This window comes from Pungitius pungitius, chromosome 17, assembly GCF_949316345.1.
Source record: "Pungitius pungitius chromosome 17, fPunPun2.1, whole genome shotgun sequence".
NCBI lineage: Eukaryota > Metazoa > Chordata > Actinopteri > Perciformes > Gasterosteidae > Pungitius > Pungitius pungitius.
In genome coordinates, this window is record NC_084916.1 from 13,063,990 (window position 1) to 13,174,766 (window position 110,777).

A 110,777-nucleotide genomic window follows, 5' to 3' on the forward strand; every position below is an offset into this window, starting at 1 on the left:
AGTACTTCAAGAAAAGTTGAGCTCCAATTCATGCGGCCGTGCTCTGGAGGAAAGATGGTAACACTGGACTATTGTTCCCACGTTTCCAAAGCGCGAGTCGCGCCTCTGGCGGACGCAGCAGACTGTTGTCGTGGCCCCGTCGGGGGACGCCGCTCCGCCGCGGTGCGTCTGGCGGCTGCCCACCGCCGGCTGCCGGGTTTGGAATGGGCGAGGCCCTCCACCGGCTCAGACGGGGTCCGGCTCGGGGGCTCGGTCGGCCCTTCAGTCGGCCCCCGAGTTCCCCTTCAGACGTCAGCGCGGGCCGAGGCTCCTTTACGGCCCGCTTTCATGTGTCCTTTTAATGAGGAAACCGCCGGCTCAGCAGCACGCCATAAAACGCATGCAAATATGAAATCGGCCACGCCGTCTAATTCAGAAGAATGGTACCGAGGCGTTAGCTCTGCTTAAGCCAGACCTCAGGGAGGGGAGTCAATTGTCTACAAAACGAGTCAAAAGGGTGTTTTGAGGCTGAAGGATACAAACCCTGCTGCACAAGGGACTCCAGCGTTTTGCGTGGAGGTGTCACATCGACGGCTCCTTGATTCACGGTGGCTCCCTTTTATTTAAAAAAGGTGACGATAGGGGAAGTGCACACTTCCACGGGAGCAACGGCAGAGCGAGTCGCGAGCCCGCGACACGACCTCCGCCACCAGCGGCCCGGCCGCAGTCGTGGCGGACTGCGGCCGGGCCGCTTGAGACGCTCCATAAAATGTCGCCCCTGAAATAAAAGGAAACCGCATTTGTTTCCCCCCTCCTCGTCTCGTTTCATTGTAATGACGGAAATAAGGGCATCATTCTGAGATTAGTGCTGCTACTTCTCCCCGACTAAGCGTTATACGAGCGCCTCGCATACAGCGCAACAGCGAAGCGCTGAGGAGCGGCTTATTAGCAGGCTGTTCACGGTGAAAAGGACCGACGCAGCAGTATCTTCAACATGGACCCAGAAGACCAAAGGTGCGCACGCACGTCGTGGGAGACCAAAGGATTATACAACAGAGCGTTGAGGTCCTGTTGGTCATATTAGCCGTAATGTAATTAAGAAGTTTGGGTCACCCCGAGGAGATACCAAATGCTTACAAAATCATGTGACCGCTGTAGTTGTCCTTCACACGTTCAACATTACAAACATCAGCGTGTTAGATTTGCCATCGTAAGCACGTTAGCACGTAGCTAATGAAGGCAAGAAAGAAAAAAATAAACGTGCCTCACAAGCTGCATCCAAATGCATTATTTTATTGTGAATGTTCAGCCTCTATGGCCTTCTATGAGATAAACAATGAAAAGAAACATTCCTGAGTTTTCTTTTTTTAGCCCCCCCCATCTATTCAATCACAAATAACGAAGAGGCCCTTATCTCCCCTGCTCCCCCACTGCAGTTAGATTTCTAGTTGATATTTAGTAAAAGTTGCGATTAAGAGGCGGTGGTTTAACTTCCTCACTCCTATAGTCGATCATGATCGTCTCATTATCAGATGTGTATCTTGGGCGTGGCTTGTAGAACTAATCAATTGTTGTGTCTTATGGGCCGAAAGGTCAACCGGTTAAAATATTTCCAATATGCAAAGAGAAAAGAGCAACACCTTTATCAAGTCTTATTCCAGTGATACAAAACCGGACTGACACCAAATACACGGCAGATCTTTTATTTTCAGGCTGCAGTGTGACTGAAGACCTGCTTCACAGAGCAAAGACAAACTGTAACCACTATTAATACATTTTACTACAAAACATGACAGTCCAGGTTTCTCTTCATCACTATCCAACAATACGTAATATACATTATGTACATTTGTTCAGAGCCGAGAGGAACGTTCCTCACTTACATACGTGTAGTACAAGTAAAGAGGTGGCGACAGAAGAAACGTGTGAGGATGGACTTCAGTTCAAGTCAAAACAGGGAACCGAGTGCTCGAGGATGAGAACCACATTTTGTAGTCAACAGTATAAAATTCAAACAGTGTTGGTCAAAAAAATAATACTCTAGTGGCTCAAAGAGCAGATGTAGACATCAAAGAGAGGTTCGGTCAATGAGATTGTGTAACTGTATCAAAATGGCCCGGCACATTGCGTTCCAATGCGCACACACACACAGTGCAAAAATAACCAGGTACATAATCACAGTATTCAAACGAGTTCAAGTGGTCATTTCACGATTGCACGACACCCCTTTTTTCCCCAAATATAAAAGAAATGTAACAAAACGAGTGGCTGGCTTTGGTCACCCTCCACGTAGGGCTGAGAAGATTTCCTCCAGAAGTGAAAAGGATTAAAAGGAACCTAAATTCTGCTCTTTCTGTACCTTACGTTTTCTTTTCGGTCCCGTCATTGACGGGCCAGCCATTTGGGCAGCGGTCCATAAGCAAGAACCCGACCAAAGCACACCTAGAGCCGTCAACGTGAAAACCCACATAATCTCCACCTGGTACGTGGAAACCACCCCGTGCCTCTTCCAGCCTCGCGTCTTCCCCCCCCCCCCCCACTCAGGCCTCTCCTTGCAGAGTGGGAAGAGAGTTTCTTTGTCTCTAGATACTGATCTGAGGTCATTCTTTGCATGTCCGCCATGCAGACGATTCGGCTAAGGCTACCGGGGAACACGTGCCGACATACAGTATGTTAATTGGAACTGCCGCTCTGTGCCTGAGGGCAGGGCCTTAGTCTCTCCTGAGCATAGCGGGATAAGGGGCACTCGTGTGTGTGTGTGTGTGTGTGTGTGCAAGTGTGTGTTTATGTACGGTAACATCAGTCAACTGTGCTTCCCCCCCCCCCCCCCTCCATTCACTGGCCTTCCTCCTCGCGCAGGAATTGGAAGACGGAGGAGAAGTCCTTGTTAGCGTAGCCGCGGGAGCACATGACTCTGAAGATCTGGTGGGCGAGGGAACCCAGAGGGATGGGTGTCTTAGTGTTAGTCGCAGTGTTTTGAGCCAAACCAAGATCCTACAAACAGAGACACACAGGGAGAAAAGGGAGGCCAGTGTTAGAATGTTGGACAAACACTATAATCTATTTTTGTTCATCCAACAATGGCTGCACGTGTTCATCATCATTTTGTCCGATCTCCCAAGTTTGGGGTTTGTAATATAAACTGCACAGTGCATTAAGAGACTCCCCCCAGGTTCACCAAATGTTCCAAGAATGCAAGCTGGCCCATACAGAGGAGCGAATGCAGGGACGGTAAAATGAAGGCACAGATGGGTTGAGTGAAGAGGAGCATCACGCGGACACAAAAGAACAGTAGAAAGGGAGTAAATTGCAGGGTTGAGAGACAAAGAAAAAAAGCAAGAATAATGGCAGCAGGAGAAAACTAAATGGCAACAACTTGATAAATGATTCATCGGCTCATTTAGCCGGGGGGGAAAATACCAAACACTTGCTGCTTACAACTTTTCAAATGGGACGATTTGCTCCTATTTCGCCGTTTTATTTATCCGTCATTGTGAATGCAGCTTGGAGACAGGGATTTGACGTCGGCCTCGGGCCGTGGGACATTCTTTTTTTGCATTCGCAGGGTGTACCTTGGCCATCAGCGTGGTTCCGAAGCCGCCCTGGTAGCCGTTGGCTGAGGGGACGCCGTCCATGACGCCGGGGACCGGGTTGTACACGTCGCTGGACCAGCAACGACCTGAGGACATGTTGAGGACCTGCGCCAGCAGCTTGGGGTCCAAACCGAGTCTGGCGAAAAAAGAAAAAAAAAGGAGAAGGAAACAATCAGGATCTTTCCGCGCTGAATCAGGATCAGGACGCGGTCGATGGCAGTGACGGAATAGAGAAAGAGGCATTGCGTAGAAAGACAGCGAGGAAATGGGACCGACGGGATACAAGATGACTGATAATGGAATTCCTTTTTTCAGCACGGAGCAGAAAGATGGGTGTGGGACGGCTGGTGCTTGCGGTGACCCCAATTGAACCTTTTGCTAGTCTGGGACCATTCCTCAATGTTAATGGCTGAAGGCTTTGTAATGCTGGCTAATGCAGTATTGATGTTTAACAGCACATCTATCCCTCATCATCACTCGTTCATGAAAAAAAAAAAAAAAAGTGGAGGAGGAGAAGTGGTTAAGCAGCACCGGGGAGCGATAAACCTCGCTGACATGTATAGAAGTACGCGCTTACTTTCCTACACAAGAGGACAAACCTCCGGGGCTACAGGGAGTGAAACAACGTGTCAACCACCGCAGCAGAGAGGGTGTAACTACAGCGTCTGTGCAGCGCTGCTAACGGTTTAAAAGGCCATGGTGGAGCCGGGACCACATCAAGCCCGGGCTGCCTCGCTTCACTGTTACTTACAGGCCTGTAAGTCTATTCTGCTCTCACTATGACTGTTAAACCATCATAGGTTCTTAAGGCCAGCAGCCTCCCTCCCTCCCTCCCCCCACCTGGCTCTCATTCTGCCATTACTACCACTGTTTTTATTAGCTGTCTGCTAACTAATTAAGAATGTGAATTGCGTTTACACTCCGTGTCCCTCCCTCCTCCCTCACCCTTTGCCTCTTTTGTGTTCGTGCTTGTGTGCGTTTATTTTTATTTTTTTAAATCCCAACTGTTTTGGAAAAGTGGCTTAAGTGGGTTTTCTTTTTCTTTTTTGTCGCTCGCAATTTCTTAATGGCAGTCTCGTTCGTGATGGCTTTTTCAGTTTATGTCTCAAAGCGTCCGTCGCCATCCTGCCTCTCTTCTCCTCTTCCTCCCCCTCGTCTTCCCAGCTGACACCTCCCTGTCTGAGGACTCTGGGGGACATATGTTTGACATCGCACACCCCCCCCACCCCCCAACAGGCGGGCGGGCGGCCCCTCCCTCGCGTTCTGGGTCAGCAGCTGAAAAGGTTACTGGCTGAGCTGCAATAAAGCGCGTCCGAGCGCGCAGATCGTTTGTTATAGCGACCAGAGACGCTGACGGGGAGCTGTTGTCCTCCGTTAACGATAAATCAATGAAGTTCCCCTCCTGCTCCTCTGACACACACACACACACACACACTCAAACACACACGCATAGACGTGGTTATTAGCGGACGCAGTGGAGCCGTTCCTCGCCTGCAGTAATTTGCGTGGAGAAGAGGACATGTCACGCTTTAACAAGATTGACATGGATAGAAACACAAAGATACGAACGTGTTGCCGTGCGATGCCAGCGCACATTAAAGAAATGTGGGGAGGGAGGGAGGCAGGTGGAGGAAAGGGGGGACGGTGTTTATGTACCGGGGAGCTCTAGCAGGTGGAGTTCATTGCAATTAGCTCCTCACCCGATGCCACAGGAGAGGACCGACACACACACACACAAACGCACACTTTACTATGCCATTTAGGCACGTTTATCACCTAACTTTAATCTTTATCCGAACATATGCTGCCAACTCATTTAGGGAGGAGAGATGTGTGTCTCTGTTGGTGTTTGTTGTGGCTAACCCATTCGCGACCCTCAGCACATAAGAACCGCTGTTGGTTTCCCCTTTGATTTGTTCGTTGTTCTCCTCGTGAAATGAACAAATATGCGTACATGCGTGTTTGTATGCATGCATGACAGAGTGCAGCTATATATACACACACACACACACACACACTCTTCTTCCTCCTTTCATCTCCATGTGCACGATTCAAATCGCTCTGCACCCGTCTGCAGCTCGTCCACCGACCGGCTGGTCGGCAGCGTGCAGCATCGCAGGAGGCAGCGACGGAATGAAGGGATTAAAAGAAAAGAATAAAAAAAAGAAAATAGGGATGGGAAGCAGACAGACAGGCAGGGTGTGTGTGCTGATAATTGTCATGCGTGGCCATTCCTTGCACTAAAAGAACGCCACGCTCTGTTGGAGACGGCCCGAGCTTCCATCCGGGATCAACAAATTAGCTCCGCGAGCGGAGCCGTGTCTGTGAGTGTGAGTCTGTGAGTGTGTGCGTAGTGTCTGTATGTAGACAGGTGAGGGGAAAACGCACAAATACACTCATTTGAAGAAAGGGAACACTCCATCAGGCCCAAGTCCAGCATAATAAAATCTCATAGCGGTTTTCCTGTAAATTGGCTGCTAGTGCTCAGCTGCATTTGTGTCGGTTTGTGTTGTGTGTGCGCGCGCGTCTGTACACATACGCCTAAGAGAGTACCCTCTCTGCATAAAAGGCTGGGCCGCAATGCAGCATGGGAGATTTACGGGTGTGGGCTCTCTCTAAACGCTGACAGTCTTTGTCAAACCCTTTAATAAAGCCCCCGAGATTGGCTAGCAAAAAGAAGGGGGGCGCACATGGAAAGACACACACACACACACCCACAAGCACTATGCACACACACACAACAAAAATGGGACAGTGCTGCATGTAAAAAGAATAATTCACATTGAAAGTGAAGGGATGCAGTAGTTACTACTATAATGCTTTTTTCATAGGCATGTGTTATAATGATGTGCACAGTGAGCAGAAGCTGTTCTAGTTTGGTAGAAAATTGCCATCTTCAGTGTCAGTGGATGTAAATCTGTGTGTGTGTGTGTGTGTGTGTGTGTGTGTGTGTGTGTGTGTGTGTGAAACAGAGACAGTGTGGCAATGTGTAAATCTGTGTTGCTCCCTTAATGCCTCCATATTTCAGAGGCCTTGTGGGGGATTTATGTGTGACTGCTCATGCCAATTTTCTTCCTCTGTCTCAGTACAGATAAATCTGCGACACTAACACAGCCGCACTGTGAGAAGAGTCACACACACACACACACAGCGAGCCATAAAAACCTATATTAGTATCACGGTGACCAGAGGAAACGGTCTATTATTGACAGGGATATGTATAAATAAAGTAAATAATAAAATCACACTTCCAAAAGGTGACGAACTTATCTGGCTCAGGTAAATGGGGGGGAAAAAAAATAATTGAGGGCCTTATTTTCACATATAAAGGTCGATTCTGAAGGGAATCTGCACTACAGGGAGACTTGGATGCAAAAAGGCTTGATCATGACTCCTTAGGTAAAGGCAGATATTTCAAGTTGTAGCAAAATGGTTTTGGCGACAAAAACATTAAAAAGGCAGTGATCATTGACGGGATACTGGTGAGACTCAATCAGCAGATGCAAATCAAGACTCTGTGGCTCCTCCCCCTCATCCATCTTTCTCCGGGAGAGGCGTCCCCAACTTGGGGCTGGGCTGACCCCTTTGCACTTCTATGAACCGCACACACACACACACAAACACACGCACACGCACACAGAGAAGGGCTCGCTTGGTGTACGTTTAAGCTACGTCTACTTTTAATAGCCCACTCACAGGTTTCCCTGTGTCATAATTCCTGCGCTCCACCACGAACCGTTACAGCTACATTAACCTTTCCCACGTAAATCCAGTATTTCATCCTCGCTTTTTGTTTTTTTGTTTTTTTAAACCAGTGAGACGCAGCAGTGGCTGATAATACCTGATGCCAAGGTTCATGGTCTCTGCGGTGCCAATCATCCCGATGGCCAGGAGCATGTTGTTGCAGATCTTCGCTGCCTAGAGAAGATTGACAAGAAAGCAGAAAAGGCACTTTTACTGTGTGGATGGCACAGAATACAGAATGTAGATTGGTCTAAAAAAAAAAAAAAAACAACTAATGATCCAGCTTCAGAATTGATTGATAAATTAGCCTAAAAATAGTGGACATTGGACCTTAGGAATGAATTTTGGTATTAGTTAGGCAAAGCCTTTACTTCGGGTATATAAACTCCGTTTAAAGTAAGTTTAGGATGCTCTGGGTAAATAGCTTTGTGTATTTGAGCGAAGCAGCAGTTCCTGCCATCTGCTCTGTGTGTGTGTGTGTGTGTGTTTGCACGCCTGTGTCTTCTTTACCTGTCCATTGCCGACCTGTCCACAGTAGACAACATTCGCTCCCATGCAGGTAAGCAGCTCCTGCGCAGCGTTGTATTCCTCCTCCACCCCCCCCACCATGAAGGTCAACTTGGCCAAGCTGGCAGCCCCGACACCTAAACAAGAAAAACACATGTTCAAACTCCGTGTTGAGGCCAACTTGGGGGGGGGGGGGGGGGGACGCATACTGTGTCCAAGTCAGTGGGACACATGACCAACATATCCACCCCTATTCTCTGAAATGGTTGCACCCAGACTCGTGGACCTGCAACAACCATCAAAATGTAGACAAGGGTGACGAGTGAGATGAATTAAACTAAACCTAAAACAGAAATCCTCGTGAGCACAAGATAACCGGTGTTTCCAAACTAACATGTATGGATTTGCCCAACAAAAGAATATAATAAATCAACCACTTGACTGTTTCAACACTACAACAACTGCGTCTAAAAGGTCAGCTGTGCACTTTTCTGTGTGTGTGTGTGTTTGTGTGCGTTGGACTCATAGGCGTGTTAAGTAGTGGTGCGCCAGAGGGACGGAGGTATCTTTAAAAGCTGATTGTTGCCATCATCTTCTGCACAACCCTCTCGGGAGCTCTTGCCTTTTGTCCTGTAACCCTTACGCTCTGTGTGTGTGTGTGTCTCTCTCTCTCACACACACACACACACACACACACACACACACACACACACACACACGAACAGCTGTGCCTGAGGCCAGCATCTCGCCCCCCCCCTCCCGGGAGTATCAGTGACAGGCGTGAGGGGTAATTAACTTTACACTTTATCATGTTCAATTAGGCGTCCCTCCCCATGCCTGATGGCTTAAGGAGCGTGCCATGTTGTGGGAGGCAACTGCAACCCCCCGCCCCCCCCCCATGCCCACTCCACAGGCCGTCCTGAGCCTCCTTCAATGGAGACGCCCCCTTTAATGCTTCATTGATTAGCTTCATTGATTGCAATCAATGCAATCTGCTATCTACATACTGTACACACACACACACACATAAAATGAGAAATAAATGTTTCTGCACTGAGGCCAGGAGGCAGATCTCTCCTACATTTGTACGCAGCTCCGTTGTGTATGGATGCATCCACTCGTTGTTCGCTGCATGATGCAGATCGCCGTGCAGAGATTTGTGAGGAATTGTAAAGTTCTCTTTATTTTTGCTTCACTCTCACCAGGCACTGCTTCGTTATTGAAGCCATTCAGGGTCAATTCTCATCATGGTAAATGGACCTGTGTGGCACTTTTCGCCCATAGCCATTCAGTGAGAAAATAAAGGTTTAGAGAAAACGTATTAAAAGCTCTTAAGTACAATTATAGAAAATAATTGATTGGTTGTTGTTGTCTGACGCGTCGGTGTATAACCTCCATGTTTTATTGTGGTTAATCTTGTTGATCTGACTGATTAAATATGGGTTGAGTAAATAAAGAATGCGGACCATGTACGCGCACACACACACACACACACACACTCACACACACACACAAAAGTAATGCAGCTGTCCAAAGGCTGCGATCATGTATGCAAAGTGACTTTTCCACTCTCCGAAAAATAAGAAAGGGAGAAAAGAGAAAGGTAAGAAGAGTGTTCAAATGTCTCTTCAGGGTGTCGTCTGGCTCTAATGAAAGGCCTCTTAATAACGAAAGCTTAATAATGTCTGTGTTAATAATTAAAAGGGAATTACTGGGGACTAAACAGCTGAAATCACATTATCAGACTTTTTTGACGAGGGACGAGACTAACTGTATATTCACGTGAACCACAAACAGAAATATTTTTTGCCCTCCCCCTAATTTAATTGGCTGTTCTTTTGTCAAGTGTATGATGTTGCCTGTACGAGCACACTGTACGTGTGTGTGTGTGTGTGTGTTGTTTGAGTGTCAGTGTTGAGCTGTCAGCGGGTCATTAGGGCCACATAATGAAAGCCCGATGCCCACGCTGCTGCTGCTGCCTGCGAACACACGCTCAACATAAGGCCGCCACACACACACATGGTCCACAGGCCGTGCACACCAAAGATTTAGCCCTTTTTTTTGTCATTTATATCTTCTGTTTTTAATGTCTTTGAGGTTAGTTGTGTAAACAATTCAAATGGAGCTTTCTTCACGTTGGTTGTAAAAAAATTGGGACCCTCTTGTGTACGGCTCGCTTTCAGACAAACCCCGCAAAACGCACACAAGAGAGCCGTGTGACAACTGCGCTGGTTCATTAGGGGAGATCACTGACGCCTAAAGAGGAGATTATTGATAACGCGGTCAATGTGCCGATCGATACACCTCACGAAGGAATGAAAGGGAGGGAAAAGGAAGACCAAGGAGGAGAGAGAGAGAGAGAGACGTGTGGTCAACAGAAGAGAAGGAAAACAATCTCTCTCTTCCTACCTCCCCCCCTCAAATTAACTAATCACCCATAATAAGCTCTTATGATCTGTAGTGGATTTCTATAGGTAGTGACACCGGGATGATGGAAGATCCTTGTTGGAAGAATAACACATCATTAGCATAACAATGTGTGTGTTGGGGGAGTCTGTTCATTGTGCATGGGCAAAAGTGGACTTGTGCTTGCGTGTGCTGTGCAATTTTGTGACATTGTCTATGTAGTGTGTGTGTGTGTGTGAGGGGGGGGGGAGGGGGGGGGGGGGGGACATCCCGTTCTCGGACTGGTCCTGTCAGAGACGGATTAAAGAGGAATCCTAATGAGGCTTCCTGAGCGCCGGGCCCGCCGGCTCATCCATCCCAGCGGGAGTGACAGTAGGGAATCGTTAGCACGGCACAACTACACACCGCCCCCTAGGGGGGGTGGGGGTAGGGGGGGGGGACGACAATGTGCATGTGTGAATTTTTTAAGGAGTGGAGTTGAGAGGGTGTGGGGGATAGAAAAATAAAAACTCTATTGTCTGGCAAGCGACTCTTTCTTGGGAAATGATTCCTTTGGGGAAAGAACCACCTCTCTCCTTGGTCACTTACACTCGTCCAGCTCCAGGGCAGCAGAGTCAGGTGAGTATAGCGGTGGGTATCCAACCCCCCCCCCCCCCGCCCCACAGCGCAAATATTCTTTTAGAGCATGCAGCATGAAGCTGGCTGGAATATTAATGAGCCACTTTGTGGCGTTTACTGTGCAGCATGAAAGGGTTAGCGGATTGGAAGTGGCTCCCACAATATGTTGCATGATGTATGAAGAGGACACACTGTGTCTGCGAGCGCACATCTGTAGTTGTGTGTGTGTGTGTGTGTGTGTGTGTGTGTGTGGCCCTAGCGAGTTGACTTCCACTCAATTAAAAGACGCACACAGACATCTCCTTCATCTGATCTGCGCTATTAACAAGATGGAAGTTTTAAAAGAGGACAGATGCTTGGCAGCGAGGCCTTGACAACAGGCGTCCACCAGGAACATGAAGGAGGGTGAGAGCGGTTGTGTGAAAAGGCCAAAAAAAGGGAGATCAGAGGAACGACCTCGGTTTGGATCGTTTGTAGTGAACACTCACTTCATTAGCACTTCTTTCACTACACAGAAAATAATCAACCGAAGCGATTCACGACAGACTCGTAACCTTTTAAAAAAACGTGCGCTCTTTCTGAAGTGGTGCGTGTATGTGCAAAGCCCCGGCGAACGTCTGAGTACACGTGCATGCAGTATCACTGTGTGGGTTCCTCTGTGTGTGTGTGTGTGTGTGTGTGTGTGTGTGTGTGTGTGTGTGTGTGTGTGTGTGTGTGTGTGTGTGTGTGTGTGTGTGTGAGCGCGCGATACGGACAGGTGCCGACCCCGGGAGCCGTGGCCAATACGACGTCAGTTGGCGCTTCTGAGGCCGTGTCTTTGGAGTTACGAGCAGCGTGTGAACCAGTAGGCACATTTTATTGGTGGTGGGTTTAAATTAAACTACATTTGGGACTATGAGGCTACGCAAACTACACCCATAGCCACACACACACACACACACACACACACCATACAAAAAGGGATGTTAGCAGAGTTTGGACCAGCTGAGTGTTCTCACTTCATGAATTTTGTGTCACGCCTTCAAGTCGAGGTGAAGTGCAAACAAACCCCTGACTTCAAACAACAAGTCCATGCACATGGACTTGAAACTGATTCGGCTCAGCTGACAATCATCTGTTATCAGAGAAGAGACAAGATCCCCAATAGTCCAACGGCCTCGAGTCAAAGGGGGGGGGGGGGGCGCTGGCAGGGAGCGCCAGTGGGGGCTGGTTGGTTGTTTACAGGCCAACAGCGCGGCCTCCTGTGCTCCACCGTTATAATTACAAGCCAGGGTAGCTCTTTTTTCTAAAACAAATTAAAAACCTAAAGTCCCCAGTAAAAAGCGTGACGGAGGCCGAGTGGATGCGTGGAACAGAAAGAGGCTGCGCGCTTACTAAATTTGTTCAGACATTTTTAAAAAAAGAAAAAAAAAGCACACTTTCAACGGTTTATCCGCCAACTTCTGTAATTCTCCTCGGTTAAAAACAGAGTCTTTATCGGTCTCAGTTAACGAGCGCAGAGCCATGAGAACTGATCGTGCTCACAAACACTCGCTGAGAACACCGACGGGGGGGAACGTCTGGGTCTTTGGGGCTCATTCAAGAGCGAAAGAAGATTTTATGGAGTTTAGCGCGTCAACATATTTTCGTGGATAAAACAACCTAAAAGGCTTTAGTTTGTAATGTGTGCCTATTGACCAGGCCATCCCTCATCATCATCATCATCATCACCACCACCACCATCAGTATAAACTCCATCCCGTAGGGGAGAGGCTGGTCAATGGCGTAGGTGACACAGGATGGCGGGAGCAGGAGAGGTGCACCTCAATCAATTCCCCCTCTCTCTCTCTCTCTGGCCCAACGAGACTCATCTAGAACGAAGCAAGTTAATAATCATCCCCAATTAGGCTGTTAGAAGGCTGGGACAAACACACACACACACACACAAAACTGACCTTCACACGGACAGAATGCTAATTCAGTTTTAGGTGAGCGACATGCAGCGGGGCGTCTGGGTGACATTTGACAGACTTTGTGTCGGGAGTTTGTGCGCCTGCTTACTATTTGTCTGCAGCCGCGCGCAAAGACGCACAACAGATGACATACGAGGAGAGATGCGAGAGCCAGTCCCCAGCTGCTGGGGGTCTACCCCCATCTGGAGCATAGGCTACAGCCCCACCCACCCACCCCATCCCTGGTCACTCTACCCCCCACAAAACCGCCTCTACTCCCATTCACTGCGAACCCTTCAGTGAGAGGCTTGTTATGCTAATGGAGCCTTTGGACCGCTGACTCTAGTACTGGTGAGCCATCAACTTGACAGACATCCAGAGTCCCGCCCCCTCTGCCCGTCCAACCGGACTCCTGAACTGCCCTCGGGGCTCTTCTGCTCCCTCCTCTGCACAAATACCAGTGGAAGGTTGTAAGAGCACAAGTTTAGTCTTCCTCGTTGACTAAAACAGTGTTTAACTAGTTACAGATATTTTAATTGTTAGAAGTCCAAGTTAACACTTGTGTATCGTTGTTGGTGTTTGTATTAAAAACCAAATACTTGAGAAAAAAAATCATGCCATTCCTGTTTAAGTAATGAATTTGATTATTTTGCTGTAATAAAAGTCTGTTCAACCACCATAATGGCAAAATCAGAAAAAGGTCCTTTTCATTCATTTGGAAAATATGAGTCTTCAGATGAAGAGTATGTTACACGAAACACACAAAAAATGCAATGCGTTTCACACTGATCACTAAAAATGTAACTAGACAACAGTCATTGAAAAAGCATTCAGATGTTGTCGGGAGTAATAGAACAAGAAGAAGCAGATGTGGTGAGCTGTTGGATGGCTACCTTCCATTTCACTGTTTGTAAGCTCATATTCGGGGGGGGGGGGGACCAGTGAACTACAAACACCTTTCTGGATCGATCTCATGTCTGAGGTCCCGTTTGCCTGGAGGGGGAAACGGAGCCTGTTGCAGTCAGCAAAGACGTGGCTTGTCGGCGCCGACTGAGGATCGGTCCGCTGCCAGCGCCGGTCCGAACAAGCTGCTACAGGCCGGGGGGGCGGGGGGGGGGGATGGCGTTCAAACTGTCGGGCAAATGACACACTGCAACAACGCTCAGGCCTTCGGTGGATGTGGTGTGGCTATGATTAGAGAGGTGTCGAGGACCCCGGCCTAAAGAGGCAGTTAGCGGCGGATTAGAAGAGCTCGCAAACAAGCGCCGTTGGGCCGAGTGCCCGCGTTCCCACAGCGGCTCGGCTCCTTCTCGCTTTCATTCGCGCCGAGAGCCCGCTTTCCCAGCGCCGGCAAAAAGGAATAAAAACAAACAAAAAACACGCTGAGAAAAAGGGGATTTAGGGCCTTTTTGAAAGCCATATAGTCTGTTAGCAATGTGGCAGCCCACCACGGGCACACAGACACAAACAAAGGCATTCTGGGTAATTACTGCTAACGACCCTGTTGCTTGTTATCCAGACCGCCTATTTTTGCCATCACTGTGCCAACACCCTGGGCCTGTGACATCAGAGCTTGTTTTGTTGTGGGTCGACTTTGCATGCGGACGCATTTAATGACACCAGACAGCGGTAGAAGCGTTGTGCGTGTGTGTGTGCATGTGTCTGTGCAAGCAAATGTTAGTGGGCCTGACGAACCAGTGACAAAGCTAATATAACTGTGTCTATGGAGCAATGTGTTACCTCAACTCCTAATTGAGGCTTGTGTGTAAGATAGATAGAGATAGATAGATAGATAAGCCAAGACACTGGTGAAAGTGCAAAAAGAGAAGCCAGCAAGATGCCTGTGAGAAGGTTTTTTTTTTTTTTATTGCTCAAAAAGGTTTAGACTGTTATTCAGATCCTAGAGTTGGTGGCCAAACCTCTAGTGACGCACACTACACACACACATCTGTGTAAAATGCCCCACCACATCCACACAATTTACCTCTTTAGAAAAAATCTAAATGAAAAAAAAAATGCTAAAACCAGAGACTACAACAGCGTAAGACGGATCACAGACGGTGTGTTGAGTGTATTGTCTCTTATAGCATTAATAAGAGTACTGGCTGAGCCACCTTCCCTCTTGCCAGCGAGCACGAGCACACACACACACACACACACACACAAGGATGACAATGCCCTATTTGGGTAGGGTGCCACCTCCTGGTTGAATCAGGGGATGTAACCACAGAGATGTGGAAAGAGCAGCGGGGAAGGAGGGACACAAGTCTGCCATTTTCGCATGAAGTTGCCACATGCTGAATTTGACATTCACGACCCGTGTATCAGGTCACAGCATCACCTCCAAGTAGGATTCCTTTTAGATCCCACTATGTGCATTCTATAGCAGTGACAATGACTTGCGTTAACGGAGTGATTACTTTTAATTACTGAAAAATACCCATCACTTGTCATTAAAGCCGTGATTTATAAATTACTTGTTTCATCAGACAAACACCAAAAAAGGTTTTCCCTTTATAATAACATTAACTTTGATGAGGCTGGTTAATGTTCGGCACTTTTGTTTCATGATCCACTCAAATGAGTAGAATAGCCTATCAGAAAAAGGAAAAAAAAACTTTTCCTTAAAGGATCTTCTCTCAGTGCCACATGCCCGTTTTAAATTTGACTCGGAGACGTCTCGTGGTGACATGGGTGGGCGCGTGGATGCAGGATCTAAGCATGTGTGTACGAAAGAAGAGCGTCTGCACAGGCCAGAGGCAGCGGGTAAATCATTGGTCATCTCAGGCTAGTAAAAGAGCCTTATTTAAGTGACAGGAGAGGAAGAACCTTCACAGGGGACCGCGCACACACAAACTGTGCCCCGTCTACGGTATGTAAACAGTGTGTGTGTGTGTGTGTGTTAAGGGAGAGTAACAGGTTTAAGGCTGTGATCTCGCCGACTGCAGTCGGCTTGCCCCGCAGACGCCAGCTGGTAAACACGCACGTGTGGGCCAAGTCTGTGTTTGCGTGGACGAGGGCCGGAGCTGCATTTCTGTGCGTGAATTAAAAAAGGCTGTTGCAACTGAAAAAGCCGATAGCATGAGATCAGTTATTAGTCACATGAGCAGGAGTGCCAGGACGTAGCTGCATACCTGAAGGAATAGTGTGTGTGAGAAAGAGAGAGGGATGGACAGCTTTACTGCAATGTGTCTCCTTCATGTCTTATCTCCCTCTTTTCCTCTCCTGCACTCCATGCGAGGGCAGATTCTCTCCTCTTTATGACTCTTTATCTGACATGAAAGGCACTAACACGGGATACCCGCCATTACGGCTCCATCAACATGAAAAGCTCTGACACGGGATTCTCCGCCGCGGCTCAGCCCATTAAGGGCGGCTGGCGGCCCTGTGCTCTGTCAAGGAGCCGTCGCCAGCAGACGGCACCAACATAATGAGGACTTAAAAAAAAAACCTTAACCTTGCCTTTCAGACCCCCGGTCAAAAGCGGCAATAAAACGTGGAGAGGGCACCTAGTGGCCCGGCCCGCTGGGTAATTACAACCCATGTCCGAGCCCTAACGCAACAGGTTCATGGTTTAGGTACACAAAAGAGTGTAAGACGGTTCAAAAAGTGAGATCGAGGGGTCAGAGGCCTCGCGCTGTCGTTGGAATTCTGATTCTACTTTTGACACAGCCAACCTGCCGCTCCTCTCAATTCATTTAATAACGCCGGACCACTGGTCGTGGTCTTGAATAGAGATCGAACAAAGCCTTCAGACGGCTTGAACTAGTCAAAGAACTCATATCCAAATGATCACAGGACCACGGGATCAAACGTGCGTGGAGGATGATTTCAAAGAGGTGCACATTACCTCCCGACACCGGAGCGTCCATGAACACGGCGCCCATCTTCTCTGCAGCTGCTGCCATCTCTCTTGAGACGGCGGGGTCGATGGTGGAGGAGTCGATCAACAGCGTTCCCTTCTTCACCTTCCTGAAATGGGCAAAACCCGAGTGCATTACGGCGTCATGCATAGTGCATGAAATAATTTGTTAGAATACAATCCGACGGTTAAGTAAACACGCGGCAATAGTCGCGGTTCTTTTTTTTCTAGTTTTTAAAACGACATAGGTCTGGGCTTGCACGAGTGCCACATCGGGGGCCTGTGACAGTAAAATATGACTTACTTGAGGATGCCATTTGGACCCGTGTAGACTTCGATGACGTTGGGACTGGAGGGCAGCATTGTGAGAATGCGGTCTGCTCTCTCTGCCACCTCCGCGGGAGAGTCTACCACCTGAAAATCAGAGTCGTCATTGGCCAATATTGCCAAAATAAAAGTAAAAAGTGAACTGTTAAATGTCCAATACGTGACAAAGGACTGAGTGCTACCTGAGCACCGATGTCCTGCAGCTCCTTGCAAGACTCGGGGAAGACGTCGGTGGCAATGACAGGATAACCGTTTCTCAAGAGGTTTTTGGCCATGGGGCTGCCCATATTGCCCAGGCCAACAAACCCCACCGGGGTCTTGGAGGCCATCGATCGCGTTGACGCTGATGGAGGATAACAAAGACGCCTTCAGGAGTGCGAGGGGGTTAAAGTATCGGGATCAGTAACAACAAAGAAAATCTTCCAGCTGAAACTTACAACCTGCTTAAAGCTATTAAACGCTGTCGGCTCATTCAAGGTCCAGCCAGGTCAACAGATACTAAACAGAGTGGAAACTCTGGCAGTGAACCAAGCAGACTCCAGCGGCGGGAAAAGAGCCAGAGAGGGAAGGCCGAACAGAGACTACTGCCTTCAATTCCACCGACCTCTCGGCTCATGCGGTACACACCACCATTACTCCAGAGATTTTAAGATTGCTTCAAGGCGATACGCTAACGTGACCAACACAGATATGTTTTCATTAAGTGTTGCTTAGTGGGCATCAGTTTTTTCCTAAATTACAAACCAACATCTATCATGGTATACTTTAATGTTCATCGAAATGTCAATTACATAAAAACAACAATTAAAAATGTGCTTCTTCCAGCATCTTGCACCATTACCGTGCTTAATTTGTCATTGTCTCTAATACTATTTTCTCTCTTGTTGAAAGATTATAATCTTTCCTTTAGAGCAGTTGGTTTAGAATTATCATGGAAACGCCCAGTAGGCATCCATCATGTTCACGCTGGTCGTCTAGTTGTTTAGTCTTCAGAAAGTTGTGCACGATCTGACGAGGGAACCCGAACCTGTAGAAGAACCATTGTTTCCCAATTTCAGGCTGATGAAAAATGTAAAATTGTTTTTGTGATTGACTTCATCGATTAGAGGGTACTTGGCCACTAGTTTAGGCCATCTATAAAAATATCCATCCATTCTAATTAAGATAATAGTAATAATAACTTCACAAAAAAAAAATATGGCTGATGTTATGTTGGCTGTGAAGGACCAGCTCCGCATTATAAAAGGCATTGCCACGGGAGAGGGGAGTTCTTTAGCAGAAAGGACCACTGTAGCCAGGTTAACCATCAGAATGTAATGCAAGGGTTCACAGCACCCTCCATTTAAGCAACACATACTAGAGATGCAGTGAGGAAAGGGCCAGTGAAGTGGGATTCAAGTGGCATCTCATGAACAATAAAATGTGTATCCACAGTGCCCTGTTGCATTGCAGAGGGGCGGGACAGAGTAGATGTGGTGGCAATATTACAGCAAGAAGAGACAATTGTTCAACTGAGAACAACTGCACCTAACGTTAAAGCATAATACAGTGTGCAGATTTTTTTTTTTTTTTGCTTCTTGCTGGTCATTGCTTCACATTTCATCACGCTCATACGCTTTAAGCACATGGTCCCACGTGCCGCATGACTGAAGACCCCCCCGCAGCGGGCGGTCCACTCGGGAACATTGTGTCCAGCGATGCACTTTACCAACACGAGACGTAAGCATCCACACTTTTCTTCAGATTGCTAACAAGCTAAGCTAGCGGGCTGACAGCAGAAAATGTTGCGTCCCCCCCCCCTCCGCGGCAGGGAAAAAAACGGCTGAAGCAGGGCGACAACATAAAGGTGTACGTTACCGAAAGCAATGTCGACGTGTTTAGTCCAACGTAACAATGCATTTCGCGACCCTCTAAACAACGCAGCCATGCTTCTTTCCCCTTGACCTCGGCGTGCAGTGACAGCTGTCAAGTCAGGAAAGCCGAATTGAACTGTGCCGACGGACCGGGATTTTCACCAATCGCAGCGCTCGGTGAGTTTTTGCGGCCAATAGGAACGTGGCATAGGCGGGACATCCTGTGAGTTTAACTAATGCCCTTTAGCCGTGCGTGTATAGTGTCCGCTTTAAATAAACAAACGCGTAAAAAACAACACCTTTTACAACAATTTATTTCGAAGAGCATTATATATCTTACTTTAAAATAAATTGTGACATTATAGAGTTGGCACAGACTTGTAAATATAATCCAGATTACCTCATGTATTGTTGTAAATCAGAAGGAATACAAAGCAAAGGGAAGAGGAGTTAAGTTTCTCTAATTATTCGAGTTCTCTCCAGCCACGCAGAGCATCTGTCATTGCGTCGCATCCTCAGCATCACGCTGCTCAGCATCCCGGAAGTCCAGCATCATCCGCTCCTCTCAGCGCGAGACGCACCATCGTCAGAGAGCTTTGTCAACAACGGGGACAGTGGCCAAAAAAAGACCCCCCACCCCCCCCCCAAAAAAAACATCGTCCTGCCCGGCAGAAATCCCCTCGGTTTCGCAAGTGGAATTCAACTGAAAAAAAACGGGTACTGCCACTTTCCTGTTTCTGTTTTTAAATACGCGCCTGTGGTTTCCGCGTCAAGCTAGCAGACCGACGAGGATCACGCTCAAGCTAGCTGGTGCCTTGACACGACATGGCCTTCGTTAGCTAATGCTAGCCGCCGAGCCGCCGTCAACAACATCGTCCCGACTAACCCGGGTTAGAGGATCCCAAATGGGCAAAAGCTGCACGTGAGACACCAGAGGGGGTTCCCCCCCCCCCCCCCCCCCCCCCCCCCCCCACTACGGCTGATGTGTTATTTATTTTTTGTAGCCCCGGTTTGCTGAAATGCAGAATCCGCTGCGACACTTTCGTTTATCTTTCCTCGGGAGTTGGGGTGGGAATGTGGGGCAGCAGAGGTTTGCTGTTTTGTAAAAGATGAACTGATTAACTTGTGTTTCGGGGCAATTAGGCTGGTGGCACCTACAGCAGCGAGGTATTCAAACTGGCGAAAGAGACGACCTTTATTTTAAGGGATCTGATTCGGTGATGCATGTGTGTGTGTGTGTTTTTTTTAAAGCTGTTTGGGGCCTGGAAGACACACACGCATCATTTGTGTGCAGTTGACACCTTGCAATATGTGTTAGGCTCCCAAAACAGACCCAGTTGCGTGGCCGGGAGCACTAAAGCCCAAGAAGTAATGAAACAAACCTCTGTTTGTGTAGTGAATGTCACACATGATGAGAAATGTCACAGCACTTCCGGCTAAAATGATTATAACGCCTCAAATCACAAAGTTGCCTCCAAGGTGTTTACAACCTGCACAGCACATGATTTCCCCCCCTATTTGCTTTCACAGGGGAATAGAGAAAATACTGCGTTAAACTGTGCTCATAGTCTGCACCTCTTTTTTTTTTTTTTGTGCGTGCGACTAAAAGACACACTTGTACATTTCTTTCACTCCCAGCGCAACCCTGACCCGGTCTCCTTTTCTTGCTCTTTTGTGTCCCAGACAGATGAAGTGACCAGCCGGGTACAATGTCGTCGTTCCAGGTGGTGGACTCGTCGCCGGGCAGCAGCGTCAGCCTCATGGAGACGTCCAACTTTGCCCACGTCATCTTCCAGAACGTGGGGAAGAGTTTCCTGCCCCAGGCGCCGCTGGAGTGCCGCTACACCCTGACCCCGTTCATCACCCCCAACCCCAAAGACTGGGTGGGCATCTTCAAGGTGCGGCTCTAACTCTGCTTCAAGGACATATAGCCAAACGTAATTCATTGAGGACCAGCCGTTAAAAAACAACCAAAACAAAGATATAAAAGATATTTCCGATATTGGAACTATTTCCAGCCCATTAGCGACGTGTTTGTCGGATGTGTTGCGTCTTACGGTTTTATTAATTGGCCATGGGTTTGCAATGGTACACAAACGCATACATCCGTCCTGACTACACGCCTAACGCCCCGCCACAGGCTTTGGTGCGGTTGTTCTGCATGCGGAAAGAGGAAGGCTGTACATGGTGGGCTGGTTGGGGGCGAGCTCTTTATGAACCGCTCTGATTCTTATTAGGACCTCTTTTCCCCCCACTTCACTTGTTTCGCTCCCCTCTTGTCTTTCCATCAGTTTTTCTTCCTGCTTCCTGCTAACCGACCTCGTCTTCCGCTCAGCGCCGCTCTTTTATCGAGGCCATCAAATCTCACACATAATTAACAGGAAACGCAAGCGAGGAAACTTAATGTCTCGTAAAGTCAAAAGACAAACATTTTACTGTTGTTTAAGAACTGACTTCAAATCCACCAGTTCAATTAAAAAGGTATAAAGACGCCGTGTTTATATGGAAAAAAAGTCAATTGGAAAATGTAATTGTTGTAATCCACGCTAATGAAACCTGTTTGATGGTGCTTGAAGACCACGCTCCTTTAATCCTTTTGACGTACGTCTGCCTTCTTGTGTGCTCATAGATCTATTTCATATATATATATATATATATATTATACAATGTAAATTAATATAGCGTTCAGTTAGAAACAAAAAGATCACACACCCTTCATATATAAATATCTATATATAGATTATATTTATATAATCTATATATATATATTTCAGCTAATGATGATTTTGTATTTTTGCCAGAGAGATGTATATCCAGAGATTGGTAGTTATGTGTTTTATTCATGTCTGCTTTTACAAATGATGATTTGATTACAGCAGGAAAGGAACTCGTGTCACTAAACCAAGGCTAATTATAATAATTTGACTTTTGTCCGGATGTTTTGGAACTGGAACGTCCAAATCAACAGGTTGACTTATTTTCTTATTTATAACTATGACTAATTAATTCTGGCTCTCTCGCGCCGACGATCAACTTTGGCGACATTCTGCCGCGTCACTTTTTTTTGACTCCCAGAGGCGATACCTTTGTGCAGAGATGACTCAAAGAGGGAGCGTTTTCTCCCTCTTGCCGTTCACATCAATGGGCGTTACCTGTTCTTCGCAGGAGGAAACGGGGCCAAAAAGCTGAGTGTGTGTGTGTGAGGATGACTCAGATGGGCACTGTTCGTTTTTTGAGTTGTGCACAGACACCCCCTAGTGGCCGGAAAATGTGTGTGTGTGTGTGTGTGTGTGTGCACTCAAGCAGCGCTCGGCACGCCGCGTACAAACATTCAACATCAACCGTGTACATTCTGATCAAGGGAGTTTTCTTTAATTTTCCAGCGTCACGTCCAACTGCGCGATACGTGATACATTGAAACTATCATTGTTTTCTTGTCAAAGCTGAAGTAAGTTTGGGTTTGTATTTCAAACACACACACACACATGCACAATTGCCCAAAATGCCCCGTGGAGGTTTTTCGGTTGTGGCATGTTTTCGCAGGGTCCCGCGGGGAGAAACCCGTTGCGCGAGTGTATAATTAAGGTGTCATCTTGTCGTTCCCTCACACCACGGCCCAGTGATTGATAGCTGCTTTGCCTGTGATTATTTTATAACATCACTCCTGTGTTGGAATGCCACCCTGCCTAACAAAATGTCAGTCAACTTCACTCTGCAATTAGCAAAAATTATTTATGTGTGTTCCGTCTTAAGCAAACACACGTGAGCACACAAGCGGACCTGGCAGGTGTCCATCGCGGCCCAGCCTCTCGACTGCTGGATGTGGAAAGAATGTACTTGGCCCAGGGTTTCCGTGTTGACACTCATGCATTTGCATGGGGTAGCGTTATACTCAGTGTAATGGTTTAACAAGGTGCTCACTGCAATTATGATTTAGGCAACAATATTATCATACCTGAAGTTTTGACAGGTGTTTTGAGTAGCTCATTTGATTTACTGTTGCCCAAAACATTTCTCAATGCTTTTCACGTATTGGTCTATTCTAGGTTGTTGTTTTCTAAGTATTTACCTAAATAAATATTTTTATGCAAACATTCATATGAAGAAGTACTATGCTATAAAATAATTTGTCAGCCAAATGTAACATTACATGATTGGCGTATGGCAGCTGTCGAATGGAGAAACGTACTAATTTTCAACATGTGAAAAGGCTCTATCTATCCGCTGCAGTTAACTTTCAACTTCGAGATGCATGTCACAAACATGTTTCCCCTAATTGAAACAAGGTGTGTGTGTGTGTGTGTGTGTGTGTGTGTCACTCAAGCGTTCCAGACACGGAGAATGTGGGTTGTTATTTTTTTTTTCTCCCCACGACAGTTTTACAACGCAGGATGTTCACGACTCTCTTTCAACATCTGTCACCTAACGGCACATGAAATCCATAGAAATCCATCTCCCTTGCCATTTTGTGTAAAATTGTCACCTTTTTCTCTCGACTGCCTCCTCCCCCTCCTTCCTTCTCATTTCCACGTTGGTCGTTCTCTGCCGTCTGGCGCTTCTGCGCATGTGTACGCGCATGCAGCCCCGTTCTCACACCTTCACAGTCCCTCTTTTTTTTCTGAGCCCAAAAGTGGGGAGGGAGGGAGGGAGGGGGTTTTAAATGTTTCCATTCTTGCCCTGAACATTGTCTGTAATCACAGCTTTCCTCATTTTTTTTAAAACCGAATGAGGAATGTGTGAGATTCTCTGCATTTACTGTGTCCAGTTTGCATTGTGGACCGACATATTGGTTGTGGTTTACATCCTTTAGGTGGGTTGGAGCACAGCCAGAGATTACTACACCTTCCTTTGGTCTCCTGTGCTTGAAAACTATGAACCAGGAAGTACTGTGCACAGGACTGTGGTGTTCCAAGGTACTCACACACACTCACACACGCTCTCACACTATAACCACCATACGGACTAAGGATATTCCAAAGTAACTCCTTCGTTTCTTTTACGGCATGTATAAAAACCAGCACTTTTATTTAATAAGGGAACACAACCGCAAACGGCGGCCTGGGACCTGAGCACCAGTCAAACCACACACACACACACACACACACACACACACACGCAGGTTGAGGACCTGCGAACTGGTTTTACTGGGCCTGGAACGGTCCGATATTACTCAGTGAAAATATGAGAGCACGCTGCGGTGTGTCAGTAAAACCGGTCGGATGGCGGATGTTTCTGCACATACTCCTCTGTCCGTCGACAGCTGAGCCCGACACGTCACCAGCGCACTGCAGCAGAGGGCTGCTCCAAACACAGCCCTATACAACCGCCATGCTGTTAGGACGTTTTTTTCTGTTTGTTGTATTTATTGTAAATTGTATAAGTGTCTTGGCCTACTTCCAACACCAGCTGATTATTAAATTCAACGAGAGACACAAAGAGTTCACACACTCTTCATCTCCCCCGCAGGGTATTACGTTCCCAAATCTGATGGAGAGTTCTACCAGTTTTGTTATGTCACACATGTCGGTGACATAAGAGGAGCCAGTACGCCCTTTCAGTTCAGGCCAGCCACGCCCACGGAGGAGCTTCTGACTGTTACCGAGGACGACAGCAACTCCGACATACTGGTCGTCACCACCAAGACGGGCCTTCTGGAGGTATGCGAGATGAAGGGCTTCACCCCTTCCATCTTCCATTTTCCGCTCCTGGCCGCAGTTAAAATGTCGTCCCGGGAAGATAGTAGATCCCCCGCCTAGATCCAGAGGTTTTTTGTTTTGTACCCGTCCCGTGACCTCTGACCTCTCTGTGGACAGTTAATCCCTCAGTTTTTACTGTCCTTCTAGACAGCCGTAGATATCAAACAACGCTATTTCACCCCTTTATAAAACAAGCTGTGCATCTTACAACAGTGTTTAAAACAAGTCTTTAACAGTCCCAAGAAAGGGGAATTAAAAGAACTAGACATAGCGACTAAAAACGTCCTGACCGATCCTCGCCTTCTCTCGCCCTACATTTAATCTCCCGCCCGCCCGGCAGCACGCCGAGGACGTGCAGGAGGAGCGCAGGGAGCTGCTGAAGGCCATGCGCCTCCTTCAGGAGGAGAAGCAGCAGCTGCAGGAGGAGCAAAAACGACTGGCCAGAGAGCGGGAGCAGGAGAGGGACACGTGCAGCCTGCTGCGGACTCACAACCAGGTTAGAAACGCACATTCCCCCCTCGATACAGCAGACGGAGTTTGTGAATGCGCATTTCCAACGAATCGGAGGTTAATCATCGCTGATCCAAACTGTCTCTGCTCACAGCACAGCAGATCCTCATCGTCCAGTCCGAATAGGTACTAAATTGAGCGCTCCAAAAATAGAATTGTTAATAATCCGAGAAGGTAAAAAAAAAAAAAAAATAAATAAATAAGGCTTTATTAAGGTTTTACTGTGTTTGCGCGTGTGTTTTTGTCTGTTAGTGTGTGGATAGACAGACTGACCCCACTTGTGTGTGTGTGTGGAGCCGGTTCCCCACCAGTGATCACAGGTCTGAAGACTTCAAAGACCCGAACTTATGAATAATCTGTGGCCATGTTTGAGAAGCACACAGAGAGGGGCAGCGTATGTGTGTGTGTGTGTGTGTATATATATATATATATATATATATATGTGTGTGTACGCCAATCTCTCTCCCCCCCTCTTTAACGACCTGACTCAGTGGGCCAGAACAGAATTGGGACGCCGCTTTTCTTTCCCGGGCATCTGGCGGCAGGGGACGATGCCATCGCGACCGCAGAGTGAACAAACATGACGTCAAACTCACAAACAACTCGCACGCGCGCACACCCTCGCCCCCCCTGCCCCCCCCCCCCCCCCTCCCCCTCCCTTTCCCTCCTTTACTCTCACACTCTCGCATTCGGGTTACACACCACAGGGCTCCTCTAATGCGAATCCACACAGCAGCACGCACGCACACACACACACACACACACACACACACACACACAAACACGCTCATTATGCCACCCGCTTGCAAGCCCTTATAGTCTGTGTGTGGAATGAGAGGAGGGTAGTCCGCAAAAACCGCCTGCCTGAGAGAAAGAAGAAAAAAAAAAAAAAAACCCGGGCCCAGCCCAGCCTTCGGGGACAAACACCACAGTCACGCGATCGGGTGGCCGCTGTTTTCTCACCGTCTATTTTCTCCCTGTCCGTCCCTCACTTTCTCACAATTTTATTTATGTCATCACTACAGGGACGTTTTGCCGGCTATATATATATATTTATATATTGTACACGAGATACTACTTTTGAATCTTATTTCCTCTGCGCTCAGTCAATCACGGGGGATGAGTCAGGTGTCAGGGTTTGTCATTTACGAGTTGCTCATTTGATAAGCGGTATCTTGGCACACACCAAACTCGAGTCGACTCACGGCAAAGCACAGAGGGCGGGCGCGAGGAGGAGGAGGAGGAGGAGGAGGAGGAGGAGGGAGCGGCGGAAAACAGTCACAACTTGCCAATGGGAAATGTGAGTTTGAATCCAGTCTCTCATCGCCCCCTAGTGCAGCTCCGCGGGTCCAGGCTCGGAGCGTGAGCAGGCCGCTTGGAGTTAGTCCGCTGATCCTTTTCACTAAGGACAAAATCGCCATAAATTACGTGGTAACACACACACACACACACACACACACTGCTATTACGGTGCATTTCGTTCCAACGGTATGCCCATCTATAGATGTGCGACTCGTGCGAGGGGGTGTGTTCTCTCTTTTTTTCGTGGGGCATTCATTGAAGGCGCATTAGGCCTTACGCCACTCTGGTGAAAATATATAAACGTAAGTACATATTTTGTGGCTGCTAATTTTACGACTACACTTTTTATAAGGTCTTTATGCAGTGCTAAAGTGCTTCCCAAACGCCAGCCATAAAAACGGTACAGTAATCCACGCAGAGCCGTGCCCAGAGGGAGACGGGCCCGAGAATGCGTCGGTGTTCGCAGGTGTGGATTGACGGCTGCGCTGCGTGCCATCCGTCTTCCTCCATATGTCCGTGAATGTGCAGCTTTCTGTGTGTGTGTGTGTGTGTGTGCGTGTGTGTATGTGGGCGTGTGCGAGTACACAACGTATAGGAAGGAAGGCGTGTTCCGAGGAATGTTGTTCTGTCACAACCAATATTAGCTATGGATGATTTAGCATCCTTCACTGCTGATCAGTAGCAAGTTGAAACAAGGCCTCACCACATCATGTGATTTGTGGTGCTCCTCTAGGAATTTGCTAAAAGGAATTTCACTGGTACTAGACGGGTTGATCCAGATCCTAATGTCGATCAATAACTTCAGACACACTCGAGTGTGTGTGTGTGTGTGTGAAAAGGGCTCATGTCAGTCATCATTTCGTCACTGGAGACATGGTAAAACCTGCAGTAGGGAAAGGCTGTAGAGGTAACAGTAAAAGGACTAAAATGATAAAAACGTAGTAGAAACAAGGTTAAAAAGCATATATACACAATACCTTTGACCATATGCATGCATTATTGGTTTTGAATGTGTGTTGCTAATAAAGTGGCAACGCAGTCTAGGAACAAAACTCACCATCCGTGATTAATCGTGTACGTATTGCACAAGTTCCCCTTGGTCCGCTCCCCTCTGCCCGGGAATCGGGCCGCTGTGATTGGCTCCCGTCACCGTGGTCCACCCTCTCCGTCCCGCAGGAGCTGCTGCGCTCCTCGCAGGGCCTGTCCGAAGAGCGGGAGGACGTGAGGAGGAGGCTGTCGGAGGCCACCGAGCGGGTGCGCCAGCTGGAGGAGGACCTGCTGGGAGTCACGCAGAGAGGCCTGCAGAAGGAGACGGAGCTCGATTGGTGAGCGCGGCACGTCGACACATCCGCCGCCGGGCGGTGTGTGTGCGCGGATAACGCTTGACGGGACGGGTCCTTGCCGGAACATCTTCATCGTTCCATTCTTCAAAAAGAATGATCATTTTGAATCCACACCTGCCCGTGAAAGTCAAATTTAAACATAAGTCAACAACAGTGGTTTTCAATCCATTGATATTTATTGCATGTTATCCTCTTGATTTGATCCCGTTAGAAAGGTCTTCTGAAGTAAAAGTCATTGAATGGAGGATCAGTGTAACGTAACGACGCCGATGGATAGCAGCTGTAAAAAAAAAAACGTGCCGATTTTTTATTTTCCCTAGTCTGCGTGACCGTCTGAAGAAGCTGACGGCGGAGAAAGACCTCCTGGAGAGCCAGCTGAAGAACGAGAAGGACGAGAGAGACCTTTACAAGGTGCAATGAATAACACAAACAAACAAAAAAGGGCCGAGCCCGTTTGAGTCTTTGCTCTGACCGCTGCATTTTATTCCCACCTCCCCCACCGCGTGGGGTCCCGTGTGCAGGCCCACCTGCGCAGCACCGAGCTGGAGAACACCAAGCTGAGCGCCGAGCTGCAGATGCTGAAGGCGGTGGAGCTGAACCGGGAGGTGACCATCGCTCAGTTCCAGGAGGAGCTGGACAGGCTCAGGCTCTGCGTGGCCCAGCGGGACAGCCTGGAGAAAGAGCTGCTGCTCCACAAGGCCGACAAGGTAGAAGCGCTTGCACCCGTAGGTGTGTGTGTGTGTGCGTGTGTGTTAAGGTAAAAATCGGTAAGCCTATACACGCGGTCCGTCCGCGTGCCTCCAGGCGGACCTGGCCCGTCTGCGCGAGCAGCTGCGTCAGGCGGAGGAGCAGCTCCAGGCGTCCCGGCAGCAGGCCTCCCTGCTGGCCTCGGAGCTGCGCGACTCGGCCAGCGCGCGCGACCACTCCATGAGCGAGCTGTACCGCGCCCGCCTGGAGGCCGACAAGCTCCGCGCCAGCCTGGCCGACGCTCAGGCCGAGTGCCAGCGCATGGAGAGCCAGCTGGACCGCATGAGGAGCACGGCGCAGAAGGAAGTGGTCAGTGTGCGACGTCTTCTTTTTTTTTTCTTTTTTTTTGCCGCTGGGAAAAGGGTCCGAATGTCCTTCTCCGTCCCAGGGCGTCGGGACCAGCGAGGCGGCGACGCCCAGCAACGCCGTGGTTTCGGAGGCGGAGGCCGAACTGCAGAGAGAGGTGGAGGAGCTGAAGCTGCGTCTTCACATGGCGGCCGAGCACTACAAGGAGAAGTACCGGGAGTGTCAGCGCCTCCGGAGGCAGGTGGCCAAGCTGAACACGACCGAGTCGCAGGGAGTGAGTACTGTAGATCAAAAACTCATACCACGGAGAAATGGGGCTCCCCCCCAGGTCAGTTTAATGCCGAGAGGGGTTGTGTCCGTTATGTTTTGTCAACACGTTGCCTTTTTTTTGCTGTGTGTTTTTTTTTGCAGGAGCAGAAGAGAAATGCTTCAACTGAGACCACACAGGAGCCACTGACACCTAGTCCGGAGTCACCGACAGCAGGTACACACACACAAAGTTGTATTTTAAGTGTACTATTTATCATTTTTGAAAGAAACACTTCTGTTTGTTTTATTTGTCTGAGTCTCTTTTTGTAAATGAAGATCTAACGGTGTGACTCACTGTGCTTCTACTGGATAAAACCTTCTTCTCTCACTGTACTGTTTCTATTAAAAGTGATCACTTCTGTTTGGTGTGTTAATACCTCAATCAAAACACTGTCCTGCTAACTCTGCCCCCGTTGGACAGGAAACCTAGCTGCTGCAGTCCTACAAGAAGCTGCTGCGAGGGCAACAAGGCCGGAGCTCATCAACCGGGAATCCACGCACGCTGATGCATACGTCAGCATTGAGAGGGAGGAAAGGCAGACGGAGAAAACCACCAGCGAGAGGCCCGAGGAGGGGGCCGACCAAAGGGAGGAGGAAAAAGAGGAGAAGAAGGACAGTCTGCCTGAGAGCCTGAGGATGGCGAGCTGGGTGGAGGTGGAGAACGAGAGGCGGAGCGGCGGCGGCGGCTCCGCGGAGGAGGAGGAGGAGGAGGCGCGCGCCCTGCTGCCGGAGCTGGAGGGGAGGCGCCTGGGGGAGGCGGAGAAGGCGCAGACGCGCTCGGTGGAGGAGGAGCTGGCGACGATGGAGGAGAAGTGGAGGCAGCAGTGCGCCATCAACGAGACGCTGAAACAGCGGCTGGCCGACGAGGAGGAGCGATTCAGGGTGAGAGCCAGCGTCCCCGGTACGCACGAGCACACAGGTACACGGCGTTGGGTTCGTGATGATGTGTTCAAACTCCAGCGGAGATGAACAAACCTGATCCCTCCATCATCATCCTCCTCACTGCACACGGTAACTCCGATGTTATTGTTGCTTAAAGCTCCTCCCTCCCTCCCAATTTCAATTTCCCAGTCCATTTAGTTTTGAGTTGCACGGAAAATGAATTTGCGAGGTTGTGATCCGAGTGTAATTATTATATGCTTTTACACATATTTCTAGCTTGTGAACACGTTTTTGCGTAAACAAAGACAGCACAATAGTAGAGTAGACTTTGAATTCCTTCCCTGCAAAATATGTACTTCTACTTATCATTATTTTCATTACTTATTAACTGGTTTATTTTCCATTTAGCCGTGGTCCATAAAATCTCATATTACTCATTTTTAAAACCAAAGGGCACAACTTCAGTTTATAGAATTGCAACAAAAAAAAAACATAACATCTCATTTACAATAATAAATAACCAAATGTCTAATATTTGATAGAATGGAACGAGAATTTTTCCTACTGTTGCTAATAGTGCTTAATATTGGAGCATAAGTAGCAACAATTACCCTTGGTCACAGAGTAGCACATTGTCATAACAGTCTACAAGAGCAGCCATTATCCACAACAACAGGGTCATTCCATGCCACACATGAGCCAATGTGTGTGGTATGTGTGTGTCTGTGTGTGTGTGTGTGTGTGTGTGTGTGTGTGTGTGTGTCCGTGTGATTCAATACGACCACTTGAGTTCATTGTGTCTGTTGCATTTTGCGTGCAAATGTCTGCCAAAGTACCTGCTGGCGTTTAATGTCCTCGGGTGAGTGTGTGTTTGTCGGCGCTGTAAATAAGGCCCCCACCTCCCCCCCCCCGTCTTTGATAGAGTCTCCCGTCCGAGCCGCTCTTAATGGCCCCCGGGGAGACGGACATGAGAGGCAGCCGCGGTGCGCCATGCTTTACGGCTGTTTACATCAGCCACCCAGAGGGGAGGGAGAGGGGGGGAGAGGGGGGGATTGGGGGGGCAATAGCCCGGGAGGGAGGGCGCAGATATACACGGCTGCAGAGTCCCTTCACCTGAACTTAACCCTCTAACGCTGCACTGTAAATGTATTAAAGGCGGGGGAGGAGGGGCTGAGAGAGAAACGGCGAACAAAGCGAACAGGACTTCAGGGTGAAAGGAGGAGGACAGACAAAGACGCCGCCGGGGTTTGTGGGAAAATCTGTGGCGGGATGAAACGGGAGGAGAGCAGGCATCTAGCCGCGAAACGATCCCACGGGGTCGGCCCTGTTAGGAGGGTTCGAGATTTACTACGATCCCCTGGTCTGCTCCACGCTGCCCTGCACACACACACACACACACACACCACGTTTAAGTGTGTGTCCTTAAGAGTGAGAGACGCACGTTGGAGGCCGCTCCAGGTCAAACAAAACTCGACCGTCAACATTTTGTCTGTGTGCTCGCGTGTGAGCGCCTACTTGTATTCCTTGGATGAAGTGGAAATAACTGAATAATTGAAGATCCAGTGGCCATTTCTGCTGGGTTGTTACTTTTAGACCTGCATCCATTAGTAGAGCTCACTCATTCACAACTGTTTATGAGTTTTTATTAAGCCTGCTTAAAGATGTAAAACCTGTTAAATGATTTATTTCATCATTTTTGAGTATTCTTATGAGAGGTCAATTGAAGCGCATGTTTATTTTGTTGTACATTCTTGTTAACGCTGGTCTCCGTGTGTGTGTGTGTGTGTGTGTGTGTGTGTTTCCTGCCTGCAGGTGCACATGGCGGAGCGAGCCAGCGAGGTGACGGAACTGAAGCGAAACCTCGCCCAGGCCCTCCGGGAAAAGGAGCGACTACAAGAGGTGCAGGCTTTTGGGGAGCTGGTGCCACTCTCTTTGGGCTTCTCTCCATGAACCGACATGAGGTCGACAGAGACATGATGAGAGGAGGAAAGCTGATAGAAGTCAAAAAATTTAATTTCAGCCATTGTGGTCCGTATGGGCCGTTTAAAATCATAAAGTTGGGGCTATAGATCCTGCGTTCATATCATCTTATTTGTCTCGATAATAGCCGTAATAAGTCCATGCAAAGGCTCCAGCCCTTCTCCACACTACCCACTAATTGATACAGCATTACTTGCTTCTCTCGCCGGTACGGTGCCATTAGACGGTGCAAATGCCACGCGACGTGTCTGTTTCACCTTCCCAACCCTGGTTTAAATGTTAAACCTGATGGCTCTGCACTAATGAAGTCTTTAAGAGAGGAGGTCAAACTGGGGAATAGCGAGAGGAAGGAGGGAAGTAAAAGTGGGAGAGGGGGAGAGGGGGAGAGGGGGGGGGGGGGGCTCCATCAGCAAAGCCAGAGCAGAGGGGGCCGGAGTCTGACACCCATTACAGTAATGAGTAGGGTACTAATTCTCTTGCTTCATATATAATCACAAAGGGCAGAAACGATGTAGCGGTAAACTTAACTGTGGGCTAAAAGAAAAAAATCCCTGCGTGGTTCCAACGGTGGAAAAAGATAAAGATAGAAAAGTAACTATTGCACGACGTGCGGCCCCTTCCTGCCTCGGTGTCTTTCGAAGTGACGCTTGACTGACCATTTGGAGTCTTGTCTCTGCCCTCCCCCCCCGCTCAGGAGCTGCAGCGCCTGGTGTGCAGACAGAGAGAGCGCGAGGGCGGCGCTCAGGGCGCCGAGGTCAGGCAGCCGATGGTGCTCCGCTACCCGCTGCCGTACCCCCAGGACCCCTCCCCACCGCCGCTGGTCCCGCACCGGCCCGCCGAGCTGCAGTACGGCAACCCGTACTCCACCGCCGACCACGACGGCGACGGCGGCGCGCGAGGTGCGGGTACGTGAAAAGCTCTGGGCCGTCTCCCTCCTCTGAGCTGCTCCTCACCCCTCCCCCCCCCCCCCCCCCCCCCCCGTCTTCCTCCAGACCGGACGGACGTCTCTCCGGAGCACGTGCCCCGCCCGCCGCCCGAGGCCCCGCCCTGCGCCCCTCCGTGCGCGCCCCCGATCACGCCCGCGCCCGCCGGCCCCGGGACGCCGGGCTGGGAGCGGGAGGTGGTCCGCATCCAGCCCTCCCGCAGCACGAGCCCCCCCGAGTGTCTGGAGCTGGCGCCGGAGGAGCCGCGCGACGTGAGTGCACGCCGACGCATGACGACGGGTATTAATGAAACTTTATCGCCACATTACTGTTTCCGCCTGCTCTCTGCAGGGTAAAATCCATGAGGACATTGTTTGTCGTTTGACTTTCTTTCGCCCTGATTTAAAAGCAACTTGAATGCGTGTCGCGCTCAGCCCTCCTCCTCCTCCTCCTCCTCCTCCTCCTCCTCCTCCTCCTCCTCAGTGGATGAAGGGAATCGCAGCTTGCCCTTAAGAGCTGAAGCGACGAGCTCATTTGCATAGAGCTCTAATTAACGTCACTCCCTTCGGAGCTCACGAGGGGCGACGATGACAAGGAGGCTTGGAGAGTAATTAGGGGAGGTTTCTTTTTTGCAAAGGGACAGACCCCGAGATCAGTTTGTGTCACTCAGATTGTGTCTTTTTTGTTGTTCGGGAGCAAAAACGGACGACAATGTTAGAACAGGAAACGTAACGGGCGGCATCCTGAGAGGTCGAGTCATAAGCGAAGCCTCGCGATCCATTCTCCTCACGTTGTTGCATACGCACTTCCGTCACCTTCCCTCCTTTTTGTTTGTGTTTCGTAGGCTGCTGATGGGGCTCAGCCGTCATGTGATCATCAGTCCAGTAGACGCAGAGAGGCCAGGGGCAGCTTCTGCTTTGACTCCAGGTAGTGCGCCCACCCCACACACACACACATATCTAAGCACACTTCAGAGTAAGGGTTAGGGTTAAAAGAGCAGTTAGGGAAAGAATGATTACATTTTTCAGGGTGAGGGTTGGATCCTCATCCACACGGATCCTCCCGCAAAACAATCCGTTCATGCAATCTGCTCACGTTCTATTTGTCTAAGTATGAAGTGAAAGAACCACAACTGGTCGCCTCTGTTTGTGGAGGGAAAAAACGGACAAAATATGATGTAAACTCAAGGAAAACTTGGATTAATTAACAAACCAGGAGAGAAAGGGGAATGAAACACCTAAAATACACACAGACTGTAGGCACAATATGTATAATATCCAGTACACACACACACACACATATATATATACTGTATATACTCATACATTGTGTAATCTGGCATTTTAGACCTGCTATTGTTGAATTTCCTCTCTCTCTCTCTCTCTGCAGTAGCGTTCACAGGCGCTGCCCGCTGTGCGAGGTGATCTTCCCCCCCCACTTCGAGCAGCGCAGCTTCGAGCAGCACGTGGAGAGCCACTGGAAGGTCTGCCCCGTCTGCTCCGAGCAGTTCCCCCTCAACTGTCAGCAGCAGCTCTTCGAGAGGCACGTGCTCACGCACTTCGACGGCCACGTGCTCAACTTCGAGCAGGTCGAATGACGGGGCGGGGGGGGGGCGACGCTGGAGTTCTGACTTTTATCGTATGGGTAAATAAATGTGTGTCTCAGCTATTAGTTCATTTCGATCGGGTCGAGGTGTCTCGTTGTTATACAATCATTAGCACTTTTTTGGCAATCTTTAACAAAGGGAGGGAAGAATGTAGTCCAGGAAGCAGAGTATGTGCCGCGTGAGTGATAACAGACCACCGGCGAGAGCAGAACCCGCCGGCCTCGGCTCCTCACTTTTGGTCCAACTCCTCATGCTCGTCTTTTATTTTTTTTTATTTTTTTGCTTCAAAGGGACAAAAGCAGCAGTTGGTAGTGCATGCGTTCATCAAGTGTTCAAAAATGAAAGCTGCTTAAAGAGTGAATTGTAGCTGGAACCAGGTGGTGGAAGAGAAAGCCTTTTTGAGTATGTCCTCTTTGCCTATCCCAGATATCCTTTACGATGAGTCGGACTCTCGCGTGTTGAAGCAGCCGAGCTATTTTACTCTTTTTAATTGTCCACATGTTCCAAAGTTTCGGAAAGGCAGAAGGAAAAGGAATTCTTAAAAATGATCATTTAGGTGTAAATGGGATATGAATATGCGATGTCATCGGGTGGTTTCAACAAAAACAGCACTACGTTTTCATGTATCTGCACTAAAAAAAAAAGAATTCATTCTGAATGTATTGTACATATGAAAATAAGTATAAGTTGTGGAGAGACCTGTGAATTACTGTCATGACTCTGCCTCCCGTCATCGTTCATGTTTCAGTGATGACAGAGTGACGGACCAGTCACGTTTCAGGCAAACGGAGCGCAGGACACTAAATTGCAGACACTTCTGTTGTTACGTTTCATCATCACGAGCTGCGAAGAGAAATCAGTTGCTTTTGCCTGCAGGTCCAAATCATGAGCGGGTGTCATTCATGTGTGTGTGTGTGTCCACATCCCTGCTCGTCTATTTACAAAGTGACCCCTGACGGTGTTGTATTCAGGACTTAAAAATTGCACATGCCCAGTAAACACAAGGCAAGTGTGTGTGCGCGCGTGTGTGTGTGTGTGTGAGTGTGCGTGCGTGCGTGCACCATGTGTCTGGCCCTTTTCATGTGAGAATGTCAGGAAGGAGGTTTAGGTGTGTACTGCAAAGATCTTTATGAATAAAGCAAGCTTGTCTTAATGCATTCAACTGCAGCGCTTTCTGCCTCGTTTGTGCCACCAAAGGGAAGAAAAGACGCGACCAGCGACACAGCTTGTATTTTCACCTCATTTTATTTATTTTTTCAGTCATTTCCTGTTTACATTTAAGCAGCTTCTCTTTTTTTTGTAATATAGAAAGACAGTTTGACATCATTTACAAGTCACTCTGCTCAGAACCCGTCGCGCCCCCCCCCCCCCCCGTACAAAAAGGAAACATTGGTCTCCACGTTACATACAAAAATATAATTTAAAAGCACTTGACAAGACACGTTACAATACATTCACTGTACACAGTATATTGAAACCCCTCCTCCTTCTGCACACAGCCTCCGCCCCCCCCCCCCCCCCTCCTCCCCCACATGTGTAATACTGCAATTGGACCCTGTGTAAAGCTGAAACTATTGCTATGGAGACGGGGGTGTCCGTGAAGCGAGGATGGTTTTACGAGTGTTTGACAGAGCTCCGACGGCAGACTCTCAGTCGCCGTCCATCTCGACCCGCCTCTGCCACGGAAACTCTTCTCCTCCTCCTCCCCTCCCACCCCCCCACAAAAACAAGGCTAGGAATGAAGCCTCTATCGCACGCAAAGCATTATCTCAGGGTTACTGTCGGGGTAGAAAGGGATACCTCGATCTTGGTTCACTTATCGGAGCTGCAGAACGGGGACACACACACGGTTCTGCTTCTTGTTAGGTAGCACACTAGCTGAAGGCATTTGAAGTAATTGCAATAATCAGAATAGTATATCGGAATTAATAGTTAAAATAATGTGTCTATTCAACCCCCTCCCCCCCAAATAATTGAAATAAAAGAAACACCAGAAACTATTCCGCTGTCCCTGTCTCTTAAAAATGAAGTATCAAAAAGTCTATTAAAATATGCTAATCCTGTGGTTCTCGTGGCAACAGCAGCCCAGAGGACAGGAGGGTGTGTGCATGTCAGGTCTGTACCCTTCAAAACAACTAAAGGGCGGGAGAGAGAAAACAAAACTGTTTCCAACATGGGAGCAGGATTGTGTGAAATGTGCGACGCTCTTGTTCCTCATAGAGCCAATGAAGGATTTCTAGTCAGGGGCGACAGGTTGACTACACAACATTACGCAACAATGGCGGCCATCATCCTGCTCCACAGGAGTCAAACCAGCAGCGTGACGCACGCACGCACGCACACACACACACACGCACACACACACACACACAGATCGGACCACTGACACACACACACGTAACACGGTAACACTCTACAGGCTGATGACTTGGGACGCTGCTTCAGAAACAAATGCATGGCGCCCACACACACACGCACAACACACTGGAATGCTCTCGTCTACAACACACACACACACGAATGACGGTTGTAATCTCTTCCAAATACAAATCTTTCACGCATTGTTCCTCTTCACGACACACAAAGCATGCATGAAAACATTCCGTCGATGTACATCCCATCATGCGCATCTGACCATTTTAACCCACCCCTCCCTCCCCCCCCTCCCTCCCTCGTCAGGCACATGGTATGGTTAGTGTTTGGCAGTGGAGAGCTGTTGGCAAAAAAAAAAAAAAAGAACACAGATCTTGGCAACTGGAATAGAATACGATGCTTAGCCGGCTCCTGCGGCGAGGAAGCCGTGGAGATGTGAACCACACGGATGAAATGTTCCTCATACGGACCGTCGGCCTGCGCCGCCCGGTGAGAGGCCGGTTGGAACGCCGCACGCGGCGGCTCAAGAGCGTCAAACCGGAAGGCGTCCCGGCTCTTCGTCTCTCGGGTGTGCGGAGAGAAAGGCTTGGCTGTTTTGACCTTTGACCTGGGCCGTCTCACCAAATAAGGAATAAAAAAAGGAACACTTTCTGATGCACGGAGAAAAACTGACTGAAAAAAAAATCAAATATATATATAAAATAAAGCTTGAAAATAAAGTGTAACTATTTATGTATATGCTCATGAATACTTTTATATATTTGTATGTACACATGTGTATCTTTCTATTGTTTATATATCAATACATCTATTTAAAGTATAACTTAACTTTCAAACTGAAACCCTCAGAAGTTACTGCAAAGGCACGAACCTAAGCTCGGTGAAACAACCACTGAACTCAGATCAGCTCCAACGTCAACTTCATTCCACTTAGAGCGGGGGGGGGGGGGGGCTTGGTTGTACTTCCGGTTTCCCCAACTTCTTTCATAACTTTTGTTTTTGTGTCTTTTCTTTCTGTTTTTTACATTTAGCACCGTATGTAAATCAAAACAATAGTGAAAAAAGTAACGTGATAGCATATATACGAATGTGCAAATATACAACAATACAAATTTAAAAATACTACAAAGATACATATTTTTCTTTCAAAAATACAATGGATATACCATGGGTAGAAAACAATAACGTAGCACATGAAAAAATAAAAATAAAAAGATGAAAAAGAAAGAAAAGTTAAAGCACGCACTTGATCCTTTACTGTGGGGGGGGGGGGGGGGGGGGGGGACAAAAGGGTGGGGTGAGGAAGGGCCGGGTCCGGTCCAGGTTGTGTGGGCGGCGGCCTCTAGCCTTGGATCTTGCGCAGGATCTCGGTGGAGACGGGCGGGTGGAAGTTGATGGTGTGGTGCCTCAGGCCCTGCGAGGTCTTGTAGCTCTTGCCGCAGCGGCACTTGAAGGGTTTCCTCACGCGGATCTGCGTGCGGTGACCGTTCTTGGCGTGGTACTTGATGCCGTTCACATTCTGAGGAGGGACGGGGAAACAGGAGGCGTGTTGACAAAGAAAATAACTTCATGATCCAACAACGTTTGGGACCCAATGATCTAAATTAGGGCATTTTTTTAAGTGGTCATACTGGGAAGATGATTTATCCCATGAAATTTTCCGCTGAGTAACAGACAGCGCTTTCCCCAATGTCCTTGAAAAAAAAAGACTTTTTTTTCCCCACGGACTGACATCGGCAAAGCCTCCGGTGGCATCACGAGACAAAAGTTTAAATTCCTCAAACCGGCCTCAAAGCCCTGAGCTCTTGCTCGGGACCTTTTCTGCGACCCTTTCATACCTCAACACTTGCTAAATTAATTCAAAATGTTCTAACTAGAAAACATACCCGTGTGCCAGTGCAATGTTTTGCTTTCCTCATTTGAAATCATCACATTGCATCTTCTAAACGGCCACTCGTTACTGCACTACAATTTGGAATCAAGCGTCTCGGGCCCTGCACCGAACTCCGGTCGCAGCCATTCGCATCGGCGCCGAGTGCCACTTCGTCCCACGTCACTGCGTTGGTCTGAAAAGGTACAAGCTGAATGAGCTTTTTGTCACCAGCCGCTATAAAATAAAACCAAAGCAAATACGCCGTGAAGCATTTATCACTGCCTCCAATCGGGCTTTTTTTTTTGATTAATGATGTGCTTCTTCGAAAAGAAGCTCCACACATGTGATACTCGACACAAAAGCCCCAGTGTGGGCGGCGTGGAAGCGACTGAACCTCGTGTCCCATGGCGGTGGGAGAGAGAGAGAGGGGGGGGGGGGGCTGCGCGCCTTACCTTGTATCTCTTCTTGCAGCCGGGGACGGGGCAGGCGAACGGCTTCTCCTCCCCCCCATTCATGCACATGGAGCTGAGGATGGACTCGCTGCTGATGGCGCTCTCTGTGGTCCACGACTCATCGCTGTCCGACTCCTCGTAGTCTACCTCCTCCTCGTCATACTCACTGCCTGGAGGCACCGTGGAGACACGCAGAGCACAAAGAAAGATAGAAAGAAAGAAAGAAAAAAGCTTGGCATCCCAGACGTAATCGATCATGATGGGGGGTTTGGCCCCGAGATACATCACGTCTTGGGAATTCAACAACACAGAAATGATTTGTGGCTTTTTATTAATACTTCTCTCAAAAACATGCTGGTTTTTTTATGCATTAGCCGCACGCAGCCGATAAAAGCGCCGTTAGGACAAAACAGCTGTGGTGTGTGTGTGTGCGTGTGTGTGTGTGCCTCCGTGTAGTCTTGTGAGTCAAAACGCAGGGGTTGGCACGGTTAAAGAGATCATTAAGTGGGAGTGATCCCCATTGCTCAGCCTGGAAAATGTGCATTTTCCACTCTAATGCATGCACACGCACCCACACACAAACACCCACACACACATAAAGGCCCACTGACCCCCCACCATCTCACAGGAAATGCTGCACCTCAGCATGAGGAAATGGAGGGCACCCTGGCACATGTCGAAGAGAGGGGGCGTGTGTGTGTGTGTGTGTGTGTGTGTGTGTGTGAAGCTGTGCTGGTGTATAAGCCCAGACCTAACACTACGTTTGGAACCATTTGGGCTGGAATTGGACATCTGCTTCTGGGCTGTGCAACACACGGCCCCATGCGAACACACAGCGTGACAGCTGCTATGTAATTAGCAGAGTGTTGACTGGTCTGCTCACTGCAGGAGCCCACAAACTCAACACACACACACACACACACACACACAGCAGAAGACAGTGGTTGAGCTTTCAGCCTCTTCTAGCTTCCATTTCCTTCTTGGTTCAATCATTTGATGTAGTTTTGACAGTTTAAGTTACTGAATGAAACCATGAAATAAGCTGCGTTCAATTCACATTTCACGTGTCTTCAGGTTCTCATCAGGACGCTGTCTGAATTTGATGAACAGCCAGACGGGGGGTATAACGATCCCGTCTTTCTGTGTCTCACGCAGACATTCTGACAAACACACCTGTCGTACCTGTAGGTGTGCTGCTGCGGAAGGAGGAGGAGGGAGTGATGGGGGGGGTGACGGGAGGCGTCAGGTTACCGCTGGTGTGTCGAGGAGGCGTGGCCGTGCTATTCCTGGACACTCCGCCGGTGAGGGACAGGGACAGTTTGGGCGCGGCCTTCTTCTTCATGGTCTCCTGCTCCCGGCGGGCTGCCTCTGTCATGAACCTGGGGGGTTGGAACAGAGCCGCGGGTGTCATCAGTGAATCCCATCATCTAAGTCCATCCAGAGGTTTCCCTTTCGTCATCATCTCTGAAGATGCATAATAATTCCAATAAACTTTTAAATTGATTTTGCTGATCCAAGCGAGACGTTGCGATAAAAATCGTACGGCGTGACACCAGCAGACAGGATGCAAAAACGTAAAAAACGGAAAAAAAGCGAGTGTTCGTAGCACGTCGGGTGTAGACGGGGAAAACAAACGCTTGGTAGATAATCGTGCTTTGTAACGTTCTTGCGTGTCTAGTCATTTCTCGCTATTTTAGAGGAATTTAACGTAATTGCGGCTGGTCTGTGCCCTGGTGGCATGACGGGGGGGGGGTGGGGGGGGTCAAAGGTTGACCAGACACACTCGAGCTGCTGAGCGAGCGGCACCTTTCAAAACATACAGTCGTCACAACATTGCGCGGTAAATGCGGCGTGACATTTACAACCTCTGCCCCTTGAACGATTACCACAGAACACAAACCGAACTCTCTCTGCGAAGCCATTATCTTCCTCAACTCTGTGAGTGATTTAAGGGTACGTGGCAGAGTTACCACACACACACACACACACACATAGCAATCCTTTGGCTGTGTCCTTCACTCAGGGATTTAGGAGTGATTGTTTTGTGTGGTTTTGTGTGCTGCTCCGAGGATGAGTCACTGCTGTGTCTCTGGGAAGACATCATTTATTTGAGTTGCTCTCCGCAAGCCACACACACACACACACACACACACACACACACACACACACACACACACACACACACACACACACACACACACACACACACACACACACACACACACACACACACACACAGTCTGTCCCCGGTGGAACAGTGCTCCCCTCTGAAGAACCTTTTGCTCCTATGTGTGTGTGTGTGTGTACCTGTTGATGTAGCTTAGGGCCAGATAAGTGGGCTGCTGTTGCTCCTGCTTCTCCAGGACCCGTGGATCTGTGTCTGAGGGAGAGAAAAGGGGGGGAGACATTCAGATTAATCACCGCGCTCTCTCTGCAGGGAAAATGTTGCGTGAATGCTGTTAGTATGTAGCTGAGTCATACATCCATTCTTCCTGCCAAACTGGCTGATGAATTACAGGATGTTTCTCACACTGCGTTCTCTGTATTAGTCCATAATATGTGCCCGCAGATACATTTCAGATACTTGTGGCACAGCATCGCGCCAAGCTGTCTGTAATTTACAACCACAGCCTTTCCCAAAGTGACCGAAAGCTGATTAATTGTTGCCGGAGTCTAAGTGGCAAAGGACAAATTTGTCCGAGGGTGAAAAAGCGACTTGCAGGCCGTGATGAATGTACACAGTGTATTACTCCACACACACACACACACACACACACACACACACACACACACACACACACACACACACACACACACACACACACACACACACACACACACACACACACACACACACACACACACACACACACACACACGCTTTTTCCAGTTGACTTGCTATGTCAGTAACACTACAGTAGGCTACTTCCACTGCCCGAGGGAAGCAGCCTTAACTTCAAAGCCCCACGTCGCACCCCACCGGGAAACAGGAGCAAGTGTGCATGAAAACCCGGCGGGTGGCTGCATCTGTGAAGTACCAGTGCCATCAAGTGTTCAACATCGGAACATTCCGAAGGGATCCACTCACACACACACACACACACACACACACACACACAAACAAGAAGGTATGCATGGCTACGCCTGTGTGAGTGTGCGTGTGAGTGTGCGTCCAGGCATAATTGCAGCTTTATATATATAATGGCGAGCAGATGTATTGCAATTCAGATCCAAGAACTGGATCATCACCGTGCAACAATTAACACACACTCCCGAACGCGCCTTCCAACTAACTCTCCCATGAGCATGTGTGTGTGTGTGTGTATTTGCGTGTTCCCTTCTTAGCCCTTTAGTTTCAGGCTTTCACACCTCATAATTAAAAAAGAATGCAGACTTCCCACAGTGCAAGAAAGAACCCAAGGAGACCAGCAAACACAAAAACAACCTCAAAGAAGAAAAAAAAGGACCCTACCACAGCTGCATGTGTATAGCTGAGTCTTTTACATTTCAATTTATGTAAAAACACTCAAGAGGGTGAGGAGAAAAGATAGCAGAGGCTGCATTTATAAACCCCTCCACACACACACACACACACACCTGAGGTGGTCCACAGAGGTGGTCTTCCAGTCTTTTATAGCTGAGCCTTAATAATCCTACCTGCTGCTCATATATGGACACCAGAGCATGCAATTGCGCGCCCCGCACACACACACACACACACACACAATCAGAAGACACGTCAGCGAGTCGCATCAATCTGACCTCTTCGAAACTACTTTGAACTACTTTGTTTGCCGAGGTTAACGTTTATCGAAGAACGAGAAGGAGAAAAGGCCAGAGTCAATAACTTGTGATGCACAAGAAGAGCTCGGCTCTCAGCTCCAAGATGAGGTAAGTGTGTGCATGTGTGTGTAGATGAGTGGGGGAGGAGGGCAGGGTGTTGGTAGAAAAGGGACTGAGCCAGGTGCCGAAAGAGAGAGAGAGAGAGAGAGAGAGAGAGAGAGAGAGAGAGAGAGAGAGAGAGAGAGAGAGAGAAGAGAGAGAGAGAAGAGAGAGAGAGAGAGGAGGCCTAGAGAGCTGCAGTAAATGTTCCCCGGCTTTATGACTTCCGCTCACCTAGCAGGACAGGAAGCTAACACGCTGCGATCCTGCACGCCGGAGCGGGAGGGGACCGGCACATGTACACTCACACAAGGACACACACACACACACACACACACACACACACACACACAAACTAAACAAATAAACGACTTTGATGATTCCATCCGGGAGACGCAGTGCGGTACGTTGCAGCCTGCATAACTCTTTGTGTTACCCATCTGTGTGTGTGTGTGTGTGTGTGTGTTTCAGTGCATGTGTGCTGCATGTCTGGGACCCGTTGCCCGTGTCTATAAATATCTCCCTAATTAGCATTCCTGTCACTAAGAGCGGCAACCAATCAACTACGTACATTTCAGCGCAGTACGCTGCTGCCCCCTGCTGAATGCACACACACACACACACACACACACACACACACACACACACACACACACACACACTGTGTGCGTGCGTCCACATCCGGGTGCACATGTGCATAGGTCTGCCTGTGTGCGTCTCTGCTGTTGGTGTATGTGCCGAAACCAGGCCAAGAATGCACGGCTTGTTTTGCAGGCTGCTAATTAAGCCACAGAGGGCATTTTAACGTGTTTCTAAAGCAGCAGGCAACCGGATGGAGGGAGAGGAGAGGAGGAGATGGGGCGGAGGGGTCGGGGAGAGGGAGGCGTGGAGAGGGGGGGGGGGGGGTTGTACGGGCGGGGGAAAGGCAAACTTCTCTGTAATTACACTTCCCAGCGCTTGGCGGGACGCTCGGGCCTGCGACTTCCGAAAGGCAGTGTGTGCGTGCGACTGTGTGTCTGCGGATGTATGCGTAGCATGAAAAGAGAGGGCCTGCAGGTTCCCGTTTGGGGGGGGGGGGGGGGGGGGGGAGACGCCGATCCACTAATTGCTCCGCTCCACCCCGACAGGTCGTTGAGGAAGTGCGCTCAAACGTCTCACACCTCTCAGGGTGGGAGGGGAAACAGTGTGGCGGCAGCGCTGGGCTGTATGGTTTCCATCATCGCCGGCGTCGTGTCAACGAGGGCGTTTTCCGGTGCGGATTGATATCACACAACGTGGCGGAATATATGAACAGCATCGTCATGGATTAGCATCGAATTAGAAAATATTTTGATTATTCATTACATTTTCCAAGTGAAGAAGCTCATCGTTTCAGATTCTCACTTGTGATGATTTGTAGCGTTTTCTGAGTCGAGATTAACTGATCATTTGTTTTGGTTTTTACTTTGTGCAGATGAAGAGGACCATTGATTCATATATTCATATGATCACTGATCAAGGATTAGAATTAGTAGCCGAGGTGCCTTTAACTTGCATTCTTTCTAATAGACAACAGAGGACAAGACCCTATTGTCATGTTCATATATCGTACAATAAGATCATTCAATAAAAAGGTTGTTTTTATATATATATGTATATAGATGAGACTAAAGAAAAAATGAAGAACAGTCCCCTCTGAAGAATCTGGAAACAGCAAACAATTCTGTAGTAGAAAAAATGATCAACTAGTCATTCAACTCTGAAGATCACACCACACAATGATTTCATCTGAAAGCCAATTATTGCTCAGACGTAGTGGCAGCATCAAAGGAGATAATACCAAGACAAATTCTGGTGAGTCACATGATCCGACCTCTTCTATGCAATTATGTCATTATTGAAAGAAAAGAAAAATACAGCATCAGCAGGAAGGGGGTTTTCTACCTCATGACAATCAAGTTTAAAGTGCTTCACGCGTGTTTAAATTCGACCTTTTCTATGAGTCGAGTCAATCAGCCGTAAACCGCGGGGGGGGGGGGGGGGTTTGATGATACGTATTCAAGAGTTACTGTAGGTCACTTATCTGCACGCTTTGCCAGAGAGAACTTGACACCATGCTGATGGGACTCTTACTGTCACGACGTCACTCATGAGTCCACATTCCAGCTATAGGTCTGAACCCAAATGAACAAAAATCCAATCTAACTCTGCCCCCCTCGCTCGACCTCCTTATTTTTCCTCCCTTAGAAACTCTCTTTTCCCGCCGATGTTAATCTCTTTCTAAACCTCCCCGGCCCCCTCCCCCTCCAGCCCGGGCCCTGTTTGTTGAGCAGGTATGTGCTTGTGCAGGTGGGAACACAGCACAACAACGGCAGATGAGCCTGACATCATCGCATTCCTCCGACCTTAGCCACAAAGACAACAAGCCAGCACCACACAAAACACAGCTCACCTAACCCATTCCCTGGTGCACTCGGCTGTAATCTAAACAGGGCCGATGTCGGAAGGCCGCTGTCCTTTATTCTGGGATGAGGTCAGCGCAGAAGACCCACACAAAACCATGTTTTTCTCACAGAAAAGATCCCGACGGGCTAATCTGGTTTGTTTGCTGCCATCTATTGTGAGTGTGTGTGTTACAAGAGGCAAGAGTCCAAATAAGATACACGTTGAGATCATTGATATACAGGAAAATCTTTTTTTTTCAACGCCGCACACAGGGTATCCAGCCACAAGAGGGCAGCACAGTCCACAAAACTACTTCTAGCACAGGCCTGCACTGATTTCTACAAGCCGACTTCAAACCCCACTGCCTCACCTCTACAGCTGTTTGTGTCCGATGTCACCTCTGTGTTATCCAGGTGATTGTTAGCGCCCGACTTTTCGTAGTCTGTTTGCACACAGCGGGATCGACCACAATCGAGACCATCTGTTATCGGCGGGGCTTCAAGAGGCTTATCTGAAGTCTCACGTGAAGAAGCCAGGAGGATCCAATTAGCTTATTGTTTGATTGATTGTCCATCACACAAACACACTATCGCGCCGTTCCTAAACCCCAACAGGAAGTCAGAGCTAAAAAGGTCTATAACCCCCCCCCCCCCCCCGTTTTTCCTCCACAGCCTTACCTGGACAGCCTCCATTCGTCACACTTGACACCGTGGTAACTGATCTGTGAACAGTATTGATTGCGCGTGATGTGGATGCCGCTGATGACTCGGCCGCGGTACAAATTGTCAGAGGGGGAACTCATTAATCCGAGCTCTCTAACTGGTAAACTGCCATTGTGCTCAGTCAACGGTTGGGTTCAAAGGTCAAGCCGAGCGCCAGATGGGCCACATATCAGCATGGGGCATGACAAGGATGATAACTGACCTTGTATTTCTGTCAATTAACCTTTAATTTGCCTCCTGATTGGTTTGCTGTATTTGGGATAAGATATATAGTATTTTTTTTAATCATACAGCTATTCGCAGCATTGGTTTACCCCCCCCCCCCCCCCATTGGATTAATTTGCAAGTCACCTACAATATGGTGGGATGAAGAGGGGTCCAAAACAAGATCAATCACCTTCTCCTCACTCCAAGCACTGTAATGCAAATCTTGACCCCCCCCCACCCCTCCCCCTCTTTAAAAACATCAACACATCAGTGCTGCCACGCCTGTGAGGTGACAAGGTCACACGTCGGGCGTCCCCGCCACAGCTAGCTGCTCGGTAGCGCGCTTTGTTGGTGAGACAGCAGGTGTGCAATCACTCAGCCAATATACTGCCCCCAACCCCTTTGGAGACGGCCAGTTGCCATGGAGACCGGCTCAATGGAGCATCCATTCTCAACCCTCACCCCACCACCTCACCCGCTGTAAAAAGCCTCCAGAGGATGGATACACACGACAAATAATGATCAGCGCACTGTTTGCTATTGTGGATTATAGGTCAACGTTTATGTGTTAAAACAGGAGCAAGCAATTCAACCGTGCAGCAAATAGTATGACATTCTCAATAATTCCACCATCCTGTTTCCCCTTTTAGATAAGATGAATAGCAAAGGGAGCACTCACTCATAAACAATAGGCAATGCTAATGACTTAATTCATATTTTTTTACTGCACCTGCAGTGATTAAATAATTAACAGTGCATTTCAAATCTATTATTTTGATTCCCTAAAAGGCAACATTTGTCAAGTGAATGCTCGGTGAATATTATAATAAATGTACGACCAGTACATGAAAATATTTTAACAAATGAAGCCCTACCTGCATCTGTATTACCTAGACATAATTTAATAACTATTTTAAACGGAGGTGTTTTTTTTGGCAAAGTATGGATAAAACTGACTGCACAAATGCTAGGGCACAGTTATCAAAGGCTTAAGATGGAAATCAAATATGCAGTGCAACAAGTAGACCCTCGTGCATGGAAACGTGTGCAATTGGTTTGCACATCTGCCGCAATAAGGTGTCGGCGGTGATCCAGCGTTGAGGAGAACGTCTCAACGCATAGTGACACCCGAGGCGACAAAATGCTGAATACACAAGCGGCGTGAGGCGGAGGCGGCGGCGGCGGCGCCGCGGCGGGCCTCCTGCGGGACGTGAACACGGCGAGCTCTCGGGGGAAGCGCTAGCTGCGAAACCGCTGCCTGCTCGGAATGCTAGTGACACCTACGGGACCCCGGCGCGGCCCTCGCCGCTGCGACTAATGGCAAAACACAACAAAATGACCCATTCGAGCCGGTCACTCGTTTCGCGGGGAAAGCGGTGTTTCTCGTAGGAAGGAAAAAGCCTCGTGTTGGTAAATGACTCGCTCCCCCCCGGCGGACCCTCGGCTCGAGAGCGCGAGCGCGAGCAGCAGGAATAGCGGAATGCGCGTGCCTATTTGCAGTCAGCTAACTAGCTAGGATGCTAGCTAACGCCAGCTAGCTCCGTCTGTCCTCCCCCCCCCGACACACACACACACACACACACACACACACACACACATACACATACACACACACCCCCTCCTCCCCTCCCTGTCCTGACTCACCGATGTGATTGTCCTCGATGTGGACGATGAGCTCGGCGAGAGTCTCGAACTGGAGACCGCAGCCCCCGAACCTGCAGGAATTGGAGAAGAAAGAAGCAGCGGCGATGCCCGTCATGTTTTCGGCCGCTGGTGCATTCACCGGGTGGAAGGTGGTGGTGGTGGTGGTGGGGAGGAAAGGAGTGGAGGGGGTGGGGAAGGAGGTCGACCGGTAGCCGGGTGGGGAGAGGGAGGTGAGCGAAGGAGTTGCAGGTTTTTCGGGGGGTTCGGGGTGGGAGCGCCGCGGAGCGCGGAGCAGACACCGGTCGGCCGGACAGGACAGCGGCGAACGTAAATGGGAGGCAGTTCGGGACGGTGCCACGGTGGGGGTGGGGTTGTGGGGGAGAAGGGGGGGGGGCTGGCCTACGTCACGACCTGCCTACCTGTTGGGATGTGTGCCCCCGACCCTCTGTCCCGTTATTATTAGGGATATGGATCACATCAGACACACTGAAATGGATCTAAGTTAAATCCTTGAATAATGTCATGTGTTATAAAGACACTAAACACATGTATTGGTTTTGAACGTAATATCATGTATCCGTTGATTTCATGGTATGTTTTTCGTTTTGTGAACAGCTATGTTTTGTTTGAATTGTACATTTCTAAACAGATTGACATATTCACTGTCACGGTGCTACAAACTTCAAAAACATAATCAGATTAGTTTAGATTAGAGTCCAAGAATTTGAGTTACTGATGGAAATAAATAATAATGGAATAAATTAAAGTCTGTCCAAAAATGTATAACTTGGCATGATAGATGGCCAAATGAATGTTATGAGTACCAGAAATGAGCAATTAGCTCCTATAACCAACCTGTAACAGGTGAGTTACGGTACATTTGTCCCAAAGTTGCTTCATTTCATCACCACCCTGTAATAAAAAATTACAAGAAAACCCCCATGGATCTTAAAGCTAGGCCTGAGCAGTCACATCAATACTGTGTGGATATGGCCATGGGGGAGGAACCACACTAGTTGGCCATTTTCACCTGAAACATGCACTCAAGTAATCTGTTAAGGGAAAAGCTATTCTGCTGAAATTCAATGTCATAATCACTTCTAATTGTTTAGGTGTATGACATGTGCAATTTTAGTTTGAATAGTTACCGTATTTGAGATGTTTATAAAACATTCCTGCTTTGACTTGAAACTGCTTCAAAACGGAAAAAAACTATATTTTGAATTGTCAGGTATTATTGAAAATGATTGCTGTTCATCACTGTCGCAAAGTCATCCGGGTACAACTCTCTGCTTTAAAGTATAGCTGCACACATTGTTGTGTGTCAATACATAAGATGTAGCAGTTGCACCACCCATTGACAACAGCATCTTAAAGTCTAAGGATTAATGGTGCCCTCTAACGGCTCGGTGGTGAGGAGACAATGTGTGTGTGATGTGTGTGTGTGTGTGTGTGTGTGTGTGTGGCTCCCAGAGAGAGGAGAATGTCCTTAAATCACAGGGGTCGGCTAACCAGTGCCGGCTGGCCCGTGTTGGACCTGGCCAGTGGTTTATGACAGGCCACGTTAATCGAGCGTTAACACGGCCTTCTGCAAACAACCCAAAGACCCGGGAACACACCGCCTGTCTTCTTTTTTTTTTTTTGTTGACTGCCCTCTATACCCGACCTTTGGAAACACTGAAAAAAAACATGAAATAGACTCACAGCTGCAAAGGAGCCCTAACCGTGACCAACGCATACATTGACACTTAAACGACATGACATCACCGTCCACAGATGTACGGTACAGAAATCCAGTGACTTCATCGGGCCTAACACAGATGTTTTTTCTCTGACACACACACACACGCATGTAGACACACTGATTACACACACACACACACACACACGTGGTGTATCAGAGCTCCGACAGTGACGCAGTTCCCAGCTCCGTTGCGTAAATGAGAAGTGGTAGCATGTGTTGTGAAACACAAGAGGGAGAGACTCAGCGGGTTCGAGGCGCATGATGACGTCATCCGACCTGAGGCCCGTGGGTGGCGCACGATGCCGCAGCTCGGGACGGATTTCAAACAAACTAACAAGTCATTTATGTCCATCGGCTTCTTCTTTTTTTTTTTCTGACCAGTGGACACGTGTTGTGCGGTGCGCGCCGGACTAAAGACAACATACGTGCACAAGTGGTCTGCCCTTGGGTTGATCTGCCTTTGAGGGCAGAGCTGGATGTTAATTTAACTCCAGCCGAAATGGCATTCCAAAATCAGATGACTGTAACTTGTATACTTACCCTGCGCTTCCCTTCTAGAAATATCCAGAAACCGTCATGTATGAAATGAAAACAGCTTGACAGCTGATTGGCAGATGTGCGATCCAGCTACAGTGAGGGTACTGCTACATGGGGGTTTGGAGGTCAGCGAGTTTGTTTGACCTTTGACCCGAAGGGTGATATTCTTACAGACTGGGGTGGGGGGGGGGGGGGGGCAGGCAGCTCTCTAAAGCTCACAGACTGGCTTTGGATGCCAAGCGATAGTGGCTGGTTTAACCACTGAGTTACGGAGGTACACTCGTAATCGCGGTGGCGTTGTCCGCTCCGAGGCACCAGCTGGAGACTTCCTGGCTGCCGTCATACACTTTTTAGTGTGACTGTGCACTCCTTACGGGGGCCTGCCCGCTTGCCTGAGAAAAAAAAAATCCTATATCTGCGCTGACGGGCACGCTCTGTGATTCACATCCACACAGGGGGGGGGGGGGGGGAGAGCTCCAAACAAAGAGTGACATCATCACAACTTCCTGTTTCTTCTTGTTGCCAGCATTTGCATACCTAATGTGATTGGTGGATGATGAGTCAGTGGGGTTTGGTCCCATTTTTCTCCTCAACCACAACAAAAAACGTATCCCTCTGTCGAGCTCCAGCTCGGCCACCGGAGAGACGGACCAAATATGGCAGAGATATTGCTCTATCTCTTAATTCCGCAGAGAGGTGAATGACCACAGTCCTTCCGGATGTTTCGTATGACCATTGGTATTTCATGGCATTGTATGAATGATTTGAATTAAAATACTAAACAGTGAGCATTTCAAACATGTTTTTGCAAAGACAACCAAATTCTAAATTCAGTGAAAAACATTAAAAAGCAATGACTATGAATACCTCAAATCTCAACTCTATCAAACCATGTTTCGTTCCTGTATAAGATGTGTGTCCTCTACACAAACCTGTGTGTGTAGGAGTCTTTGTCCTGTTCATGACTTCATGACATCATGTGGAACACACAATGACTGCCAGTGTGCGTAGTGACTGTGGACGTGTTGATGGTGATGACACGTTACATTTTTATCAATAAAGCTCCACTGCAAAAATTGAAATGAAATGTGTTTCCTCATTCAAATATTTTTGTCACCACAGCGGAATATACTGTATTATCCAATAATAACCCCAGTGGTTGCAATAAAAAAACTTTGGGAAAATGGTATTTTGAATAGTGTATATAATTATATATTTATATTACATGTATATTATATTGTTTAGGTTTTTCACCTGAATGTCTGACTTTAATATGTTGTGTTCATTTTGGTCTGTTTTTTATTGTTAACCTATTACCTATTATCTTGATCTTTCTGTACCTGATAATACTTACGGTACAACTGTTTGGGGTCATTAGAGATTAAAACATAGGGGCACATTTAGTATATTTATAAAATAAGATTTCTTATTATTATTATTAGTTGAAGAAGCATATGTTTGTTTACCACTAAGATATTCTCATAATGAACATGTCGTTTGAACAAAGCACAGCTTAATTTCTCTCTCCAAGAATATTATGTTTTTTTTTTTTTTAAATAATACTTTCCTAGAAGCCGGAAAAGTACCACACACAAAAAAAATCAGGGGGGGGGGGGCTTTTTTTCGTTTTGATGCATAAACTCGGTCCAGACGCTGGGACGTCCCATTTCAGGAAGAATGAAAGTGGGGTGAGAGAGAAAAAAGCCGGGTCTCCACACCCCCCCCCCCCAACCCAACACCCCCAGTCCGCCCCGTGTCCCGTCACGTTGTCGCGGGTTGTCCTTCGGTGAGCCTTCCACCACAATGCCGCTGTCCCGTCCGTCCCCGTAGAGCCTACCGACAGGGTGTCTAAACCCCGCCCCCCTCTCCCCTCGAATCCCTCAACCCCTCTCGCCGTACGGGACCGCAATGATTTAGAAGTTCAGGAATCCCACGTGACGTCACCGGGAGAATGATGTAATGCTTCTGTAAATAGAACGTATTGTAATCTCGCTCCAGTCCAACGTGGTTCCTCTCCGGAGCGCCGCTTGTCCCTCTCGACTTGTAGGTAAGCCTCCGCAATTTACTTTCATTCACAAAACTTTAAACTCCGCAGCAAAATGCTCGCCCGACGCCGTTATATTTACATTTAATCGTCTTTCTCTTTTTTTTGTCTTACTTTTTTTTACGCTCTACTACTGTAAAGTTAAGAGGGAAGTTTTTTTGTTTGTTTGTTTGAGTCCCATCACAAGGCGGACGGGGGTCGAGTGCTAGTGTCTATTTGGGGGGTGTGGGGGGGTGTGTGTGACAGCGCTGTCTTTACAGCTGTGTTTGCGGGACGAGCGGCTTGAGCACGCAGCGCGACGGGAGCAAACACGCCGGCATGTTCTCGAGACACATCCCGCCGGACGACTCGCTGCTCACCACCGCCGTCTCATTTTAAGCCGATATTTACGTTCACCTCATTCGACATGGCAACTTTGAGAAGTAGTAAGTAAAGTTGACTTTCTATTTTTTTTGAAAATTTAATTTATTAAAGATGGATCTTGCACATGATTCAAAAGCAGGTGGTTTTAGAAGTTGCGAAGTGCATTATGTCATCCATCACAAGTGGAGCGAGAGGAGGAAGTGACGAAAAAAAGTCGTATGATCCAGTTGTCCCCCAGTGATTAACAAAGTAAAAAATAAAAATAAAGTCCGTTTGAATTTGCAACGTGTTTGTCGTCTTGTCCCCTCGGATCTGTTGTGGGTTTTGTGCATTGAGGATGACGTCATTTTGCATTGACGTAATCGCTCTGACGGAAGGTTTTGCTGAAAATCTGCTGAGTCTGCTCTACTTCTTCTGCTGCTGACTGTATGACAAATAAGTTATCAGGATGTTGAAGATGATAGCGTTATCACCATCCATCCACACACGAATGGCTGAAATATAAAATAATGTACACTAATACCATTGCTTCAATACACTGTTAAAGTGCACTTCCATAGAAACCTACAAAACTGTAAAATCTTCCATCCTTGTCGATGGATTTTGATAGTGGACTATCTATCGAAAATTGTTTACTGGCAGACACCTGTTTGTTTATTCGATATCGTAACACACACACACACACACACACAAACACACACACACACACACTTAAACAGACACACGCACACACTTAAACAGACACACGCACACACTTAAACAGACACACGCACACACACACCTATGAAGTCATCGCTACTCGCTGCGTTTGGAAAATGGGGGCTGAGGCAGGTTCAAACCTGTCAGTAGTCGGCCTTCAGCCTTCAGCTCTCCCCCTGCCTCCTCCCACCCTCATTCCTTCTTTCTTCCATTCATTGTCTCCTCCTCTCTCTCTCTCTCTCCCTCTCTTTCTCTCTCTCTATCACTGCCTTTTGCCTTTTCCATTCCTCTCTCCATCACTCTAATGTCACTCTACAATCCCACACTAAAACACACACTCACACACACACACTTTCCATTTCTTATGGAAGCATGTACTTTTGCCCTCTTTCTCCTTTGTCACTCTTTCCCACAACATCAGGACCCACTTTACTGTCTTCTCGGCGCCTTCTGCTCACGCGAACCCAAAGTTTTCTTGGGGGTGGGGGGGGGGTTGCGTGTGTGTGTACCTGTGAAGTTGCGGCCCGCTGCACGGCTCGTCGCCGCCATCAGTACCGTGACCAGTTCTCGATCCCCGCCCCAGCAGATATTTGTAGGAGGTTGAAACGTGTAGCGAGCGTGACCCTCATTGACCTCTCCGTGAAGTGTGTGAATCCTGCGTGGTGACACACGGCGGAGAGGCCGGGGAGATGAAGACTTCCTTCTTCGGTCTCAGTGGAAAATGAGCAGTCAGCAGGACTCGTATACTTCAAATATGTCACAATTACCCCCCATCACCGGCTTAATATCTCCACCGAAGACTTGACTTGAGACTTCATTCCGTCTTTGCGTTGATATTTTTACCTTACGGCGACCTTGTTTTCACGCTTGCGCATGGCAAGCATGTATCCTGTCATCAAGCTCATGTTATTGGCTGAAGACTAGATGAAAGCTCAATTGCTCTCTACACCAAGCACTTCCCTACACAGTCACCAGCAAAAGTAAAGCTGGGGGGTGCCGTGAGGCTTTGATTTCCTCCCGGTGCGTACATTGTTATCAGCCACGAGTAATGAACGGTTAGGGAAAGCACAAACAGAACGTATTTATTACAGCACTAATATGTCATAAGAATGACTACCTGCCATAAGCAGCGATGCTGCTGCTCTCCTGCCGGCACCAAAGCCCCCCCCCCCCCCCCCCACCGAGATAATGTGTCTCTGTGGCATCTACCTCACTGCACAAGACTCCCACGATAAGGACGTGATAATGGGAGCAAGACTGTATCCCGCCAGCTCAGCGTGTGATTTATCCAAGGGGACTGCCTCTGCGTAGTCACAGCTACGGGCACCACGGGCCCGCCGGGCCGACCAGGAACCATCGCACGGTGACTGAGCTCCGAGAGGGACACAGAACCGCCCCCAAACACACTCACACACAAACACACGCCGTATAGGCCATGATGAGGATTGCAGGTTAAACGGGTGTTCTTGCTTCTTCTGTCTTGCAGGCTTGTGGATGACATGAATGACAAACAGGACAGGCCTTATGTGTGCGGCGCCCCGAGCTGCTCTCAGGTCAGTTGGATACAGAGAGTGTGTGTCAGACGCGCACCGAAGAAGCTGGTTGTCCTTCTTCTTTTCTTTTTGCAGGGAAATATATCATTACGGTCAGATTAGATTATTGATTATGAGAAAATAAAGGAATGTGGTGAAATGATTTGCTTCGATATTGTAAAAAAAAATGTTTCATTTTGGCCATAATGTGTTTCCAAGTTAATAATGATAAGATAATAGAAAGTCTAATTTGTCACATGTAATGTGAGGTAGCATATACACTCCAAAAAGACTGCTAAAAAGGCTAGTTTAGCATTTCTAGTGGAATAAAAAACTACATTAAGACTCATAAAAAATAAATACGACAAATGCATTTTTACATTTGTTTCATACTTTGGAGCAATAAATATTCCGAGATCGTCTACAGATTTCTAAGCTACGGGAGTTGGCTGTTTCCACTGAACATGGCGTCCCAGTGTGCCATGCAGCTGCCCCGCATCTCTTCTTATCTTTCTTTACTCTATCGGTGCGCTGCAGGGCTTCCCGTCGGAGGAGCATCTGGTCATCCACAGGCGCAAGCACGAGATGTCCCTCAAGTTCTCCTCCATCAAGACGGATACGGCTTTCACAGGTGAGAGTGCACGAAAAAAGAAAGAAAAGAAAAAAACAATTTTTGAGCTACTTGAGCTTGTGTTTCCGCTTATCTCCCCATAGCCGTTTATAATCTTCCTCATTGCACTACTTAGATATGCTGTATGTCACAGTTCAGCTTTTGTCTGGCCATATACGTGTGCGTGTGTGTGTGTGTGTGTGTGTGTGTGCTGACCTCTTTTCAGGATCATTGCTTGATGAAAAAATGATGACGCTAGTTATACGCTATGAAAGCAGATAACCTCCATACAGGCCTCTGTCCCTCGTATAGTTTGTGTTGTGAAACAGAGCCGCTCATGTTGAAACATGTACAGTATATACGCCATCAGATTAGACCGAACACGCCGATAACAACATCAGCTAAAACCAACCTTTCTGGATTTGCAAATAACACTAACAAAGCATTGAGTAAATGCATCAGTATTTACAGATATCAGATGGACTGTATCGTTTATCACCACAGCAGTGGGTTATGTACAGGTTAATACCACAGTGGAGCATTGATTTCTGAATTAATCACACTATCAAATTACACAAAATAGCAAAAGCTGTAAAAAGTCATTGCAAAATTCCCAGAGCCAAAGATGACTCCTTCAAATGGCTTTTTCTTGCTCAACCAACGATCTAAAGGTTTACTGACATGAAAGGCAACATTAGGGAAAATTATTTGTTGTAAAGGAAAATAAAAATGTTATTGATGATTTTATCATCAAGTAAATTAGTAAATGAGTGATTAGTATTAGTCAATTCCCCATCTTCTTCCTCTTCTCATTCATCCCACACTAAGCGCTCATCCTGTTTCTAATTCGCTGCTAACCCAACAGAGATTTAATTATAATGGTGTTTAATGGGGACAGGTTGTGCCCTGATTGTCTAAATACTTTTTGAGATATTATAATTGCAAATCCTCCAGAACTACACTCAAACTATACGTGCACCGCACGTACCAGGGAATTAGTAGTGCCGTGCTTTTAACTAAATAAAACAGCTATTTAGAAGCAACAAAGGTTTGATGAACCAATCCCTCTCTCCCTCGGCAAAGATCTTTTCCGTTGCACCACAGCGGTCCTGACCCATGATCATAAGTGTCACGTGACAATGCCTGTAACCATAGAGACAGCCGTCCATCTGGAAATAAACACGCGCATCCCATCTAACCTCCGCAGACCCTCCCTCTGCAGCTCTCCCTCTCTCTCTCTCTCTCTCTCTCTCTCTTTGTCCGTCCTGTAGCCCGTCACGCCTCCTGCAGGAAATCTCATGTCAAAACAAAGAGTCCAGCTGACCTCTGACCCGCGCATGTTTAGACGGCCCAAAGAGACAGACTGTTGTTATCACATAGGGAGAGACAGGAGGGCACGGCTGGGAGGAGGCTTGGTTCCTCTGTCGGCGTTGCCGCTCGGGCGAGATTGGGTTTTAGAAAGTAAATAAGTCTGAAAGAGGGAAGACTATTCTGGCAAAAAGCTCGGCGATACATAAATGTCCGCGTGGTTTTGTAGCCGGTTCCTCCTCGTTTGTTTACGCATTTCTTCTACATCCTTCCAGACCAGACTCCGACGCCAACGCGATTTTTGCAGAACTGTGAAGAGGTGGGTCTGTTCAAGGAGATAGAGGAAGAGTTTCTTCAAGCACAAGAAGAAGAGAAAAGCAAACAGGTACTTAACATTTTTTTTTTTTAACAAAAATACAAAGCAAGAGTTTTTAAATTGTTTGGCTATTTCTGGTTCAGCGCTAGCGTTTTAAGGGACACTTGAGCGCCAGGGAGATAAAGCACTTCGAAAACCGCAGATATCTGACCTGCTGCGAGGAAAGACACACCAGGAAAGGCACACCAGGCACATATTCCCCCCGTAAATTAAACAGCCAGACATCAAACACACGCGGACACACAAAAGGTCACCAAAGGTCACAAAAACACGTTGATAATGCAAGTTCGAAAGGGTCCCAGCTGATTGTCTCTCCCGCTTCTCCCCCCCCCCCCCCCCTCCCCCCCGCAGAGGCTTTCTCACAATGGGCCGCCCTGCATGAACCAGCAGCAGCTCAAGCCCCAGCTCCAGCTCCAGCACCCGCCCCGACCTCAGCACCCGCAGACGCAGACGCCGCTGCACCATCAGCACACCCACCCGCTGCTGCACCTACACTCGCATGGCCCCGTGATGGGCCCCAGCTGCAGCCTGGCGGCCCAGCAAGCGCTGTCCTCCTCGCAGGCCGGATCAGTCATCACCCAGGCCCCCTCCGCCCTCGCACACTCGGGGTGAGCGTCGGAACGCGGGCACGTGCACACCTGAGCGGCGCTCGCATACACACACACACACACACGCACCCCACACAGCTGCGCTCGTTCCTTTTTATCTTCCTCTCCTTCAAACCCCCTGTCTCGCCCGTCCTGTTGTGGATGCATTATAACTCATTCTGCCTGGCCTGGCACGGACTGGCATGTCCCGCTGCATAATTTACCACTGCACTAATGAGCTGAGAGAAAGAGAAAAAAAAAAATGAAACATCAATTTACTGAAGAACAAAGTCAGAGCAAAAGAGATGGAGAACCGCTGCACCCCCCCCCCACCCCCCCCCCCCCCCCCTCTGAAACCCACTGACACGACCCAGCCTGGCACCCAAATTCTGCCTCTGTTATGTCTGTTAAGAGAGCAGCCAGACTGGAGTCTCTCAGCGCCTGTGCGGCTTCCACGGCTCCCTGGTTATCGCCCCGTTCGGCAGACAGATTAGAGGAGTTCCTGTCTTTCATCTGACCAGCTCCCACCGACTGCTCTCCCTCCTCCTGACATTCCAACTTTTCCCGAACTTCACATTTTGGATTTATGTGATGCACGTATTGTGGGTTTAATGAAAAGTTGTCACGCTAGTTTTAATTGGAGCACGCTGTTGGATGTGAACAGATTTACTCTATGCTATGATTGTTTAGGTTGGTCAAATTCCAACTTTTCACAGATTTAAATGAATTCTGGCAACAGAAATGGTAACATTGAAGATGATAATACAAGCAGCTCAACCTTTATAAATGAAAACAGATTTGGACACAAGACCAAACCAAACACGTACTTGTCACTTATTGCTTGGACTGAAACCTAAAACTTAACTTCCATTTCCACTGCCACTTTTATTTGTTTTTCATTTTCATTAACCCATGGTCACCGGTACACCTGTCATTTGTAGCTCTTTACTAACGGAGCCTTGTGACATGTGCCTGCCAGACACAGTTTCACATCTTCATAGATACGGTGAGCCAAAGTACCAAAAGCAAGTCAATGACATAATGAGCTCCAAACATCTGTCCAGGAGCAGACTGGACCTGATGGGACAGGAGGTGAACCCAGACAGCACGTTAGTCAGTGAAACCGGCTAAGTGTTGCTTTATGAACCGTGGATTGAGTGTCTGACTGTTTCCCCTCGTGTTTACGACCCGTTTCCATGGCGACCTGGTCTCAGAGAGTCTGGCTGTAGGCCCGGCGGAGCTGTTGTGGTTACGTTAGAAAACGCTGTTTTGGTTCGTCTGATACTTTGTTGTACGTTAAACGGGCCGCTTACCCCCGGATTGAGAGATGACATCATTGCCGATGACCTCACCAATTGGCCGAGAGCCAGAGAGCGGGTTAGCTCAGCACACGGCCCCCCCTCCCCCCCCCGGGGTCTCTACGTCCCCCGCTGTGAACCCTAAGCGTCTTTCCTCCCTCTCAAGCTGTCACTTTATTTTGTCGTGTTTTTTTTTTTGGGTTTTCCTTGTCACGTTTTTCGCCTCACAATAGTTTCCACTCACTTTGCCCCGCCTCAAACCTCTGCTTGGGCCTTTTGGGCTCACATACAACAACATTTAGATTTTTTTCTCTTTCCTTCAGTGGATACATTTGTTCCGATTTTAGGGGTGTCAATTCACCCGATTCACAAAACGTCTTCTCATTTACTTCTAGTGGTCCGTTGCAGATAGTTCAGGTTTCAAGTGACCGCATTTCCACCTCAGAGATTTTGTCCTCCGTTCAGCGGTGCCAGATTTTACTGACTGATTAAAAACCACCTTTTATTCTTTTCTAGACAACATTAAACAATCAGTGTGACATTCTGTGTCTGAGTGGAAGAAGAAAAATGACGCATTGAGTTCTACGACATAACAAATTCTGCTTTAATAGTATATGTTTAGGCACAGTTACAATAAGGAGAATATGTAACCCTATATTTTGTTATATGAGCACAACGGATGAAAATGATTTTACAAGCAATTTACCACAGACGTATGAAAGCCAAAGTCATTTTCTACTCCTAATAAAATATAACGTAGCTTATTTGGACTGAATCTATGTTGTCAGTGCAGTGGATTTGACTTAATTGTTCCACAAAATTACTTTTAAAAACAGGAAGAAACTCTTTCCAGCAACATATGTCCATATTAATCTGGATAATCCACAAAACAATAGTTTTCATTAGGAGCACCATTTTAGGAGATTATTTAGAATAATTTTCAATATTCTGAGCCCCAGAGGTGAAATTCCAATCCCGTCCATTATATTGGGGTGGAGACAGAACTATATTAGATCGATATTTCAATGGATACCTCTCAAAGTAAAAACAGTTAATGTGTTGTATATCAAGTCTATTATCGAGCAGATTTGGTCATAATTCTTCTCCAATGAGCCTGCAGATTTGTAACACCCGATTATCCATCCGTAGCGGACCCGATGACCTTTTCTGCCCATCTATCTGCGCCTAACCCCCCCATCTGCCATTACAGCTATAAATGTTTCAACTTGAAACCTCTCTCTGTGTCTCTGACAATGGAAACCTTAGCTGTGGACGGCACTCTCTAGGCCTGACCCGCTCCTCTGTCCCTCTCTTTGTGGCTGACCACAGGCCAGTTCCCGGGTCGCTGTCCTCCCTCCTGCACATGCGGAACAGACAAAGGCAGCCGCTGCCGGCCTCCCTGCCCGGCACCCTGCCAGACCCCGCCATGCAAGGGGCTTCTGCTCAGCACTTGCCCGTGAGTACACCGGAGCCCCCGGGTTGCTGGCGCGTTTCTCACGTGGGACGTGCCGGCGTTATCTTTTATGGATGCGGGTGTGATGGCCAAGGTGCACGGTCAAGATCACCGAGGTTCAAAATATACACGAGCCGACAGGAAAATTCACTTCACTCTTGTGTGCATGAATTAATCAAAAGTGTCACACTCCAAATGGATGTGACCTTATGGAGAACTCGTTAGACTCTGGCTTATGTATGTGATATGGCTTTTCCTTGTCACAGTTGAAAGGTTATTTTTGTGTCAATTTCTTGCCTTTTCAGATAGAGAAGCAAATGTCGTGTTTAATGGGTTTACCCGGTCCAGCACACAGCCTCTCCTGCTCCTCGCCCCAGGTACTGACGACATATCTTCTGACTCTCTGCCGTTCTTTACGGACTCAATCGGATTTTCACATTGCAGTAATAAACCGGTAGTGTGACATTTTTCGGAACACAATTGTTTGGTTTCTGAATGAATTGTGGATAAAAGTTTTACCAATGTCGTATTGGTTTGGTCGGTATTAAGCTACCACTGGCAGCTGGTTAGCTTAGCATAAAGACTGGAAACAAGGGGGGGGGGAGTTAGCATGGCTCTGTCCAACTGCAACAAAGCCCAACTATCGCCTCTAAAGCTCACTGGTTTACAACTGAAGTGTAAAAATCACAATTTGCACTTTTTCACAGGAGCCACACAATTTTTCTTTTTAGGAGAAGTCATTTCCTGGATTCTCTGCTGATTGCATGGCAACTGCTCAGGGCCAATAAATCCTTAAAACATCATTTTCGTTTCGGACAGACCCAGTCTAACCGTTTCCTTCTGTTTCCATACTTTATCCTCAGCTACAATTACCCTCTGCTGGCTTTAGCTTAATATTTAACAGACAAACGTTTTACCAATCAGAGAACTATACCTCCAAGCTTTAAATTATTTCACATATCGACTTTGGAATTAAATCAATTATACACGCTTCATCTTATATTCTGCATTTTGGATTCTTTTCTTCCCAATCAGTAAAGACAGGAAACAGGGTAATTCCTAAGTTTAACACACACACACACACACAGACACACACGCACCACAGGAAGTCCCAACCTACAAGCTCCCTCTGGCTTCCTCGCTTGTTTTATTTTCCTTGTGTCAACCTGCTCTCAATCTCTCCCCTTGTAAATTTTACATTTCCTCTCTCTAGCTGAATTATTAAAGATGTGTGTGCTATCAAAAGCGACTTCAAAAGGAAAACTGCGAAATCGCCCCTGCATCCACACACACAAAAACACACGAACACACACACACACACACACACACACACACACACACACACACACACACACACACACACAAGCGCACACACAGGTTATGACTTCATGTGCAGAGTTTGTTTATAGAGTGGGTAAATTAAAAGTGGTTTTAGGTTTCAAAGCTGCTCGGTTTGCAGGTTCATAGCTGAAACTTCTCTCTCCCTCAAGCGCACGGACTTCTTCTCCAGGCCGACTTAATTCCATTGTAATTCAGTCTTGCCAGGTGTTGTGTTTTGCGTTTCGAGGGCGTGAAACCGGACTCCGACTCTGTAAAACCACGGCGGGTCTATAAACATGCCTCCGTCGTACAGTAACTGCGCGCTCGGCTGAAGTGGGAAAGCAAACGTTTAACAAGTGGATCACTGTTTCATGTACAGTTCTGTGTCTTCATTCACTGATCCCTCCAGACAGAAATATCAACGCCGTGTGTCATCCGGGCCAAGGAGACCCATGATGTAACCACAGGCCCCAGTGTCAGGGTGTTTCTATGTAGTAAACAGAGCCCAACTACTCGTGTCCCGTCCTGTTCAGTGTGTGTGGCTGTGTGCGCGCGTGCATGCATGTGTGTGTGTGTGTGTGTGTGTGTGACTGGCAGCCCGGGCCGGCTGGCAAAGCTGGCACGTACAGCTCGGTGACCTCATCCTTGGCACCGGCTAAATGTGCTCCCTTTTTTTTCGTTGTTGAATGGTTGGAGGGGAGAAAAAGAAAAATCTGCTTCTTCTCTTAAAGAATTATTGTGTAACAGGGAACAGATAGCAACATGGCCTGGAAAGGGGGGTTTGGAGGAGGGGTGGGGAGGGGAGGGTGGAGGGGGGGGGAGGGGGGGGGGGTGATGTCATGCTCTAAACATGACCTCTCCCTCTCTCCTCTGCTTAGTGTAGGAGAAAGGTGAGATGAGGTTTAATTTAGCTCTTACGGCCTGTGAATTGTGAATGATAAAGTGCGAAGCTATCAGGCTGCAGAACCGCCGCATTTGTTGGGACACATTATCCCCGTCTTCTTCGGTTGTTTTCACGGTCGAGGTTAATTAGGAGAAAAGGCGACGATGAGCTAAGATTGTGGCTAACGGCGGTTATGTTTTTTTATTTTGAGACGTTTGGCTCGGTAGATTAAGGATACTGTGGCCGGCAGCTTGTCTGCTGTTACCAATTTAGTCAGTGATGGGGGTCGAACGCACCACAGCCAGTATGAGAGAGACGGAAAAAGTTTATGTATATCCTCAAGCTCTTCATGAACAAGATATCAACTCAAAGATGGTTTGGTGTCACTGGTTACCAAGTGTTCAGACACACTGTGTGTGGATATATGTGTTTATGTTTCTGAATGGATTATTGTAGACTAGTTATTCACGTTTTGTAAAGTACTAAACCTTGAATTAAATATTCAACATGTTCCTGTGCAATCTTACCCAAGGGAGTCTTAAAAGGACTGTATCTAGTATCCAGGTTAAAGAAGTTACCAAAACCATTCTTCTTGGTGCTCCCCAAAGATAAGAACATTCCAGATGTTTATGGGCCTTTTCTGGGATTCGTATTTTTATCCACGATGGCAAAGTCAGAGGTCCTTTAATGCTCAGAATGCAAATAGTCATAACACAACACGAATGAGAAAATGATTCAATATACAACAATGTTGCAGGGTCGGTGTCATCTTTGCCTTTCTTTAATAATATACATACATGAAGAAAGGTTGGAGCACTATCTGTGTACACAGAGTTCTCAATTACTGAGGCTCCACTGTGTTTATCTTAATGTACGACTCGGTCTCTGTCGGTTTAGACCTTTTTCATCGTACACTGCCCCACCATGTCTTCAAATGTAATACTCCATCTTTTAATCTCCTCTCAGAGATCCAAACAGGCTGCGGGCCACCACTTCCAACAGCACCACCCAGCAATGGCGGCCATCAACAACCCAGTGACATCTATGGGTCACATGATGGAAATGATGTCACAGCGGCACCAGGCACCTCCACTGCAACACCATCACCCTCATCATCCACAGCTTCAAGCTCCACCCCTCGCCTTCCAGCAGCAATGCAATGGTTCACCTCCGCAGCATCCGGGGAGCAACCACGGCCACCACGGACAGGCTAACCAAGCCCCGCCTCCCCACCTGCAGCAGGGCTCGCCACCTGAGCACCCCATGTCCGCTCCGGCCCAGGTGCGTACTGCTTTTTGATATCTACCGATGAGCTTCGGTGACATCGCCCTCACGACTTCCCGCCCTTTGCCTCCCGGCACAGGGACGCTACTTTTAAGATGTTTGTTTTCCCCCCCCTCGTAGTTATCACCGGTTGCGCAGCAGATGCAGCCCTCCCATCCATCCCACTCCCAGCATGCAGTGCAGGACGGTGGTAGCATTGGAGGAGGAGGCTGCCACCGCCGCAGGAGGACGGCGGAGCAGGACCCCGACGAGCGCAGGCAGAAGTTTCTGGAGCGGAACCGGGCGGCAGCCACCCGCTGCCGCCAGAAGAGGAAAGTGTGGGTGTCGTCGCTGGAGAAGAAAGCCGAAGAGCTGACGCACACAAACCTGCAGCTACAGGTGGGGGGGGGGGCCCGCACACACGCTCATCGCTCATGCATGTTCAAAACGTCCCGGGTACTGAGTGTGTTCGCTTGCATGTTCCCCCCCCCCCCACAGAACGAGGTGACGTCGCTGAGGTCAGAGGTGGGTCAACTGAAGCAGATCCTGCTCACCCACAAGGATTGTCCCGTCACCGCCCGGCAGCGAGAGGCAAAGGGGTACCCCAGTGAGTAAAAGCCCCTCCCCCTGCACTTCCCCTCTAGAACTCTCACCAGCTGCACCAGACGCCCGACACCCATCTTCTCCATCCACCACGCAGGGTGTGACTTTAATGCCTTATGCCTTATGCCTTCTGTGTGCACATGGGGGAAATACTCCAGGGGTTCACATTATGTCCTGTCCAGGCGCTCCACCCTTCAGGACACATAAGGCACCTAAACAGCACTAAAAAGACGCCCTGTCGCCACATATTGGTACATGCACTTTTATTCCTATGTGGAGGGGCAATCGAGGGGAAAACGCGGCAAGCCTCACCTTCCATTTAAAGGAATGAATTTTTCCTTTCCATGCAACATACTCATTCAATGAACCCGACCTTGACGGTATTTGAGACACTATGGAGCAGTCTTTTTTTTTGTAACGTACTAAATGTAAAGATTGCCTGTATCAGTGATATGATTTGCCTCATAATAGATTGAATGCTTAAAAGTATGCCTGCACATAGGTTTCTGACCATGGGAGGTCAGGGGGAGATAAAAAGTCCAGAATCTACAGAGCCAGAGCACATTGGATAACACTTGGGGGGGGGGGGGTTGCGACTCAGAAACATTGAGCGGCATTTTGCCTTGCATGAAGTTGCTTGGAACCAAATGCAGACAATGTTTATCTTGGACTCGAGGCAGGCGAAAGTTAACGTTCAACATTGATTGAACCTGTACATGACTTTAAAGAAAAGAAACAATTACTGCACCTTGTGGCTTAAATTAAAGCAGCCTTTATGTTTTAAATATTGAGCTTCAGAGAACAAAATGGATGCATCATTGGCATGTGTTATTTTCGTATTTTCTATCGTTGTATTTTTACCTGTATGTACAGTATTCATTTGTTGAAATAAAAGAGATATTTTCCTTTAACCTTGAGGTGTGGTGACTTTTTCACTCATTTGCATGCACATGCTCACAAACCCCACACACCACAACAGACTATCCACACATGGTCTGATTGACAGCTCTCTCTGTGTCCAGCTGCAGGGGTGAGCCCAGGCGGAAGTCCCACCCCTTTAGGTCCCGGGTCACATCTGAGGGCCATCCAACACAACGGCATCTCCACCTCCTCGACCTCCAAAGGCGACACGGGGCACAACCCCGGGCCCGGACGTTAGCCCCCACCACACCGAGGAGGGGCCGAATCCGACCAGGCTGAATTATGGTTCTGTCAAAACTGAATCGAGGTCTCGCTTAGCCCGGGGGGGGGGGGGGGGGGTTCAATGTGGCTCTACATTTTAGATGAAATACTGAACTGGATAGAGGAATTCAGAAAACCATGTGATCACCAAGGTATTTTTCCACAGCAGGTGCGAAAACGACCTTTTCTGAAAGCCTGTGATGTGACATGAGACCTGGATCCTGTGTTTACTCAAAAAGTGTTTTTGTTTGCAGCGATCTAGCTTCTACCAACTGACTATGCACAGTATGTTTTACTCTTTGGGAAAAAAAGCTAATATTTGTGTTTTATATTTCACCACCACGTGCCTTCTTTAGTCAAAAGGATGCATTTTTCTACAAATAATCCGTACTTGTACAAAAAACGTTTTAAATCCAACCCACAGCTGTTTTAAAACAGGATTGCACAGTATTTCCTCTCAGACACTTTTTTCCCAAATTGCCCAAACACACAAACTCAAACTGCACTTTATGCTTTAATCCCTGTCAAATAATTGAAAACTGTTATCCTGGTTTGTTATTCTGTGTTTTTCTTTTTATACCTTTCCTATTTAATGAAATCTGTCTGATATTCTACCCTCTAACCTTCGGTTGTGAGCAATGAGATTATGGTTACGAATGTGTTCTGCACATACAGTATGGTCTAGTCTGCCATCTAGTGACTGCTTTTGTCAATGAGAGCAGACCATAATAACTGGAGTGGGAAACCACGCAGATCACCATAAGGTTTCTTATTAATGTATTATTTTTGTAACACAAAAATAATGATCTACGGGAAAGCATTTGTCTTTTATTTAAACAATGCATTTGTTTGGCAGTAAAAAAAAAGTGTCCCGAACCTGAGGACCTGCATTTGTTACCAGTTGAAGTTTATGTTATTTTTTGTCGAAAGCATTTCATTCTGACATCTCGGGGGGGGAATATAACTTGCATGCATTCATTTTGAATGTGAGTTTACACGTGTCCTCGTGCATGTGTGCTTGATTAGTGTGAGGCACTCCACCCACCTAACAAAGGGACTGCTTAACTATTGCCAGACCTCCACCACACAGGCAAAAGCATGGTTGCATACGCCCTCTCTCACACACACACACAGACACATATTATATGTCATTATCTTCCCCCAATCTCAGACATTCTTCGGGTTTCCCCCTTAAATGTAAATTGCGGATGATAGAATTATGAATTGCTTCACTTTTGTAATACAAGAAATGTATTATTATTCTTGTTTAGGTTACCAGTGTTCCATTTGGACTTTTAAAAACAATATCCAAAACATTTATAGTATCCCCGAGATGCCAAATTATGATATTATTTCTAAACTATATAATAAAAATGATTATGTCTTGCCTGTAAATATATGAATGTACAAAAAACTACTCATGAATCCCTCTAGACCTATTATCCCTTTGTTCTTTAAATAATCAGAGGTTTACATGGTAGATATTTCAAAGTCATCTTTTATGAAGGGTAAATCATGCAAAAAAAAGAAACGACCAATCAATCACATTGTATGGGATTTTACTTCTTCATGTAATGCAGAATCATATATAAAAGTATAAAACCAGATAGATGTATTACAAAACCAATCGTTTTCCCTGCCAACCAGCAGCCATCATTACACACTGTACAAAACACAACAAGACAACGTGATGTCTACGAACTCAACATTAGCACCGTAGTTGAAATCAGTGAGCAACCATTCATGCGTATGCGCACACACCAAATGATCAAGTTGCACAAATAAGAACACTCGCAGGTGCAAGGAAATGAAACAGGAAAGGCCCAAAAGCAGGAAGAGGAAGTCAGAGGGATTCGACTTCCTCCCCGTGTTGGAAAAGGTACTGATGAGCTCAGCTTTTCTATTGTCAGCCCAAAAGCGTTTCTCTTGGTCGAATTGGAACCCGAGACACTAACAGGTGAAACTGTTGCCTCGTCCATAAACACCCATGACATATATGTGAAGAGGGGATAAGACTGCAGGCAAAGCAAAAATGGGAGAAGTGTCTCCGCTCTAGTCAGAGAATCTCTGCATGCTTCCGTCCATAAAGCGCTCACAAGGGAACTCGATGAGGTCCCCTTCCTCTAGGGGGGGGAGGCGCGCCTGACGGCTGCTCTGGTAGCTGCTCTGGTAGCTGGTGAAGTCGGCGGACAGAGGGGCCGCCGCCGCCGCCGCGCCCGGGCGAAACGGCCTCCGCGTGGAGTACATGCGCCGCACGTGCACGGCCGACTTCCTCCTCTGCAGCCTCCGCTTCAGGCGGCGCCCCAGCCAGAAGCCGCCAATGACCAGCAGCAGCGCGGCGTTCCCGGCCAGTGTGGCCACCGTCACCAGCTGGAGGTCGGAGGTCAGCGTGCCTCCACGCCCGGGCACCTCGGGTAGAGTCACCAGACCGGCACAGTGGTCACGGGGAGCAACTTGACACACGGAGCCCCCGACTACGCCTTCCACGCACACCATGTAGGTCACGTCAGCGCTGAGTTCTCGGAGGGTCACGGCGCGAGCCGTGCCAACGGCGTACACGTAGCGGGGGAAGCGATCCGCGTGGCCAAAGCGGTCGAACAGAATCCGGTACTGGACTTTATCTTGGCCCTGTCCGAGTCCTGGCGCGTAGCGCCGGTGGTCTTTGGTGGTCCAGTAGATGGTGACAGTACTGGATGTCACTTGAGCCACTGAAACATTGGTGATGATGTGGCGGTTGAACAGACAAGGATCTGTGATCACAGGCGGAGCCTCTTCCTGATCCGACGACCTCAGAAGATCAAACTTTTCTCCTGGGCGGACCGGTGGAGTGGTGGTGGGCCATGCGTTTGGATTTGTGGAGTTCCTGACATGGTTTCCGGCGTGACCTGTTGGATCGGTTCTGGGGCCGCCATTTGACCTGCGTCTACCTTTGGCTCGTCTACCAGCAGCCTCTGCAGCAGGTCGTGACCTTGGGCCGAGCGGCTCTTTCTTTGGTTTCTTTCTTTCATGTGTAGATGAGGACTCTGCCCCCGCAAGAACCCTTTGGTCTCCTTGGATTCCCACCTCCTCCGCTCCTGCCTTCTTCCTCTCCTCCCGCTCTTCCTTCCTGATGACTCCATCCCTATACGCCTGCCTCAAACCAACGCCTTCCGTCTCCTCCGCCTGCACTTCTTCACCTCCGCCCATCTGCTTCATTGTATCCACCATCCTGACCTCTTTTTCCTCCACCTTTACCAACGCGTGCCCTCCCCGGCTCTCCTCGGGCTCAACCTGGCTCCTGCACAAGTGGGTCCAGTTCCCGAGAGGCTGCAGCTGGGAGCTGTTCACATAGTCCAGATATTTCCCCTTCAGTGATGCCGGGCGGTGACACTGCACCAAAACACTCAACAATTCGCCCTGGGAATGCGCAGCAGTCATCCACCTTTTCGGCTCCTCCAGTCGACAGTCGCACGTCCACTTGTTGCCATGGAGATCCAGGTCGCCAAGCAAGTTGTTGAGGGCGAAAATGTCCCCGGACAGGCTGGTGAGCGCGTTGTTCTTCAGCTTGAGTACCCTCAGGTGTTTGAGTTGGGAAAAGGCAGAGGAGTCCACGCTGGAAATCCGGTTGCGGCTGAAGTCCAGCTCCTCGATGCGCTCCAGAGAGTTCAGGACCCCGGCGGGGATTTCCTCCAGCTCGTTGCCGTCGATCTGAAGCTCTCTGAGCCTCCACAGCCCCTTCAGAGCCCCGCTGTCCAGCCGAGAGATTCTGTTGTCGCTGAGGGACAGTTTTGACAGCTTTTTCAGGTTTTGGAAGGCGCGGTTCCCAACGTGCTGGATCTCATTTTCAGACAGCAGCAGAGTGGTCAGCGCTGTGAGTTGGGAGAAGGTGACTGCATTGCGCACGGCTGACAGCTTGTTCTGGGCCAGGTTTAGAAAGCGCAGGTTGGAGAGGTCAGAGAACGCGTTTCTGTGAATATGCTGCACTTTGTTGGATTCCAGATGGAGATAATGTAGGCTGGTCAAACTTTTAAACACAAAGTCCGGCAGAACGTCTATTGAGTTGTCATCCAGCCGCAATTTAACAAGTTTATCCAAATTAGTAAAGAGCTCCGGTGTGATTTTCCTAATATTGTTATTATTTCCACAAAGAATAGTTAATTTCTTTAGGGGTTGTAGAGCACCAGCGGGTATATTCAATAACCCATTATGTCCCAAGTACAGCTCCTCCAACTTGTTGAGTTTCTCAAATGCTTTGGGGTGAATAGTTTGTATCTGATTGTATTGCAAATTCAACCGTACGAGATTACTGTACCGTCTGAAGTCAAAGGCGGAGATGTTACCAATGAAGTTACCACCTAGGCTGAAGATGAGCACCTCTCCGGGCTCCCGCGCAACGGGTTGCGGCAGAGAGCGCAAGCCTCGATTGGTGCACATGAGGTGCTGCGGGTTCTGACAGTCACATCGGTCGGGACAAAAGCCCGTCGCCTGCGAGGGAAAGACGAACCCGTTGAGCGACAGCAGCACCAAGCAGGTCCCCGCCAGGAAGTAGCCGGTATCCATTCCCACTTGGCGGCTGGCACAGCCAGAAACAGATGCGGCATTCACTTCGCGGTGTTCACTCACGCGCAGTCACCTTCCTCCTCTCTCGCGCGCGAAATTGACACGTCCATAACGCACTTGCTGCCCGAAAAAGTGCGGTGACACGCACTGCGCACGTGAAGCGCGCGGCTCCATCACTTCTTGTGTAGACCAAATGAATTCGTGCAGTGCGCTCTCATGCAGTCTGAGGGAACACTCACCACCCCGAATGAAACCTCCAACCCCCCCCCTCCCCCCAGTGGTCATCTGCTGCGAATTACAAAGTTCATGCGCAGAGCGTGGCAACGCACGCACGCGCGCGCGCACACACACAAACACACACAACACGAAATACTCCCTCCCCCGCAACTCTGCGACCCTGCCAAAAAAACAGATGCGCGCAAGCCTTGACGCACGAGCGGCAGAGTTTTGCGCGTGCACGCATCTAATTAAGCTACAGTGAGAGAGGGAGGGAGGGAGAGCGAGACATCGAGGAACCCTTTGACCGAGTTTTCTGCGCGCCCCCGCAGCCACCGGGGGTCTGAGATCTGGATCGGATCTTTGGCATGCACCAAGCGGACAGGAAGGTTTCTTTCCCTCGGAATCCCAAGAGAAAATCAAAGTCTCGGTACTACCCGCAACAGGGCGCAGAGAGAAGAAGCTCCACCATAAACCGAGATTAACAAACCGCTAGAATTCATGATATTGGTTTAGATTAACTGATAATTCACAAAACAGCTGTTAAACCCAATGGACCGCTTTTGGGGTGGGTTCTGCTGTCTGAGCTGTCTGAGGAAAGCCATCGGATACAGTGATCTACAGTCAACACATGCAGAGCCCACTCTGTCGCCTGCAGCAGGAACGCCATCATCATGCAGTTTAACTGCAATTTGCTTAACTCTCATTAACGCGCCTTGCATTGGGCACAAAGAGCCCAGATGGTTCACATTTGCAGACGTGGTATTCAGGACGTTAAGTGCGTGTGTTAAGACTAAGGAGGAGAGGTGCCAAATCTGAGTTAAAGATCTTCCAACCTGAAAGTGGGGGAATAAATGCAGGGTGTGCATGAGATTTTGCAGATCGAGGAACGATTGTGAGTTTGGCCAAGCCAGGGTTCATGTTCCAGTCTGAAAAGAATGTTACAGCCAAGACATCTGCACGTTTGTGGCACATGAGGTGGAGTGCTTACCCACTACAGTACAAATAGATCACTCACCGACACAGCCCTGTCGGATGGGCTCAGGCTCTCCTTATTTGTTACATTATATTTTCATATTTAAACAGCTTTGGTCAAGTTTGCGTTCACGTACCGCTTGGAGACGTATGTGCACACACACACACACACACACAACGCAACTTCCCCCTAGAAGCAAGTGACGCAATGGTATTCCAGAGCCAAACCGATGGATGACCATTGCAGCGCTTTTCCAGCACGCAGCGAAAGCCTCATCGACACCCCCGATTTGCCTCCCCATTCTCATGCATATCTGTCTGTAGCCATCACAGACATTATAACTCAGTGTGTGTGTGAGAAACAGAGCGAAACACAACCCTCGGGGAAGCCCCCTCATTCTGGGAGGTCATTTCCTGTCTGTCCATTTTGCTTTGGTATCCCCCCACTTATTCCTTTCTTTCTCTCTTTGAAGCACACATGCACACTCAGACACATGGCCTCAGACCACAAAATATGTCAGCATGCATTGGCTTACACTGTAGCAGAAAAACAAAAACGTTCTTTTATCTTAACTTCATTGTAGTGACATTTGGAGGAGTATAAGGAATGATCATTCCCAGGAGAGCAAATTGTGTAAATTAGACGGCCATATGGGATCAGGCAAAGAAAGAATGGGAGGGACATGTAAGACGGCTCTAGACTGAGACTGTAGAGGGAAAAAAAGAGTTTGAAAGTTGACCCAGATTCATGAAGATTCTGGCACAATAGGTAGCATTGAGGACCCGCACGGTGCCGCCTGCCGCTTTGCACACAATGACGCCTGCAGGCTGGTTTTTACCATTCCGCCCCTTTCGTCGCCTCCCTCTTCGCCCGGCGGGCCTCTCCGAGTCCAATCAACCGGCCATGTGACATTTGAGTCTCTCAGCAGAAAGAGTGGAAGAAAAAAAACCTGGTTCCATCAGGCGGGAGGGTGACAGAGGGAAGGGCTCGTTCTATATATATATATATACAGTATATATCTGTCTGCATGTCAGCGGGTCTGTTTCAGCGCACGGTGTAAGTCTGCACGCGCCAAAGTACGTCCGCATGAAACAAAGACTGTTCAGGGCAGGTGAGTTTGTGTGTGCATGTAAATGAGCTGACGCGGCAGCATTTGTAGGTCACACAGGAGTGTTACATTTCACCAGCACAGTCCTTAGGTGCTGAAACAGCTTTTATGTGAATAAGGGAGAGGGACAGAGACGAGGTGTGTTCTGAAGGAAATTGTCAGTTTGCGCGATTCAAGCAAAACAGAGAGAGATTTCTTATGTTTCTTTGCACTATATTTTGTGTGTTTTCTATTGTTTTGAACAAGGCCTTTTGCCAGCAGGCATTTCACAATAAGAAAATCACAAGTGTCATGTAGGTCAACAAGGACTCCGTTGTGTTGAAATGGCCGAGCATGTATTACAGCTTAGTCCAAAAACTGGAATACGAGGATATAAGTCACATGGTCGTCGCTCTGAACCGCTGAAGCTGACTAATTTATATATTATCTTCAGGCCAGGCTAACTGTGGCTTATGTCGCTTGCTGTTTTGCTATAGGCCAAGCTAACCAACTCCTGGCTGTTATTTCATATTTACTATGTGAGCGTGGTATCTTTCTGCAAGAATACAAGCAAGCGTATTTTCCCCCCAAAAACTACTACTATAACTGGTGTTTGGTCAAATACTAATCCAGATCTATGATGAATAAAAAATAACATATATAGCTGAAAAGCTAGATTTGTGAGAAGAGATTAAAAGCTGTATCTTGAACACCAGTAAAGATCAAGCACTAAACATTCTTGCTCGCACGCACACATATGCTTGCGAGATTCAAAAAGTCCCATTAAACGCAGTTTGTGATACTCTTGAAGTTGTCATCTATCAAACCGTTCGCGAAGACGTGCTGAACACACGGCGGGGCCGACATGGCCCTGGAGTCTAACGAGCCCTCACATAAAAGCCACACGCTTGCCTGAAGCTGCGCTATTGGAAACGTGAGCATCCGCTTGTGTTTCAGAATGCAGAGATCTCAGCGTCTCTCTTTCCCTCGAGAGCCCAACATTCACCAGAGAGACAAAGCCGTGTGGGACACATCCTGGTAACACAACGCTGCGTGAGACTGGCACACGGGGGGCTTATCGTAGCAATCGGTGTAAAGGAAGCGGTCGCGGCGAAGATGAACCGTAGGTTTTGTTCCCCAGATGACCTCTCAAGTGGGGCGCCAAGAACATGTGTGTGTCACTGTGTATGGACTTATAACTCAAAGTGTCGGCCCGTTTGTGCGTAGCTGTGTGTGTGTGTTTGTGTGTGTGTGTGCACCTTTGTTTATGACCGTGCGTTTGTGTGAAGTCGACATTTTGTCTGTGAATAATCCATATGCAAGGATGAAGAAGGCAGAGTGAAGCAAAGGGAAGGAAAAGAGGTGACAAGGAAGTGGCACTGTGTGTTTGTGTGTGTGTGTGTGTGAGGAGAGTTTACATGAGCAGCAGCTGCTATGTCCATTAGGCGCTTTAGTCAGAGCACAGAATCATCTCACACGCATTAACAATGTGCGCCTGTGTGTCTGTGTGAGTGTGTTTTTGCTCTTAAGACGGAGAAAGACAGTCCGGCCTCTCCGAACATTGAAGACCTTGCGCATGTTATTCAGAACACAGACACCTCCTCAGTGCACCTACGTGTAAAGTAATGATGTGTGTGTGTGTGGGGGGGGGGGGGGCGGGGACACCTGGACCCCATGTGTTCAACCCCCAACATTCACACTGCCCCCCCCCCTGCACAGATACCCCAGTACGTTCCCAACGCAGGAAGTAGAAAACACAGGGAAAGATGGAAGGCAAAAATGGAGGAGACAGAGAGTCTAGTCGCAGTAACTTGAAAAAAGCGTCTCTGTTAAAACACTAATAATGGAATCCAAATCAGACCTTTCCACAAACAGCTGGCGCTGAACAAACACTGTGCACCAAACGGCTGATTTTAACGGCACATCGTGCAATGTGGGAAACACATTTGCCTTTTGCATTCCTTTCCGCTTTGGGACAGCTCCAGCCTCTCCTGCTTGACCTCCTCGGGTCATGTTTTGTCGTTGAGCCCAACATGTTGAACGAGCCGGGAGGGGAGAGGAAAAGGAGGGGGGGGGGGGGGGAGGGGGAGAGAGGGAGGGCAGAACTTTCCACGTCTCAGTCTACCCGGTGTGACTTAAAAATGGAGGGAATAGAGGAGAGGAAGAGAGGCACTTGACATCTGGAAAGAATTAGAGAGCAGGCTGTTTCCCGTTGAAAGGGGGGCAGAGAGTGGAAGAGGAGAGGGAGGAATAAGGAGGGCAGTTTTAAGGATAGACTGTGTGTGTGTGTGTCCGCTGAAAGGGGCGACCCTTTGATCTGCTGAGTTTGATAGGAACTGTCTCCATGCACATAATCAGCCTCAATCACAGAGACAACGTAATGCCTTATAACCTTCAGATCACTGAGCTGCACAGAAGATAACGCTCAGGAACTACAGCCCCCGATATGCATGTGCACATGAAGACTGGATTAGCATCACTCGAGCAGACGTAATGCAAAACAAGTCACAAACTAGAGCGCCTAGGAGCGCGGGATTCGTGACCCATTAAAACAAAGTCGTCAGTTTGTGATTGGGAGAGCCCAGGCATCTGATCTGCAGCTGTCGACTCTCTCTGTGCAGCCCCCACAGCGGTGCTTCTGTGCAACATTGCCCTCTGCAGACATGGAACATTACAGCACGGGGGGGGGGCAGGTCTTCTGAGAAACTTTATTTGGATTATTTTCCCCCCAAAAGGCGGCTTTATGCTGATACTGTCAAAATCAATTCAATTTAAATAATTGCAAATGTGTTTTTTCCCTGGGTTATATTTATATTTTTTTTATCTGTGTGAAAAAACTAAACCCTGACCAATAAATTGTACAGCACATAACCCCCCCTGCCTTCATAAAACAGTAACATTTTCACAATTTGGATTGAAATTGAATCATCTGGATTGAACAGCTGTTTTCTGTCTTTGTACTAAACCATAGAATTATATTTACAGTACAGATGTGTATTCTATCCAGATGGTGCTTTCATGGTGCATTTGACAAAAAGTGGAAGAAACAGGAGGTCGGTAGAGCCCACATCTCGAGGCCACTATAGTGGCTCAACAGGGTCAAAGGTCATGTTGGAAATGTCAGTGCTCAAGTGCACTTAAACTTCTGAGACACAGTCTCTCTCGTTGAAGGGTGTTGTCTCTCTTCTTTTTAACCCACCCCCCTACGCCCCTCAAATTTCACAGTGCACAGAGCCCAGTAAATGAGTGTGTAGTTAAAAAAGCATTAGGAACCCCCCCCAGCGATCCATTTGCTTTGATTCCTATGTTAACACAAGCTCCCTGACAACCAGCAGAGGCGTTTCAACATCCTCCCTGAATGCAACGTGCTCCCTGTGTAGTAGCCATATCCAACCTACAGATGACACTGTCACACATAATACATCTGTATTGCTGTTAGGGGCAGTGATATAAAACTATTAGAATGACAAGTATCATGCAAGCCTCAATTGCATTATATATATATATGTATAATTTTTTCTGGGGTCTTACTTTCTGCATCTCATCGTTCCCTTTGTTGGTGAAGTTGTTCTACGCGTGGAACATTTTTTTATTGCCACTGGATGTCTGGTCAATTTTCACTGTGCGTGTAACTGTGCGTGTGTGTGTGTGTGTGTGTGTGTGTGTGTTGGGGAAAGCAGGCGTGACTCAGAGTCAGGTATGCCGGGGGGGGGGGGGGGGTTTCCCTCCTGCACTGCTTACAAGAGAACGGAAAGATCTTTGAGGCAAATGGATATCATCTTTTCTTTCCTTACGTTCCACCAGCGGCGGCGTAGCACCAAATTCTGGGCCCTGTATAGCAGAGGTGGGAACAAGTCACTGTTATGCAAGTCACAAGCAAGTCTCAAGTCATTGCCCTCGAGTCCCGAGTCAAGTCGAGTCAAAGACGAAGCAAGTCCCAAGTCGAGTCACAAGTCACAGCCAACAAGTCTCAAGTCGAGTCACAAGTCGTACCATTTTAGTTTCGAGTCATTTCAAGTCCTCTTATTATAGTGGGGACGGGGAACCCTGGGTGATGGTGCGCTGCCTCACAGACCTAGACTACGAAGGGAAGGGTAACGGTGGATCGACTGTGACTGTGTTATAGTGCTGTAACGCTCACCCCAATGCTGCAGCGTAAATAAGGAGGCGATGATTGGCTTGCAACTCCGCTGCATTTATTTATATAAAACAACTCAACTTCGGTCACTGTTGGCCGTCACCACGCCGAACGAACACTTCCGCATACACGGCCCCCCAAAACTCGGGTTGTCTCGCGTAACTACAGCTGGTAACAGAGCATAACGTGAACACATGCAACATCTGCATAACTGATTAACTAATAACTTTAACTCAGCTCATTACACTACTTTAAAACGGACGTTGACATAATGTTGGCGAGGATTTCCATCGGAGTCTGAATCCGGGTTCAAAAATCCCGATTTTTGTAACCATGAACGAGCTGTCTCGTTGATACGGTCAAATGGACTGCAGTGATTGGATGTTGTTCAGGCAGCGCGCGCACTCTGCATACAGGTGGCGCACATTTTTTTGACAGATACAGATAAACAGAGCGGCGCGGTGGTGTGAAAATGTGTTCCCCCAGTTTTCATGGGAAGTAGCAAGTCTTCTCGAGTCAAAAGGCTCGAGTCCAAGTCAAGTCACGAGTCATCGGTGTTCAAGTCCAAGTCGAGTTGCAAGTCTTTGTACGTTTTGTCGAGTCGAGTCTCAAGTCATCAAATTCATGACTCGAGTCTGACTCGAGTCCAAGTCACATGACTCGAGTCCACACCTCTGCTGTATACTCTCAATGTCAGTGGGCCCCTTACACATGCCATTGCACGATGCGGGTTAGCAAAGGGCCCTCCTCTCCCTAGACGGGGCCCTGGGTAGTCAGATCCACTTTCCCCCCCCCCCACTACCACGCCTCTGCGTTCCACTTCATCACACTAAACTGCATGTCAGCGATCAACATTCGTTTTGGTCGCAGTCACAAATCACTGCCAACATCCCTTGAAACTCCCTGAAACAATAACATTACTTTGTCGGTTTTCCCTGTTTCTGGACACACCCAGCCTATAAAAAAGTCTGTTTCCCCCCACCCCCTGTTTTATGTTTTCCTTGCTCTGTGTTGCTATAGAAATGAGCCCAGGCAGGAAGTGACTCATAGTCTCAAAACCCATGCAAAGGAGGACATTTGTTTTGTTTGGTAAACAAATCCAATGCGTGAGGGAGTTCTGGAAGCTGCAAGGAAAATCCTTGGAAATCTGAAGGCTCTGCGGAGACGACACGGGGAGCAGAACTTAAGACGGACACTGAACATGAACACATAAACACACGCTCATTCATTCACCCACACGCAAATTCCTTCTCGGGTGCAATCACACGACTTCTCTCACTTACTCATCGTTCCCGTAAACAGGCAGCAGTTGTGATAAAAGCCATCTTTTGAAACCAGAATGTTTGAAGAACACCAAACAATCTGTCATTGTCACTGTGTTATGAAGCAATGAAACCAGATGGCTTATCACAAATATAACACATATTGCATCTCAACCCCCTCTGGCTCTTATTCAAGAATAAACAACAATCATATCAAAATTTCATGAATTGACTAGCGGTGATTTGAGTAATCCTGTGAATCATTTTTACAATGAAAGACACAAGACACTTTCTCATTCTTACTATTAGCTTAACTGAATATTTTGAGGTTTTGGAGAGCTATTCACGCAAAATGATCCATTCAATTACACAACTGGTGCTTTTAATGTGCAATTAATTTCACCTTGTGAGGTACATTTGTTGGTTTGCAGTGCAGTATGACTTTATCTGACCTCTGGCGTTGCATTCGTTGCTCTTGAAAGGTTTTTCCTTATAACGTAGGACACAACTTGTGTTGTGTTCTCAAATAAAGGAGAACATGGGCTTTTTTAAATTTAAACGTTTTAAATCAAACATAGATTAGTTATCTTTAAGTGACAAGGTAGTATAAACTTGATAATGTAAAACCAACACATGATCGGTGTGAACATGACTTAAACCAAATATGAGATTAGGGTTTAAAACAATGACCCATTAACACATAAAGTTCACAACAATTAGGTGCAATTAACTTAACTTCAGCTGGAGCTTTCTTTTCACTCCATTGTCTAACGCTAAACTTTCCCCTTGGATTAATTTTTCTTTCTTTTATTTCGGTTTCCACGTCACGCTGCGGTGCGTTCAAAAAGGTTATCCGCCCAGCCCCCTTTTTTTCCTCCCGCCCCTCGGTGGGCTCATCCTCCACCGTGATTGGCTCCAGCAGGGCGTCAGTCACCCCGGCCCACTGAGGCAGACCCCGCCTCCTCCGCGGAGATCCGGCGTAGGAGCGAGCAGCAGGAGCCCCGAAGCCAGGTACCGTGTGTCTCCGCCATCGGGATAGGATGCTGTAGCTTCCACCTTCGGACCCGTAAGCATTCTTCTGTCATTTTCTACTGCCGTACACGTCACGCGAAATGTCAACGGTGTCCTCGCCGTTTTATGACCTGGCTTCCGTTTGAACTGCGCGGCGGAGTTGACAGCGCGCCCAACCGAAATATCCCCCTCGATAGAATTATTGATGGGCTTCCTCGTGACATTCGGTGTAAGACGCGGTGCTTCCGCGTGCCGGGGTCAGTCGTGGTGTTTTCTTTTTTTTCTTCTTTTTTTTTACAGTACATTTTCTTACATGGAGGCGGTGTGAGCGCAGGGTTAAGAGAGCACATGGGGGGGTCTTTTGGACATTTTGTCTGCGCTGACAAGTTTGAATTGCTGCGTTGGCAACGGGAACCGAGCCGTTTGTCCCCCCCCCCGTGGAGTTTGTCCTCTTTTAACGGTTGTCGTTCTGTCATCATTCCCAGCAACGTATTCCACGAGTTCATTACTGTAGATTACTGTAAAGTGGCAGTTTATCTGTGTCTTGTTTACTTTAATTAATTAATCAATCAACACACATTTAATTGGAAGCGATGGTCAGAATAAATTAAAGTAATTTCTTCACCGAAAATGCTTAAAAATACGCAGTGTCGCCAGCCGCTGAAATGTGAATATTTACTAGTTCCCTTATGTTATATATATTTTTTAGACTTCACTTTCACTATATTCCTAATGATTTGTCTGTTACATTCCAATACACAATAAAACACTTTACATTTAAAGACTGCCTCATAGCTAAACCGAAATTAAGCTGTTTCATTGAACTGTAATCGTGTTGTTGAGTGTGTCGATTGTTACTACACAGAAAATGACGGAGAAGCGTACAAAATGCATTCAATTTCAATACCAGCTTGAGTGAACTATGAACTCTTGTACTCGTGTATTCCTTAACTGGCATCTGAGTCAGTTGATGAGGATGATAAAAGTAACTTCATAATTCAACTTAAGGTTTTGGATTGTTGGCCGCTCAAAATAACACACACTTTGAATTTCATCGGTCGAGTGATAACCCAATCAATTGCCAGATTGTTGTCATGCAGATGATCGTGGGGTTGCAACCCTGGGACCTGCGACCCCCCCCCCCCCCCCCCTACCGTCAGGGTTGGCCTGTTGAAGAGCCCATGAGTGAGCTCCTCTAGACTGGCGTCCGCAGGAATCAATTGCAGGCCCATTAGTCAACTGACGGTCCAACTGCTTTTGTTCTTGCGTCAACATTTCGGGGCGTAAACGTCCAGCGCGGCCGACGTGACTCACCGAGTTATCTCCATGTCATTCTCTCCTTTGCACAACACCCACTTAAAAGCTGGTGAATACAGAGCATCGCCGCCTTCGGCTAATACACAACGAGTGGCCACTCTGAGGAAAAGCCCGCCTGTGAGCTCTTCTGGTTTGTATAAGGTTGTAGGATGTTTTTGTGCTACTTCCAAACAAAACAAAACCGGCGTGGTCGACGTTGACAGTCATGCGAAATCGTGTTTCTGCCGGCGCTGGTTCTATAAATAGCTTCTACAAAGAACAAACAGAATATAGTCTTTGCGTTTGACACAGCTTTTTAAACATTTTTTACTGTGTCCATAGCAACCGGTGATTGAGGCAGTTACACACAAGTGTCCCTCTGTCTCAGCCCGGAAAAGAGACGGCTTTTGTGATGCGGCTTTTCCAAAATGCACGGGTCAAGATTCGATGGGCACGCCGCCTCCTGAAGAATGTTCTCCGGCTGTCCGTCTTCGTGTGCGGAGGAATTCCAACCGGTGTAGTGGGGCTGCTTTTTGCCTCTTTGATCACTCGCCCGCATCACTTTTCCTTACTTTCAAATGAAAAAATACTGTTGCTCATGAAATAAACAGATGATTAGCTCACACTCTGCAGCAGCTCTCCGGGGGGGGGGGGGGGGGGGCCTCTTCATCGGCCCCGCTGCGTCCGACATCGTGTCACAGGTCACATAAGCTGAGTGCTACTGCCTCAAGCCATTCTCTGAACCATATGCTGCCGCACATCCGTTTGCCTACTTCCGTGTAACATTTGGGCGTTAATGTAAGAAGTAGCCGGATGATATTGCCAGATGCGAGTCTATTTAAAGCCGGATCGCAGTCTAATAATCAGCGGATCATGCAAAGCTTAAACTAAATATATCTGTGAAGAAGCTTTACTGGAATATTATGATTCTCTTTCGGATGGGCCATCTGCGAGGACCTTTTATTTCGCAGTGCCAAACGGCGAGTAACGAGGGGAGGAAGCGTGTATACAACTATGAGCTCTGTGGTGGTTGATGGCATTCCTCCTGTTGCAAGAATGCGTTCCCGTGCAGAAAGCAGACAGGACGTCTGTGTGTTTGGTCGTGTTCTCGGAAACTGGAAACTCCAGCTGGACGGTTCCTCCCGATCCAGTTGTCTGAAGGTCCCGTCATAATAGCCGGCGAGAAACCGGTGTGGCCTCGCTGGAAGAAAGCCACGGGGCTTTTTTCTTTGAATAGGCCGAATGTGTTGCCTGTAGGCCGAGGCGTGGGTAGTTCATTCTTAAAAGCAGGACCAAGCGTCCGCCGCGTCGAGGCTTTTAGGGAGTACCAGTGGAAGGAAAAGGTTCCGCTCTTGTCTTCTGTTTGGGTCTCTTCCTTTGTGACCGGGCGTTAAACGGGCCTCTGCTCACCTCGGGAACGGGGCTAATCCTATTTAAAGATTAAAGCTCAGTTGATATGTCTTTTGTCATTATGGGGTAATTACAGGTACTAATGAAAAAATACGCTGGGAGGGGGAAGGTTTTATTCCCAGGTTTGTAATCGGACCCGACGCACCCCATCGGCGGGCCGCGTAAACGTGATTCATGTTAAAAGAAGAAAACAAATGTAACTTCCATCAGCTTCTAAAAGTTTTTATTACCTCATTTGGGCCTTGTGACTCCGTGGCCTTGGCCTTTGCCTTGAGACTGACCCCTTTCCATCTTAACCAATCATTTACCAGGTTCTACGCCATCAATGATTGACTCCCGTTACGTAAGGCCTTTATAGGCAAAGCCCGAGCACCGCTAGTCTTGCGGCGCGAGCGGCCGGGTGGTGTACGACAGTGACCACTCGGTCGAGGTGAGAGGCCACTCGGAGGGATGCTCGGGGAGGTCGCGTGTCCCGGGCTTCGTTTGCAGATTTCACAGTAGTCTCGACCATGGCAGCTTGTACTCAAGACTCTCAAGGTGAGGAAGGGTCGCGAGGTAGTGAGCGACACAATCTGTGAGGCAATTCTTGCGTCTGCATCTGTTGCAATTTCTTTAAAAGATTTTGCACAAAGAGAAAGTGCCGCCGCCCTCACTCGCCACATCGGTGTTTGCAATTGAGATTGTATTCCTCCAACGAATTCATTCAGAGCTGAGGATCCCCCCTGCAGGTCCCGAGCTCCTACATCAGTTTCCACCACGTAATGCTTTGCACCTTTCTGCCGTTGCAAGGCTAGACTTGGGCAACACAGATGTGGATCTGGAGAAGGTGTGTGCGTGTGTGCGTGTGAGAGAATACCTGAACCCGGTTAAACATTCGCTAAGCTTCAGACGCGTCTGGGGACGCCAGACGTGTGGCGGCCTGAACGGAGAGAACGCGATGACTTGGCGAGCTGGCGAGTGCTCGCTCGAAGCCCACTCCGACGCGTCCTCCGTCCTTACTAGTCCGCTCTCCACAGCTGTGAAGCAAGTGGGCCGCCCTTGTGTTTCTGGCTGCTTATAGCCCACTGTTGACTGTAGCTAGCTGTGTGTTTGGAGAGTGGGGAAGTGAGGGAGGGGGGGGGGAGCACATTCTTTCCTGTTGATGACTCATGTCCTCGGCACGATACTGACTGTAAGAGGGGCCGTGGGGAACTGCAGCGCACGCACACAAACCGCCAGGCAGTTTTGCAGGGGATTTGCAGCACAAAAATGTTATGTTTCAGAGTTTCCAATGTGCTAATCCACCCGACAGGGACTTGCCCCGCTCACAAGTCCACGTCGGCACGCCTGGGGTTAGTCTTTGACGGTAGCGGCATACAAAGGGAGTGACACACATACACACACACATGTGGTCTCAAATATGCAGGCAGGTTGTGGCATGACATTTGTTGCGAGGAGAGGAATGAATGTGACACGTCCCCCGGGCCTCCACCGTTGACTTTTGAAGCTAAACAAGCCAATTTGGTTCATTTTGAAATATCTCATTTGATTTGGAATCATACGTATTGTGGGCAGAATTTAGCCAAAACCCCCCGAAAAAAACGGCTCATTGTAGAATAAAGCGTTTATACTTCGCAGGCCTTTCATTCATACTCAACCCTTCATCAACACGTAAACCATTTGTGTTTCAAATGGTGATAGAGCAGGAAGTGGCGGTCCTATTGGCTGTAATCCGCCAGTGGTGAAGCGGCAAGACCTTTAGTTCTTAGTTGCGTTGTACCGCAGCTACCGTCTCTCAAAGATGTTTTTCCGTTGGATGGATCTAGTTGGCTCAAAAGTGTCACAGTTCCCATGAAGTCAGGCTTCAGTCAGAATCCATCTGAATTATCAGATGGATGTCCAAGAGAGCTCACAGTGGAGTGTATTTTTTTCCCCTTCTGGATATTTGTGTCCAGCTTCCTTAAACCAAATATACTTTTTTTTATCATCCTCTATCAGGCTGTTGGAGGTTAGTCAGACACACAAAGCCATTCCGCTCCGTTTGTATCAGTTTGGTCCCGTGACACCGGCTCCCCTTTTCGACCCCTGTGCTCCGTGCTGCCTGTGCCGTGGCCTTCAAAGTTCAGAGCGATGCTCCCGCCGGCTCTGCTGTGATCTCTGTTGCCGCGGTTTCCACAGAAACGAGACACGCGGCAGGCAGAAGGCGCTCCGCTCGCGAGACCACGATGACGACGCCGTCGCCCACTCACAGTGACGGAAGCGGCTCCTCCAAGCACGTCAGGAACCAGGTCAGGAACCAGGTGGGTCTGCGTGCTACTTTTAATGTACTCTATAAGAGTATTGGTGTGCTGTGTTTTTTTATTTTTATTTTATTTTTTTAAGTGTTAAAAATTGATTCAATTATTAAGTGTCGCTCCCTTTGACTGAGCATTTAACACGAGGCACAACAGCTCTATTTTTACAGCTGACACAACAGCGTTGCACTTAAACGGTATCTGTGATGGAGGTTGTGTTCCCTGATAACGTGCTTCAGATTGTGCTATTTCCACGTCCGTCTTAACTCGTCCGGCGTCGCGCCTGTGTCTCCCCTCCAGGACAGCTGGGAGATTGTGGAGGGGCTCAGGGGGGTTCCTGCCAGCACGCGTGAGCCCGACAGACAGGAGGGCTTCCTGCTCAAGAGGAGGAAGTGGCCCATGAAGGGGTGGCACAAGGTGAGCGCCATCCAAACTCTTGTTAAAGTCCAAGACGGCAACAGCAGTGCAGCGCTTCTTATAATAGAAAGCCGCTTGTTGAACCAGAGACCTTTTTTTTCACTCTGAACATTATTGCCTTTGTTACAAAGGGTGTCAGAGTCTATTTTGAATATTCTGTACTGTATTCATCCCGTATTCTTTAAAAGCCTAAGTGGTGTTTTACCACATGTCCATTATTATAAAGCAGTTTTGCATTTTAAGTGCGATACTGTACATGGGTATAGGTGTGATATATTTCCTGATGATACCAGTATCAAACAAGTCTTTCAGTCCTCCCTGAATGTCCAACTAAAGTTCTGACCTGGTGTCTTTTAATACATTGAGCTATTTCCACATTTCCTCCTCTTCACCATTAAAGCCCTCTGTATTTCCTTCTTTCCATTGTTTTATTCCCAGCCGATTACACTGTAACCCTGACTCATCTTCCTCCCCCTCTTCAGTGTGCTCATGCATACCTGGAGAGTTCTGCCTTGCAACGTGATTGAATCTATTAAATAGACAATATTTTGACCAACGAGGAGGTCCAGTACAGCCGGAGCATTCATGGTCATTATCAGTAGGGCTAGTTACTTATTTTTCTGCTGCTGTGGTGAAGGTGGAATAGCAGGGTCATTGAGGGGTTGTTTCATTGTTTGCTCCATAATGGCACAACGTCTGCACACCTTTTTGTTTTATTGGACTTTTTAACATTGTGCGAATCAAAGAGGGCAAAACTAAACAAAGTGTGTATCATTGTGAATACATATTGTCTGATTTCTTCCCACTCAGAGATACTTCATGCTGGATAAAGGCATCTTGAAGTATGGAAAGCGGGGAGCTGATGTAGGTATTACCCCCGACCCCCCCCCCCCCCCCCCCCCTCACCATTCTCCGGGCCGCTAACAAAGTGCGATGTTCACAGCTGCAGAAGGGAAAGCTTCACGGCTGCATCGACGTTGGCCTCTCCGTCATGTCGATCAAGAAGAAAGCCATGTGCATCGACCTGGACACGGAGGATAACATCTATCACTTGAAGGTGACCTCCCCCCCCCCCCCCCCCCCCCCCCCTCAAACTCGCTCAAAACCATCTAGGCTTTTCGAGGAGTTCACATACTTCTTCCTCTCTGATGGACCAAGTTACTGCTCCTAACGTGACTGCACGGCCCCTGCAGGTCAAGGCTCCGGAGCTGTTTGAGGAGTGGGTGTCAAAGCTGCGTCATCACCGCGTGTTTCGCCAGAACGAGATCGCCATGTATCCCAACGAGAGTCCCCTCTTCAACCCCCACGCCTCGTCCTCCCCCTCCCTCGGCGACACCCTGAGAAAGGTGAGTTGTCGGCGTTTTAGATCCGCCGCACTGAAGGGATGCGGTTGTGTGACTGTTGCAGAGGCCTGACGTCCTCTCTCTCTCTCTCTCTCTCTCTCTCTCTCTCGCAAACAGAGGGCTACTCTCACCAAGCAGGCGTCTGTGGTCCAACAGGCGAAGGTCAGTTCTTGGCTGCATTCTTCAGAGGACATGGACAAGTGCTGCAAAGGTTGGTTGCTGTTGTTTTGTCCATTTACCTTTCCGCTCGCCCTCATCCTTGATTCTGTCACTGGGTGCGCCCCAACTTTTAATCATAAAAAAATCTTTGACTCAGACTTGGAGGAATGTGAGTCGTACCTGCTGGAACTCAACCTGCTGCTGAAGAGCATGGAGGTCCTCCACCGCACCTACTCCGCCCCGGCCATCAGTGCACTACAAGTAAGCACAGCCACACGGATCGAGTGAGCCAACCTAATGCCACTTAATCTGTTTTTGTCTTGATTTAAGCTACGTAATAATATCTAATGACAACACATCTGCAGGTTTTCCTCAATGCTCGCGGGAAGCTTTTTTTTTTTTAAAGCACTTTAACGTCCGTCACTCGCGTGTCTCCCGAAACGGATTCTCTTTTGATTTTATTCCATTAACACTGACGCTATCTTTTTTTGACACTTGAAATCTATTTTGTTGCCTTTCACAAAGCATTAGTTCCACGAGCAGCTGACAGAAATAACAGATATTTCCTCGTCTTTTTGAAGTTGGTTAACTGTATCTAGATTGATCTGTTAAGCTAACTTGCATGTTTCACTACAGGCAGATTCCCATCACTGTTGTGGGGTGCGGACTGAAAACCACGTGACTTTTTGAGAAAAGTGTTCTCTTTGAGACAGTGTTCTTGTGGCACCACAGGCTTCTAACTATGACATGCCCAAAAAAGAGAAGAGGCCAAGGAGATGGCGATCCAAAAACAACGGCAAAGAAACCAAAGTCAACCTGCAGGTACACAATTGTGGCCTTTTTTATGATGATTATTCATCTATTAAAACTAACTTTGTTCAACAGCATAAACAACGGGGACACGATGGCTTCTCCTTCCTCTTGTTTTTTTAAATATTTTTTTTTATTGTTTGTTTTTGTCCACCAGGTCCCGAGCTGCATCTCCTCTCAATCCCCTCGTCTGCACGCCTCCAACCCCAATCTCTCCACCACGGGCTCAAACCCCCAGGAGGCCTCCCCCGAATCCCCGGACTCGCCCACGAACGCGTCCCGTCTGCAGGGGGACTTCTGCTTGCTGGCCAACAACAGTGAGTCCCCCGCTGGGGTTCCCCGCCAAGGCGGCTCTGGAGATGCGTCAACGCGCTCGTTTGTGTCTCTGGTTAGACAGTTTCCATGACGACGATGTCTTGCATTGGCTTCTCTCCGCAGTCCACACCTCTCTGAAATCGGCCTTCAGTTCTCTGGTCGCGGAGAGAGACCGAATGAGGCAAACCATCGACAGGCAGGCACCCCAGCCAGCGCAGGTCGTCGGCCTGAAGACGGCCTATGCCTCGGTGAGTGAAAAAAATAAAAATAAAAAGGGTGTGCGCCAACCGTCACCTCAGGTGCAGTTTCACTTAACTGACTTCTTACTATCAGGAATGTCCCGGAGGGTCTCACTCCTTGGTCCACCAGTTGTCCAACGAGAGCAAGGCATCGATCTCCGAGTCGATATCAGAGTTCTTCGATGCTCAGGAGTACCTCCTGTCCTCTTCCTCTTCTGAGAATGAGGTGAGACACTATATTACCCAATAGGTTTGATTGAAGAAGTTGATAACAAAGTCTTTAACATTTTTAGTTTCTTGCACAATAATTTGTTTTGTTGGTTTGTTGCCAATATTTACATTTGAGAAGCTGGACCCATGAAATTCTTTGCTTTATAGACTAAATTTGGATTTCCGTTGACATAATTGATTTCTTTCTATTACATGTTTCAGTGCTACAGTGATGCAAATAATCAACTTCAAGTCCTATACACGATTAGTTTTTCAGGAAAAATACATCTGTGTCCTACTGTCGCAACACGGCTCCTTACTTTAAGCACTCTGGTTACTTGGTGCATTTCACATTTTTTCTGTTCTGATGAGGCAGCACTTTACGGTTTGTCTGCCATTTTCCTTTTTCATTAAATGTCCTTTCCGCCCGCTGACCTTTTTAGCGCTGACTTTCCGTCTCCAGGTCTCGGACGATGACTCTTACATCAGTGATGTCAGCGACAGCATCTCCGTGGATACCTACAGCAACGAGGGAGGCAGTGAGAGACACAACTCCGGTACGTGGTACAGCAACAAGTTGTGGATGCAAACTGTTTTATTCTCTCCCAGAAGAGGTGCAGCGTGTGATTGCGACTCGGCCTCTGTGTGCCTTTTGTGTATTTTTTTTTAGCGTATAATTTACAAATGTTTTAATCATGGAAATGACTCACTTGCGTAGAGAACGTGTTGAACAGGATCTTTGCCAAAGTGTTTACAAAGTCAGTACGATGTTCCTCACACAGTACGTGACAAAGCATCTGTGTAAAGGATCCCTTAATTCACAACTGCAGATGGTTGCTTTGTTTTATTTATTTGTTTTATCCTGACTGCATGAACCTATTGGCTCAAAGTAGCACAAAATTTATGGGAATAAAGGAAATCGTCACGTTGCTTTTCACCTGGTTCAAACACAGAGAAATAGGGAGTATGATTCAAGCTTGTTGAGAGAAAGGGGTAAATACAACTTTCAATCAATGAACAGATTAAATAACTAATATCTTGTCTTCATTTGGACTTGTCACAGGGTGTGAGACGGATTACTGAAGGCTCATGCCAATATGTAGGGATATTTCTAATGAAGCTGATAAAAAGACTCCATATTTGTATTTCTTTTGCATACTTGAAGTCTTACCATATTCATTCCAACAGTTCAAAATCTCTCACAGATTTGACTTATTTGGCGCCCAAACTGAATTTAAAGCATAACAGGCAAGTCAAACATGTCTGCTCCAGCTCGTTGACACTTGAGTGAAACAAGTTTTGACGCTGGCTTTAAGTGACGCCTTTTATCTCCACCAAACCAGCTTTTGCCCTGGAAGGTTTTCATGAAACCTGATTTTTGCACACCCTTTGTAACCCCACCGCTTGTATTCTCCCAGTGAGCAGCGCGCTGACACCGGCCCGTCGGCGCTCCACGCTGCCCTCCACCAGCCCCACCAGCACCGTGAGCCTTTGGAACATCCTGAAGAACAACATTGGCAAGGACCTGTCCAAGGTGGCCATGCCAGTCCAGCTCAATGAGCCGCTCAACACCCTGCAGAGGCTGTGTGAGGAGCTGGAGTACAGCGAGCTGCTGGACACCGCCAACCAGACCCGAGACCCCTACCAGCGCATGGTGAGTCAGTTCATTCAACATATCAACTGCTAAAGCACAGACAAACGGATAAACAGATGGAAGCACCATCATCACAGTAGACTTGGCTATTCTGACCCACAGTCCTCTGAAGAGAGGACGTATGAGCAAGAGGGTCAAAGTTCAAGGTGCAACGTGACACGTAAGCAGTGTGTCCTAGTTCTTTAAGTGACACTTATCTAATTTGTAAGGGAAGCTCCTGTATTTAAAAGTAAAGATATGAGATTTTGGAATGCATTTGTCCCATGTAAGCCAAGTTGCTGGTGTCACACACACAGATATACACAGCCATGTCACTTTGAATGCACGCATGTAACCAATCTTGTTCCCCTCCCTTCTCATTGTCTGTGCAGGTGTACGTCGCTACATTTGCAATAACTGCATATGCGTCCACGTATCACCGAGCAGGAAGTAAACCCTTCAACCCGGTGCTCGGAGAGACGTACGAGTGTGACAGACCGGATAAAAGCTTCAGGTTTATAGCTGAACAGGTAGACGTCCCACTATTCACAACACGCACACACTTCAACACATTGGTTATACACTCCCTTTGTTGGATAAGCTTCTTCTCAGTTAATATTTAGATTCAAATATAAAAAGGGATTGAACTCTTATGCAAATTTGATGTGTCTATAATTCAAATAATGACTCTCACAATAACCTCTAGTAGACTAATTCACACTGGGTGTTGTCTTAAATTATAGAAGTCTCATTTATCTAGTGCTTAGCTCAAACTTTTCATTAAAATATATTTAATTTAAAACACCCTGACTCACACGGGTAGGTATCCTGTACCTTTGCAAGGGTTTGTAAGTGTGTACTGCGGTTTTAGTGCACATGCATGTAATTGGGAAGTAGTGAGCAAATGATGAAAGAGACTTGGACAAAGGTGAGAATTTGTATTTTTGATGAGGTTTTGTGGTTGTTAAATGCAGACCCAATTGATTCATTGAGACCCATTTGACTATAAGAATACAAGATAACATGAAATTAGTCATTCAAATAGGCTCTCATTTTGTTTTTTATGTATTGATTCTTTTGAAAGCAACTTACAAGACCTCTTAATCCATCTAGAAGCAAACCATGTGGAGCAGAGCAGCTGTGCACGGTCACATGTCTGGCGCTCTTGTTTGTTTACAGTAACTACACTGATCTCTCTAAATAGACGTTGTCGTGGTTTAAAGCCGGCATGGTTCTAGGTTTCCTCTCGTTTTTTTTTTTTGTGGTTCCGACCACTTCATTATTCCGTACTTCCTGAGCTACACTGGGCATGCTTTTGACGGACTTCCTTTTTGTTTCCCAGGTGAGTCATCACCCACCTGTGTCTGCATGCCACTCTGATTCAAGGAACTTCGCCTTTTGGCAAGGTGAGCAGGAGAGAACATGTTTGTAATAAACATTTCCCCTTCCCTTTGGTTTCTGAATCCTCGTTCTAGGTAATATTTAGGGTGGAAAGTGCTGTTGTGGAAGATTAAGTGACCTGATTTAACCTCACGTTGCCAAGTGATCGCTCTGTGACTTTCCATTGAATGAGTGTTTGATTCTTTATGTGCATACTCCGAGAAATTAATGTGTAGATCAGACTCATGGGGGAAGAACAAAGGCGCTGCTGCCTTTTTGTTTGTATTTGCCTCCGTGCACATGGACAGAGAATTTGATTCATAAAAAAAAGCCGCTGTTTAGGGAGGACACCGTTTAAAGCCTTAGAAGATTTAAGTAAAGAACAAGCACTCACCTGTCATCTTGCCGTCTCATTTCTTTTAGATGTTCGATGGAAAAACAAATTCTGGGGCAAATCCATGGAAATTGTTCCCATGGGGACCACACATGTCACACTACCTGCGTAAGCCCTTGTCCCCTTGACTCATTGTGTGTTTGAATGTGCATTAGTGTTTACACACCTGTTTAACGTCATGGTGAACGTTAATAGGCTATACCTGTGGCTATTAGAGGATCGACACGCACAGTGAGCAGAGCACGCTTTTGTGTTCTCCAGGTTCGGGGACCACTACGAATGGAACAAAGTGACGTCGTGCATTCATAACATCCTGAGCGGCCAGCGCTGGATCGAGCACTACGGAGAGATGTCCATTAAAAATCTAAACAGTGATGCCTGCCAGTGTAAAGTCACGTTTGTCAAGGTCGGTGAACGCACACATTGAGTTACCGGGTTTAATGTGAAGGACACAAACTGATCGTTGTTCCCCAATTGATTTATTGGGGGGAAGCAGTTTGGCTTGGTGGCTTAACAAAGCAGATAGAATGATGGTGTAGCTGTAGGATGCCACTTGTTTCTCCAAACTGTTACTGTTGGATGCTCTTCTATTCCCAAGTGCTGGTTTGTCACTTTGACATAAACATGAAATTGTAATCGTTGAACACGAAGGGACTCTTCAGTTCATAGAACAATGTACTTTTTTGTTAGTACAGTGCTTCCTCTCTCTATTCCGTTCGATCGACACTATCAAAGCAAACCCCGCCATCTTGTGGACAAAGAGAGAAACTGCATTTTGAAACCAGGATCATGGAAAAAGGAGGAGCTTGAATCCCTTAAACCCTGACATGAATAAAGCAATACTCATCAGATTTAAATGTGGTACTTTGTGTAAAATGCCTCCTCCATCTCACACATACAAACAGTTTCCTCCATTCTTTTTTTTTCAAAATTTTAGGCGAGATCATGGAGCTCCACAGTGAACGAGATAGAAGGCGTGGTCACCGATTCAAACGGAAAAGTTGTACACTCCATCTTCGGAAAATGGCACGAGTCAGTTTTTCAGGGAGACCCCCCTTTGGCCACGTGCATCTGGAGAGCAAGTGAGTGAATGTCACTATAGAACGCTTTCACAACCGGGACTTCCAACAAAAAACACACTTTAATTTGTAGCTTTGTGTGTACGTGTAGACCCCATGCCGGTGAACCAAGACCAGTACTATGGCTTCACCCAGTTTGCAGTGGAGTTAAATGAGTTGGACTCCACCCTGAGACCTCTTCTGCCCCCCACAGACACACGCTTCAGGCCCGACCAGAGGTTTGCACACTTGTCTTGTCTGTAAATGTTCTTGAAGCTTCCACACAGACATGTTCTCATACCCATTAAAGAAAGTTATTTTAAACTAATGGGTTGAACAGATGACCCAGTAGTCTTTTTCAAAGTGGTGCATGTCTGAAATATTTGTGAAACGTAAATCGAAGATCCTTTACCACAGAAAAGGTTTTGACATGTCACAGCAGGAAAACCACAGGTACACAAGGTCCGTGGTCTCTGTAAAGTGAAAGCTAGCTCGTAGATTTATGAGTCACCTGAGCTGAACGCAGCCATTTAAGTTCCTCTTTGAGGAAATGAAGAATTAAACCTGAACCTACATCCATTCCCTGTAGGGTTCATTACATTCATTGCAACTCAAGGATCAAAGTCAAGCTACAGTAAATGCAAACAGGATGACCAAGTGTTTTGGGCTTTTCAAAAGACTTTTTTTTTTTTTTAATCTGCGACGGGTCGATTAGCCTAATCAGTATGGTTCTATGCACTCTGGTATTAAGCAACACCATTTAGCAGCTACATGGAAGGTAAAGTCACCTGCAACCTCCACTGCTAATAGAAAATATGGGGTGAACGGCAACAGCGCTGTCATATGTCCAAATTTGCACATGCCTCCATCCTGACTCTCTCTCTCTTGGGTTCTTGGTCCAGACTCTTGGAGGAGGGAAACGCAGAAGGAGCCGAGGAGCAGAAGCAGAGGATAGAGCGGCTCCAGAGGGAGAGGAGGAAAGTGCTGCAGGACAACAACATGACGCACCAGCCGCGCTTTTTCAAGTACGTTCCCCCCCCCCGATTTCGTGCTTGCGTGCGATCAGTTGCGGCGGTTTCATGGGGGTTTTTATCCGCAAATTTGGTTCGTTGCGTATGAACGCCGTAGCGAGACGCGGTGTCTCGTGGTTTTCATGGGAAGATACTAGAGACACTTATTTGTCTTGGATTACACAAATGTTTAGAAACTGAGGTTTAAACCAACTGTTTAACAGACAGGCCAAGGAACCTCAGACGTGTGAAATGAATGTAAACAAAAAGTATGGATTTGAGTAAGGATGTAAAAGGCTGGATGTAAACTATTGACCTTTATGTCTTCCCATTTGTTAAGGAAACACCTCTTTTTTATATTATTTGTCTGCGCTCTATACCTAATGAATTGGAATTATTCTGGATACTAATGTAGTTTAATAGGCAGTACATTTGCCAGGTAACTCATGATAACATGATCATCATTCCAGAGGCATTGATCATTAAGTGGTTTGTTGTGTGTTGACAGGAAGTCCGATAACGACACGTGGGTGAGCAACAATTCATACTGGGAGCGGCGCCGAGACCCTGGCTTCAGCCAAATGGACTTCCCTCTGTTGTGGTGACATCTGGGTTCAACCTACCCGTCTTTATGACATATTTATCATCAAGAGGGAAGTGTGAAACTGAATGGAGACCAGCCTCCAATTGCTGCTTAGAACGAACTGCCCCATGTCATGGTCACCCAAACCTGTGCAGACTTCTTGCTTCCCCTTTCAGGACCGAGCGGAACCTGTAGAAAGTTTTGCTGGTTTTGTTCCTCATGGACACGTTTTCTGTTCTTATTGTCATAACTGTAAGGGACAAAGTGACAGTGTAAAAGAGTGTGTACTGTGTCATCTCAGCATTTACAAAAGTGCCTTTTTATTGCAGTGCCTCTCACAATCAACTGCTATCGCAGTTATGCAAAAAACACTTTTATTCTCGAGACTTAAATATTACTTGGATGATTTTAGTATGCTATGTTGACTGCGGGTCGGAATAAAAGGATCCTTGTTGGAAGTGAGGTTATTGAAAAAGTCAGAACTCGCTCGTGTTTTCCTCCATCCAAGCAGCACCGTGACACAAGGGTTTTGATCAGATGTTCTGATAACAAAAGAGGGACGTTTTCAGTGCGTTGCCTAGTTATAGGAGGTCATGTTGTCATAGGGCTATGGATAATGTTTATCCATGAGGGAAAAATGACAATGGCACTCCATGTTCAAAGAAGATAATAAAATGTACAATGGATGGATTGTTATGTTGTGTCACACTTTTGTTTTTAGCTTACGGGATGAGTCGCAATTGAGTTCGCTTGTTTCACGCATTGCCTCAAACGAGTCTCTTTACAAAGTTTTGATCAACAGAAAGAAGTTGGCCAGTGGTGCAGAGTTCTGACTGGATTGTAAAATTCCATATTTGGTCTCTAATCTGAACAGTGAAAGGTGTAAAGGAAAGGAGGTAGCTGGGTGCAGGCTTGTTTCCTGACTAACCTGCCCTCCTCATGTTTAAGTCTATAACTTGGTTGTGTTTTTTTTTTTAATCCATCTTTGCTGGACCCTTTTTATACGTTCTGCCATTTTTCCGTATAACCTTGATTGTCTTTGAACACTTTATGGAATAAACCCAGCCGATGGGGGGCTTCCACATCCCAAGTCGTGCATTCGAGCAGTGTCAGATGTGAAGATCTGGCTGAAAGAGAAGCAAGTGTTGATCTTAAAAACCTAGTGGCGAGTGGTGATAAGAAGCCACCTCGTGGAGGCTGACGGGGAGTTGTCCCTCACGTGTAGAGATAAAAGGGTAAAAACCACCAGCACTCGTATATTCAACAATACAATACTACTCAATATACTTTGGGGGGCGTTCCAAAAAAAGGACAGAAAAGGAGGTGGAAAAAGAAGAAAAACGTTGTTCTCCTGATGATTCCTGACACTCCAGAGACAATATGCAAAGGAACATGTGCGATTGAAAGTGAAATGTTTTTGTTTTCCCTGTAAACAAGTCAACAGTTGTCTTATTAATCACTTTAAAACGAAAGTTGGAGACATTGCACTTTTACGGCATTGCAGGATGTGGTGTAGCTGGTTTCAACGTGTCATCGACCACAGACGCTGACCCACTTATAATCTACAACCAGACCGGTTGTGAAATCTAAAATGCCATAATGCAACTTTAATATATTTGCCCCCCTCCCTCCCTCCCTCCTTAATTCATTTTTTTTTAAAGCAAAGAGGCAGGTCTGCTCATGTGGCCCCTGACAGACACACAGCAGAGTGCATATGATCCACTGCAAGGGGGAGGCGGTCTGTGTTCTCCTCTATAAAGTGGACCTCTGTGCCACCATTCAGCCTCGGCTCTGAACGGACCGTGTTGTTGCGGGAACACCGCGCGCAAAGTGTTCCTCGTCACATACAGCGGGAGTGTTTTGATCGCCGTTTGGATAAACTCGGGTCAACTTTTACGCACCGGCTGTGACATTCCCGGACTGACAAACGGGACCTGAGGAACGACGGCGCGTGATCTTGTAGGGTTGTTTATCAAGTCAAGTTTAAGGTAAGTGACAATTCATTTACGAATTACTCATTTTATCAGTATATTAAGCGACAGAAACAAACAACGTTTGTGATTGAAGAGTATTTTTTGTTTGTTTGTGTGAAAACAAGCTTTCTTTTTTTCCTTCGTTATTTCATTAATTTCACTTTAATTCGTGTCATGCGTCTTTTGGGCTCGAGCTGACGTCACAGTGCGAGCATGCGCAGCTGTCCTTTACAGCTGCCCGATGGCTCGAGAAAGGCTGTCGGGAAACTCGCTAGTGGGTGGGTGGTGTAATAATAGATTGCCAAGTATTTTTATTTGAAAATTGTACCTTTTTTTTGTTTACTTTATATTTACTATTAATATGTCATATTATTAACCACGTTTATTTACAGTAAGGAACGTCCTCATGTAAAAGCATTTTTCTATCATCGTGTCTCTCTTCTGTTTTTCATTGGTTCAGATCCCACTAAGCAAGCTAACAAAAAAACATTTTAAAACTGCATTTTCAGAAGTTTGGGGGGTTAAGGCAACGCTTTAGTAATTCAGAGCGAATGACAAATTGTGCTTAAAATTCTTCTTCATGTTCATGTTATTTACACCTTTCAAGGTGTTATCTAAGGGGAAGTCTCCTTGTGTGGGTGAGTATTTGGGTAACGGCGAACCTCCAAAAACGGAGGAAAAAAAAAAAAAGTTCAAATGGATGCCCCGAGTTGTTTCTCTTATCTCCTTCCAGCCGTCTGCAGTCGTCACCAAAGTCATGTTTTCCAAAGCTACGGACAAATTCGTCCGTCAGGTTGACCCCGAAGGAAGCCTCATTCACGTCTCCCGGGTCAATGACTCAAAGAAACTGGTTCCCATGGCACTGGTCGTGAAACGCAACCGCACCTGGTTCTGGCAGAAACCCAAGTACCAGCCGACAGATCTCACCCTCAGCGACTTGTTGCAAGGCGACAAGGTGCTCGCTCCCGGTACGTCGCTGTGCACTTCACATCCTTTTGCCAATTCTAAATTCATCCAGCTATGAATTTTTATCTAAAGTCTCTCTCACACACACACACTAACACACACACACACACACACACACATCCATGTTTAATTCCAAAACCTCTCAGTCGTGTCCAAGAAGGTATTCCTGACCTTCGAGGGGACGTATCGGGGGAATGTCTCCGGGACGCTGGGCACGGAGGTGGGGTCGTCCAGCGCCACTCTGCGGGGGGAGGGCTCATGCAAGCTCCAGTCGTGTTTCGGCAAACTGAATAAAGAGGAACTGGACGTGAGGAAGCTGCTACAGGACTCCAGCGGCAGGTGCTAAATAATTCCTCTTGTGATCATTTGTACGCTGGGGTCAACGGAAGGGAACCGGACGGTGACTTAATAATTGCCTTGAGCACTCGGGGTAAATGTAATGTAGACATTGGGCGTTCGGCACCTGCGACATGCAGGCCACGAGAGATCTTTAGTGTCACCTCGCTTAAAGCATTCTGCTCTGGACGCCACGCTGTCCCTCCTAGCCTCAACGCCACACACGTTCTCCCTACGTCGCTGTTGCGGATTCATCGAAAGCGTGACTTTCCTGTCAGGCTGGTGGAGATGCAGAATCCGCTGATGCAGCAGCTGGAGAAGCGGGCCGACGTGCTGGCGGTGGTGAAGGAGAGGGTCCTGACCACCAAGCCCTGCTCCATCACTCAGACGCAAAAGGAGCAGTGCAGCTTTCAGGGGATCCTCGGGCTGCTCGGCATGCTGGGGAATTCCGTTAAGGTGGGTTTGGGAGGGAGGGGGGGGGCTCTGAGTGTATACGGTTCCTATGGGACGTTAACTCAGGAATGAGGGGTTTGTTTCTTAATGAAATTGTCACATTATTTTTGTGTTTGTGGTTTTCAGTTCAAATATTTGTGATTTTTAAGTGATGCTTGCGTCTACTGTCAGGTGTTTTCAAAGGACAGCAGCAACGTCGAGGTGGAAAGCGTTGTTTCCTTGGAGGTTCCCTCTGGTACGGTCATCGCTTACAGCATCCTGGAGCTGGAGATTAAAAAAAATGGTCACTTTGGTGAGTTTACCCCACTGGCTGACGTTCACCGTGTCTTCAACTATATTGACGCGCACCTCTAGGCGCATGAGTCCGTTTAAAGCTTCGTGTGATGTCTTCGGTGTTGTGTTTGTCATCAGATATTTGCCTACAACCCGGCACGATAGGAGGCATTGAGGCCGACTCGTTTGCGTCCTGGCCATCCGACGACCCCTTGGACATGGTGGACAGAGGGTGCAACGGAGAGAAAGTAGCCACGAGGACACCGCCCAGCGGTTCGTGTGCATTCATTCACACAGTCAGCCGGGCCGCTTACCAAATAGCTGTTTGCGCCTCTCGTTCAAGAATCCCCCGTCGTCCCTTTTGTCTTTGAGGAAGTGAAAAACAAAGGAGTGATGATGTAAAACGGGTTCCTCTTTTTTCACTTTTATAGAAATGAGATTTTACTATGTTGACTAAAAGTCTTTTTTTTTTTTTACACTCCCGGATTACGGAATACGTTGTAGCAAACTTCCAACTCACCCGTTTGTTCTCGTTTAGCTGTTATTTTTACAGCCAGAGTCAAAGGGTCATGGATTCACAATCCTTGAAATCGTGTCTTAGTCTGCAATTAATCTGCACATGCATTTAGTAGGACTCTTTTTACAGCAATCTTGGTTATTTAAATTGGAATGTTACGTAGCATGTCAAAGAAATGTAGTAACAGATCGAGCCGATTGCAACTCTGCAGAACTGTGCGTAATATATATATATTTTGCATTTGAAGTTCAAAGTAAACGGAATTACAAGGCTTGCTTGGCCTCCTACAGGACCACAGGAGATGGACCTCTCTCCTCTGGCACAGCTCCCCGAGTTCACCCGGTGGTCCTTCTTCAAAAGACTCCAAGAGGCTCTGATGGACAGAACCGCTCTGTCTTATATGGAGTGTGTGGTGAGGGACACGCTAACATGACTCCCTACACCAACAGGCCATAGGTCATGCTCATTGTATTTAATGACAGTGTGTATATGTATGTATGTATGTATGTATATATATAATATATATATATATATATATATATATATATATATATACACTCACTCACCGGCCACTTTATTAGGTACCCCATGCTAGTAATGCATAGATTCAACAAGGTGCTGGAAGCATTCCTCAGGGAGTTTGGTCCATATTGACATGATGGCATCACACAGTTGCCGCAGATTTGTCGGCTGCACATCCATGATGCGAATCTCCCGTTCCACCACATCCCAAAGATGCTCTATTGGATTGAGATCTGGTGATTGTGGAGGCCATTTGAGTACAGCGAACTCATTGTCATGTTCAAGAAACCAGTCTGAGATGATTCCAGCTTTATGACATGGCGCATTATCCTGCAGAAAGTAGCCATCAGAAGTTGGGTACATTGTGGTCATAAAGGGATGGACATGGTCAGCAACAATACTCAGGTAGGCTGTGGCGTTGCAACGATGCTCAATTGGTACCAAGGGGCCCAAAGAGTGCCAAGAAAATATTCCCCACACCATGACACCACCACCACCAGCCTGAACCGTTGATACAAGGCAGGATGGATCCATGCTTTCATGTTGTAGACGCCAAATTCTGACCCTACCATCCGAATGTCGCAGCAGAAATCGAGACTCATCAGACCAGGCAACGTTTTTCCAATCTTCTATTGTCCAATTTCGATGAGCTTGTGCAAATTGTAGCCTCAGTTTCCTGTTCTTAGCTGAAAGGAGTGGCACCCGGTGTGGTCTTCTGCTGCTGTAGCCCATCTGCCTCAAAGTTCGACGTACTGTGCGTTCAGAGATGCTCTTATGCCCACCTTGGTTGTAACGGGTGGTTATTTGAGTCACTGTTGCCCTTCTATCAGCTCGAACCAGTCTGGCCATTCTCCTCTGACCTCTGGCATCAACAAGGCATTTCCGCCCACAGAACTGCCGCTCACTGGATGTTTTTTCTTTTTCGGACCATTCTCTGTAAACCCTAGAGATGGTTGTGCGTGAAAATCCCAGTAGATTAGCAGTTTCTGAAATACTCAGACCAGCCCTTCTGGCACCAACAATCATGCCACGTTCAAAGTCACTCAAATCACCTTTCTTCCCCATACTGATGCTCGGTTTGAACTGCAGTTCACTGAGTTGCCGCCATGTGATTGGCTGCTTAGAAATTAAGTGTTAACGAGCAGTTGGACAGGTGTACCTAATAAAGTGGCCGGTGAGTGTATATATTGGCAAACGGCTGTAACACTGATCTTGACCACCTTTTCTTCCTTTTACATTTGGGATTCCCTTCATTCTGCCGCCTCTGTGTGCCTCCCTCCCTGTTAGCTGGAGGAGTTGTGCAGTGGCGAAACGCTCGACATAGCCGAGGGCGAAGAACTGTCGGAGCGTGACAGGGAATCCTTGTCGGCCCTGCTGGACGGCGACGCCGAGGACGGCCGGGGTCACCTGAGCGCAGCTCACCTTCTGCTCAGCGCCATGGAAGGTGAGGGAGAGCCAAACCAAAAGGTCGCACCCAAAGGTGCTTTTTCATAACCCCGTTGTGCTTTATTGTTTTTTCGAAGAGCTGCCTGATCAAACTCTGAGCCTCTTGAGCGAGAGTTGTCCTGATTTTCTGCAGGCCTTGGACATACTGGTTAGTTAACTTCATTTACTGCACACTGTTGACTGAAAAGAGTTGGACGTCATCTCACTGTTGCGAAGGAGGAAGGATTTAAGACACGACGTGAATTATCCATCGATGTGTTGATGTCCCTCTCCCCCCCCCCCCAGATGTGCCGGCTAAAGGAGGGCAGCGAGGCCGTCTCCATCCAGTGCCTCCCGCTCCATCTGCAGGACAACCCGGCCTTCGAGCTGGCAGAGCAGCTGCTCGGCTCCACCCAGGTGACACTGAGGAGAGACAGCCACAGGCTGTGGACGGAGACGGCCGATGAGGTTCTCCACTTGGTCCTCTGTCTCAGCGTACAGGGATTGTCCCTGCTGTGCAAAGGGCTAAAGTAGCGGTGGTGTCAGCAAGAGCACTTTTTTCTATATTTGTACCCCAATTTCTTTCTTTAATGTGACGTTTATTATGAATTGGGATAACATCTTCATCCTATCATCATCATAATGACTATAACTATAATGATTTTTCTCCACTAATATATATATATATATATATATATGACTTACCAAGCATATTTTATACAAAACATGAGATATCTACATTTTATCAAGATTCTTGTACTTGACTGCAGCTATGACATGGTTCATAGATTCATCTTTTATAGCTTATAAGCACCTTACATAATTCTATCCAGCAAAGCATTTATCGTCAAATTCTTTTTTATGAATACAGTTTTACTGATGTATTTATAAATGTTCCTGCTCACTTTGCAAACTTTTTTTGTTAAGAAATGGGCTGCTCACATTTAAGTGAACAATCTCAAATGCCTGGTGGTTAAGCTGAAATCAATTTGTATTTCTCAGCTCAGGAAGTATTGAAATGTGGTTGATGTTACGTTTTACAAAAATGTTAAATGTTATGCATGTTAACGGTACATAAAATGATAACATTGTTACATTTATACAGTATGCTGAAAACTGTTGCATATTGTTGATAACATTTTAAATGAGTACTTTATTTATCAACAAAACTATATTTTTAACATTCTCTAAAATACTGGTAACAAAGAAGATTATTATTACATTATATTCAAATGCAGTATTCATGTTGTATGTGATGTTTATTTTTTATGAAGTTTAGTGAAGCTCCCTCTGCCATAGCTTTACTGCCACTTTCCTATTTGTCCATTATCATAGTAATTCATTGTTTACTGGGAAAGAGAACTCCACATTTGACTTTTTAATATATTAAGTGCAAAGATTTTCAAAATGTATTAAGTCTCTTTGTCATTACTCTATTAAAGTCTTCCAGAAATGGCAGATGAATCGGTGAAGAAATGTCTTGCAAATTGACAAATTGCAAAAATTCTTTCTTTGAAAATGTTTATATGATGTCATGCTGTCGAAAAGCTGAAAAAATAAAACTTAAAAAACAATTTGCTTGTTTTAGGAGCAACATTGATGCGTGTAAGATCACAAGAATGTGTCTGATTATAATTTAATATGAATTCAATTAATAGTCACAATTGCATGACAAATCTGAGAGTTTAAATCCATACCAGAAATGCCGTACTCGTTCCTTTCACATGAGTATGTATGCAGTGTTTACCTTGACAGGTGTCTTTTATTATGGCCTATTCGTTTTTACTGACATTTAAAGATGTCTTATTGCTGCACCTTCTTGAGTCGGACAACTTACATAACTGTATTATTTGTTGATGCACTCAGGTTCCAGTTAATTTGATATACTGAGCAACCAAGAGGGTTCCCAAAATGTGGTTATTTTCAAAACGTGTGTATGGGTACATCTATTCCATGGGGCCTCTAACAAGTTGATCCTGCTCAATCCATGTTGGTGGGGTGTTTGCACCGTAAGAATTCCAGGAAAAAAATAAGTGTAGTGTTAAGAGAACTTTTTAAAGCTCTGCTCTATTTAAGAAGTCTAGTCAGTCAGAATAATTGCTATTACCTGTACCTGTATTGTCTATAGAACGAGGCCTGTTTCAAGAAGTCCCACCCAGTTCTCCTCCTTCCAAAATATTTTTGAAAATACTAAAAACAGATGAGAAAATTACCTAATGTCTGTTGAAGTAATTGCTGTTGGATCATTTGTTGATAATCTGATTTTGTATTTACTTTGAAGTGAAGTGTAACTTTTAGCAATGTATGATCCAATTAACCTAAATTAGTTCTCCTGCAAACATAATAGCCTGTGAAAGAAACCTTAAATGGATCTGCAGTGTGTCTTCTCTTTAGTGTGATATTCTTCATTTTTTCAAACTAACTTAGTTAAAAATACAATATACTGTAACATTTAAAAAATAATCAGATACATAGTTAAAAAATATATATATATTCGTAAAAAAGCAAAGGAACGGATTAAACGTAAACATTTGCGCCGTCAGTCCGGAAGTGTGTCACCGTGACCTGTGACGTAAATCTCCTGCGACGCCGCCTTGCGCTTCGATGCGAGCTGCGTCGCACCAAAACACTGGTAGCTTAGATCAGCGACGCTGCATTTAAAACTACCAACACGTTGTAGAAAATGCCCGTGTGCAATTTCTTTCTTCAGGGACGATGTCGGTACGGCGACAAGTGTTGGAATGAGCATCCGCGAGGAGGAAATAGAGGCGGAGGAGGAGGAGGTGGAAGAGGTGGAGGTGGAGGGTACAACAACAACAGCAGCAGCTACAACTCTCCTGCTCAGCAGCATCCCAAAGGAGGAGGTGGAGGTAAAGTAGCGCTAAGTAAACCAAACCTAAACATGTCGAAGTAACCTTATTTAGATTATGTAATCTATTCTATTTTTAAGGGAAGCCCCTGTGTTGGCGAACTATTTGTTAAAAACGGTTTGAACAAAAACACTTTTTGAATAACGTTAGTTACGGTGTGCGTGTTGGTTTTCAGGGTTTGGAAATCGAGTTTGGGTGAATCCTTCTCAGCAAAAAGTAGCCTATATCCAGCCTTCATCTTTCTCCTCCCATGGAACTGAGGAATGGGGTAAAGGAGGAAGTGGAGGAGCTGACTGGGCCCGTGGTGGAGGAGGAGGAGGAGTAGGAGGAGGGAACGATTGGGGTCGTGGTGGTGGAGGAGGCGGCGGCAACGACTGGGGTCGAGGAGGAGGAGGAGGAGGCGGCAACGACTGGGGTCGAGGAGGAGGAGGAGGAGGCGGCAACGACTGGGGTCGAGGAGGAGGAGGAGGAGGCAACGACTGGGGTCGAGGAGGAGGAGGCAACGACTGGGGTCGAAGAGGAGGAGGAGGAGGAGGAGGAGGAGGGGGGAGAAAAGACAATGTGAACGTCTCTGCTCAGAACCGATTTTCAGCGCTTGCTTCTCCAAGTACCTTTGAAAGAGGAGGACAGCAAGTGTCAGTCGGTGAGGACGATGATGACAAAAAATTGTGAGTCTGGTTACTTTTTTTTTTAACAGTTGTGGCCCATATAAAATGCTCGTTGTCACGGGGAATCCATTGATGGTGTCTGTCTCACGGTCACTCAGGGAGATCATCCAGATGGACATGGATATTTGGGAGAGTTCAGGACAGTGGGTCTTTTCGTGTTATTCTAGCTCCAAGGCACCTTTATCTGGTCTGTATCAAACACACACTCGAAAAACGTGATCTCTGTTGTCATTTGTAGACACTGATTGTGTTTTTGTATTCTACAGGTTTCACTGATCTCTCTCCAGAAGAGCTCAGGCTGGAGTATTACTCCACTAGAGCTTCGGGAGATCCGCAGAGCTATGTGAGTGTATTGTCACGCATTAATCTCACTCCTAATATTTGTCTTCAGGCCAAATGAGAAAGTAACAAGAGGATACCATCTATCTATTTGTGGGGAGACTTGACTCTTCTGCATGGATTCAAGTATTCCTTTCAGTGGGGATGATGGGGTGTATCTCAATTTTCCATCTTGAATTGGTCTGCTGTGTTCTAGGTGTGTTCTAATTTCATTTGTTCAGGTTAATGGTATCAATCAGTTGCTCAACCAGTGGAGAAGCAGAGTCCAGGAGCTGAAGCTTATGACTCCAGCCACGCGCACAGCTTTGGTGAGACACAAACACAAGCTGTTACAGTAACTTTACTCCCATCTATTATTTTGAAAGATAAAAATACAGGAAGAATGCTTTTGATATTTACTTTTCTGTCAGCTTGCTGAGATAAACAACCCAGCAACTCAGGCCTCTCCAAGTGGCTTCGGTTCAGCTACTGGATTTGGATCTGCTGTATCCAGCTTGGAAGGAAAAGGTGAAGATTAAGTTCTTTTATTGTAACAGTAGAAGGGTAAAGTAGTGGTTTGATAAAAACTTTCTCTCCTGAAAAGAATTAAAAGAGGCACTACTAAGAATTAGTTAGTGGCTTTATTCACACTTTGGCTTTTGGCTTTACATGTAATGTAAATAGAGAGCTGTGGATTTTGGGTTGAATTTGTTCCCTTCTGATGGAGTCATGCTTGCAGTTTCCCCCTTTTTTAAAAGCAATCATCCAATTTCCAGTCTCAGGGCTAGGCGACTGCTGGCTGTAGAGTAATATTCAAACGACACATCGGAGAGTATTCAATACAGGTTTTGAAAAGATGACATTACTCCACATCTCAATATAGTGATCAAAATTCATACTAGCAATCATCTTTCGGACCATCCAGGCTTTGGGGCTCCGGCGCCAGCCACGGCCAACACGTTCAGCTTTGCGGCCCAAACTGTTGGATTTGGTTCCTCGGCGGCACCGCCCTCCGCCGCAGGTTTTGGCGGCCCCTTAGCAGCACCTACACAACCTCCCTCCGGCTTTGGGTCCTCCACCGCGGACTCCTCAGCTGTTGCCGCGTCGTCGTTCTCCTTTGCTGCTCCGTCCGCCAACAAGCCGGCGGCCGCTTCAGGTTTTGGCTCGGCCTCCGGGTTCAGTTTTTCCTCCACAGCGACCCCCGGCGGAGGATTCGGGAGCGGTTTTGGGTCTGAAGCGCCCGCCTCAGCAGGAAGCGGCGGCATGTTTGGACAGACGGGTGGAGGGTTCGGGAAGGCTGCTGCTCCACAGGCAGCAGGGGGGTCTGCCGGTGGGGCATCGGACTCTCTGTTTTCACAAGAGAGCAATATGACTCCAGAGGAACTGAACCAGTTCAGGGCTAAGAGGTTCACTCTGGGCCAGATTCCTTTAAAGCCTCCCCCAGCTGACATGCTTGTGGTATGATGCCGGAGAGGGAAATTCACTGGATTTTTGAAAGAAAGCGATTATTTATACAGAGCAAAACTTTGCTTCTGCGTAGTGCTTCTATTAAAACCTAAATCGTTTTTTAAAGATATGGCTAGTGTTTATTATGCTTAAACTTGCTGCGGTTTAATATCAGATGTTTGTGTTCATGCTGAGCGTCCTTCAGGTACAGCTGTACAATACATGGTCAATATTTTTAGATGTCTTTTGTCAGTTCTATTTTTAAATAACTGTCTTTTGGGAATGTTCTGAATTGGTTTGCAAAATTGACCTTTTTTTCATTTATTATGAGACTGATAGCAAACAGGTCAGTTGTTAAAACAGTTTATGCACATTATTGCATGATAAAGAGTTCTAACATAATCTATAGTACAATAATAAAGATGCCTTGAACTTGGTTGGAAGCATTTATCTGCACAAAACTGCTCACAAAAGTCACCAAACGAAATCCATAACGGCCTCTTCACTATAAATGTTGTTCATTGAATGCTTACAGGTACAACGATAGACGTCCTTGTGATTGACAGACTTGTAGTCTTACTGTATTTATGAAGGTTGTAATTGCACCCTTTGACCAGGAGAGGGTGTCTGAATACAAGCGTAAAAATAAAGAAAATAAGCCTTTCAGTGTTTAATTGAAGCACACTAAACAGTTGAAAATGTAGTGTAATTTGGAGGATGTAGTTTGATTCTTCTTCTCCTCCTCCTCATCGTGTTTTACTCACGTAATGTGATACTTTATAACAACTGCACAGTCTAAAAGCCACCCATCCAAAACCAGCTTGCATACCTACATCAGCCAAAAAGGAGGACTATGTGATAGAGCACCGATGACAGTGAGTGAGTAAGCGATTCAATAGATATTCGTTAGGGGTTGAACACCCGGTGGGAACGCTAGTGGAGGCAAAACGGCGACAAAGAGACAGCAATAAGCTACTCGGCTGCTGTAGGTGGGCTACGGCTCTGCTGACGGGAGCATATTTTCAGCTGACAGGGTTATTATGATATCAGCAAGAGGTTTGAACTTAGCAGAAGCTTCCGCCTGCATGCGTGTGTGCAGTGATCCCAAGTCCATACCTAGGTATATCTAGCTAAAAGGATTTTTGCATACAAGTTATATAATTTTAGACATTTGAAAGGCAACCCAGCATTCGTTAACTGCACAAACGTGTGCAACATCATGATTTTTCCCTCCTACCTCTGAGACCGTCATCATTAACTTCCCATCCACCCCATGCTTGCAGATAGAGCATAAATAATTCAACAGATTAATGGACGATTGAAGAAGAGACCTCATGCAAAGGCTCTTGCATGCTTGTTTCGTTCACACAACTGCCATCTGGTGAGTACAATCAAACTGAAAAGTATACGTGTGCATCCTTGTTTCCCCAATAGAAAATTAAGGTAGATTGAATCACTAACTGCTGTGGTATCAAATTGCCAGCCCGCCTGTGTTTATGTACTGTAATGTATGCATGAGCTGCAGAGGGTGGAGCAGCGCAATATTAAAAATGAGGGATGTGTGCACGGAGGCCGGCACACAGACTCACAGCAAGACACTGAATATTTGATCACTCTCGAGCACATTCAGACCCGTTTATCGTAATGTTGTATATAAAGAAACAATTCAATTTCACTCATTTTACATGTTGTGTTCAAGGGAGAGAGACACAATTGATCCGTGCAGTCAATTCCTGAGCAGGGCGTGGATTTTTGAAGTGATCACATGAACTCACATCTGCACACCTGTCATGTACTGTACACACTGTCCTCCTTTAATCCCCCAGCCTGCCTGTCCTCCTGTGAAATCATAGTTTAGCAATAACCAGGTCACATGACCACAATTCCTGCTGTAATTCAATTGGCCGTGACCTGACTCCAGCAGCCTGGTATCAGTCATACGCTGCACTGTATATGGTGCGCCAATATATTTTTCCACTGGGGTAGTGGAGGTTCTCAGAAAGCTTACTGTAGCTGTGAATGTATGTCAGAGCTCTGATCCGATCCATTTCGGTGAATTATGACTTTTGCTTTCAGCCATTGAAATTCCTCCTCTCTTACTGGCTTCCACACAGCATTCTTGCGATATGCAGTGTAACCTAAATGTTACGTTCATTGCGTTAACACAGCCATTGTGTTCACTGCGTCTGCCGATTACAAGCAACATATGCTCTCTCCATTAATAATGCCAATGAGCTGATTTGGATTAAATGCTGGTATTAATGTTTGATGGGTCCTGATTCCAGTCCACCCTCCTTGAGGCTGCAGCAGAGAGCGAGAATTGATTGTATTGTGCCACAGGAGTTCACCGATGGGAAATGGCATTGATCGGAGGCTTGTGATTTATGTCTTTTTGAGTGGCACATATTTCTTGTGCTTAGCTCTGGACCCGGGGGTTTCTGCGCACACACATTGACGGTAATAACACACAGTAGTAGAGTAAATACTGTAGACCAGAATGGCACCAATGTGCTGTGCAGAAAATGATGCCACTGAAGTAATTTCATCTGTGTGTGCACTGCAGACTGCGTATGTGTTCTGCATCAAATTGCAAAAGACAGAGTCTTGCACGTTTTAGTGTAATAACACTCATTCAAATCATATCATGTCCACGAAGTGCTTAACCCTAAATTGAGCTCTAGTTTGCTTAGCAGCTATCTCTTTCAGAGCAGACAAAACGTGAGCGAAGTGCGAGTAGATCCGATTATCAAATCCTCAAGAAATATCATAAAACAAACTAAGATTAAAAAACGTATAAAATTAGTGAAAGAATGGTGTTTGGCCTGTTAATAAACAATCAAATATTAAAATCAAAGATTTTAATTTTATTATATTGACCTGAAATGTGTTTTTTGGCCACTACATACGGTATTTTAAGATTTTGTTCTAAATATCACGAGCTTGTTACACTTCCACTGGTATTGAGGCAAATTTCAGTTTCTCGTCACTCGTTTAATGTAAGTGCAGTGTTTAGCCTCTATTCAGCTGTTTATAGACTCCTGGAGGGAAGATATGTTTATTTTGCTGTCAATTGCTCGACTGTTCACAAGCTAGTAGCGAGTTAGTAGTAGCTAACTTAACGTTAGTTAGAAATAACTCAACGTTAGCCAGACCCGCCGCGCCGTCAGATGTAGCATCAAGCTAACCGCTGCCTCCATTTTCAGCTAATGTTCAGCTCCTATTGGAAACATACTTGAGGTGTGGGAGGGAACCGAATGAGTGACACCGAGAGCCGTACCCTTAAAAATAGCTATATAAAAAAGACTTTATATTTTATTGTATTAACTCTGTGCCATTGACAAGGGAAAGGGTAGCATTGTATTTCTGTCACCAGTCTTTGCTAAAAGAAGCTAACTAACTTAGCTAGGTGCTAACTGGCTGTCGCGTCATCCAATAATTTAACGTTAAGTTAGATCACAGGTGAGAGGTATCATTATCAGAAAAAAACGAACAAAATGTATACCTAAACGATGTCTTAAACACCAGTTAAACTTATTTTAAGCAAACTTAAACAGGCCCCAAGCTAGTGATTCAGGCCATGCCGACGGTAACGTTTGTCACTGCGTAGTAACGGTGGATGTGACGCTTTCGCCACATTTTTTTTTATTGCAGACACCCATGTGCAGTTATCCTACGGATGTTAAAGTCAACATGTCTGTCAACGCCTTCATCGTAATGTATCACAACGTCTCCAGTATATCTCCATCTCTCTCTCTCTCTCTCTCTCTCTCTCTCTCTCTCTCTCTCTCTCTCTCTCTCTCTCCACACGCTGTCGCTGTTTGCCATGCTGCAGAAATCCGCTCGGCATAATCTCGTCTCCCCGCTCCTCTCCTCATCCTCATCCTCATCCACAGCAGCGCGCCTCGGACGCCTTGTGACCAGCAGCACCGAGAGGAGAACCAGCAGTCCGACGAACCCGCCGCCCTGCACAACGACAACAACCCCCCCCCCCCCAAAAAAAACCATGATGACCTTCTTACAGATACGAGAGAAGCAAACTGTTATTTGACAACTTCCGAGCCCCGCGCCTTTACCTTCGCCGCTCCTTGCTGTATCCGGTAAGTGCTCAGGTTCCTATATTTTTGTTGTTGTTGAAATTTGCAGGGATCGTAGCATTCGGTGCAGCTCAATTGCGCACAGTGCACCGATGCTTTAAATGCTTTTAGCACCAATTAATAGCGGATGATCGGTGACCAGAGGCGTGTGCCTCAGGTGTGTGTGTGTGTGTGTGTGTGTGTGAGGCCAGTTTTAAAAAGGAACGAGCAAACAATGGTTAGTGGACTATAAACTGACTGTGTTGACTGTTCAATCACCTTTTTGTTGCATTGGAAGTCTAGCAATGCAAAGATGTTTCATGCGTTCTACCGCTTCCGTCAATCTCGTTAAGTGTTTAAAGGATTTGGTGTGGTCATAGGGGAAGGTATAGACGAGATAATGCACATTAAGACTGCCGTCGTGGTGATTTTAATCTGACCTAAATACTTTATTTGTTTTCTTCTTTGTGCTTACATTCCTCAAGGCGCTGCATGTTTGTACATTTAAATACGCTCCACTGGGAGCTTTTTAAACCTTACTGGATGTCCATGAAAACACTTTTTTTGCTACGCGGAGGACAAAGTTCAGCTTTGTCACTAGTCAACTTCGCTCTTCAATTTAGATTAAGGTTGCATGGCGTCAAATGCATAGAAGCGATTTAGGAATCATCAGCTGTGCTACGATTGTGTTTGTAGGTGTGAGCGAGGGGGGCAATTAAGGGAGAGGAAAAGGAAGGGTGGAGGAGATTTAAAACATGCCGGTCCTTAGTCAGGACTCAGTTTCAGAACAAGTGCATGCTCAGGTGTGATATTGGATCAGATGGCAGATCTTGCCTCGACCTGTGCTCCCCACCTGTGGACAGGTGGGGGGGGGGACACACAGGCTTCTGTGCCTCCTGTGTCTTCCTGTGAAGAAAATCTAACACTCTGAGAGCTGTTTAATGTGTCCCTCACATGTGTAATGCTCACAGTGTAAAGCACTAAGTGAGTACACTAACTGGCCTTGAAGGAGTGGGCCCTCCTTGGCCCACGACGCTTCATTCTCTGAATAACCCATAGAGACGGTGAAAGCTGGAAATGGACTCAACCCCGCACCGAGGAAAGCAACGTCTCCATCCACACATGGCCGCATAGCCGTTTATCAAGTATCCGTGTATTGGTCCCTCGGTTTGGTCCCAAATTTGTATGGGTGTGGCCGCGTACCGAGCAGATCTGAGATGCGTATTACATAAATTCAGAGGGCAAGCAAAACCCAGTCCTATTGACATATTTACCAGGGCATAGCTATATGTGTTTCAGTCAGATCGTATCGGGTGAGCCGGCATCTCAAAAAGGCCAGGCTGACTGCTGTGCACTGTATCATCTTCCATCAAAG

General features: G+C 47.2%; 8 protein-coding genes across 19 annotated transcripts; 5 read left to right on the forward strand and 3 right to left on the reverse strand.

Moving 5' to 3' along the window:
- Window positions 1-1,666: 1,666 nt before the first annotated feature.
- Window positions 1,667-19,298, reverse strand: hibadha (3-hydroxyisobutyrate dehydrogenase a). 2 transcript variants are annotated; one of them, XM_037474490.2, is made up of 8 exons: window positions 19,221-19,298; window positions 17,150-17,310; window positions 16,945-17,054; window positions 16,629-16,750; window positions 7,827-7,960; window positions 7,414-7,490; window positions 3,552-3,708; window positions 1,667-2,973 (listed from the first exon to the last, which is right to left on the reverse strand). In XM_037474490.2, the coding sequence occupies exons 2-8, from the start codon at window positions 17,294-17,296 to the stop codon at window positions 2,815-2,817; spliced, it is 906 nt and encodes a 301-aa protein (XP_037330387.2). In that variant the 5' UTR covers window positions 17,297-17,310; window positions 19,221-19,298; the 3' UTR covers window positions 1,667-2,814. The 2 variants fall into 2 exon arrangements, with proteins under 2 accessions (XP_037330387.2, XP_037330386.2); XM_037474489.2 differs by lacking the exon at window positions 19,221-19,298 and adding an exon at window positions 18,825-18,972.
- A 147-nt stretch (window positions 19,299-19,445) lies between these two features.
- Window positions 19,446-35,797, forward strand: tax1bp1a (Tax1 (human T-cell leukemia virus type I) binding protein 1a). 4 transcript variants are annotated; one of them, XM_037474393.2, is made up of 17 exons: window positions 19,446-19,537; window positions 20,504-20,718; window positions 23,631-23,733; window positions 24,287-24,477; window positions 24,857-25,012; window positions 27,505-27,653; window positions 27,992-28,082; window positions 28,193-28,378; window positions 28,476-28,727; window positions 28,807-28,998; window positions 29,136-29,208; window positions 29,455-29,915; window positions 31,728-31,814; window positions 32,590-32,800; window positions 32,888-33,090; window positions 33,663-33,745; window positions 34,208-35,797. In XM_037474393.2, exons 2-17 carry the CDS (start codon window positions 20,530-20,532, stop codon window positions 34,413-34,415), a joined length of 2,835 nt encoding a protein of 944 aa, XP_037330290.2. In that variant the 5' UTR covers window positions 19,446-19,537; window positions 20,504-20,529; the 3' UTR covers window positions 34,416-35,797. The 4 variants fall into 4 exon arrangements, with proteins under 4 accessions (XP_037330290.2, XP_037330294.2, XP_062414370.1 ...); XM_037474397.2 differs by having other exon boundaries at window positions 32,590-32,794; XM_037474394.2 differs by lacking the exon at window positions 19,446-19,537 and adding an exon at window positions 19,599-19,742.
- Window positions 35,798-38,073: 2,276 nt separating this feature from the next.
- On the reverse strand, window positions 38,074-48,345 carry jazf1a (JAZF zinc finger 1a). Of its 3 annotated transcripts, none has more exons than XM_037474515.2 (5): window positions 48,002-48,345; window positions 41,430-41,502; window positions 40,374-40,501; window positions 39,123-39,292; window positions 38,074-38,316 (listed from the first exon to the last, which is right to left on the reverse strand). In XM_037474515.2, exons 1-5 carry the CDS (start codon window positions 48,114-48,116, stop codon window positions 38,140-38,142), a joined length of 663 nt encoding a protein of 220 aa, XP_037330412.1. In that variant the 5' UTR covers window positions 48,117-48,345; the 3' UTR covers window positions 38,074-38,139. The 3 variants fall into 3 exon arrangements, with proteins under 3 accessions (XP_037330412.1, XP_037330411.1, XP_037330410.1); XM_037474514.2 differs by having other exon boundaries at window positions 40,305-40,501; XM_037474513.2 differs by having other exon boundaries at window positions 40,296-40,501.
- Window positions 48,346-52,084: 3,739 nt separating this feature from the next.
- Window positions 52,085-65,867, forward strand: LOC119219312 (cyclic AMP-responsive element-binding protein 5). Of its 2 annotated transcripts, none has more exons than XM_037474456.2 (11): window positions 52,085-52,329; window positions 54,875-54,941; window positions 55,458-55,551; window positions 57,114-57,223; window positions 57,566-57,822; window positions 60,429-60,555; window positions 60,858-60,929; window positions 63,722-64,036; window positions 64,160-64,417; window positions 64,517-64,625; window positions 65,644-65,867. In XM_037474456.2, the coding sequence occupies exons 2-11, from the start codon at window positions 54,888-54,890 to the stop codon at window positions 65,778-65,780; spliced, it is 1,533 nt and encodes a 510-aa protein (XP_037330353.1). In that variant the 5' UTR covers window positions 52,085-52,329; window positions 54,875-54,887; the 3' UTR covers window positions 65,781-65,867. The 2 variants fall into 2 exon arrangements, with proteins under 2 accessions (XP_037330353.1, XP_037330354.1); XM_037474457.2 differs by lacking the exon at window positions 52,085-52,329 and adding an exon at window positions 52,586-52,751.
- A 1,206-nt stretch (window positions 65,868-67,073) lies between these two features.
- Window positions 67,074-70,575, reverse strand: tril (TLR4 interactor with leucine-rich repeats). The gene has a single exon (XM_037474415.2). It carries the CDS (start codon window positions 70,340-70,342, stop codon window positions 67,856-67,858), a length of 2,487 nt encoding a protein of 828 aa, XP_037330312.2. The 5' UTR covers window positions 70,343-70,575; the 3' UTR covers window positions 67,074-67,855.
- Window positions 70,576-82,099: 11,524 nt separating this feature from the next.
- Window positions 82,100-94,248, forward strand: LOC119219296 (oxysterol-binding protein-related protein 3-like). Of its 2 annotated transcripts, none has more exons than XM_037474411.2 (22): window positions 82,100-82,275; window positions 83,896-84,005; window positions 84,312-84,428; window positions 85,239-85,292; window positions 85,372-85,485; window positions 85,622-85,774; window positions 85,889-85,982; window positions 86,088-86,191; window positions 86,663-86,752; window positions 86,898-87,057; window positions 87,179-87,303; window positions 87,389-87,520; window positions 87,968-88,061; window positions 88,923-89,158; window positions 89,530-89,667; window positions 90,480-90,543; window positions 90,941-91,019; window positions 91,173-91,317; window positions 91,849-91,993; window positions 92,082-92,208; window positions 92,872-92,994; window positions 93,488-94,248. In XM_037474411.2, exons 1-22 carry the CDS (start codon window positions 82,248-82,250, stop codon window positions 93,582-93,584), a joined length of 2,529 nt encoding a protein of 842 aa, XP_037330308.1. In that variant the 5' UTR covers window positions 82,100-82,247; the 3' UTR covers window positions 93,585-94,248. The 2 variants fall into 2 exon arrangements, with proteins under 2 accessions (XP_037330308.1, XP_037330307.1); XM_037474410.2 differs by having other exon boundaries at window positions 82,104-82,275; window positions 83,896-84,017.
- Window positions 94,249-95,263: 1,015 nt separating this feature from the next.
- LOC119219316 (gasdermin-E-like) lies at window positions 95,264-101,601 on the forward strand. Of its 3 annotated transcripts, none has more exons than XM_037474463.2 (10): window positions 95,264-95,550; window positions 96,269-96,503; window positions 96,648-96,840; window positions 97,116-97,293; window positions 97,462-97,582; window positions 97,702-97,836; window positions 98,371-98,492; window positions 99,890-100,046; window positions 100,126-100,196; window positions 100,334-101,601. In XM_037474463.2, the coding sequence occupies exons 2-10, from the start codon at window positions 96,293-96,295 to the stop codon at window positions 100,559-100,561; spliced, it is 1,416 nt and encodes a 471-aa protein (XP_037330360.2). In that variant the 5' UTR covers window positions 95,264-95,550; window positions 96,269-96,292; the 3' UTR covers window positions 100,562-101,601. The 3 variants fall into 3 exon arrangements, with proteins under 3 accessions (XP_037330360.2, XP_037330361.2, XP_062414648.1); XM_037474464.2 differs by lacking the exon at window positions 95,264-95,550 and adding an exon at window positions 95,761-95,813; XM_062558664.1 differs by lacking the exon at window positions 95,264-95,550 and having other exon boundaries at window positions 95,834-96,503.
- A 985-nt stretch (window positions 101,602-102,586) lies between these two features.
- On the forward strand, window positions 102,587-109,319 carry nup42 (nucleoporin 42). 2 transcript variants are annotated; one of them, XM_062558280.1, is made up of 9 exons: window positions 102,587-102,897; window positions 103,073-103,177; window positions 103,283-103,565; window positions 103,664-103,752; window positions 103,832-103,908; window positions 104,126-104,212; window positions 104,315-104,411; window positions 104,809-106,710; window positions 108,981-109,319. In XM_062558280.1, exons 1-8 carry the CDS (start codon window positions 102,711-102,713, stop codon window positions 105,345-105,347), a joined length of 1,464 nt encoding a protein of 487 aa, XP_062414264.1. In that variant the 5' UTR covers window positions 102,587-102,710; the 3' UTR covers window positions 105,348-106,710; window positions 108,981-109,319. The 2 variants fall into 2 exon arrangements, with proteins under 2 accessions (XP_062414264.1, XP_062414263.1); XM_062558279.1 differs by lacking the exons at window positions 102,587-102,897; window positions 103,073-103,177 and having other exon boundaries at window positions 103,435-103,565; window positions 109,162-109,319.
- The last annotated feature ends 1,458 nt before the right edge of the window (window positions 109,320-110,777 follow it).

Coding starts and splice junctions, on each gene's coding strand:
- LOC119219316 (XM_062558664.1), top strand. CDS start 96,116: ATGTTCATGTTATTTACACCTTTCAAGGTGTTATCTAAGGGGAAGTCT. Junction 97,583..97,701: donor TAAAAAAAATGGTCACTTTG/GTGAGTTTACCC, acceptor GTTTGTCATCAG/ATATTTGCCTACAACCCGGC. Junction 100,197..100,333: donor TGCAGGCCTTGGACATACTG/GTTAGTTAACTT, acceptor CCCCCCCCCCAG/ATGTGCCGGCTAAAGGAGGG.
- tril (XM_037474415.2), bottom strand. CDS start 70,342: ATGGATACCGGCTACTTCCTGGCGGGGACCTGCTTGGTGCTGCTGTCG.
- jazf1a (XM_037474513.2), bottom strand. CDS start 48,116: ATGACGGGCATCGCCGCTGCTTCTTTCTTCTCCAATTCCTGCAGGTTC. Junction 41,503..48,001: donor CATCGAGGACAATCACATCG/GTGAGTCAGGAC, acceptor TCTCTCCCTCAG/ACACAGATCCACGGGTCCTG. Junction 38,317..39,122: donor GCTGCAAGAAGAGATACAAG/GTAAGGCGCGCA, acceptor GTCCCTCCTCAG/AATGTGAACGGCATCAAGTA.
- tax1bp1a (XM_037474393.2), top strand. CDS start 20,530: ATGTCGTCGTTCCAGGTGGTGGACTCGTCGCCGGGCAGCAGCGTCAGC. Junction 31,815..32,589: donor AAAAGGAGCGACTACAAGAG/GTGCAGGCTTTT, acceptor CCCCCCGCTCAG/GAGCTGCAGCGCCTGGTGTG. Junction 33,746..34,207: donor AGCTTCTGCTTTGACTCCAG/GTAGTGCGCCCA, acceptor CTCTCTCTGCAG/TAGCGTTCACAGGCGCTGCC.
- LOC119219296 (XM_037474410.2), top strand. CDS start 82,248: ATGGCAGCTTGTACTCAAGACTCTCAAG. Junction 86,753..86,897: donor AAACCAAAGTCAACCTGCAG/GTACACAATTGT, acceptor TTTGTCCACCAG/GTCCCGAGCTGCATCTCCTC. Junction 91,020..91,172: donor ACACATGTCACACTACCTGC/GTAAGCCCTTGT, acceptor TGTGTTCTCCAG/GTTCGGGGACCACTACGAAT.
- hibadha (XM_037474489.2), bottom strand. CDS start 18,894: ATGGCTGCGTTGTTTAGAGGGTCGCGAAATGCATTGTTACGTTGGACT. Junction 3,709..7,413: donor ACCATGAACCTTGGCATCAG/GTATTATCAGCC, acceptor TTTTTTCGCCAG/ACTCGGTTTGGACCCCAAGC. Junction 2,974..3,551: donor GAACCACGCTGATGGCCAAG/GTACACCCTGCG, acceptor CTCTGTTTGTAG/GATCTTGGTTTGGCTCAAAA.
- LOC119219312 (XM_037474456.2), top strand. CDS start 54,888: ATGAATGACAAACAGGACAGGCCTTATGTGTGCGGCGCCCCGAGCTGC. Junction 57,224..57,565: donor AAGAAGAGAAAAGCAAACAG/GTACTTAACATT, acceptor TCCCCCCCGCAG/AGGCTTTCTCACAATGGGCC. Junction 64,037..64,159: donor CCATGTCCGCTCCGGCCCAG/GTGCGTACTGCT, acceptor CCCCCCTCGTAG/TTATCACCGGTTGCGCAGCA.
- nup42 (XM_062558280.1), top strand. CDS start 102,711: ATGCCCGTGTGCAATTTCTTTCTTCAGGGACGATGTCGGTACGGCGAC. Junction 103,178..103,282: donor GGAATGGGGTAAAGGAGGAA/GTGGAGGAGCTG, acceptor ACTGGGGTCGAG/GAGGAGGAGGAGGAGGCGGC. Junction 104,213..104,314: donor CAGCCACGCGCACAGCTTTG/GTGAGACACAAA, acceptor CTTTTCTGTCAG/CTTGCTGAGATAAACAACCC.